We start from the raw sequence: 144,179 nt of genomic DNA, 5'->3' as shown, positions 1-144,179 counted from the left end.
TTCACATCACATGTCTACGTACACGCCCTGTGCACGCCTTCTTTTCACGCCCATGTCTTCTTATCTTACGTTTGTCATAAGTTACGCCTACTGTATGTAATGTAATAGAATGTCTTACTATATATATGTTGAATTGTGATGAAACGGGTGCAGCTGCCTTCCTTCCTATTTTATTTCAGGCTGTCCCGTTCCAGTCCCTTCCCCTTTGCCTGAATAAAGCCTGTTCAACTCGGATACATCGGATCCTGCCTCTTATTTATTGAGCTATCTGTTATTGTTAATATATTCAAAAATAGTACCGGTAATTAATTATTTATTTACCACATAAATGGCGCCCGAACAGGAACGTGCCCCTTCCTCACGCGCTGGCGATGTACGCAGGTCCCCTGACCCTCTGCAGCCGTGATGGAACTCTACTGCGCACCGGCAGATATTTCTGCTTCAAGTCTCCCTCAGGCCCACAGAGGAGACGGAGACTGCGGTCCGGCATCCAGACGAAGCGGTGTGGAATGCGGTTCGTCCCGACCAGAGCCCAAGCCGAGAGTCAAGGTCCGAAGTATCCGGAGGCCCACCTGTTTCTGAAGTCCGAAGTTCGTAGTCCGACGTCGTAGCAGTCCAGTCCAGTCCGAGGCCTTCCAGTTTCTGCTTCCCGGTGAGTACCGTCGCGGGGGAAGTATCTAGACAGGATCATTAGTTTGTTCCTGGTCCGTTGGGTTTGGGTACACAGATCCAGTCCGAAGTATTCACCTAGGTGGGTATGGTATGACGTGTCTCTTTATGGGACCGGTATGTTCTGTACTGTTTTAGCAGTGCATCCAGTAATTCTAGTAAGTTTCGTTCTCGAGAAATTCATGTGTTCTGTTTTCAGTGTACCAGGTAGTATTTCTGTTCGAACTGTTATTAATGTATTTCTATGTCGTGGTATGAGTGATTTGTTTGCCATATTATTACTGTGATTATTGTGTATTGTGTTCCAAGTGTATTACCGAAATGCCTCTGTTCTCGAAATTACGTCAGTTAAAGACCAGAAAAGGGTTACTCGAAGAAGCAGTTCCTGTCCCTCCTAGGGACAGTCCAGGACATTTTATGTATCACAAGCATGGCTTAGATGCCATAATATATCTAGACTTATGGGCGGACTATACCAAGGAACTAGAAGAGAAATATAGATGGCCCGTATCAGGTACATGGGATGCCGAGTGCATCATGAGAGTAGAAGAAGCATTATGGAAAAAGAAAGCCAGACAGTCCCAGAAAGATGCCATCGAGTTATGGCGCAAAGAATCTCATAAAAGAACCGAAAAAGAATTCAGAAAAACAGAATTAAGTAGGGAATCCTCAGAAAGAGCCCAAGAAAGGGAATTAATAGAAGAAGGTGAACGAGTTAGAGCAGAACAGTCAGACAGACAGAGAAATGCCCTTATTAAAGGTATGTATCCTCTTCTTGCCGAGGGCTTGCCGAAGGCAACCCCGGAAGCACCCTGTAATTTACCGCCACCATTGGTCCCGATTAAGCTACGTCATAAACCGACCGCAGCTGACATATTTCTTTCGTCCTATTTGGATGACACCGTCCCAGCCTATGCAAATCCTGTTCCGCCTGCTCCCGTTAATAATGTAATTCCTGTCCCGCCAACTACTGTTCCCGGGGGTCAAGTTCATATTCCAGCACCCCCGGACCAGCCCACAGTAAATGTACCCGTTTTACCAGTCACTCTGCCAGCCCGTACAGTATTAACTGACGATTCCAGCTCAGGAGGGGCTGAAGGAGGTGCTCCTATCACCCCGCCTCAAGTTAGACGACTGACGCTGCATGACGTAGCGTTACAGCGTACGCCAAAAGTGGCGACATACACAGATCTCAAGCGACTTCTTACTGACTGTATATATGATCCAGTTCCAGGCGAAGATCACATGATCTTATATCCAGTACGTTTAAGACGGGTGGCCAGCTTTTTGATCACCCTGCCTGATATGAAGGAACATCTAAACAGAATATATCGTTTTATCCGTACAGGAGAGAATCCAGGAAGTATTCACGAAGCTATGTCACAAAGGAAAGCCGAGGTTCAACTTATGATTTTAAAGTTCTTGATTAACTGTTTAATAAGAGAACAAGATTATCCAGATAAAGACCAAGACAAGATGAAAGTCCTGACCAGGTGGAGTGACAATATAGCCGATGGAAAACACAAGACACAAGGTAGTGTAGAGAGTATGTACAAGAAAATTCGTAAGGAAATAATACGTATACACCAGAAAGAGGAAGCAAAACGAGCAACCGAGAAAGAGAATGACTCTTCCAGTGAAGAGGTAGACAGCGAGAATCCCTCCAGAATAGCGTATGTAGGTAGAACTAGACTTTCCGACCGACATTCACGCCTAGATTACAAGAAAGCTTTTCCTCCTCCAGTACCAGAACAGTGTTCTCTTGAGCAAGTATTCCAGGCCACCGATCACATTCTGAAATTACGAATAGGGTATAGCGAGCTTAGTACAATGCATGAACAAGAACTAGCCCGATCAGCAGTCCGATGGACTAGTGATTCTACCACATTTCCAGATGAAATAGTGGCCCAAATGTTTCTGAAACTGCCCCCAGCCGAGCAACGTCTGGTGGGCACATATATGATTCAACACCTCATTACACTGTATGAGGAACAGCATTCTGATCCAGGTCCTCTACATGATATATTGAACGAGTTACTCCAAAACAAATGGAAAGGTCTAGGTACCGATTTAATTAGTGTCATACTAGAACAGCGCCACAAGTACCGAACGTTTCTGAATCCACATTTTGTTCATGTCTCACCCCCAGAAAATAAATCATTCTACATAGACAGACAGAATCCGTTACGAGAAGTACATCCAGTCAAGAAAGAGGGGGGTGGTCTAGAACGAGTATTTGTTTACACCCCTATCACGAAAATAGAACTCTTGGAAATGAAAAAGTTAATTCCCTGTCACGATAAAGATCCAGCAGGGTTTCACCGTGAATTAAAGGACATGCTCCGTATGGGAGAATACACGTATCCTGATATCATTAAAATGTTAAAGGTCCTGTTGCCTGCGGGCATATATGAAAAGCTCAAAGAAAAAGAATGGGAGGTGGGAGAGAAAAAGATAGATTGGACAGCATTAGAAACTGAAGATAATACACGAGTACCAGGTACCGGTCTTGGGGATAAAGCTAAAGCTTTGCCCGAATTGTTAATACAAGTCTTGCCAAGATTACTAGCCACGAAAAAGGAAGATTGGGATGCCATCTCAGCCTGTAAACAGAAACAAGATGAAGATACTAGTGATTTTTATTCTAGATTTGAGAAATGTTTCATTATTAATAGTGGTCTGAAAACAAGTAGTGAGTCGTATCCCCATCTTTTTGTTACCAAACTAGTCGAAAATTCAAGTCCACAAGTTAAAAATAGAGTATTGAAAGTCGAAAGTACCTGGCAAGCTAATACTCCGTCACAAATGCTCCAGATGCTCCAGTATCACCAGAACAGAATCAGGGAAGAGCAGGAACACGAAAAGAGACGTATGAAAGACACGAAAATGAAAGTATTAGTTGCACAATCTGTTCCGCAAGACAGTCAGAAGAGGGGTCCGAATCAAGCCAGTCATCCGACAGCTCCCGTTAAAGGGACATGCAATTACTGTAAACAGCCAGGTCATTATATAAACGAATGTGCAGTTCTGAAACACAACATAGCTACTGGTAAGACAAAAGAGAGACCACGTCCGCATAGACAAGAACAAGTTTCACAGACTTCCCAGCCACCGCAGAATGCACAACAGACAGCTACAGTACCGCAGCCTATCGCTGCAACACAACACGTTACACAGCAGATGTACCAGTATGCACAGTCAGAGTATCCAGATTATCAGCCGTATTCATGAAACAGCCTAGAGAGGGAGGTAGGCTTGCCTCTCATCGAGATTCCTGTAGATCAAGAGGGTCCCTATGTACACAGTCAAGTATTAGGGAAAGACAGAAAGTTTCTGATTGATACAGGGGCAAGTAGGACTACCATCAGTCATGACGAGGTTCCAGGGGCTCCGCTCTCAGGCTCTAGAAATGTTTCCCTTGGATTTTCAGGAAAGCCTATTGTTAATGAAATATCGAAACCAGTTACTCTAGAAGTCGGTCCATTGTCCCGAACTACAGACTTGTTACTCACGAAATCATGTCCAGAAAATTTATTAGGCATTAGGACCCTGAAAGAATTAGGAGCAGTAATATGCTGCTCCCCAGAAGGGGTGCGATTGTTCCTGAGAGATTTTAAAGGTCATTATGTATTACGTGATTTTGATCCAAGATTATTGAATGTACCGCAGCATTTATGGGCGCAAGGTCCAACTGATGTAGGTTGTATGCATATCACACCCTATCGTGTTACCCTGAAGCCAGGTGTTGTATTACCACGAATTCGACAGTACAAATTGCCACCTGAGGCTGTAGCAGCCTTATCTAAAATTATTGACGAGCTTATTGTTCAAGGAGTGGTTGTAGAGACTGACTCCAATATATGTAATTCTCCTATCATTCCGATTCTGAAACGTACTGATCCCAATGCACCTCCAGTTTATCGATTAGTGATTGACCTTCGAGAACTTAATAAATGTATCATACCCCAGTACCCAGTGGTTCCAGATATTTCTTCCCTATTGACAGCAATTGATTCTGAAGCTACGTTCTTTACAGTTATCGATCTCAAGAACGCATTCTTTAGTGTCCCCATTCATCCAGACAGCCAGTTCCTTTTCGGATTCTGTTTAAATGGAAAAAGCTATAAATTTACACGAGCTCCTCAAGGTTTCACAGAAAGTCCTAGTATTTATAGTCAAGCACTTAAAAGACAACTAGACAATATTCACATGCCAACTGACACTGCCCTGCTCCAGTATGTCGATGATCTACTGATCACAGCCCGTTCTGAACGTGACTGCGAACGTGCGTCACTTACAGTCTTGTATTTCTTGGCCGAGATGGGGCACAAGGTGTCCCCTTCCAAATTGCAATTCTGTGTCCAGCAAGTGGTCTACTTAGGACACTTACTGTCCAAGAGGGGTAGGCAGTTGACACCTGACCGTATCCAGTTAATAGCACGTCTTCCACAGCCCAAGACACAGAAGGAGGTACGAGCTTTTATCGGCCTCACTTCTTACTGCAGACAATGGATTCCTCAGTATGCATTTCTAGCCAAGCCACTGATACAGTTAACGACACAGGAGGCAGCCGTATCGACTGTCCTCCCTTGGACCCAGGAACATACACTTGTTTTCAATGAGTTAAAGAAAGCTTTATGTAATGCACCTGTTCTAGCAACACCGAACTACAGTAAGCCTTTTACACTTTTTGTTACTGAACGTGATGGTACTGCATTATCTGTTCTCACACAAGATCAAGCAGGACAATACAAGCCCTGTGCTTATTTTTCTAGCACATTAGACCCAGTAGCCCAGGCTCTGCCTGCGTGCCTCAAGTCAGTTGCAGCCACAGCACTAGCTATCAGACAAAGTGATTCCATAGTGTTAGGACATTCCCTGACAGTACAAGTTCCACACTCCGTGGAAGTTCTTTTAAACCGAACACAGACCCAGCACTTGACAATTGCACGTTTAACAGGTTATGAACTGACACTGTTTCAGCCACACATAGAAATCAGACGCTGCAACATTTTAAATCCAGCTACATTGTTACCGTCAGTTACTTCAAATCCTGCCACACATGACTGTGTGGAAGTTGTTAACACTACGACAAAGCCAAGACAAGACTTGACAGACATTGCATTACCTAATCCCGACCTGACACTTTATGTGGATGGTTCATGTATGAGAACAAGTACAGGAGAACTAGTAGCCGCGTATGCAGTGACTACTGAAACTGAAGTTATAGAAACACATCGTATTGATACCCTGTCTGCTCAAGCAGCAGAGCTTGTCGCTCTGACCCAAGCCTGCATACGTGCCAAGAACCTGAAAGTTAATATATATACAGATTCACGTTATGCATTCGGAGTCGTACACGACTTTGGAGTGCTCTGGCAAGAAAGAGGTTTTATGACTTCTCATGGAACCAAGATTCAGCATGGCCCCCTCATTCAAGCTCTGTTAGATGCAATACATTTACCGACAGCTATCGCCATCATGAAGTGCAAGGCACATACGAAAGTCACTGACATCATTTCCCAGGGTAACGATCTAGCAGATCGAACAGCCAAGCTTACAGCCCAGACTCCAGACATTCCAGTTAACACGACACCGACACACATTCCAGATCAGACTACTTGTATGACCGTTAAGGACCCAACACAAGATGTGATAGATATACAGTTACATGCCACTCCAGAAGAAATCAAGAATTGGTCTGAACAAGGAGGGGTCCAGACAGATCAAGGATGGTTGACGAAGGGAAAAGCCACATGGTTTCTCCCCGACTCTATGGTTCAAGTCATTATTAACACCGCACATAGTCCAGCACACTTAGGAGAAAAAGCCATGTTAGACAGTATCCAGAACCTCTGGTTCAACAAGCATTTACGAGCAGCAGCCAAACAGAAAGTGCGTACCTGCATGATCTGTTGTCAGTTCAATCCAGGTAAAGGTGTCCCGGTGGAACAAGGTGGATTCCATCCTCCTGACCACCCTTTTGAAGTCCTCCAGATGGATTATATTCAGATGGAGCGATGTCGAGGTTTCAAGTATGTTCTCGTAGTTGTATGCGCTTTGTCCAGGTGGACAGAAGCATATCCAGTTCCAGATTACACAGCCGCGACCACTGCCAGGCAGTTGGTTCGTGAGTATTTCCCCCGCTATGGATTACCTAGGGTCGTGTATTCAGATAACGGCCAGCCATTCTCATCCGAGCTCATGAAACAAGTTTCCCTTCTGTTAGGGTACCAGTGGAAGTTCCATTGTGTACGCCATCCTGAAGCAGCCGGTCTCGTAGAGAGACATAACCAGACTCTGAAAACCCGAATCGCCAAAGTATGCGCAGAGAAAGGTGTAGATTGGATGGTAGTACTGCCAGTCGCCCTTTTTTATATGAGAATGGTCGCTCATTCCCGTTCAGGTCTATCTCCATATGAGATAGTGTTTGGTCGACCCCCAAATATGTGGGGTACACCTAGACCACGTACAATTACCGATGTTGATTGTCGTTCACAGGTCGCCGCTGCATTTCCAGACAACACCGAAGTGAAACCGCACGAGGTCGTTCCAGGTGACTTCGTCCTTGTGAGAAATTTTGATCGTTCAAGTCCGCTGGAGCCCCGTTGGAAGGAGCCCCGCCTTGTTCTTCTCACCACCCGGACAGCAGTGAAGGTCGAGAACCGAAAAGGGTGGCTACACGTGAGCCACGTCAAGAAATTCCATGGACTTAAAGCAAAAACTTTTCTCAAAGACTGCCCCGTTCTCAAGGACTGCCCAGACACTGAATCTAAACTTCCCCTGTTAGAGAAAACTCCGCAGCAGGAGTATAAAACAAAGTTGAGGTCTAGTAAGTCAGCCAGTTTAATTGTCTAAGTCCCTCTCGGGTGAAACGGTTAGACAGGTTCCTGACATGTATGAGATAGACCCACACAGTGAGAGAGTTAGTCAAAACTCTAAGAGATGTATCATTACTCTGTTTTTTTTATTTATTCTGAGTCTTATGGTTACTTGCATAAGTTATGCTTTACATTTATGTTTTCCTATTTCACATGTACATATGTTTTCTAATGTTACAGTAGAGCACACATTTAGTGACCTGCCTCCTCACGAGTTATCATATCGTCTTGCTATGCGTAATAATACTTTTATCCGAATGCTGCACTATTCACACCAGACCAGCAATGCCACTAATTGTTGGGTGTGTGGTCGACTCCCCCCTTTCCAGACATCGAAGGGAGTTCTGCCACTCTTTCCCTATCCATTTTCACACAATGGTTCGTGTGGAGCATGGTCCACGTTAACGTCATCCTCAAATGATATGTCCCTTCTGAATAGAACATGTTTCCCAGACAAGCAAAGTCTTTCCCATAGAACAGGGTTAGATCTAGAAAATGAAGTATATGATTTAGGTAATTATTCCTCGAATTTCATGGTTCTGAATGTTCAGTCCGAGACTACTCCAGATTTGTCTGCTATTTCAGTTCTACCAGTTAAAGGCGAATTATGTGTCAGAAAGAATGGTTCTACACATGTAGGACATAGTGATTGTACTACTATGGTCGAGTATAGTGACAGTGGGAAATCTATTTTCAAAGCCTCACGTCATTCTTATTTTGTGTGTGGTCAGACCGCATATGTACGTCTGCCCCTAGATTGGGATGGAACATGTTATATTGCCTTCCTACTGCCACCAGTTTTCCTAGCCCCATCCGATTATCACAGAAACACACATCTAGTACACGTTAGACATAGAAGGGAGATCGAGTCCCCAATTGTCGATCAAACTCAAACTGCCTTAGAACAATATCAAGACTTCAATAAAGGTTTCTTTTTCTTCATAGGTCCTGTCCAGAATAGTAAGTTAATACGTAGGCTAACCAGAACCCTTGAAGCAGTAGTGAATGAGACTACTTCCGCTCTAGGTAACTTAACTGAAGAGCAATCTGCTATTAGATTTGTCGTGCTCCAAAATCGTCTCGTCCTTGACGTCATACTGGCCGATAGGGGAGGAGCTTGTAGAGTCATCGGATCTAGTTGCTGCATTTTCATTCCTAATAACGCGCCGTCTGTTTATTCAGCTATAACCAGACTTCATAAAATTGACCATCAGTTACACCAGAATCCAGGCACCTGGACATGGTCCGGTTGGCTCTGGAGTATAATATCTGCCTGGGGATGGAAAGTATTGTCATTCCTGGGTATAGCAGTAATGATCATATTCAGTTGCTGCCTCTGTTTACAATGTGGCCCTGCGATTTGCGGCTTGTGTGCTACCTCTTGTATTCCTAGTCCTAAGTCCCGTTCCAAGATAATTCGAGACGAGCAAATGATGCTATATGAACAGATAGATGGAATCATGAATATTGATGTTTCCTGATGGAAACGTAGGGCACAAGGAGGGAATGAGGAAAATTGAATTTTGCCTTGTTATATGTGCCTACGTGTTCCCCATCCTATGTTATATGTGCATGATCGATATGCATATATCCCCCTATGATCGATTTAAGACGCAATTATAGTTGTGTCCAACTCTAGTATGCCAGTATCCAGTTCTCGTGAAAGCAACGAGTACTAGGCCTATGTTGCCACGTTTTACATTATGCACGTTAATTCACCGCATTGTCCCCGTTTCTAGGCCTCAAAAGGGCCCGGACACCAGATTCAAGCTCCAGTCTCCTGAACCCACTCCGAGGAGCGATGCAGCCCCCACCTGCATCCCTGACCCTTCACTTACTTCCTGCCGCGCAGCGCGGTGCCCGGCCTGGCTCTGCCTGCCTGTCTGCCAAGAATATGTTATGCCTCCAGTTATCAGTTCAGCTCTCCGTCTTCACATTCCTAAGCTAACGAACCGCATAAACAGCTTCAGCTATAGTCTAGTCTTTCTGTCTCCATGCAAGAGAATTACTGTATTAATATTCATAGAAGATTCATAGCACACGCAATACACGAAGAATATATGCATGCACCAGCCTTTGTGTCCAGTAGCCTTTGCCCTGATAACTTTTAGATTCTATCAACATGTACTCCAAACACCAGATACCAGATATGTTATAGGCACATGTCGTCCTGACACCGCAGACTTTAGTCTCCTCTTCTAGTGCAGAAGTCATAGCCCCCAGTTCTCCCCGGTAACACGTCATTGCCCGTTTGCGCGCACCACTAGGTTAAAGGTCCCAGCTACTCAGGTAGCCCCCTCCATGTTTCCGCCCACTTTATGACACTTCTGTGACGTTCACATCACATGTCTACGTACACGCCCTGTGCACGCCTTCTTTTCACGCCCATGTCTTCTTATCTTACGTTTGTCATAAGTTACGCCTACTGTATGTAATGTAATAGAAATGTCTTACTATATATATGTTGAATTGTGATGAAACGGGTGCAGCTGCCTTCCTTCCTATTTTATTTCAGGCTGTCCCGTTCCAGTCCCTTCCCCTTTGCCTGAATAAAGCCTGTTCAACTCGGATACATCGGATCCTGCCTCTTATTTATTGAGCTATCTGTTATTGTTAATATATTCAAAAATAGTACCGGTAATTAATTATTTATTTACCACATCTCTTGCCTTGATGACTCTTGGTTGTGGGTTCTATGAGGCTTTGGGACTCGTATACTTCTGACACCAGGAAACTGAAAAAGCAGCAAAGCTGATGTTTTCTTGCTATGACGGAGGAATAATAATTATAAAGTGAGAACTTCTAGGGTTATTTTCAGGTGTGATAATAATGGAGAACTGGACTGTAGGGTGAAGTATGTGAAGCATTTATGAAAAAGGCTTTGTCTGGTGGTTGATGCTATCACCAGTGGGTTCATTTGGACTTGCTTTGGTGGACCAGGTAAAAGCTGCTGGATCTAAGATGACATGAACAGATGGAACAGGAAGTAGATTGGACCTCTTAACTGGTGATCTTTGAAGATGAGAAACCAGATCTTGCATTTTCATTTTCTGATCCGCCAGCTGATTTACTGTGGTTCTTTTTTTCTTTTAATCAAAAGTCTGGCTTTTTGCTTTTGAATCCTGTTTATTTGTAGTTATTTTAATTTTTTAGAGCTCTTACAAACATACAACTGATGTAGTCTAGACTGAATATCAGGAGGTTCCTGGTCATTTACCCCCAAAGATTAGACCATACAAATGGTAGTATCACCTGAGAATGGCTAATTAGAATTTAGAGTTCTTGTGCACTGTGTTGATCTGTGGAGTAAACACAACAGAGCCAAAGAAAGGAGGTTGAAGCTATAATTCAATAAAGAGACTAATTGAAAACTGTTTGGTATGGACTGGCTGGTTCTACGAATTACTCCAGTATTGGAACTTTTATAGATTCCCATGCTTGTATCATTCCCCATCGTCAGAATGGCAGTCCCCGGTATACATAAAAAAGCAATAGAAACCATCACTAAAAACAGAACCCAGGCCTAGGCCCATTCCTGTTTTGCAACCTATCTACCTCTTTTTGTAAAAGAGACCAAATAAAATGAACAACTAATCAGATTGGACTCACCCCTTACAACCCTCCTGAGAGAAGCTCAGAACCTCAGATATTTCTACTGCACCTTGTGCTAGGGAGTCTCCACTGAGCTCTGCACAGTTTTGTTCCTAGAACTTAGTTCTAAAGCTTTTTCTACAGTTTTTGCTTCAATTTCTTCAGGATGTCAGATAAAGAGAAGAAGGCCCTCTTTAAAGCTTGTGCTACCTGTTCTAAAAAGAGGTTGTATATTGATGATAAGCATAAGGACTGCATTTACTGTCTGTACCCAGACCACAAGGCTGCAGACTGTGAGATTTGCCACACTTTTTCAAACAAGACTTTACGGGATCGTGAAGGGCGTCTTTTGACCTGGATCCAGAAGCTCTAATCAAGGAAGGAGACAGTGTCTAGTGACAGTGAGGACTCATCTTCTGCGACCTCTTCCAGAAGGTCTGTGAAAAGGGGAAGGACTTCTCCTTCTGAAAATCACCCTTGTAAGGCCCTGAAAAAGACCTCTGATAGATTCAAAGGCTAAGTCCTGTTGAATCTCCTCACCAAGGTGTAAAGGAGAGGGAAGGACTACCAAAAGAAAAGAGTCTCCAGAAGAAATTCAGTGCTGTTCCTGGAAATCACCTCCTGCATCTACAGAAACCTTCAGAAAGCCATCATCGTTGACTTCTGAGGTAAAGTCATCAAAGAAGACTCTCTCGTCGACGACACCATCTACGGTTCCGTCAACGAAAACTCCAAAGGTAAAGTCTTCATCTTCATTTCTCACCCCGTCGATGGGCTCGTCGACGGGGGTTTCCTCGTCGCCGGTTCTGGGCTCTCTGTCGACAATGTCAATGCCGGTGGGAGATGTATCGTCGACGATGGTGTCGACGATGATGACGACGACGATGTCGACGACGAGTGCAGCGACACCAACAACGTCAACGACGAGGACGGCATCAACGACGACTACGGTGACGACAGTTGCATCGACGATGGTGATTTCTTCTTCAACGATTCTTTCGACGTCGACTGTCCCGTCGACGACATCGTCGACGGTGGAAAAAATTTCAATTCTGCTTAAAAAACAGCAGATTACGCCAGAGATTATCTCACCAAGAAGGGTGACTCCGTTACCACCTGTACTTCTTCTGGAGGAAGAGGAATCGGAAGAAGAAGGACCTTTTGGCTACACTGATAGCCCTTCTCAACTTAACATTAAATGCCAGGACATGGATTCCGATAGAGAGTATGAGGATTATGAGCAATATGGTTCTCCCTCAATATCAGCCAGAAGATCATCAAGAGATGGTTCAAATGCCCTCTTCCTTACTATCGGATTTACAAGCCATGTAAGTGGATTACAGGAGGAGATTTGTGACACAGCCTCCTGTAGCAGTAGGAGCACTGAGTAATGTTATTCCTCAGGTTCGTCCTGTGACCACTCAAGTACCACAACCTCAACCAATGGGGGAGGCGCAGGATGTTCCACCTGTTGCGCCTGCCGTCCAAGATGACACTTCTGATGAGGACCAAGGAAAAGTCACAATATCAGTTGCAGAGTGGGATGACTATGTGATTCCAGATCCAGCTTCCCCTGCTCCGGCACCTATTGATTCCCCCCGGTAGTTATAGGGGGTTTCCATAATTTAATGGAAAGGGCCCCCAAACAGTTTGCACTGCCCATGATTAAGGTGGAATTGGAGTGCTTCCTTTATGACTTTAAAGAGCCTTATAAGAAGTCGGTCAAGCCAATTCTGATTGTGGACCATGGTTAGGACGAAGGCTTAAAGGTTATGCAGAATCCAGCCACGGTTATTCCAGTTCTGCCTCGTCTGAAGAAAAAAATATAAGGCTCCAGAGGGAAGCCCGGCCTGTTTGACCAGCGAACCTAAGCCGGACTCTGTAATCTCGCATGCCGCACAAAGAAAGTCTAGGAATCCTTCAGCTCCTCTTACCTCTCCTCCAGATAAGGAGGGTAGGCGTCTGGACAAAGTAAGTAAAAGATTTTCATCCATGTCCAGTCTGCTAGTCAGACCCGCTAATTCTTTGGCTATTCTTGGACGGTATGATCGCCAGATGTGGTGCGACCATTCCCCCTATCTAGATCAGCTGCCAGAGGAAGGGAAGAAAGAGGCCAAAAGGATTCTTCAGGAAGGAAAGATTACATCAGCGGAAATCATAGATTGTGCAATGGATATTGCAACAACGGCTTTTCAATCCTTTGCTGGAGCAGCAGTTCTGCGGCGACAGGGCTGGTTACGGGCCACGGGGTTCTGCCCAGAAGTCCAAAACAAGATCTTGGATATGGCTTTTGATGGGGAAGCGCTATTTGGAAAACATATTGACGATGCGCTTCAAGATATCAAAAAGGATCTGGAAACAGCAAAATCCTTAGGGACTCTGCAATACCGCAAGTTCCCATTCCGAGGAGCAAGATGAAAAGGTAACTCGACATATAGAGGAAGTTATCAACAACAACATTACTCCTCATATGGTTCCCAATCGCAATCATACACGCCTAACTACAGTCAACGGCAAAACTAATCTTCGTCGTCTTTCTCTCGGTTGAACAACAGAGGAAGACAAGGTCGCCAGGGCAGAGATAACACTAAGCGCCAATAGTGGCTTGCTGGCTCTGACTACTGCCCCCTCTCCTCCTGTGTCATCAGTGGGAGGCAGAGTTTCTAATTTCCTCCAGAACTGGCAACAAATAACATCGGATCAGTGGGTATTGAACATCATTCTTTATGGCCATACCCTGGAGTTTGTACAACCACCACCATCCAAGCCCACTCCGCCACGGTATCGAAACATCTCAGTCTGCTACGATTAGAAGTGCATAATATGCTCGTCAAGGGAGATATAGAAGGGGAAAGGGATTTTGCTCCTGGTTCTTCCTAATCCAGAAGAAGTTAGAAAAGTGGCGCCTATACTAGATCTGAGGGAGCTCAACACCTATCTCATCAAACAATCTTTTCGGATGGTTTCTCTACAAGACATCCTTCGTCTTCTCAACTCAGGGGATTTCATGGCCATTTAGAGGACGCTTATTTTCACGTACCCATCCGTCCAGCTCCCAGGAGGTATCTTCGCTTTACAGTAGCCTCCTTACGCCGCTTGGACAGGTGCACATTTAGGGCTACATGTTTTTATTGTGTGTTTCAATTTATTAATAGTTTTTGTTCTTGTGTTACCTGCACTTTTTAACTGCTTCAAAACGCGCTGGTCCACCGCAGCCTCTCAGGCTGATTGTTGTGGAGGGCATCTTGAACTCGACTGGTGGAAACTCTCACTTCCGGTTTCCCCTGCTAGACACCATCTTGGTTGGCAGTCTAGTTGCTAACTACTCTTATATTTAGAGAACTATGGAGCAGGAGCGCAGCGGACGCGCGCAGCGGACACGCGCAGCGGGCGAGCCAAAGGCAAGCCCGTCTGCGCCCGTCCGCGCCTGTACGTCGCCTCTCGCCAGGACCCCTGGCTGGAAGCAGCGCGGATTGTACCTATATGGCAGGGAAGAACTTTTGGCTATTAACTCAGGGACTATCATGTGTAAGGCAGCTCCACCTAATTTGGGGGTAAAATCTATAGACTGCCTGGCCTGTAGCTATGTTATACCCGCCCCTCCACCCCTACCACGCGTATCGGGTGGTCAGCACCAGGCTTGGCTGAAAATATTGCAGCTTAACGTGAGGTCGCTGGCTAAACACCATTTGGAAATTTACGAACTTGTTACCGAGGAAGTTGCAGATCTGTTTTTTCTGTGTGAGACGTGGTTAAGTGAGGACATGGTAGCGGAGCCTAATCTAGCACTTCCCTCTGGATATTCCATATGTAAGATCAACAGGGAGTCCAGAGGGGTAGGTATTGCAGTTATCTTCAAATCTTGCTATTCATGTCTGTTTACTAAGGAACTTATTGAAGGCTGCGAATGTGCCCCTTTTAGAATCTCCGTGAGTCCTCACCTTACACTTTCAGGACTCTTGGTATATTGGCCTCCGGGGGCCGGCTGCCAAGTTTAAAAATGCCCTCTTGGAAGCAGTCAGCTCGCTCACCGTGGGCACGGCCAATTTTAGTATTTTGGGGGATTTTAATCTGCCTTTTGATTTAACCCATGACAGTGAAATCTGCAGTCTTCTTGCAGATTTGGCTGCTTTTCAGTTGGACCAATTAGTGTCTGGTTCTACACATATAGCTGGGCACTTATTAGACCCTATATTCTCTATTATTCAACTTTCAAAGGTGAAGACGCCGAAACCTATGGGTTGGACTGACCATGCTTTGGTATTAATGTCTGTTCCGCTCACTGGGCCTCGTAACTCAGACATCTTAAAGCCGGTCTTTAAACGCCCTTGGCGTAAGTTGAAGCTAGAGGAGTTTCATGACTTCCTCGCTGTCAACCCTTTGGGACCGCTACTTGACTCCGAGTCCGACTATGGCTCGTTTTGTGACTGGATAAAACATGTTCCTGACTCCTTAATCCCTGCTAAATGGTTTAAGGGACGAACTTCCATTACTAGCCCATGGTACAATGATTCTTTGACTGTGTTAAGGAAAGCATGCAAAATAGCAGAACGGGAGTGGAGAAGGGATTAAGATTCCAAGAAAAAGTTATGCTATCTCGCTAAAATTAAGCAGTACCATAGAGCCATCTGTAAAGTTCTAGCTGCATACTACGCTAGCGAAATCAAGTTGAGTCCTAACCCAGCAAAATGTATTTTTAAGATTCTTAAAGATCTTCGGTCTAGAAAAGCTACGGTGTCTGCTATATCGAGCAGTGTGATGATTTAGCCACCTTCTTTGTGGAAAAGGTCAGTGCGCTCTATCAATCTTTTCCTTCAGTCTCCACTCATTCCATCTCTTCGCCTCTGGGCACTGGGTCTCGGCTGACCTTGGCAGCCATCCCTTGTATGTCTCAGGAGGAGTTCACCCGGCTGAGTGGTAAAATTAAAACTGGCTCACCTGCCGACCCTCTGAAGCCAACGTAGTTCAGGGAGTCACTCTCTATTTTTAGGGCCCCTCTCTGTCAAATAGTTAATTCCTCCTATTCGAATGGAACTGTTCCGGTACTATGGAAACAAGCATGGATATCACCCATTCTTAAAAAGCCTATGTTGGATTCATCCAAACCTGACAACTTTAGACCCATTTCTCTCCTCCCTTGGGTGGCTAAGGTTGCAGAGGCCCATGTCAACAACGTGCTTACTCGTGCACTTATCTTGGCTGCATCTCAGAATGGGTTTCGATCGGGCCACAGTACGGAGACTGCTCTCCTGGCCACTACTGAGCATCTGCGGTCCATTCTTGATGCTGGTCAAAGTGCGGCACTGATCCTGTTAGATCTCAGTGCCGCCTTTGACACTGTCTCGCATGGTATCCTGCTACAGCGGCTAGAGAAAGCGGGGGTGATCGGGTCGGCTCTGCAATGGTTCAGATCCTTTCTGACCGAAAGATCGTTCCGAGTGTCCGCTCCCCCATTTCTCTCTCAGGTCCATTCCATTGACCAGGGGGTACCCCAGGGCTCGGCATTGAGCCCTTTGTTGTTTAATCTTTACGTCCAGCCTTTGGCTGCTGTCGCCAGGCAATGGGACCTTGTTATGGTCTCATATGCCGACGATACGCAGCTGGTTGTTACCTTGGCTGAAGGGTCTACCCCGAATGCCTCTAGCTTTAGAGCTGGAATGGCGGCTGTAGCTGAATAGATGGCTACTAACTGTATTGCAACTAAATGCCAAAAAAACTGAGGTTTTGTTGGTCGGGAAGAACACAAGCCTGTGGTGGGAGCATTGGTGGCCAACTGTTCTTGGTGATACCCCCACGCCATAGTCTGTGGTCAAAAATCTTGCGGTGTGGATGGACTCATCCCTCAGCTTTCAGGATCATACCAGGAAAGTGGCTAGCACATGCGTTGGCCTTCTACGGGGTCTCAAGCCTCTTCTGAAGTTTTTTGATCCTGCTACACGTCAGCTGGTTGTACAGGCGAGATGGATTATGCCAGTTCCCTTTTACTTGGAGCAAATAAGTCTGAAATACTTTGGATGCAACATGTCCAAAATGCTGCAGCTAGAATCTTGGTAGTTCTCCCGCGATTCTGTTCTGCTGCTGGCATTATCCGGAGGCTGCATCGGCTTCCTATGGAGAAGCGTATTCAATTCAAGGCACTGTGCCTATCTTTTAAGATAGTGAAACTTGCTAGCCCTAACTTGTTGAGTAACCTGCTTGCTCCATATGTCCCCTCCCACAGGCTGCGTTCGGCGGGGCAGCAGCTGGTTGTTGTCCCGCGGGTTTAGCGCAGCCGTGCGGGGGGACGGTCCTTTCGTTACCTTGCAGCTAGGTTGTGGAACTCTTTGCCTGAACGGATTTGTGGCACAGACTGTCCACTTGTCTTTAGGAAAGCTGTTAAAACCTTTCTTTTTCCTTTTGTTTTGTCTATGATGTTATGGCAGCTGAAATGGTTTCAGGTTGATGCGTGTGTTATACTTCGTAGCTGGAAGTGCCGGGACGCCCCTTTGCTGTGGCAGATGCGCGCTATACAAGACGCAATAACATAACATAACATAACAGTAGCCAAGAGCCATTTTCAATTCAAGGCTCTTCCTTTTGGTCTGCGTTCAGCTCCACGGATCTTCACGAAGGTGTTAGCTCCGGAAGTAATCTTTCTACGAAGACAGAAACTCCCGGTGTTCCCTTACCAGGACAACTGGTTGATAAAAGCTCCTACCAAGCAGGCAGCAAAAGAATCAGTCATAAGGTGTACACGACTGTTTTCCAGTCTCGGCCTGATGCTCAACGAACAGAAGTCTTCTCGTCTTCCGTCAAGGATAGCCAGGTTCCTAGGGGCCATTCTGGACACTTTGATAAACAAGGCTTCCCGTCCTTAGAGAGACAAGAGCAACTAATGTCAATGGCTTCCCTATTGTTAAAAAGAAAGTCACTTTCAGTTCACCTCTACAAGTCCCTGCTGGGTTCCATCTCCTCATGCATACCCCTGATTCCGCATTTCAGGCAAAGAATGCGTCCACTTCAGGAGGAGTTGGATTTGCAGTGGCGCCAAGTTGACGGATCCTTCGACGACAAGATCTCAGTGACCGAGACCATGAGAGACGCCGCATCTTGGTGGATGACCAAGGAAAACATTTCACAAGGGCTGTCTTTCAGACTATCCCTGGCTCCTCACATTATAACTACAGACGCCTCTCTTGAAGGCTGGGGAGCGGTGTTACAGGACCTTCACGTAAGCGGCCGATGGACGCCTCAGCATCAGCTATTGCATATCAATCTGCTAGAACTCAGGGCGATTCGCCTAGCGTTACAAGCCTTTCTCCCAAGAATACAACAGTCTTCAGTCCTTATACGTACGGACAACACGACAGCCATGCATTATATAAACAAGGAAAGAGGCACAAGATCTCCTCTGTTGTCGCAAGAAGCCCAAACAATCTGGGAATGGGCAATTCAGCAAGAGGTTTAACTCCGAGCGGAATATCTTCCAGGTGTCCTCAACAAAGTAGCGGACAAGCTCAGAAGACTGAAGTCAGTCAGCCACGAGTGGGAACTGGACAATTTTACTCTACAGGAAGTGTTTCACAGGTGGGGCACGCCTACAATAGATCTCTTTGCCACTCGACAGAACAAGAAATGCCGGTTCTATACAAGCAGGGTTCACATCCGGGATCGTTGGGGAATGCGCTTTCGATGGCCTGGTCAGGCACATTTGTTTACGCTTTTCCCCCCATTCCTCTGATCCTCAGGATTTTCAGAAAGCTCAAAGCAGAACCGTGCAGGGTGATTCTGATAGCTCCAGTGTGGCCCAGACAGTTTTGGTTCACAGAACTTCACCTTCTCTCCCTGGACCTTCCTCCTCATTTCCAGCCGATTCCTTCGCTGCTGACAATGTCCTAGGGCCAAGTCTTACATCTGGATCCTCACTCTCTTCAGCTCTCAGCATGGCTCCTGAGCAGCGAGAATTTTGTGGGCTGAATCTCTCAGCGGAATGTAGGGAAGTTCTCTCTCAAGCAAGAGCCTCAAGTACAAACAAGACTTACAAATTAAAATGGGAGCGTTTCTGCATTTGGTGGCAGCGCAATTAACTCCATCTTTTTGATTCGGAGCCACATGAAGTTCTTCCGTACATTCTGTTATTAGCAAAGGCGGGTTTGGCTCACTCTTCTATCAAGGTTCACCTGGCGGCGATTTCTCGTGTCAGAGGCACGTCTTCAGGCTGCTCACTCTGGTCAGCAAGAATTGTTAAACAGTTTCTCAATGGACTTTTCAGAGTCTTCCCTCCGGTCAAGCCTCCTCCTCCCCTGTGGCATCTAAACTTGGTTCTGGCCCAGCTTATGAAGCCTCCTTATTCACAGGGCAGAGCTGAAATGTCTCTCCTGGAAGGTAGGGCTTCTTTTGGCTTTGACTTCTGCGAGACGTGTGGGTGAATTGCGGGCTCTCACCATTCAAGAACATTTTCTCCAGTTCAAGAAAGGAACAGTGATTTTAAGGAATAACCCAAGATTCATACCTAAGGTTCCTTCAGACTTTCATTTGAATGAACCGGTAATTCTCAAGACTTTTTCCCCTCAGCCGGCAACTCCTGCGGAGAAAGCACTTCACTCTCTGGATGTTCAGAGGTGCTTAAAATTCTATCTCCAGAGGACTAAAGACTTCAGAAAGTCTTCTCAGATATTTGTGTCTTTCAGTAACCCTCGTAAGGGTTTTCCCTTACCTAAGCAGGGGGCTGCACGTTGGATTACTAATGCTATCCAATATTGTCACAAGGCAGCGGGCAAACCCCTGGAGGGTCGAGTCCCTGCTTATTCCACGAGGGCAATATCCTCCTCTACAGCCCTCTTTGCGGGTGTTCCTCTCCAAGAGATCTGCCGGGTAGCGACCTGGAGCAGTACAGACATGTTTACAAGACATTACTGCCTGGAGGCGGCGACGCAGAGTGTCTCAGCGGTCGGCCAAGCAGTCCTGAGAAATATTTTTCAGTAATGGTGAGCTATCCCTTTCATCCCTCCTTCCATCTTGCTGTGTTATTAGCTCTTGCACATTTTTGAACCTCATGTGTTATGTATTCTTAAGTGTCTGAGTATATTATTGACTATTGCAAATGTCTTTATGGTGCATATGTTATTGATCTATACTTGGTTTTATAATGGTCAAGGTTCCAAAAAATGTGCTGGTAACCTCTAGCTACTCTGATACAAGCATGGGAATCTATGAAAGTTCCAATACTGGAGTAAGAAAACAGGTTACTTACCTGTAACTTTGGTTCTCCAGTCTTGGAAACGTTCATAGATTCCCATGCGACCCACCCACCTCCCCAGGGAAAGCTCAGCCTCTTCCATATTCAGTGGTTTGGTTACACAACGGCTAGGAAAAATATGAGGTTCTGAGCTTCTCGCAGGAGGGTTCTAAGGGGTGAGTCCAATCTGATTGGTTGTTAATTTTTTTGGTCTCTTACAAAAAGAGGTAGATAGGTTGCAAATCAGGAATGGGCCTAGGCCTGGGTTCTGTTTTTAGTAATGGTTTCTATTGCTTTTGTATGTATACCGGGTACTCCCATTCCGACGACGGGGAGTGATACAAGCATGGGAATCTATGAAAGTTTCCAATACTGGAGAACCAAAGTTATAGGTAAGTAACTTGTTTTCTTTCCACCCTAGACACATTAAGTCTTTTATTATTTTGTACAGGCTCTGCAAGTAACGTTTTTCAAATTCACAGCTAAACTAATAGAACCAAGGCAGCTGTGCCTTTAGTCTCATATACTTTGAGTTGTCTTTTAAGTGTAAATGGGGATACATTTTAGTAATATTGAACTGAGCTGTTAAGATGTTGATCTGTATATTCCAAGAAGTCCATTGTTAGGGCATGTTGTTGGTGCTGCATAAAAATATATCCTTTGCCATTTACTTAAGGGAGGGAAATTGAACATGGTGCCGTATACCCTATGTTAGACCCGGCTTCCTGGGCACCAGGGCACTCAGGGGTAACTGCGCTCCAATCGCATCAACTGGAGTGTTCCCTCACTGGTGTCCTGGGGCCTCAGTACTAAGGGACCCAAAACTGGATAACCAAGTACTCCTCTCCAGCACTTGACTCTCTCAGGGTTGCGAGACAGAGCAGTCCAAGGCTTACTCAAGGAGGTGAGGTGGGGTTAGACATTCAGAATACAGTGTAAACCGTACCACCAGCTGATAAACTCAATGTCCAGTCAGTGCTTTACTTTTTATAAAAGAAAAGTACTTTAATACACATAAGATAATTATTCTACACATAAAACTAGGATAAACAGTGAAAACCAGAAGTCTCTACAACCCTCTGGGGCAGAGTTCTGACCCCAAACAGTATTATAGCGCCTAGACGCCAAGCACTATAAAAACACAGTTAACATGAAAACACACAGTAAGCATTGCATATTACAGATCATGTTACACAGGGCTGTTCTCATTCACTAGAGCCTTGATACCAAACTTTGTATTGAAAGGATATAGTTTCAGCATATGATGTGAAGTCAAATGTTCGTGATCAGCCCCATAACCCCCCACCCACAGCAACAGAAGTGCCCTCCCATTGTGAGTGAGGACACCGCTCTAGTGGTGTCAGGGATCTGATCAGAGGTGCCGGATGTCTTGGCACAGTTTACTGGAGTCCCACTAGTCCAGTAGCCACTGGCTAGCTGAAGGAGGGTAGTGGCTGGACAGAGTGCCAGTTCACCCTGATACCCTCAGATTTCACAAAAAGAAAGGTGGGGTCTGCTTCACTGGCCTCTCTTCCCAGTTACTGCTTGTACAGGCTCCCACAGCGCAAGGGAGGAGCCTAGAGGGGATTTGATCTCACCTTCAAAGACTAGAATCAAGCATCCTCCTCTCTCTCTGGCTCTCGTCCTGTGCTGCAAGCTTCTTTCCACCAGCCTCTGTGATGTGCTGTAAGCTTCCTTCCCACACCTTTGGTGATGTGCCGCAAGCTTCCTTCCCACACTGGGCAGCTGTCTGTAATTTCCTTGGTCCAAAGCGAACGCTCCTCCAAGCCTTACAACAGCTGGTCCTTGATGACCGCAGTGAACAGAGTCTTATCTTCTGCCTTCACACCCGCGGGGTCCGTGCCTGGCTATCTTCTCTGTCCTAGCCCAGTCTTTGAACAACAGCTGACCACTCAGGCCAGACTTTTATCACCTCTGATTGATAGGCTCATCCAATCAGAGGGTCTGCTACTTTTTACACCTCCAATCACAGACCATTCACCGCGTGTTCAATGCATGGGTAAAGCATGTAGCAGGTCGTGTTCTGGTATCAGGCTGCGCCACCCTATAGAGAGGAATTTTAATTAACTCCAGCCCAGGAGGCCCTGACAAGTGAGGGAGGGTCCTATCCACACAGTTAGTGCAGCTAAACCCAGATAAGAGCTGAGGGTCTCCCCCAGCCCACCAGGCCTTTCCAAGGAAATAGGGAGGGGGACGGGGGAGCTGGGATGTCCAGCAGGACAGCTCGCATTCCTCACACTGGCTCAAATCACCATTCTTCCCCTGTACACCCACGGGCTCTCAAACACACATCAGCCAGACAACGGCAACAGGCCCACAGGCATGGCAAACTGCACAGACTTGGTCAGGAGGGTGCCTAGGGACTCACCCCTCCTGACTATAGATTTATTGCTGCCACCACTGTCAGTCTACCACAGCCTTAATAGAGAGGGCAGTAGCCACTCTCTGAAAAAAAGGGGTGCACTAGGCATGCCCCCTCGACCTCAGAGCCAAGCTCTAGGGTCTCAATCCAGGTAAACAGGGAGACCCTCAGTGGACATGTATGATTGTCATGCTCACTGAGGTAGGGATCTAGAAACTATACAGTAGCTTTTGAGTGACTTGCCTGGAGATTAGCATAAGGCAGGGGAAGCACTCTCTCCAGAGACATGCAGGAGACTTCCCGTCCCAACACCCTATTATTAGCAGATTCTAGATTCCTGTTTTCTGGATTCTGGAGGGGTTTTGAATTTTGGATGGGTTTCTTTATTCCAGATGCTTTTTGGATTATGGGTGGGTCCAGAGTGGATGTAAATTCCTTTAACGCCAGAAAGAATCACATTTTATTACAATGCTCTAAATAGTATCACCAACTAAGGGGACCATTTTTTAATTAACCTATTCATTTTTTATTGATAAAGTGTTTGTTTACCCCAGGAAACCATTGGCTAAAACAGAAACCAAGAACTCAATCCATTGGGTGGAATCTAATATCAGTCTCAAGAAACCCTCTAAGACAGGAACACAAGATGGTTGGTCAGCATGTGAGGACAGAGGGAGAGGAAGTGCCAGAGGTTAATTAGCTAAACTCCATATTTACTCCCATTAATCCACACTTATGTAGAAAGCAAGTGTTTAAAAAATGTTGGCCTTAGGAGCAAGACAGTAGAATTGAAACCTGGAGGTCAAAAAGTTGGGCCCTAGGCCTTTGTATGCCTTGTGCACTAACAGAGTGCCTTAATTTAACATGCTGTTTTACTGGCAGCCAATGAAGATGAACGAGCCCTGGAGACCTCTAACCATGGCAATTGCTTTTTATGATTAGGATAGCTGCTGCCTTCTGAAGGAGTTGGAGATAGTGCAGCAAGGATTTAAGAATTTCAATGTACATACCACAACAGTAGTCCAGCCTGGAGAGGATTAGGAACCATGCTATAGGGGAGTGGTTTTTAGTCTGGCAGAAAATGTAGAATCCAATAGAACATGTTTAATTGGAAGGGCAGTGAAGAGGACAATTATTTGTCTGGTGAGACAGCAAGAGTACAAACTACTAGTGCAGTTTTAGTCTGATTGCCCCGTAAACCTGGCCAGAAATGTTGAATCCCATGATACTTTCCCTCATCCAAGATGGGCACCCAGGTCAGTAGCAAAATTGGTACTTCTGTCCTGCTCAAGGTGACCAGGTGTCCTGGATTTGCTGGGGGCAGTCCAGGTTTTTCTCTATTTTCACAGGCACAGGTTAGTAATGTTATCTCGTCCTGGTTTTCAGAGATGGTCGACAGAACACATAGGCAAACAAATGTTCATGTGTTTCATTGTGAGGTTAGATAGCAGACCTTATCAGAAACCCACTTAATTAACACAGATAATACTGTGTGTAAAAGTTACATTTAATTATCCTTATTGTCTCATCGTCTATATTATTTGTGTTTGTGAGCCCTATCAAACCAATCATTATATGCCCTCAGCTGATGCAAAATTGTAGTCCTACTTCTGTGTTTGTGGAATGTCCAGGTTTTGTTTTGGTTCTCAACATCTAGTTACGCTAATCAAGCTACTCTAGCTCAGGAAAGTTCGAGATAGACAGATGTGAAATGACAAAGTCGGTCACAACAGTATCAGGTGCATGGACTAATGAGCAAAGTCATTGCTGACAAGCACACAAAATACACAGGAGCAGTTCGGGAGTGGTGTGGGAATGTTGGGATTGTGAGAAAATTGAATCAATAAGGCATATGCACCATGGGCATGTTAACAATGATTACCTCGAACTATTAAAACAACAGGGCTGGAAACTCCACCCAACGAAAATGACCACTAAATCTGTGAGCAAAATTGCCAAGTATAGTCACTTGGCTGTCCGAACTCAAGGAGTGGATGGGTGGATTTCTTGTGAGCTCCCAAGTTTAGATGACTGTGATGAGACACATGTTAAGCTTAATAAAGGTGATTTTGGCAAGGTAAATGTTTAGTTGGACATACCTAGACCTTAATTTAGGGCTTTGTGTGCTGACTACAAAGCGTCAGAGTGCCGAAAGCACTGCTGTTTCTGCCCATCTGCCATTTTTAAGCTTCATTGTTGTTTGGTCAGTGGGGGGTTTCTTCAAATGTGCTTCCACCAACACGACAGGAGCATTTTCAACAAAATATAAAAATGCTCGCGCCTGCTCTCAGTGCCATAGAAATAATTTCAAAAAGGGGGTGGTGATGGACAGAGTATCTGAGTTAATCAGAACACTCCTACCCAGTCAACAGATCAGGGCTTGATCCATCACCGTTTTTTAGCTCACTTCACCATCCCAGTTCAGAACCTGGCTATATGCAAATTAGTCTGTCCCTGGCCCAGTGCATCATGGGAACAGGGCAGACCAAACTGCCAAGCCAATTCTTCACTGGAAAGGAAACAAGCTTCCGGGGACCGGTTTCTGGCATTACAGCCGTCTTCGGCCCGGCTTGCTTGAATCCTGATGGTGCAGTGAGCAAGGGACTCATGTCTGAGCATACCCTTCCACACTCATGGTGGCCAAAATAATTTCAAAAAGGGGGTGGTGATGGACAGAGTATCTGAGTTAATCAGAACACTCCTACCCAGTCAACAGATCAGGGCTTGATCCATCACCGTTTTTTAGCTCACTGCACCATCCCAGTTCAGAACCTGGCTATATGCAAATTAGTCTGTCCCTGGCCCAGTGCATCATGGGAACAGGGCAGACCAAACTACCAAGCCAATTCTTCACTGGAAAGGAAACAAGCTTCCGGGGACCGGTTTCTGGCATTACAGCCGTCTTCGGCCCGGCTTGCTTGAATCCTGATGGTGCAGTGAGCAAGGGACTCATGTCTGAGCATACCCTTCCACACTCATGGTGGCCAAAATAATTACAAAAAGGGGGTGGTTATGGACAGAGTATCTGAGTTAATCAGAACACTCCTACCCAGTCAACAGCTCAGGGCTTGATCCATCACCGTTTTTTAGCTCACTGCACCATCCCAGTTCAGAACCTGGCTATATGCAAATTAGTCTGTCCCTGGCCCAGTGCATCATGGGAACAGGGCAGACCAAACTACCAAGTCAATTCTTCACTGGAAAGGAAACAAGCTTCCGGGGACCAGTTTCTGGCATTACAGCCGTCTTCGGCCCGGCTTGCTTGAATCCTGATGGTGCAGTGAGCAAGGGACTCATGTCTGAGCATACCCTTCCACACTCATGGTGGCCAAAATAATTTCAAAAAGCGTGGAAGGGTATACTCAGATGTGAGTCCCTTGCTCATTGCACCATCAGGATTCAAGCAAGCCGGGCCGAAGACGGCTGAAATGCCAGAAACCGGTCCCCGGAAGCTTGTTTCCTTCCCAGTGTAAGAATTGGCTTTTGTAGTCTGGTCTGCCCTGTTCCCATGATGCAATGGGCCAGGGACAGACTAATTTGCATACAGCCAGGTTCTGAAACTGGGATGGTGCAATGAGCTAAAAAACGGTGTTGGATCTAGCCCTGATCTCTTGACTGGGTGAGAGTACTCTGCTTAATTCAGAGACTCTGTCCATCACCACCCGTTGTTGTAAATATTTTTGTCCACCATAAGCGTGGAAGGGTATACTCAGATGTGAGTCCCTTGCTCATTGCACCATCAGGATTCAAGCAAGCCGGGCCGAAGACGGCTGAAATGCCAGAAACCGGTCCCCGGAAGCTTGTTTCCTTCCCAGTGTAAGAATTGGCTTTTGTAGTCTGGTCTGCCCTGTTCCCATGATGCACTGGGCCAGGGACAGACTAATTTGCATACAGCCAGGTTCTGAAACTGGGATGGTGCAATGAGCTAAAAAACGGTGTTGGATCTAGCCCTGATCTCTTGACTGGGTGAGAGTATTCTGCTTAATTCTGAGACTCTGTCCATCACCACCCGTTGTTGTAAATACTCAGTGCCATAGAGGCATGACCCCGTGGCTGACATTTCTTTATGTTTCAGAGACAAACTCCAAAAGATGGAGTTTGTTTTTGAAAAAATGGAAAAGTGATACATGTGCTGCTAGGGGTCCCTGTGTATGGGGGGCTTGTAGTACATTGCAGCCTGGGCAGCGAAACACATGGCGGTTATGAAGGGGAAAACCCCACCCTAAATAGGGCAGATCTATTGAGACACCATGTTGGTTGCCAAGTGCTGTCAGTAGAGTAGCCTTGAAGGCATGTCCAACAGCAGACATATCGAGGTCTCCACAATCACAAACACATCTATTTTACCTACATCTAAATGAGGTAGAAGAAGCATTAGTTTGGCAGACGGAACACCTCATGATTTTTGACGAATGTCTCTTTACTATCCAACTCAGAATATTGCCCCATAACTGTTATCCACTAAATGCGCAATCGGCAGAACTTGTGTCCCAAGTATTTATTCTTTTATAAGGTTTCTTGGTCGATTTAAAGTCAAAACTTACAGTCAAAAAGTGTATTAACACAGGAAAGATCTCCGATGTTTCTTTTGAAACAGTAGCTAAAGTCCGTGAGGAATTGAAACGTTCTCTTGACTGAAGCGGCATTCACACACTATAGAAGCACATAAGTGTGACGGTGAAATTCCCATGAATCTGTTTAGTTGTAAACTCTGTGATTTTCTTATAGAAAATTAGTGTTCATTTGCCATTAATGACGAAAGGGGATCTTTCTTGAGTAGGGCAATGGGTCTTCAATATGTCAGTATGTAATGTCGGTGGGTACAGTGCAGTCTTCGATTTTCTGTATTGTATACATGGTGATGAATTCGAAACATTTATAAGGAGGGACAACATGGAATCTTGTTATGGCTCCAGGGTTAGGTAGATTGTTCAATGATGCTGAAGGCAATGCAGGAAGCCATTGTTTGATGCCACTTGTGCTAGATCGGAAAAGTTTTGACTGCAAAGATAATTTATATGTAGAGAATATCTAGATTGTATACCTAACTACAAAGCAAAAGAGCATTGTATAAAAAGAGGGAGGGAGTGCAAAATAGGGACAGGTTTTATAGAGAAAGAGGATGAGTGAAGCATGATGATCTGTTTGGCGGTGAGCATGTGACGAGATGTCTAAAGAGAAGAATCTTCATCTACTTGCTGAAGTGGAAGAGAGTTAGCACCTGTTGGATCTGTACTGAGAATCTTTGTTCGTAGCAGGAGAAGACTTGCAGTCTTTTTACCTATTTTTTTAACTTCTTGGGCTCAAGCCTGGCGATGTTACTTCTAATGGAGTTTTGAGTACGACCGGAGACCTTGACCTCAGCAGTCAGGTATAGTGGTATCTTGGTGTGGTTTGCCTTGTATTTGATGCAGCAGGGGAGTCGACAGTTGGACCTACTGGAGTTTGCTGATAGTTGGTGTGATATTGTCAAAGTTCATCAGCTCATTTATTAAGCAGGCTGCAACACAGAGTTCAGTGGGGCTAAGTAGGATTCCGGAAAGCCGGAGAGCAGGGAATTACCTCTGTCAAACAGGGGCAGAACCAGAGCTAACTAGGTCGGTGGGCTGCTATCTCCCACTACTGCCTGGTTCTTGTTTCATTCTCTCTGTAGTAATGGCTACCATCTGGTAGATATTATTGTACACATGAAAGACTTGGGAGGTAAAGGAAGGATGGTTCAAGTTATTTAGGCTATCTTCAAAAGTAATTGTTATGGAAGCACTTTCGATGAAAAGTCTCCATTGACCAAGTAATGAATCTCAAATGGTTGTTTGACACAACCACGTGTGACTAAACCATGTGTTCCCTAACAATGCGGTTGGAACAATGAATGCCTCTTAACTACACTTTCATTTACTACGCAAGTCTTTACAACAACTTGCCTTAGGGAAAGCTCTGGACTTTGGAACAGTATAATTTACTATTCCAACTCCATTTCGCGCTAACAGTAGGGAAAGCGTTGGACTTTAAAGTCCAATGCCGCTTTACCTAAGGTAAGTCATTGTAATGACATATGTGGTAAAGGAATGCATGATAAAGGCACATTCGTTGTTCCAAACACTTTGCAAAGGAACAAGTGTTTTGGGAGTCTTCGTATTTGCTGTTACCCATTTTAAATGTAGCAGATGGGCTGGGGTGGTGGTGGCAGTTCCTGCGACAGTCTACTGCCTTCCAGTCAGTACACATGCCATAAACTAGGTTCTAAGTCTTTTTCAACAAAACAACACTTACATTCTCATCTTTTGGTGCTAACCAAGACTGGGTGTATGCTTGTGGAGAAGGAATTAAGTATATGATCTGTCCAATTCTGAGACAGCAAAGAGGAGGCTCGTAAGTCTGTGTAGAAAGAGAATTAGACCTAACGTGCACCAGGGCAATTGGATGAGATCAGTAATGGGGCAGTTAAGATGTTGCATGTGCAAGTGACGCAATACATTTTTTAGCAGGAGTTAAGGTAGCATAGGCAGCTTGACATGGCATTTTAGTGTGAGATTTTAACGTTTCCAATTTGTAATAATGTATTTTTGGCACAAGATATACATCTTCATATTGAGATCGCTATTGTGTGCTTAGAGTGCAGCAGAATACTATGAAAAACATTTTGTGATTTTCGGTCATTTCTCTTGTTTTGCGACTTTATATTGTAATAATGCAAAACATGTATTTCCAGAGGTGGCTGCTTCCAACAGAAAGTGGTGTGGCAGCAGGGTGGAGGAGGGGATTAATATATTTTTTTTAAAGGACCTACCTGACTTGGCTGCTGCTGGGGTCCAGCTTCTTCCACGAGTGCAGTCCAGCTCCCAGACTCCCCACCGAATTCGGACGCTGCTCCCATGCTACTACCCAGCATGAGAGAAGCACCGGGATTGGTCTGACTGGGCTGGTCTCATACTCACTCAGGCACAGGGAGCCTGGGCCTCTTCTCCACCCAGCTGTGCAACACAGCTGGGTTGGAGAAATGTAAGTGAGCATGTCAGTTTCGCCATCCTATGACGGCCGGCGAAAACGACATGCACACTTACAGTGCCAGGACCACTCTTCCTCCTTGCTGCTGTCCCTAGCATATGGCCACGCCCGCCCTAGATTCGGGTCACTTGGAATACTTGGCTTAGCCAGGGAAAAATAAAATGACAATTAATTGGTTTTTTAAATCATTTTATTTTTCATCTGCAGGGTTTTAGCAGTGGGGCAATGCTCCTCCACCAACACAGAGGATCTGTGTATTTCTTTGTGATATATGTTAGAGTCCACCCTATCAGCACATAAATTGTTGTCCGTTTATTCGCAGTGCTTCCAAAAGTTGGGCTGAGGAAATGGCATCCTGGATAAGACATCACAGTCTGTCTGTTTCATACAGGACCTATATATCATATAGAGGCACCTATAAAAAAAGATGTGCTGAGAATTAGAAACTTTTTCAAATTGTTCTTAGGTTTTCAGTAGGCACTGAGAAAAGTTCTTATCAAATTGTGGCTGTATTTTTACAGAAAGTTATTTTCCTTACATGACAGTGGTCTAGTGTACATAATCAGAGATCATTTTTGGAGCCACTAGTACATATTCTAAGGTAAACTAGAGCGGGAACAAGAAAGAGAGGGTCAGGTTTGACATTGCAATTGAAGCAGGTACAAGTCAGGTACCGGGTCTGATGGCGTATTGATTTAATGTTTCCACTGTAGGAGCCTGTGTTCGACCTCATGGTCACAGGATCAAATCCCGCTGGTCCACTCAATGCTTCATCCTTCTGAGGTTGATAAAATGAGTACCATTGAGTTGGGTAACAATAAACATCTGTTATTCAGTGCCAAGATACCTGTTGTGGCGAATGTGTGCATTACAAATGCGCATGTTATGTCAGGTCCTGGAACAGATGCCTGGAGAGTGGCCGCACGTGCCACCACTAATGAGGTAGTCATTTATGTCGCATATAATTGACCCACTGGATTGAAGTAGCAGCTGAAGTGAATATCCTCTTGGGTGCCAGATTAGTGGGGAACCACAAATCTGCTAGAAATGGACAAATGGTCTCAGGGTCTTTGAAATTACCCTTGGGCCTGTACTGCTCGTCACACTGTCAGGTATGTGTCCTTTTAAGACATGGTGACTGGGTTCAGGGTGAGCTGCCTTTTAGAAGACATCGTGCCCGGAGCAAGATGAAGGAAATACAGCAAAATGGAAGAAGGCATGTGTGTGAGTCATTAGTCATTGAATGCTGGAACAGACGATGGTTTACGGTAAAAGGCAAGATGTTGAGAAATGCGCCAGAGGTGGCAGTTTTTTTTTAAACTTTCGTAATGCGAGCAGAGATTCCCCATAGAATATTTCCCATCCTTGGTATTTCTGACCCTGCCCGTGGTCTGTCTGGTGTCACCTGGATTAATAACTTGGCCAGTCAGTATGCTTCTTACGTGTTTCAAGTCTGCACGCATACAAAATAAGTTCCAGGTAGAACAATTAGTGTTGAAAAGAAATACCAGTTGTTGTGGGTTGCATCAGCAAGGCGAAGAACTGACTGTTTCAGGTTCAAACTGAGCAGGACTGTTTTGAGCCGTCCAATTGCTGATGTTTCTGAGAATGGAATTTACAGTCACTAAAAATCCGCAGTGTAATCAGCCCGAAAGCTATCAGCACGCAAGATTACAAAACGGACACAATCTGTTTCTATATTTGAAGAAAACCAGCCTTTTTCTGATCCCTCATCACTACTAGGCGTCTAGTTTCGCTTTCTGTTATTAGAATAGGCTTGTACCAATGATATTGTAATAACGTGTGTACTTTTACATGCAGTGCTCAGTCCAACATAGCAGATCAAATCTTTATAATAAGACAATAATGCAGAAAATAAACAAAGTTTAATATGACATAGCTCAACTCAAGTTTAATATGACAAGCATACCTCAACTGCCGCCTTCACTTTCACCAACCCACCAGACTCCTGCGCTCAGCCTCACTCTTCCTCGCACCCCCAGGTCCACAAAAGCAGAACCGGCGGCCTAGCCTTCTTCTACATCGCACCAAAAACATGGCCGACCTACCTCAACTCATCTTGGCCTCCTTGCACATCTTGAATTCCGCAAGAGACTGAAGGCCTGGCTCTTCAACTAACTCCTAGCAGATGACCTACACACCTGTTCCTGTGCCTTGATACCCTTCAGGTGATAAGTCGAGCTTTACAAATCCATATGACATAACATAACATATGTCCAATTGACTCGATATTCACATTGAGTTACAATTACAGCCAAAGATATTCACACTGGTTGCGACTCCTAACCTTCAGGGTCATTTTTTTCAAATGATTTTTCATGCCCATTCTTTACAAAGACCAATATAGTCATACGCAGTGAATTCCGCTTGTATGCACATTTCTTTATTCAGGCAAAGAAAAAAAAAGCAAATTTATAAAAGCATTTGCTGAAAATTCCACTATTATAACCACAAGCAGAGTATTTTTTCAGAGTGAAATCTTTACTAGGATTATTCATATGGACAAGTTTAAATATTACATAATTAGTTCAGCAAATCCAATACGTCATAAAAGTGGTCAGGTGAATTCACCATAAGATAATGGAAGCTGCACATTAGAGAAAAAAACGTGTGCACTTATGACTTCTCACCCAGCAGCGTTCTATAATTTACAAATAAAGAGATATACATTTAGTCTATACAATCGTCAAATTTGCCCACAGTTAGCTATTGCCATATAATGTTCAAACAGAATACGCGACTTTTGGCCTTATTTAGTATTTGGCAGTAAAGTTAGGATTTTGTTTCAGTTAAACTTAAGTTTGTCTCAAGTTCAACTTAAGACCAACATTTAACATTAACTGACACAAAATCCTAACTTTAGTACTCCTAAATGCCTTCTGTGAATACCGAAAGTCGTAAAGTTAGGATTTTGTCTCAGATTACTTTTGTGAATCGAGCCCACTGAACACAGTACAGTATTTGAGGTGGGAAACGGCACATAACGGGGACAGCAAAAAAACACATGCAATTCTATGGACTGCTGAAAGGAATAGAATAAAGTAGCACCCTGAGTACAAACTGTGGAAGGACGCAAGTTATCCAATCAGAAAAAAGTAAAGAAGAAATGCTCCAGAGGAGAGACAATCAAGAATAGTGAGGAAAACCATTGAATGAAATGCATCTAACGAAGTGTAAGAGGGTAACACAACCCCCTTTATGTATATATTGTAATACATTGGTGAAAATAGTTTTTGACAGCTACAGCTGTATGTAGGCAAGACCTAAAACAAGCATTTGCAATACAATAGGTCTCGCATTAGGAAAGATTGAGCTATTGGTATTGTAAATGACACATTCTTTATTTATGTTTTGGTTTTGATAACAGCAAAATTAATAGCTTTGTCATTTACAATGCCAATAGTTTTAACTTTCGCAAATATGACACCTATAGCATTTGTAATGCAATATGTGTTGTATTTACGTGACTTAGATGTATTAATATTACAAATAACAATGGCTTTTAATTTTTTTAAATAATTAATACTTAAATAAAAGGTTTGTAATTTAAAATGGCAATAGCTTAAACTTTTGTAAATAACTTTTGTGAAGATTATGCTCAGTGTATTTTATTGTGACAACATCCAAGAACAGAAGTGAAATATCATCATCTTTTTGTGACATTTGTAATTAAGCTTGAAACATTGAGAGAACATATTTGAACCAGTTGTTGTTGAATGGTTGCACAGATTGATGCTGTGGTGGCTCTGAGTGATGTTGTGGTGGCGACGAAGTGATGCTGTGGCGTTCAGTGATGCTGTGGTAGCGCATAGTGATGTGGGCGATAGAGCGTGGGGGATAGATAGATAGATAGATAGATAGATAGATAGATAGAGTGAGGGCGATAGATAGATAGATAGATAGATAGATAGATAGATAGATAGATAGTTAGAGTGAGGGCGATAGATAGATAGATAGAGTGAGGAGATAGATAGATAGATAGATAGATAGATAGATAGATAGATAGATAGATAGATAGATAGATAGATAGAGTGAGGGCGATAGATAGAGTGAGGGCGATAGATAGATAGAGTGAAGGCAATAGATGGAGCGAGTGAGGGCGCTAGATAGAGCGAGGGCGCTAGATAGAGTGAGGGCGATAGATAGATAGATAGATATGTGGAAAAAGGGTCAGGCAGATCAGGTCGATTACCCCTTTTCAAGGTTTGCCCGGCGCTAGCCGCCTCTCGCCCAACTCACGGTTACCAAATAAAGAGGCAGGCGCTGGAGACTGGAAGGCAGGAAACAGGAGTTTATTCCGACGGAGCAGAACACGTCAAATCAGACAACAGGGTATCTTCTCGAGGTGCTCTAAACGCATCCTTGAGGCCTGGCCTCTTATACACAGGTTTATTGCTTTATTACATGAAACACATTCTTGTCAATACTTTGATGTACGGAAAGACATCCTCGGAATCCTCACTTTGGGCCTGTTCCCACACACATTTACAGTAGAAGTCCCCACCCCGGCCACAGTAGGTGATGACTATCGCACACCAGGACATTCCGTCGATTCCCGAAATGTGTGTCTGATCGGATCTCATGGGGTGGGGGGGGTTTTGATCGGTCAGAGTTCCTTTGAATCGGGGCAGCTGCTTACTGTAAGGGGGCCAATAAATGGTGTCCGCAGGGCCAGGTGGCGCCCTGGGAACGGGCAGGACGATTGGGCACAGAGGAAAGGGGGTTCATCAAAGGATGGGGAGGTGTTGGCCGGGAGCGGAATGCATTTCCGAGGCAGAGTCGCGCTGGAGGGGAGTTTTATGGTTCAGGTATGAGAGAGCGGGGGCTATCAGCGCGCGGGGGATGCTTGCGAGGTCAGAGGGAGAGACGCGCTGGCTAGCGGCGCTGGGCAGGGAGACCATGGTTTTCAAATATGGCTGCCACTTACGCGCACGAAGGGGCCTAAAAAGGGACAAGATGGTGTGGCCAATGTTTCATGATTTTCACTTTACGCTCAACAGTGGCTATGGGGAACATAAATGAACGCCGCTTATGTATACCGATTTTAGTCATTTTCCACAGTCCCCAGTTTTTATCATAAGTTAGTTCATTTCTGTTAATGTCTGAGGTAAGGACGTACAAGCTGACATTTAGTTATACTAATAAGGGAAGTATGTGGCTGGGCTGTCTATTGAGGTCTTTGGTAGCCCATATGCATTACGGGCAGATGGAAATAATCCTGCTATCAATGCTGACAGAATCGTACATAACCACATGTAGTCAATGCGATAGGCGAGGAAGCAGTGCATACAGAATTACATTAGCTGTGTCATACGTTAGACCTTGGAGACGGGGACATTATTTAGACGATGTAGGAAATTCGTTCGAATACAAACATGATGTCATACAAAAATGTTCTGGCAGAATAAGGGCTATTATCACTTGAGGTCTGGACTCCATGGGGATCGAAACTAGACAGTATGCTCATGTGCATAACTGGTGTTCTACAATCATCATGATACAGGGTTAACGCTTTCTTAGTTATCCATGTGCAGTTGAAAGTGACCGATGTAAGGTTTCGAAAGCTCAATTGGGTGATAATCAATACAAGTGGTTGGGAGAGGAATTCAAATTAATACAAGTGTCAGTCAAGGGGTGGCAATGTTCAAAAAAAGGGTTCGTCTTTCCAGTGTCTTATTACAGCGAGCCATCCCTGGTAGGCTCTCATTGTTCTTCTTCTTTCGTTGGCACTGTTGAGCACCGGCGATGGAGCTATGCGTCTAGCTCTAATTCAGATTTCGCGTCGCAGGGTGTGGCCACTCTTTGCTCTCGGACCACAGTCCTGGTTGTCCTGTTCCCTAACTAATCTATCATAGGTACCTTAGGCGGGGTACCCGCATTCCGTTCTTCTTTCGTGACAAACCCTACTCTATCTTTGTGCTGTGCTTCTTCTTCAAGTCAAGTTCAAAGAAAAACTCTGTATGGAAAAAAGGGGCGATGGGGGCGTGCTTTGGGAGGCCGAGGGAAGAGAGGGTGGAGTGGGATCAGATCTGAAACGGACCAAGGAGGGCAGAAATTTCAAGCAAGTGGGCCCATCAATCGGGCACAATGGGCTGGGACTTTCGGCACGGGCTCATCAACATGCAGGGGCTTCTGGACAGCCCTTCTTTCCTTCACTTTCCACGTTGATAATGGTGCCTCGTCCCGCAACTCTTTGCTCTGTGGCTCCACCTTGGTCGAGGTCATAGATATTCCCCGATCTGCAGCCAGGCTGTGCGTCACGTCCGGCCCCTCTCCTCCTCCGACTGCACGTTATCTTTAAATGAGTAAAAAAAAAAAAAGTCTTAGAGAACTGACAGGGGAAGACGTTTACACACTTTAATTTCTCTCCCAACCCCAAGTAGTTGGGGAAACGTTTATCGGTCATGATAGGGTGGAGGCTTATTTATCCTTACGACGGGGTATGCTGTTAATTCATAAATCATTGTTGTGGTGTAGGTTTGCGAGCAATTCTACGAATTTCCATAATCATGTCTGTTAGGTGTTGATTCCTGTTACATTCGTAAACGTGGCAAGGAGTCTGGTGTCTATCAATTACATGGTGTATTAAATTCAAACCGGCTCCTCCGGTAGAGACTCGTCTTTCTAAAACAAATCCTGTTGAGCTATATTTTTCTTCAGGGTCTGCTAATTTTATGAGAAAGTGTGAGGGGCTACTATCATGGGCTTATAGGTACCTTTTTCCAGGGAAGGACATACGTTAAGCATTTTTTTTTTCTGAAAGCAACGGCTAACTTTGATCAGTTTTAGACGATTTGTTTTTTAAAAACAAGGTCATCAGCTACAGTCTTTAAGATTTTCTGGGACGGCTGGTACAGAACTGGGACCATTCTGGGAAAAACGGGGACGTTTCGGACATTCTACTTTTGTGCAATGGGCGGTGGTAATCTGAATGAGGAAGGTGGTGTTACTAAAGCACTAAAACAAAAAGCCACTGACATATAGTTCCCTTTTAAGGGTCAGATTAGGGGACATCAGTCGTCTTACCTGTCCTTTCTTTCTCAGCCAATTAAGTTTCATCATTTTACAGAAAGAAGAGGCAGTAATATGGCAAAATACGATCGTTTTGTTTCTGTCAATTTGTTCAAACACTGTCGTGTCTAAAGCCAATTATACCTGTACTGGCGAGGTACAGCGTCGCCATTTATTCAAAAGGGAGCAAGGAAGCCCTCAGAGGGAGAGAGCGTCGTGCGCACCACATAGGCCATTAGTACACGTACAACATAGAGAGAGAGAGAAAAACGTGTATGATAATAGGTTATTCAGTGCACACATATATAGAACAATACGGGTTGGTTTCACGTATAAAACACAAGCTGAGAGAAAACATAAATTCACAGATTACGTACACACAAATACCGGATAGGGTGCGACAGTACATACATCAAGAGCGAAAACCTAAGACAAAACACAGAGCTATTTTGGGCAAAAGGACTTTTTCATGCGTGTTGCGCATTCTCAGTATTCCATTTAATTCATTTGGGGGTCGAGCTCTTTATTCTCCTTCCTTCCTAATAGTGGACAATTTTTGTTGGTAACCTCGTTTTTGAAAATACTTACTCCCTCTTAGTTGGTCGGACACTAGTCCAGTCGTGCTTATACTCACGGTGGGGCCTTCCAACATCTAGCAAATGATGATCCAAGCTGAGGTAAAGGAGGGGTGTCAGTCGGACGTGTAATGGTACAATTCTGATTTTCCTACGAGGATGGAAGAAGAAGGGGTAAATCTAAAACATAACAATATCCCTAATTTCTGGGCTGAGGGGGATTTGGGAAGAACCCCAACCCGGGGTACTCTTGACTTTTCTTAGTTAGTCAGCACGTAAATTGACTCACCGGTGCGCATTATTTTGGGTGTACATTTGGGATATCGGTTCGGGTCCGAGGTACTACAATAACCCTTCAAGTTTCTGGTGTAGGCCACTCTCCCATTCACTAGCTCCAGAGAGGGAGAGAGTTGTTCCTAGGTAAGGTAAGTGCTATATTCCTTTTCGCCCTTCATATGCAGGTGCCATGTTCGGGCTTATTTTTCTTATTCCATTAACCGCTCGATTAACACCTCCGTTATACAAAAAGCATTCTTTTATCGACCCAGACGTACACCACACATACGCATTCATACCGTACAAATCAGGGCCCATGCGCACATTCATACCATACAATTTTCATGCTCTCAGAGATAGCTCCTGCGTATAATGTACCATCTCACAGAGCTGGCCTATTTTCCTCGCGTGGAGCATGGTGCGTTTTAGGTCCTCTCCATACTTCAGCTGAATTTCCGATGTAACCTGCAGAAAAAAAAAAGAGGGGGAGGGGGCAGTGTTCAAAGCACATCAGCGCGCATAAACATAAAAAATGTTTTTACCTACCACGTACCTGACTTATCTCTGTGGGATGCAGTCCCTTTTATCTCGGCATTGAAGCCCAAAGGAACCGGTAGTGCGGAAAAGATAACCAATGACAGGCTGTTCATTACATAGGTCGCCCGAGGGCGGTAGTACAGACCGCGTGTAGGGAGGGGTCAAAAGCCAGGGGCATTCGGTATAAGGTGGGGGGGGGTGACGGATTCACGCTTTCATTTGAGGAAAAGAAAGGGCCTACGGTGGTATAGGGTCGTTCTTATTCGCAGAGCGTGGTATTTAAAAAAACCTTACCAATCAAAGTGACTGTTATGATGCTAGTTTCATATATTTTAAAAACCTTTATTGTGGAAATGTCAGCATTCAAATAAGGGCCTCCAACCATATAGGTCGGTTACGGAACAGACGGGAAACGCATGAGGTAAGGAGAGATTACACTGTAGTATAGAAGCAAGTGAGTCATTTAATTGAAAAAAACCAAACATGACAAACGGTTGCAGGATCAGTGAAGGTAGATTTTATAATTGAAAGTATAACAGGATCAGTTACAATAAAATCGTTCATACGCACACCATGGGCGAGTATCATGAGTAACATTACTTCGAAGCTATAATAATACAATAATCAATAGTGAATAAAAACCAATATCAGTAGGGTTGTCCGCATGCCCAGTCAGCACCCTTCCCCGCCCGCCACGTGCTCAAGGACCGCATACATATCCCATAACATCAAGGCTACGTAACTAAAACGTCATAAGGAGTTGCAAGTCCCGCCTATACTGGCGCCATTTTGGGGCGAGGCCAGGTGGGTCCAGAGTATAGTCCAAATACCTCCAACAACTAGCGGCCGGACCAGAATCCCTTTCGGCAGTTCAAAAAAAGTTCGTTAGCGCCAACAGAAAGAACAGGCTGCATGAACCGTGACTCAAAGGGGGGGGAGGCAAAAATCTTCCCTACCGGGTCACGCTGAGGTCCCACCGGAGCTGATCGAGTGTCTCTTGGTAATTCAGACAAAAGCTGGCGTCATCATGAGAGCACCATCCTCTCGCAGCAACGTCGCAGCCACTCCGGGGAGCGGGACAGCAGGCGTATCCCTCCACCGATGTGCTGAATCAGCCTCTCTCACGGCACCAGATGGGGATAAGGCGGTGGTCACCCGGGGCAGTGGCATATCCATGGGGGATAGTCGAGCAACAGTGGCGGTTGCCCCCACCGGAAGCCCGCGGGAGTCGAGGGCCAACGACTCTCGTAGAATCTTTAAAGCTTGGACAATGTCTTCAAGAGTGTGGCTCATGCCCGAGCAGGCAAGCATTCGAGTTCCAGAGTAGTCCAGAGCCGTTCTAGTGGACCAGGCCCAAATCCAGGGAGCCGGCCGCCATTTTGAGCGTTCCGCAGCAGCAGCCGCTCTTCACCCCGGCCACCGGAGCGGGTCCCCCGGCCATCCAACCGAGTGGAACGCCAATGGCAGTCCTGGTGCAGCCGTCCGGCAGGTGAAACGCTAAGGGTCGCCCTGCTGCAGCTGACCGGCGAGTGAAACGCTAAGGGTCACCCTGCTGCAGCTGACCGGCGAGTGAAACGCTGTGGGTCGCCCTGCTGCAGCTGACCGGCGAGTGAAACGCTAAGGGTCGCCCTGCTGCAGCTGAGGAACCTCCCCCTGGGGAGGTGGGGGAGGCCCGTTCGCGTCGCCTCCCCCCAGGGCACCCCACTCCATCTCTTGGCGCAGCATTATAGGATGGCTGGACCAGGCAACAAAAAAAGGGGGGGGCCATCAGCAAGGCATCCCCCGCACACAACTTGCTGGACATCACCTCTGGATGGTCCGGGGACAGGTCTTGGCGCGTTGGGTAGCCTCCGGCCTATTCGCACAACGGGCCGCCACCGACGCTACCACGCCGGTTGACGGCTTTTGTAGACTTTTTATAGCCCAAAGCCTACTAAAAAGTAGCTCAAAGTAGCCCAACAGGAACAGCGTCAAGCAGACGGCAAATGCATTTGGGTTTGTTGTTGCAGCCGGCTGCCATTTAAATAGTTGTTTAATAAAAAGTTTTAAATGGTTGTTTAATAAAAAGTTTTAAATGGTTGTTTAATAAAAAGTTTTAACATGTTACTTTGCTGGAGTGTTGTATATATTTATAATATTTGCATAGGGTTTGTCGTTATTTGGGTGGGGCGGGCGATGGATCCGAGCTGTCTTGCAGCCATCATGGCGTCGAGCTCGGTTCTTCTCACTAGTTTCATATTTCTCATGAGGGGTTGTTCCTAATGTTTCTATTTTAGCGGGGTCAAAAAGATCCCATCAGTGGCCTACTGATTTTGCTCGATTCCTTTTGTTTTCCCTAACGATTTTTATGTTATAGTTTGCTAGCATGATACAACGGCTAATCCGTATTTTTATATATATGTCCTTTTTATTAGGGGTGTCCTCCGGTGGAGCCGGATGATCTACCTCTAATAAACGGTCCGGGCTGAACCAACTACTGAACAATTGGGAGAAGATAGGCATGACGGTTACAATGGGGACAAAAGTCTGCACTACCTATCCTTCACTGCTTTGCGAAGACTAGACAGAATATTTCTATTCTACAGTATTCGCAAATAGGGAATACCCAAAGAGAGAACCAATTCCAAACAGTCAATGTTCGGACAAACAATCAATCAATCCAATGAGGAATAAAATAGGCGCGACGGGTTACAACGGGGGCAAAAGCCTGCGCTACCTATCTTTTCACTGCTTACAAAGACTAGACAGAATATCTCTATTCCACATTATTTGTAAGCAGAGAATACCTCCAAAGAACCAATATCGAACAATCAATGTCCGTTCAATCAAACAATCAGTGGCGAGAAAGAAATAGGCACGACGGGTTACAACGGGGGCAAAGGCCTGCGTTACCTATTCTTCACTATCTGCAAAGGAGGACAGAATACTTTTATCCTTCCCCGTTTGTAGACAGAGAATTCTCGAGAGAACAATCCTCGAACAAACAATGTTCGGGCAAACAATCAATCAGTGGGGGAAAAAGATCGGCACGACGGATTACAACGGGGGCAAAGGCCTGCGTTACCTACCCTTCACTACCTGCAAAGGAAGAGAGAATACTTTCTATTCCTCTCCGTTTGCAGACAGAGAATCTCCAAGAGAACCAACAATTCGGAGAGTAATACTAGTATTTTCCAATCAATCAATCAAATATTTCACAGTTTGTCGTGTTACACGACCTTACCCAGACTGCATGGACAGTTTCTCGTCTTCCGCTTCCAGCGCCTGATCGTCCTCTATTCTCTGTAATTGCTGTGGCACTCCTGATGGTTCCCAGTCAGGACCGTAGATCACTCGAGAGAGGTCTGCTCAGAACCAGTGAAGTTCGGATGATCGGCTGCCAGACGAGGGTCTATCGGGCAGGTGCACTTCCCGATCGTTGCAGTCGTTCACTCTGTCGTTGGGACCTCTGCAACTGGATCCACGTGTCGCTGATGGGCCCCACGTTTGGGACGCCAATTGTGGAAAAAGGGTCAGGCAGATCAGGTCGATTACCCCTTTTACAAGGTTTGCCCGGCGCTAGCCGCCTCTCGCCCAACTCACGGTTACCAAATAAAGAGGCAGACGCTGGAGACTGGAAGGCAGGAAACAGGAGTTTATTCCGACGGAGCAGAACACGTCAAATCAGACAACAGGGTATCTTCTCGAGGTGCTCTAAACGCATCCTTGAGGCCTGGCCTCTTATACACAGGTTTATTGCTGTATTACATGAAACACATTCTTGTCAATACTTTGATGTACGGAAAGACATCCTCGGAATCCTCACTTTGGGCCTGTTCCCACACACATTTACAGTAGAAGTCCCCACCCCGGCCACAGTAGGTGATGACTATCGCACACCAGGACATTCCGTCGATTCCCGGAATGTGTGTCTGATCGGATCTCATGGGGTGGGGGGGGGGGCTTTGATCGGTCAGAGATCCTTTGAATCGGGGCAGCTGCTTACTGTAAGGGGGCCAATAAATGGTGTCCGCAGGGCCAGGTGGCGCCCTGGGAACGGGCAGGACGATTGGGCACAGAGGAAAGGGGGTTCATCAAAGGATGGGGAGGTGTTGGCCAGGAGCGGAATGCATTTCCGAGGCAGAGTCGCGCTGGAGGGGAGTTTTATGGTTCAGGTATGAGAGAGTGGGGGCTATCAGCGCGCGGGGGATGCTTGCGAGGTCAGAGGGAGAGACGCGCTGGCTAGCGGCGCTTGGCAGGGAGACCATGGTTTTCAAAAATGGCTGCCACTTACGCGCACGAAGGGGCCTAAAAAGGGACAAGATGGTGTGGCCAATGTTTCATGATTTTCACTTTACGCTCAACAGTGGCTATGGTGAACATAAATGAACGCCGCTTATGTATACCGATTTTAGTCATTTTCCACAGATAGAGTGAGGGCGATAGATAGAGTGAGGACGATAGATAGATAGATAGAGTGAGGGCGATAGATAGATAGATAGATAGATAGATAGATAGAGTGAGGGCGATAGATAGAGTGAGGGCGATAGATAGATAGAGTGAGGGCGATAGCTAGATAGAGTGAGGGCGATAGCTAGAGTGAGGGCGATAGATAGATAGATAGAGTGAGGGCAATAGATAGAAAAAGATAGAGTGAGGGCGACAGATAGATAGATAGAGTGAGGGCGATAGATAGATAGAGTGAGGGCGATAGATAGATAGAGTGAGTGCGATAGATAGATAGACAGATAGAGGGAGGGCGATAGATAGATAGAGTGAGGGCGATAGAGTGAGGGCGATAGATAGATAGAGTGAGGGCGATAGATAGATAGAGTGAAGGCGATAGATAGAAAGAGGTAGGGCGAAAGATAGATAGAGGGAGGGCGATAGATAGATAGAGTGTGGGTGATAGATAGAGTGAGGGAGATAGATAGATAGAGTGAGGGCGATAAATAGAGTGAGGGCGATAGATAGAGTTGAGGGTGATAGATAGATAGATAGATAGATAGATAGATAGAGTGAGGGCAATAGATAGAGAAAGATAGAGTGAGGGCGACAGATAGATAGATAGAGTGAGGGTGATAGATAGAGTGAGGGCGATAGATAGATAGATAGATAGATAGATAGATAGATAGATAGATAGATAGATAGATAGATAGATAGATAGATAGATAGATAGATAGATAGATAGATAGATGGATGGCGATAGATAGATGATAGAGTGAGGGCGATAGATAGAGTGAGGGCGATAGATAGATAGATAGATAGATAGATAGATAGATAGATAGATAGATAGATAGATAGATAGATAGATAGATAGATAGATAGATAGATAGATAGATAGAGTGAGGGCGATAGATAGATAGAGTGAGGGCGATAGATAGATAGAGTGAGGGCGATAGATAGATAGATAGAGTGAGGGCGATAATTAGATAGATAGAGTGAGGGCGATAGATAGATAGAGTGAGGGCGATAGATCGAGTGAGGGCGATAGATAGATAGATAGATAGAGTGAGGGCGATAGATAGAGTGAGGGTGATAAATAGATAGAAACACTACAGAAAACATGAGCTCTTGTGAATTAGAAGGCCAAGATTACTATGGTCAGTCAGAGATGCAGGGTGAGGCAGAGCTTTAAGTGGGAATAAAAAAACCTTTTGGGGGGGGGGGGCTTTTAAATGGGTGTGGCCCATGTAACTAATTGCATTTATATAGTGGTTACTACCCTTGATGAGGCGTCAAAGGGCTTTTTCGGCGAGTAGTTCACCATGCTGCAGGGTTTCTTTGTCATATCATAGAATTTTTACCAAAACATGTAGGCACGCATTAGGAGCAGAGAACCATTACACACAGATTTTTTAGAGGCTGGACTGAAATAAGCTAGATGCAGTGACCTCCAATAGCGAGCTGCAGTCTTGGGGGCTGTTTCCTCACAGTCGCTGGAAGAGGAGCATCCAGTTAGCCAGTACCAGGCTTTTAATGATCGCAGACAATCGTGGTGCATATGTGAAGCATGAGATCTTCACAGCCCTGTTGTAACTTATCCAGATGCTCCTGACGAACCAGAACAAAACAAAGAACAGTGGTGACCGTCTTGGAACGGGACTATCTTTTAGAAATAAGGTGCCCACTTAAATGGTGAAATACAAAAATTGCTGGGCCACACATTTAATGTGTGCACATACAAATATAGCGATGCTGTCCGGGCCTTTCTGCCTCAATATTCTGGAATTTAACTGTAGCATCAAAGAATGAGGGGGTTTAAGTTAATAATGAGAGGGGTAATGCAGACACGTACCCGACCGGGACCAGTTAATGTAACCCTTGTTGCCTGTTGGCGCAAAGCTTATTTTTCTTAGGTAATGCAGACATGCACCCAGCCAGGACCTGTCAATTTGACCCCTGTTGCCTGTTGGCGCGAAGCATATTTTTTTCTATTTATACTCTTTCTAGAATGGTTGAAAGTGAGTGCTGAGAACTGCCATGACGGAAATGTTGATGGGGTGCTTGCCACAGAATGCTTTTGAAACACCGCCAATACGAGAACACCGTGGCCCACTCACCAACATTCAGTGCCCAAAATGTTTCAAAAGCTTTGATAGCTGCGGCCACCAGTTACAGTACTGACAGAGTCAGGGAGGCCACAGCCAGGAGATTGGAGGCCTACATTTTAACACCATGATCTGTGAACATAAGTTTGTGAACAGTGTGCCACTAATTACATTGAGGCGCAGCCGCACATGTAAGCAAATATAATTAACAAGCCTTGGAAGAAGATCTGAGACTTCCGCCCGCCCGACCTCAAGGGGTGATAAGAAAGGGCTGTGTACAGGGCTCGCCAGCCCTGGAAGAAAAATTCACATCTTAAAGAACAGTCAAGAAGAGCAGGAGAAGGAAGCCTTTCATGACGACAAGAGAGCAAGAATTCATGAAGCCAAGGTGGCGGGAGAGGGGAGGTGGGGGATGGGAACAGGAGGCGTGGGGGGGGGGCTGCTGAGGAGGCCTCAGTGGAGATGGCGTTAACTGCTCAAAGGGCCAGCTCAGAGAGTGAGAGGGGGTGGGGAGGGCGATAGACCGCGTACTGGAGAGGGACGTGTGCTCAAAGGGGCAGATTACAATAGGTGCCCCCCCCTTATACACACACACATGCACACACACACACACACACAGGCCTCGCTTGTGTTTTTTATTAGTGCTGGCCCTTAACCGCCGAGTAGTGAAACCCAGACGGTTTTTCAAAGTGAGCGAAACTAGGACGAATTCTCTAGTTGAACTTCACCATATAGTTACTTTTTTCCTCCAAGCATACTCATTTCAGATAGTCCGAAAACCTGCAGAATATGACTTTTTTTGGTTTGTTGAGCCCATTCATGGGTGTTTATTTAGTAAGTACTTCGGTTACACTCTATGGCCAGGCAAAAAAAAGTAATTAGAAATGAACATATTGCATTGCCGCTCTGTGCACATTTCGGTGCAAAACAAATCTGTTCAAAGGCAAATGCCCTGTTACTGGGGCAACCTTTATAATTTACCTATAACTCCTCCCGGGTCACTCATTGTAATAAAAACAGCCAGATGCTCACAAGCTTGCAACAGGTCAAAGATAAGCTGTGTCCTGGCGACAGAAGCAAAATAGAACCTGCATCCCGCAGAGTCCTGCTTGCTATTAAATATTGCGGTCACAGATTTACAAATTGTAATGCCATTTGTGATATATATCCTATTTTGGACAGAACAATATAAAATGGAAGACATTAAGACCAGTAATAAAAAGTGAGACACCTCTGGTCCCCGGTTTCACCTACTTTAATGTAAAGAACAATTGATATTTCATCTTGGAAATTAGTCGTAATGTCTGCGTGTGGTTACCGCTGGGTCGTGAACTCTGGCGGCATTGTTTACGAAATGCAGATTAACGCTGCTTTTCTGGGTGTTTTTTCGAGGGGGTGGGGTGCCTGTGAGACAAGTTCTCGCTACTTTCAAAACGCTACCCTTGCCTTAAAGTGCTGGGAAGCCCATGTGCTCTGCTGGGAGGCACTTTCGGATTATGTTGAGAGAAGAGGGACGGTAAAGGAAAGGGGGCAGAGAAAGAAGTGGGAGTGGGTGAGAGAGTGAGACACAGGCATGCTGTGTAAGAGAGGGCGAGGGAGGGGAGAGGATGACGGAGAGAAGAGAACGGTGTGGGGTGGAGAGACAGAAAGAGGGTGGTTGGAAGATGTAGGGACGAGGAGGATGCAGGGGAAAGACAGCGAGAGGTAACGGTGAGGTGGGTGCCGATGTTTACAAAGAGAGAAGCTGAGGAAATAGTGAAAGACAGAAGGGGCAGTTCGGGAGAGGGGGAAAAAGGGGTGGGGGACTGGGTGATAAACACGGAGATGGATGAAAGAGACAGAGTGAAAGGTGGCGCGTCAGTGGAGAGAGAGAGAGAACAAGGATTAAAGCATAACAAGTAGTGTATTCGGTAGAAACTTGAATCACTGATTTGAAGCGCCTGAGCTCATGGTAACACTGTAATTTTGGTGACGGACTGTGGCGTGGTGGAGAAGCAAGACAGAGACGGCATTGCGTGGTGGGGGAGCGGCTTCCTTTGAAGTCTGAAGCCGAGGCTCACAGGCTGCCAAATGGTGTGAAGCATCAGACCAGTACAAGCTCTCGGCATTGCGTGGTGGGGGCGGGAGAGCGGCATTGGGTGGCGGGGGCGGGGGAGCGGCTTCCTTTGAAGTCTGATGCCGGCGATGTGCACGCGCCTGGCTCACATGAACTGTACCGGATCCGCAGTTTGGGTACACTTTTTAAAAGCCTTACTATAATCTTGCCAAGCATGCCTACTGGATGACTTAGGCGAGCCCTAGAAAGAGTAAGGTAATGTATGCCTACATCCCCTCTTGGAACAGCCTTCCAAGAAAAATGTTAGAGACCCTTACCTATTTTTTTTGTTTTCACAAATCAAGCACTCTCTGACACATACTGGAGAAAGAGAAGTTAATGTGATGACCCCAGTTGACAGATGGAGACACATGATGAGTGATGCACCAAGCATGAGAGGAAAACGCTTGCCATTCGGAGCATAGATTACAGAGTCCCTGCAGTGATGGGCTGGTTTAGTGGCTGTCCAAGGGTTGTGAGCAAGAAGACAAGAGAAATGGGTGAGAGTAGGAAGTAATGGAAACAACATTTTACATGTCAGAAAAATGACCCGATGAACTCTGACATCCTTTCTCCCAGAAATAATTGCTCTTAGAGGAGCATATTCCCCAAAACCGATATTAAGGAGGTGTATTGTGAAAAAACAGACCAATGTCTGAGGGGAGAGGGGTTGGCCTAACGGCTAAGGCGCTCGACCTCGGACATGGGGATCTGGGTTCGAGTCTCAGTAACGACGCCAAAAACCTCCTGTGATTCTGGGCAAATCACTTAATCTCCCCGTGCCTAAAAATGAAAGTGTGTCCTCATGTAACGTAACTGGTGCTATGTAAAGCGCTCTGATACCTGATTCGGTTTGGGTCTAGTTCGCGCTATATAAAACTCTGCAAAAAAAAAAAAAAGTGCTCCCAGTAAATGGAGGTGGTTGGTCCAACAAGGTAACTACAGGGAGAGCCGAGTCAAGGGTCTGGCTTGGCTCTAACAGCTCTTACACGCAGCCTAGCCTTGAAAATGTTTAGCAAATAAATCATACAACAAACATCATGTAAACATACAACATCTCTTTGAAATTCTTAAAAACATATTTATTTACTACACCAAATTATATCCCTACATTGAGGCAGATTTTTTTAAATTGTGATTTTTAAACATGAACTTGGAATTATTTCTGCCCACCACTTTCCAGCCCTGGCTACAATCAATCAATCAATGGGTCTTGTAAAGCGCGGTTTGTCACCCGGGGGGATCTCCAGGCGCTGGTCGGTTAAGCGAGCCTTAGCTACAATGTTGTTAATAAATGAAGTGTCGCGTCACTTGTTATGTATACCCTAAAAAGGCCAAGATTCTTATTATAAATATTAATATCTTATTATAAATGGAGCAACATTGTAGACTGTTGAATCAAACACAAGGGCTTTTTCAACTGCGCAAATCCTGAACACCTGTAGCTGAAGGTGCTGTGTCATATGTGGTGATAAATATTTGCTTAGGGTCACACAATTTGCGAACATGGTAGCTGAGATCATTGTTTTCGTGTTGCACATGGTACAGTTTAGCCCTTAGATGGGTATCTTTTTCTGTCTACCGCTTTTCATCAACATTTAATGCTTGGTCTTCAAATCTCGGTGGCAGGCATGAAAGATTGGCTCGTGTTGGGCTCGTTGGCCCAAGAAGACCCTCACTCAAGCCTGTCTTGAGCTTTCAGTGACTGGCCCACCTCTACTACTAAAGGTACAGAAGAAGGGGCAAATAAGAAAGAGAGTGCAAAGAATATGGGTCTAAAGAAGACCAATTAGACAAGGGTTTTTTGTCTTTCTGCAGGAAGATCTTCAGACTCCTAATGTGGCCCTTTGAACTACCTCTACCCCCGTCTATTGGGAGGATTCTAAAAAAGGAAACAAGGAAAAATCAGTGTTACATCCAACTCAAGAAATATCCTTTTGGGAGTGTCCATAGACACCATCCAATGCAAAGCGTTCCTATCTCAAGAAAGACAGATACGTCTGCAAATGTTTGTAAAGACCATATCAAGAAAAGGGTCAGTTTCTGTGCGAATATATAAGTCGCTCCTGGGGATATATTCTTCAGCAATAAATCTGGTGCCACTAGCCAGACTGAAGATGAGGCCTCTTCAAGAAGAACTCCAAAAATAGTGGCAATAGGCTTCAGGATCCTTTGAAGATGTAATTCAAATCACAGCATGGATGGTAATAGCACTACAGTGGTTGCTTCAGACAACAAATCTTGTACAGGGCCTGAATTTTCTACAGATCACCCCAGATTTCATTCTAACAACTGACACCTCCATAGAGGGCTGGGGAGGTTACCTGCAGGACTTGCAAATTCAGGGCAAATGGTCTTCGGCGCAGAGAAATCAGCACATCAACAGCTTAGAACTCAAAGCCATATTCCTTTCTCTTCAGCTTTCCTGCCTAGAGTAGCAGGCTCCTCTATGCTGGTTCGTACGGACAATACGACCAGCATGTACTATGTCAACAAACAAGGGGGAACAAGATCCATTGCGCAGGAATTATGGGAATGGACGACTCAGCATGGGATCTCTTTAAAGGCTGAGCATGTCAGAGGTCTGCACAATACTCTGGCAGATACGTTATTCAGGTCTCAGACCAGTTGTCACGAGTGGGAGCTCGAACAAGCCCAGCCAGACAAGGTATTTCGAAAGTGGGGAAAACAAGCATTGGACCTCTTCACAACGGAGCGCGCCAAATGCCAGTATTATGCCAGCAGATTTTCTCTACAGGGTCATGGGGGAATACCCTTTTAATGCGATGGTCAGGGATATATGCTTACACTTTTCCCCCATCCCATTAATTCCCAGGGTATTAACCAAGATGAAATCGGAAGGCTGTCGTCTGATCCTGATAGCGCCAAGATGGCCCAGGAACTACTTCAACTGTCGGAGTCGAAGCCCATTTGCCTGCAGCCATCTCCAACGATGTTATCATGGGACAAAGGAATCATTCATACCCACATTCTCTTCATTTGTACGCATAGCTCCTGAATTCTTAGAACTCAGGGATCTGAATATTCCACAGGAGTGCAGGGACATTATTGCCAGATCCCGAGCAGACAGCACTATCAAGACACATTTTTTTAAATGGAGGCGATTCTGTTTCTGGTGCGAACAAAATAACCTTCACGTACTCCAAGTGCCTGCTGAGCAGATTGTGCCTTATCTCCTCTCTCTGGCTAAATCAGGTCTCACTTTCTCTTCAGTGACGGTTCAACTGGCTGCAATTTCCCGTTATAGGGTGTCCCCTCAAGCTCCTTCTCTCTGTGTATCTAGTCTATAAAGCAGTTAATGAGATGTCTCTTTCGTGCCTTTCCCCTGGTGCATGCGCCTCTTCCTGAATGGAAGCTTAATTTTGTCCTGTCGCAGTTGATGATACAACCGTTTGAACCATTTCACAAAGCAAAGTTAAAGTTTCTCACTTGGAAGGTAACCCTCCTATTGGCACTTACATCTGCAAGGAGAGTGTGCGAAATACAAGCTTTTACAATCAAGGAACATTTTCTACATTTCACTGAGAACCATGTAGCTCTACGAACGAACCCAACTTATATTCCAAAGGTGCCGACACAGTTTCACCTTAACAAACTGGTGATATTACAATCTTTCTTTCCGAACCCGTCTAGTCCAGCAGATCGGGCTTTGCATTCGTTGCATATTAAGAGATGTTTAAAGTTCTACCTACACAAAACAAAGGAGATAAGGAAAACAGATCAGCTACTGGTCACTTACGGACAAGGAAAACAAGGAACGGCAGTGACTAAGGCCACGGTCGCCAGGTGGGTCTCTTCTGCGATCCAGTTCTGTCACGAAAAGGCTAACAAGCCTCTGATACCAAGGACTAAAGTACATTCCACCAGAACAGTTTCTACATCAGCAGCTTTGTTTGCTTGAGTGACATTGGACAAGGTATGCCTTGTCCAGTGTGGAGAAGCGTGGCTCAGTGGTTAGAGGCGGCAGACCCGGAAGCAGACATCGACTGTGGACCAGGGTTCGATTCCCCGCCTCGGCGGGTCTCGGGCTCAAAAATTCCACGGACTCGACAATTCTCACTCTGGTGCCTACCCAACTCACGGGGTCACACTCTGCGACTCTGGGCAATAGCTTGCTTAATCTCCACTACGGCCCCTCGTGGCGGGATGCCTGGCTTTCACCTTGTGGACACCCTGCCGGGGTTTCTCACAGGGGAATACCAGGACGGGTTCCCTAAGCAAGCACCGGGACGCTCACGGGCAGCTGTGCACTTTACAAGTCCAGCACATTTTTTTTACATGCCATGCTGCGACATGGAGGAATGTCCACACGTTTACGAAACATTACTGTCTACAATCTACACAGCGTGAGGATGCAGCTGTTGGCCAAGCGGTACTGCATCATCTCTTCAATTAAAGTCAGCCTCTTTGTTTGAGATAAGATTATTATTTTAATGTAAATGGTTGTATAACTTTGAAGGTTTGGTACAGCCTTAGTTGTTTTAATATTTTATTCTGCTAGAACATTTCAGTAGATACTTATGGAAAATTTTACTGGTATAAGTCTATACCGTTGGGAGTTTAAAGTTACATGTCTCCCACCTTCCTCTAATGACAGTGCAGTTTAGGGTACTGCTTGCTATTCTGATTCAGGCATGTGAATCTATGAAAGATACCCCAATACTGAATGAGAAAATAAGTTACTTACCTGTAACTACGGTTATCAAGTATTGGTATCGAGGGGCATGGCTTGGAGGCCGATGGGAATGGCTGCGTGAGCTCTGAGCTCCGCGCGAATCCCCGAATGTATCCTGTCCTAACCCGATATCTGAACCCACCTGTCGGCACCGAGTGTGCTAGGAGCGGTGCGGACCAAATCTAGCGTGATTCTGGAGCTTTTCATAGAGCCAGTTGGGAGCTTTGGGCGATTGACTGCTCCGGGACTGCTGTGAGCGAGGGCTCCAAAATGGCAGCTGCACCGCGGCTCTAAATCCTGAGCCCGGGTGTAAAAGAAGATCGGAGCAGTGGACCGTAGAACATATGTGCTGGCGACACAGCGGATCCAGCACAGCGGAGGTCTCCTCGCAGCCCAGGTCGGGGCTGTGCGCGAGTGAGTCTCGGGATCGCCTGAGTGCTCACCGGTGGAGGCCTGACCTGAGGGCCGCCGGCAGTGGGAGCGGCGTGAAGACGGGACGCGCTGACCCAGAGACTCTACCTTCCCTGAGGTGGCGCTGAGGGACCAGAACACAGCGGGACGCCGTGTGTCTGCCTGGAAGGGTGTGGAAGGACGGGGGCGCCTGCTCCAGCACCGGTGTGTGGGGCACGGCGACCCTGGGCCCCGAGCTGCGGAGGCGGGGCGGGGCGCAGGAGCTGGGGCGAGACTGAGGTGGCACACAGGGGGACAGCGAAGACAGCGAACGCGGCGATTACTGTGGCATTACTAAGGGCCCTTAAGCAGCACGAGCTTGATAACGTTGGGGGTATGGACCTGGAACCCTTGAGACTGAAGGTCAGCGAGTGAAGGAGCACGACAGGGCACAGAGGACGACGGTAAGGGAGAGAGCTGACCCCAGAATAAAGCAACTTGGTGTGGCCCTGGAGGCTGACTGTCTTGGGAGCGGCTAAGAAGGAGGGGAGGCACGAGAGCGGCCTGGGCCCAGAGTGATACCTGGAGTCCTGTGACCTTAGCACCGGGGCTAGCACGGACAGGAAAGCACGCCTTGAGTGGAACTACAGGCAGAGTGGACTGAGAATTTGGGGCCCCTTGGAGTTTATGGCCTTGGTTGTTGCAGCTGGCAGCAGGCATGTGCGCAGGCAAGCAGCAGTAGATCCGGCGGTGAGTGACGAAGCTGGGACCTCGGTTTCAGACTTTGGGAACTGGCATTACTGGAGAGTGAAGGTGCGCTACGGACCAGGTTGCACGAACTGCTGAGCAGGGGTATACCTGGTGAGGGGGCCCACTGATCTTGCTGGACCACACTTGGGCACTGGGGTTCTCTACCGGCGATAGGGATGCGGGGGAGCCATTATCACTGGCGGACCGCGGGCTGAGCGACCTGACCATGGGGAAGCCAAAAGGGAAGAAAGGTGGGGCACACCAGCTGTCGGACTCTGAAGCCCCAGCCCAGAACGAATCGGGTGGCACGGAAGTACCCCAGGACCCTGGAATGCAGCAACAGTTTGATCGAATACTGGCGGCCATCGCGGATTCTCGCACCGCTCTGCAGCAGGATGTTGCGCAGGTGGCGACAGGCCTTGTCCTCCTAAGAGCGCATCACTCTAAGCTCCCAGACAGAGTAAAACAAGCAGAGGGCATTCGTCAGGACGTAGCACCAGCTCAAACTGCTTTGGCAAGCAAAGTGGCAGATGCCCTGGATCGTATCCTGGCACTGGAGAGGCGGGCAGAGGACGCTGAAAGTAGAAATCGACGGAATAACATCCGGGTAGTAGGTCTGCCAGAAAAAGAAGAGGGGTCGGACATGCTGCAGTACCTAGAAAATTGGCTAAAGACAGTGGTGGCTCCCGAGGGACTGTCCTCCTTTTATACATTAGAACGTGCACACAGGGTGCCTGCGAGGCCGCCGTAGCCGGGGCGTCCACCCCGCCCAGTAGTGGCTCGACTGTTATATTACAAGGATAGGGACTTCTTACTCCAGAAGGCGCGCACAGAAGGCCCATATCAAGTTGGAAACGGCAGGGTAACTCTATTCCCTGATTATACTCTGGATGTACAGCACCGTTGATCGTCGTTCCTGTCGGTCAAGAATGAGCTCAGATCGGAGGGACTCCAGTACTCCCTGTTGTTCCCTGCCAAATTGAGAATAATATTGGATGGTAAAACTCAGTCTTCGACACCCCGGATGAGGCGTGGACATGGTTGGAATCCTATAGGGCTGGAACGGATCGAATGGAACTCGGGGCTCAAGACTCGCTGGGGGATCGTCAGCTTCGCAAATCACTGCGGCTTCGGCACAGAAGGAGGGGCCTGCGAAAATCATTGACGTCACAAAACGAGATAGAGCGGCGAGAGGCGCTGGAAGCGGTGAATGAAATGAAATGAAATGAAAATGTGTTTTATAGAGCGCAAATAGCTGCCCAGAGGCGTCCAAGCGCTAAAGCTAACAGTGTATAGACAGCTGAGCTAGTGAACCGAAACAAAAACAAAACTATTTATTAAACAGAAAAGTTTTCAAGTGCTTCCTAAAAGAAGTAAGATCTGAGTTGGACCTTAGATACAGGGGTAGACTGTTCCAAAGCCTGGCCGCGTTCAAGGAAAAGGAACGACCTCCTGATCTAGATCGTTTGACCTTGGGCAGAACAGCACGTAAAGCGTTGGTGGACCGTAGCTGTCTGCTAGGGAGGTAAGGAGTGATTAAGGGACGGCTAATCGCTGGGCCCATTTCCCAGAATGACTGATGAGCAATACAGAGGGATTTGAAACTAATCCTATCCTTTACAGGGAGCCAGTGCAGTTTTGTCAATCCAGGTTTAACAGAGGTCCTGCGGGGGATTTGAAGCAGGGTCCGGGCCGCACAATTTTGGATCACCTGTAGCTTCCTTAGTGTGAAGTCTGGGGCACCAAGATAGAGTGCATTTCCAAAGTCCAACCTGGAGAGAATCAGTCCCTGGACAACCATTTGTTTGGCCTCAAATGGTAGCAAGGGAAGAATCTTCCTCAACATTCTAATGAGGCCAAAACAGGTGGCAGATAGCACGACTGCTTGATGGTCAAATGTCAAGGACTTGTCCAACCAGACACCCAAGCTCTTAATAACATCCTTAGGGACTGGAGGAGGACCCAGGCACCCTGGCCAGATCTGGTCGACCGCAGATGGAGCTGAGTGACCCAACAGCATGACCTCTGTCTTGTCCCCATTAAGTTTGAGACAAGACAGGGTCATCCAGCTGCTGACCTCACTCAGGCAGCCCACCAGATCCACCGTGCCCGCAGGGTCTTTAGCCCGCGTCAAAGAGACCACCAGCTGGGTATCGTCCGCATAGGTCACGATCTTAATACCATATGGGCGGACGATCCCAGCCAGCGCCCTCATATATACGTTAAACAACGTCAGGCTAAGTGAAGAACCCTGCGGAACTCCACAGTCCAAGGGCCTGCTGGTCGAGATGGTGGTTCCCTCAAAGACCTGAAAATTTCTGTCGGTTAAGAATGAGCGGATCCACTCCAACGCTCCTCCTTGAATCCCGATGTCCTGGAGACGCTGCAGTAAGATTTTATGGTTTACAGTGTCAAAAGCGGCACTTAGATCGAGGAGGATGACTGCCACCGATCCTCCCCGATCCAAGATGCCTCTTGTTTCCTCCAGGACCGCCAATAAGGCGGATTCCGTCCCATGCTTGGGGCGGAAGCCGGTTTGCGAGGGATCAAGCAAACTGTTCTTCTCTAGAAAGTTGGTCAAGAGACTGTTAATATATTTTTCCAGTAACTTACTGGCCCAAGGAAGCAGGGAAATTGGGCGATAGTTACTGAAGTTGTTGATGTTCATATTGGGCTTCTTAACGAGTGCTCTTACCCTAGCCTCTTTCCACGCAGATGGAACTGTATTGGTGGAGATTGAGGCATTAAGTACCTTCAGTATGACCGGAAGGATGATGTGACTAACAGTCTTTAAGAAGCTCGGAGGGGCGGGATCGCTGGGAGAGCCCGATTTAACCTGGGCCATTAAGGTGGCTAATAAGTCCAAGTGCAACAAAGGAAAGTTCTCCAGCACTGGTGACACATTATCTGTCGTATCGTGTTTGGAGTACCCAGGGGTGGCTACTGGGGTATCTGAGTGAGCGGTTGGAAAAGAAGAGTAAATAAGATCTACTTTGTTATAAAAAAAATCTGCCATCTCATTACAACGGACTAGTAAATTATCACTATTTATAAGGGGCTGGGGAAGGACAGTAAGACTTTTTACAATCCGGTACATTTCCTTGGAGTTAGATCTGGCTTCAGTGATCTTTTGCGTGTAATACCGAGATTGAACTTCCTTAATCTCCAGCTTATAGTTCCTAATGGAGTTCCTATATAGAGCTTTGTCTAGATCTGTATAGCCCAGACGCCATTTCCTCTCCAACCTTTTGCACTTACGTTTAGTCTCCCTAAGCTCTTCAGTGTACCAAGGGGCCGAGATCCTAGATCTTTTTGCCCGAGTTGTCTTCACTGGGAGAATAGTGTCCAACGATCGAATTATCCAATTGTTAAAAGTGTCATTGGCTACCGTGGGATCTGTAATAATGGGAGGTATTGTCGCTTGTAGTTCATCAGCCCTCTTATCTATTGACAGCTTAGACCAATTTTGTGCGTCCCGTGATCCTGTCATAAGGGCAGGAGGTTTGTGGATGTGCCAGGTTAACGGGACTAGTCGATGGTCAGTCCATGGAAGCACAATAGGGGGCTCTATCACCAGATCCGGGCAGTTGCTAAACACAAGGTCCAGCAAATGTCCTTTCACATGTGTAGGTGAGGGGACAAGTTGGGTTAGCTGTAATGCGGACAAGCCAGCAATTAGTTCTTGGGGAGCGTGGTCACCAGTATCCTCAAAGTGCATATTTAAATCGCCCAGCAGCGTAAAATTAGCAGAAGTAGCAGCAAGATCTACAACTGCTGAGGGCACGGAGTCAATAAATTGTCTAACCGAACCAGGAGGGCGGTAGACCAATACTCCGGAGAAATGTATATTAGGTGACAGTTCCAGACTAAACGACATGCTTTCACAGTCCAGAACAGAGGTGGGAGCACATCGGCAGGTGTAGCTATCTTTACACACTATTGCTAAACCTCCGCCTTTCCCAGATGTACGGTCTGTTCTAACTATTTGGTAACCCTGTGGCAATGCTTGAATGAGATCGGGCTCAGAAGACGGGGCTAGCCATGTCTCAGTAAAAAAAATTGCGTCCGGATTATGCTCATCAAACAATAGAGATACTTCTGTTTGGTACTTGGGCAAAGACCTACAATTTACAAGGAGCATCCTAAAAGAGTGCCGGGGTTCAATAGTCATAGCGCCTTTAAGATACAAATGGCAGTGTTGACAGTAAGAGGGCAGATTCAATGGGCAATACAAATGGTCACATTTATCTTTTACCGGAGGTCTCAAGCTAAGCAGCTCCCTGAAGTTATATCTTCTATAAGGGCCGTGGAAATGGCAGGGGTCGTGGCCCCTAGCCCCGTCCGGTCGCGGACGGGCGCAGGTGGGCTTGCCTTTGGCGCGCCCGCTGCGCTCGCCCGCTGCGCGGACGGGATGACAGCATCCCTTTATACGGGTTGGAGGCGGGTGGGAGGCGTCCAACAACTCGAGTGCCAACCCTGATTCCCCCCAATATGGCCTCCTAGAGCCCTGCCTCGCACAGCGTCAGCGCTGACTCTGCTGCGCTGGGGGCGGGATCAAGTGCAGGAGAAGTCCCCGGTCTGGTAAGATTAAAACGTTAATAAGTGTAACGAAGGTTAAAGCAATATTCAAATGCACACAATCTAAAAATGACAGCCCCCGGCTCACGCCTCAGGGGTCTAGTACACGCTAGCAATCAGCGCGCTCGCGCATTTGAACCGATTTTATACCTGGGCGGGCGGGAGGCGTCCAACAACTCGAGCGCCAACCCTGATTCCCCCCAATATGGCCTCCTAGAGCCCTGCCTCGCACAGCGTCAGCGCTGACTCTGCTGCGCTGGGGACGGGATCAAGTGCAGGAGAAGTCCCCGGTCTGGTAAGATTAAAACGTTAATAAGTGTAACGAAGGTTAAAGCAATATTCAAATGCACACAATTTAAAAATGACAGCCCCCGGCTCACGCCTCAGGGGTCTAGTACACGCTAGTGTCGGCGCTATCGGGAAATCTGCTGACCCAAACACCGGAGGGTACGGACTCAGAAAGGGACAGGGCGCACTCGGACGCTGAGACGTCGGAGGTGGACAGTCTACGCATACCGCAGGACACCCCGGCCACAGCTGATGGACTGCTAGATGAGTAATGGCTGGGACTTTGGGACATTGCTGTTGAACTGGTGGGAGGCAATGGGGAGCTGGTGGTCGCTATTGTGGCAGCGGGGCGCTGGAGTTTGATATCTCATGGAGGGGGAGCTTCCAGAGGTCGCCCTGAGACGCAGGAATGGCACAATTAGTAGGGGCTCAACTGATCCTGAAGTGGTGCGCAGGGGGAGAAAGGATTCGGTGTTTCACGGGGGGATCTATGCGGGTTTAATCTTGGAGTTTACGTGGTCGCCTGTTGGCACTAAGTACCCCCCCAACTGCCCATAAGGCATACCCACAGTGACTACTGGTGGGCTTGGCTGTGTGTTGATTGTTGGTATGATTTGGATGGGGACTGGCAGTTTTGTTCTAGGACCTGTTCTTGGGGGGGTGGTGAGGCAGGGGTGTTGGGGGTATGGTTGGGAGGTAGGGGCCACTGGTGTGTATATGCTTATGCAGGGCGAATTGTGGGAATTGATCTGCTGCGATGGGGGCGTCACCTGATTTGCGGTGTATCACTTGGAATGTGAGGGGACGGCACACTATGACAAGACGCCATAAAGTCCATGCGTATTTAGTTAGAAGAGGAGTACATATAGCATTGCTACAGGAAACCCACCTTACAAAAGCAGAAGGCCAGGCGTTACAGCGCAGATGGAGAGGCCAGGTTTTTAGCACGTCGTACTCAGCATTTGCACGGGGCATTGGTTTGGGTGAGAGCAGGGGTCCCTTTTCAGGCCACGAAACAGACAATAGATCCTGAATGTTGATTCGTAGCGGTGGAGGGGCGACTGCATGGTAGAGATATAGCGCTGTGTAGTGTATATGCACCAAACATGGGCCAAGCACGCTTCCTAGACCGCATGTCAGGCACTTTAACACATTACTTTGCAGATCCATTGGTTTTGGGAGGGGATTTTAATTCCACAGTTGATATATCACTGGACAGATTGCATCCCCCCTTGGCAGAATACCCTGTTCGTAGGCTGGCCAAATATAGACTGGATTGCAAAACAGATGGAACCTTGTAGATGTATGGCACAACCACCACCCACGAGACCGGGAGTACTCCTCTTTCTCAGCGATGCACGAACTACATGTCAGGTTAGATGCAGTTTTATGCTCCACATCAATAGTTCCCACCATAACACACTCTGAATATTTAACTAGGACACTATCTGACCACAATCCGTTGCTGATTAGCATGCACTGGATGGCGATGAAATCTGACATTCCCACTTGGAGATTGAGACCCGAGACACTAGATGACCCAGTTTTCCAAAGGGCGGTTGAGGAAGGGATAATGCACTACTTTGCTGAGAATGAAGGAACTGCCACAACTAAGGCAGTGGAGTGGGACGCCTTTAAAGTGATGATAAGGGGGCTCTGATTTGGCAAGCATGTAGGAGTGCGGAAAGTACTACGACAGGATGTGGACAAAGCGGGAATCAGGCTAAAAGCATCCGAACAAGCTAGACCAGAGCACCCGGTAGTACAAGCTGAGGTGGTGGCGGCGAAGGCAGCAGTCGCCGGGGAGATAGAAAGGTTACGAAGCTTTGACTATAAAACCTATGTTGCGAAGGCTCATGCTGAGGGGGACAAGGCGGGCACCTTGTTAGCATGGTTGGCCAATCCTAACTCAAGAGGCTCTCCAATAATGCGTTGAAAGCACAAGATGGTAGCGGCATATATACTCAGCGTGAGATTATGGCTCGGTTCCTGGAATATTATGAGGCGTTATATGAAAGCTCTCTGGTAGCGGGGGAGTCCGACATTGAAGCCTTCTTGGGGAGCGTGCCCCTTCCGCAACTAGAGGAGGAACAAGTGGATTATTTGCGTCGGGATGTTACGCTTGAGGAAATCAGGAGCGCGATTAAGCATATGGCTCATAATAAAACTCCAGGTGTGGACGGCCTACCCGTAGAGTTCTACTCGCGATACGTGGACATACTGGCCCCACGGTTGCTGGAGGTTTATGAAGAGGCACGGGACCTGGGCCACCTCCCGATGACGATGAGGGAGTCACTCATTATCCCTTTATTAAAACCTGGGAGAGAAGGTACGGACAGGGCTGCTTATAGGCCACAATCGATGATATCCACGGATTATAAAATCCTGAGTCGAATATTGGCGTCCCGCCTCTTGCAGCATATGACTGGATTAATACAAGCGGACCAGGCTGGGTTTATCCCAACTAGGAACACAGCTACAAGCGTGCGGAGGTTGCTGAGGATTCTGAGGGAAGATCATCAGGGCTCATCAATGCCCACGATACTGTCAGTGGACATAGAGAACGCCTTTGATAGTTTGGAATGGCCGTATTTATACAAGACGCTGGGCCGTTTTGGACTAGGTGATGCGTTTGTAGGCTGGCCTAGGGTACTATATACCTCCGCAGTGGCCAGGGTGCGAATGAGAGCGTTGGTGTCACCCCAATACAGAGTGTCTCGTGGGACAAGACAGGGCTGCCCACTGTCTCCGCTATTGTTTGCACTGTCGATAGAACCTTTGGCGGCAAAAGCTAGAATGGAGCGGAGCTATGAGGGTCTGTGGTTTAGAGGAGATCAGCAGTACATTTTGCTCTATGGGGATGACTTCTTGATGTTTCTGGCAGATACGGGGTTGCTTTAGAGGGAGCTGCAGACTTGTTATCGGATTTTGGTGACATCTCAGGGCTGCGGGTGAATTGGAGCAGACGTGCCTGTTCCCGGTGAAACCTGACAGAGGAGCCGACATGCTTGACATACCTAGGGGTCCGTATTTACCATGAGGTTGGCGGTATGCTGGAGGGGAACATAGGGAGATGTGTGAGAGCTCTGAAGAGCAGCATGGTATTCTGGTCGACGCTTCCACTATCTATGATGGGACGGATAGCTTTGTTAAAAATGGTGGCGCTACCTAGGCTGCTGTACTTCTTTCGAACATTACCCATTTGGATCCCGGGCTCGGTGTTCAAATTATTGAAATCTATGATTGTGGGGTTTCTCTGGGGATCTGAAGGCGGAGGGTGGCCCAAGCCACACTAGTGAGACCAAAGGCTGAAGGTGGCCTAGCGGTTCCTGATTTCGAGCTTTATTATCTAGCAGCTCAACTTCAGGTCCTGACACAAGCAATTGTGGTGGAATTTAGAGGACCTGATCACCTGAGAGGTAAAGGGATCCCAGGACACATACTGGCATTTATAGTCCTGCAACAAAAGCTTAACCTTAGAGATCCACTCGCTCGAAGAAAAAACGTTGAGACTATGTTGGAATCGTAGCCAGCGTAGAGCCGGTGTATTACATCCCTATGCACCCAAAATCCCATTGGGGATGGTAACGGCGCTGCCTCATGGTGGAGACTGGACATATTTGATGGAGTGGGAACAAGCAGGGATTCAGGTACTGGGAGACTTATACGAGGAAGGTGAGTTGCTGTCCAGCAGGTGCTGCAAGAGAGATATGATCTCCCTGGGGGAGGATTTTTGATACATGCTGCTCTGACATCTGCAATTCGTAAACATTGGAGGGAAGGACCAGTGGAACCCAAGGTGACGATGGCATGTCAGTATGTAGTGATGGCGGCAGGGACCTTCAAAGCAGTTACAAGCCTTTATTCAAGGATGCTACAGGATGGGCTAGCACCACTGGATAACCTACGACAAAAATGGGAGGCAGGTATTGGGAAGCCCATGCGGGAGACCGCATGGGGACATATAATGCGCAGGTCTTGGAAAAGTACTAGGAACGCACAATTCCAGCTGATGCACTTCTTTATACTGCACAGGGCATACCTAACACCAGGTAGGATCAGGAAATACTTCCAGGCTGAAGACGCGGCATGCCCTCGCTGCGCAAGGGAAGGGGTAGAGTTGGAACACATGCCCAGGGAATTTCCAAAGATAGGGGATTATTGGGACGAAGTGGGAAACCTATTGAATGCAATCACCAAGCGACACTTGGAGTTTGACATGGCTACATGCATACTACACTGTTCCCCCCACACTTCTAATACAAAGGTGACAAGTAAATTTGTGGATATGGGATTATTATTAGCGAAAAGGGAAATCATGATGCACTGGAAGTCAAAGGAAGGTCCCAATAGTAAGAGATGGAGAGCTGAGTTGAGTAAATGGGCTAGTAGCGAGAGTACTATCAGATTCCAGCAGGCGTGACGATCAAATAATGAGAAAGCATTGGAATCAGCAGCAGCATGGGAAACGATGGTGCAGTCTTTGTCTGATCAGCAAGCGGAGGAGGGATAATTGAAGAGTGATATTACAAACAGAGACCCCTTACTTGGCCATCACGGGTACACTTGGAAAGCAGCTAGATCACAAAATGTGTGTTATATTTGTTGTGCTTAATGTGATACACACCAGTGGAGAGGGAGGGGGGTGGGTTTTCGGTTGGGATTAGAAATAGTTTAATAAGTAGGTTGAGGTACAGGCTGAAGAATGTATTTGGAGTTTGGGCAGATCATTATGCCGCAATTGTAATAAGGAACTGCTACAATAATTGATTAATCTTATGCAGATATAACGGAAAGTTCTGGAATACGACTTGAAATATTATGGCTGTGACCTGTATTGTATTTTGCACTTCGTCATCATGCAACTAATAAAATATGTTGCTTTTTTTTTTTTATCAAGTATTGGTATCTTTCATAGATTCACATGCAACCCACCCTCCTCCCGATGGAGGCAGTTCTTGTTAATCTTTGGGATCCTTACTTCCCACTCATGCTTAGAAATCTGAGGAGAACTTGCCTCTGCTGGGAGTGTTCTAGAGGGTGCTAACAGCTGATTGGCTGGATGCCAACATTTGGTCCTTTTTTAAAAAGGACATAGATAGGCTACTGTTTAGATGGCCTTGGGCCATTATAGCCTATGAAGTATTTTAAGCACTGCCTGAATATTTTACCGTGGAAATCCCATCTCGTCGACGGGGAATGATTCAGACATGTGAGTCTATGAAAGATACCAATGCTGGATAACCATAATTACAGGTATGTAACTTGTTTTCTTACTTCCTATGCACCACCGAGTGCCTCAGAGATGAGTGTACTCTGTCTGTAGCAATATTAAAACTGATAATTCTAGCATAGGGATGTCCCACCACTTCACCACCCTAACTACAATGGCATTAGTAAATCCAAGCAAGACTTAGCTGCCCAGAGAATGTCCCAGATAAAGTGTCAAAAGCTTTTGCCATATCTATGATAACCATCGGCTCCCTTGTTACTGACCTTGACCTCTGTACGTAATTGTAATAGCCCTAATAACACTTGATTAGGTGTCCTGGGATAAAACAAATGTATTATGAATGTTTTAATATGCTCATTTCTTTAACTTAACTCTGTTTTGCACCTTTAGCAAATATTCGACATCTCCAGATTATGCAAAGCGATTGCGAGTTTAAAAGAATTGAAGAGATTACCGATATTGGCCGGACACTCCATTCAGAATTCCTTCAGTTGTGAGTTAGAGCCCTCAGAATGTGGAATCATTGTATTTCCCTGTAATTGGTAGACAGGATTCTGCATGGTTTTCTTAGCTTCTCAGCTTCGATGTAACCCATCGACACAGTCATTTTCCACCTGCCCCAAGCAGGCAATAAATAGCTGCTGGATCTGTGTGCCCGGGGTGGTGGGACTAGTAGGGCTGGCAAAGTTGGGGAGGGCTGGGGAGAGTGTATCCTGGCACGGCTGAGCATTACATGCTCCCCCAATGCCTTGGCAGAGGATCGGAGCTGTGAAACAGGCCCAGCTGGCAATGCAGCCTTTTCCCTAAGCAATTTTCCAAACAGTAAAATCAGCGGCTGGTGGATCACTGGTCCTCTTATAATCGAGCGTCACTCCACACAGGAATTTCGCTACACACAGGTCAAATTTGAGGCCTTAAGGTCAATTAAGAAGTTTTTTTATTTTTTTTATTTTTCAGAAATGATTTTGTTCAACCCTCCCTCTCAACAGTTCTGTAGTAACGTAGCTACTTACTTCACGGTTAGGATTTCAAAAGTAGGAAATCCATTCAGACCAGTCTTGATACACCTAATCAGGTGAAATTCAAACTGCTGTGTTTGGCAAAAATGGGCTATTTTCCTCTGCCACCTTTCGCAAGGCAAGAAGCATTTTGCTTGGTATTCCCTGCAGTATTTCTTAGGAAGCTTGAGTGGATGCTCCAACCACTGCTGGCACCGGCCCCTGCCCAGGCTACCCCTTCTCAATTACAGTGGCCGGACTGCCCACTAACCATCATACATATTTTTAAAACAATTCAGAACATTTAGAATTTTTAGTTTAACCTAAATTTACGCACAATGCACAGCACCTAGTGGAGGCATACACACAAACATATGTGCAGACGGTCATTATCCCACCGTGCTAGCGTCCCAGCATTGGCATCCATACCACAGTTTTATTCTCAGTGGAGGTAAGACTGCTCCCTAAAAATGGGTTGTTTGTGTACATGAATAGCTGCAACTTCAAGCCCTAGCTGGCTTGGATTTTTCTAAACCACCCCTGAAAACGCACTTATGTCTGGATTGAGAAAGCTGGTCAGTTTGTTTTTAACATGCAGAGATAAGGGGGATAAACCTCTGCAGATTTCTTCTGAGTGCAGCAGATCTTAGTGTTCTGATAAGTTGAAGATAACACTCACCGGAGAAGAGAGTGGGTTTAAGCCATTGCACCCCATTGAACTTCGATTCTGGCCTATCAGGTACAGTAGCTCTTTAGGGACTGTGGCAGCACATACAACCTCTTTGTCAGTCTGTACTACCTTTGCAGGAAGGAAGCCAACAGCGTCAGATAAGGGAGGCCCCTTAACTAAACCACAGATGTATCAGGAAATCCTTGCGGTGAGAGCAGACTATGCAAGGGACACCTTCAAAACGGCCAAGAGTCAGACGTGAAGCGGCTGAGATGCACATTTTGCCTCTCTGTATCTACACATGCCTAGGGTTTAGAGTTTGTAGCTTACCGTTCTTCACAGCACGTACACGTCAAGGAAAGACTACCCAATAAATTGTGAGTAGTACATTGCTACTGCATTATGTGCAACGTAGACCATAAAGTAGACAACTGCCCACAGCACTGTGTTTATCGTTCCACGGTCGCTTTGCAAGCAGCCCTGTTGGGCTTTCACCCCAGCTTTGGTCACACTTGCTGTGAACAACACCGCGTTCATTGTCAAACCACGAATGGTTGAGAAAGCAAATAGTTCGTCCACATCACTTTCATACCACCCTAAAAATATGCTTTATTCAATGCTACACTTTGTCATTTAAAAAGAATCACTTGAGAGGGAAGTTTAGATCCGCAGTTCAGGCCACCTTGCTGTGCGATTCCGTTTCATCCGCCTTCACAGTCGAACCAACAAATTGGATATACACAAATAAATAGATCTATCTTTCTCAAACAATTATTTTCTTTCTCCGTTTCCTAGCAGCCTAGCATCAAATAGAATAAAAACCTTAGCTCTCAAGTCTTCATGCTTAACCACCCTAGAAAAACTTGAGCAAACAGTGTCCCAGATGCTGTCACCTCCAACAGTCATCTTTTAGCTTCCTCCATCTTGGAAAGGCGCTTAATTTACTTCCTTTTCTCCTAGATGTTTATTTGTGAAATATGGTGTAAATTAGGACACAGAATTAGAAGGCTGTCTTTCTCTATTTCATAGAAGGCACATTCCTGGCACGAACAAATGTATCTTGTCACAAGACTGAAAGTAGCCTCGCCAGTCTTATATGCCCTTCTTAATCTCTTATTTGCACTACAGGATAGGGCTGAGTTGATTTAGCCATCTTTAAATTAATGTTTTCTGCTTGTCTTTAATCCCCGTCGAAAAAAATAACTCTGCTGATCAAATCTTGTGATAATTCGAAGGGAAAAGTGTTATCCCCTTCCTCATCACCCTGTCGCTGATCTTGGGATAAATTAAGAACGTGGCCTCTGGAATTACTTTTCGTCCCGAGGAATTTAATCAGGAAAGGCCTTGGTGGCTATAAATTTGTGGCAGCCACCCCTAATTCATCTTCTAATTCTGTGACAGGCCCCGAATTGCCTGTATTTGGCCAGGAATCACCTCGGCGGACAGTTAATGAAAGAGCGGGGGAGTCCGAAGGTCAGCCACTTTGAAGCGTGCTCCCTGTTTCACATTATAGCAGAGCGAGGGGGATTTGTAATTGTCAGTAATTTAAACGGGGCTTTTTTGCTTTCCACAAATGTGGCAAGGTAGGCAGCTCTCTATTTTGCATCTTTAAAGGCTGCAAAGCTTCAACTGAATTTTTAAATTAAAAATAAAACTAGAGGCCCAAATCACAATTTATTCGGAAGCAGTCGTTTTGCAACTTGTAATTACTGATGCTGTGGGTATTGGCAATTCTGAGATGTATCCATGTAGCCATGGAAATGGAATGGGGAATAACATGTAGAATCTGGTGCTACTTGAAGTGATTTCTGCGTGTGGCCCACAAATTCCAGAGATTTGTCCAGGGACACATTCCTCCTGGTTTTGATGGCTGTGCCCTTCGATTTCCTGCAATAATATTGCATGCAACATTACTGCGTGGCTTATAATCTGAATCAGTTTAAAAGCCCACGTGTAATGTGGGCCTAAGAGTTCACTGTGCTTGCCTTATGTTTTTATAAAATGTTTTCTTCCTTCACCCTCATTATCAGTAGGCCGGGAATAATGCTCGAAATACTTCCACCAAAAAATGTCATTCTTTAGCTATCCGTTTTAAGTGCAGCCAGGACTTAATTAAAGCAAGGTAGAGACCGAGCGCAACTAGCGACCGAGTTGCAGATGTAGATTTCATTCCTTAATTCAAAAGCCTGTTACCCAAAATATGTGACAACATCTAATTTCTCCTTAAAATACATTCTTCATCTGTGGATTTCAGCGTACAAGCTGAGGTGAAAGAGTTCTCATGTAGAACTACAGACAATTTCTATATAAAGTGGGAATTTATAAAGTGCAAATGTAAGCGTCCCAATACCAACATTCCTGGAGCTAAGAAAGTAAGTGCTGTAACAGCCGGGAACATCAATACTGATCCCAGTGAGAGGGGAAGCACAGAAGAGTTGAGGGAACCTGTTGGGCGGAAAACTGGGGCGGAAGTAGCTCAATCAGAGACCGCAAGATTACCCTTGAATATCCTTGACGATACCATGTTGGATAACCCCCTTGCAGATATCCTTGAGGACAGCTCCATAGTCGACAGGTCGGGAGTCGACAGACTAGGAGCCACTGATAGGGAGGACGAGCCCATAGGCTGCACTATAACAAAAATTATTAAAACACTACTCGCTCCCTTAGAAGCTAGGCTTCATGGTATTGAAAAATTGCTTCATGATATACACAAGGAGATACGGTTTCAGGATGGCTCTCAGGCCAATAGGGCAACTCATGTAACTGCTCTAGCTAGCAAACCCCAGCCAGTGAGTAAACGCTCAATAGTGGTTAAAAATAAGACACCTAAGATTCCGCTGCCGAATCTCCCTAACCCTGTTAGTAATAAAGCGAGTACCCAAACCCCCGCATTATATAAGCCCACCAACCAAGGTCATCTAAAAGGACCTGTTACCTTTACTCCAAAGCCCGACTCAGCCCCCCCTGAAAAAATCATGACACGGCGAAACATTCATCTACCGCTGGATGCCTGTCTCCATGTGATCATTTTGACAGGGGTTACGGAATTAGCCCCTTCAAACTTAGAAACTTTCCAGGCGCTTAAAAATAAGGTATGCCACTGGCTAGCTACTAACTATCCTCTACCCTCAAATATTTGTGGCAATATCCTAATGGTTGAGAGAACGCCTTGGGTGGGAGATAATAGGAAAAGAATGCAGGGGGACTGCATAGCAGTGACTTTTGAAGATCCTCGAATTGTGGAGCATATTTGCCAGGGGAAACCTCGAAATAATGGTACCTTAGTCACGGCCAGGCCTTTGTCCTATTTTTATACGCCCATGGAGCAACTGGACAATAGATGGAGTTGGCTAAAGGACCCCAATTTTCACAGGGGAGGGAGGAGGCATGAGGTGCCTAGGGACACGAATTCCTATAGTTGGGGTGGGGGCGGGGAGGAGGGGTGGAACCTAGTTCAGAGAAGAGGAGGAAGGCATAACCATGGTAATGGATACCGTGCAGATAGTTTTAGGGGTAGCGGTATGATCACTGGTCACTCGAGTAACTACACCCAAGCTCCCCATGTATTAGATAACCTCTTCAATATTCCATTGGCAAACCAGTATGATTGTCTGTCCGCCTTAGTTTGGGTGGATTGACAATTGGAGAGCATAGCGTCAGGAAATGCTAAAGGAAACAGGATCATACCTGTTTCACCTGCAAAAGCGGCCCCGGATATTAGGGTCCCTATTGTGGATATTAGGTTATCCGCTCCAGCTGCTCAGGAGCCTGGTGAGGGCAGGGATCTAGTAACTAGTATTAATAGTCAACTGGCCGGCAGTGATACCACCAGAGGCAATAGAGACATAAAGGTGGTAACTTGGAACATTGCTGGGCTAAGGAACAAAGTTGATGACCCTATCTGGAGGGAATTTATAGGTACTGCAGACATTATTGGCCTACAGGAGACTTGGGACACAAAGAATATACTCACTTTGGATGGCTATATCACCTACTCTCTCCCAGCAGTCACTACTACCAGAGGAAGAGCAAGGGGGGGTTGGCTACCCTGGTGGCAGCTAACATCCTTGGAATACATACGGTGATTGCCACAGGTTCTCCTTACTATTTGGGAGTCCAAATTGCCTGCAAAGGGGCACATAATGTTTTAATTGTAAACTTTTATAACTCTTTTGATAGAGCCACTTCAACTAGCAACCTGACAGGGCTAAATTCCTTTTTTGCAGAATATAGGGAGATGATTGAGTGTCATTGCTTTATAATAAAATACTACTGGGGGACTTTAATATTCATGGTTGCCCAGATAAATGTTTGTCTACTGATCTGTTTGCCCCTATTGAACAAGATGATACCCATTTTGAGCACATGGAACAGGGGATTTTATTAGAAAACATTTTGGCTGAAAATGGTTTAATGTTGCCTTCGGGGGATGAGGAGGATATACCCACCTTTAAGGGAAATGGCAGTGGGGCAACTATAGACTTTATTTTCATAAGCTTAACTGTGGGGAGTAACATAGTAGGCTATTCTCCTGTTTGGTCTCATTTTAGCGATCATAACCCTGTCTTTCTACATGTCAGAGGTGTCCTTAGCATGTCTGAGAGCTCATTGAACAGGGCTGACAAACAAGATATTCGGGCAACAGACCAGGCACGTAGGATCAAATGGTGTAAAATTGTTCCTGAAGACTTCCTAAGTAACCTTTCTAACATTAGAGGGGAGGAGTTGCGTATATGCATGGATGAGGAAGCTGGGGACAAAGAGGTAGTTGAGGCATATCAAAAAGTCTGTCACCAGGTTATGTCTGATTTGATGCGTTCTGGTAAAGCTAAAGATCCGGGGACAGTCGGCTGGTTTGACCATAACTGTTCAGTGGCCAATCGTAAATTGAAGGAGGCCCTGAAATGTAAGCCAGTCGACAGACAACGTGTGGCCCTCTTAAGGAAAGCATATAAAGCAGCAGTACAACAGAGGAGAAGGGAGATCAGGGAAGATGCCTGGGAGGAACTGACCTCTATAGACGTGATTAAAAATAGTGCTATATTCTGGGCTGTGGTCAATCAACCGTACTTTGTTGACTCTAGCAACAATGTCCTAGATTGTGGCATTCAGGAAGACAAGTGGCTCACCCATTTTAAGTCAGTTTATGAACAGGAGACTACAGGGGTTGATGTTTCAACCCCGTTGAATAGTCATCCATATACTTTAGTGGTGAATGAGGCTGAGGTGGCTGAAGCCATCAGTAAAATGACAAGTAATAAGGCCCCTGGCCCCGATGGCGTACCAGCCGATCTTTTTAAGTCCAACATAGTAATATGGTCTAAAGTTTTATCTAATGTATTTAATAGAATTTGCAAATCCGGTATCCCTACGACCTGGTCGCAATCGGTCATTGTACCTATTTTTAAAAAAGGTAACAGAGGTGACCCGGGTAATTACCGCCCAATTTCCCTTATAGATTCTGCAGTGAAGGTCCTAGGCAGAGTGGTTCTGTGTAAAATAACTAATTGGCTTGAGGAAACAAACTCTCTATCTGCATTACAGTATGGGTTCAGAAAGGGGCGCAGTACGATAGATCAAAGCCTCAACCTCCAATTGCTGATTGGGAAGTATACCATAGCGAAGCAAGGCTGCTTGTATATAGCATTTATGGACCTGTCCTCGGCCTTTGACCGAGTGAACAGGTCCAAGCTATGGAGTTTGCTCCTAAAGATGGGTATCGATGAAAATATAGTATATTTTTTAGCCGATCTCCATAGGGACCTCACAGCCATAGTGAGATACGATCGTAAGGGGAATTGTACGGGCAAGATAGGTATAACCAACAGGGTCAGGCAAGGATGTATTTTAGCTCCCCTATTATTTACCCTATATATCAACGAGCTGGCCAGTGTGTTAGGAGTAGCTTGCAAGGATATCCCGAGGGCAGGCAAGTTCCCCATTCCCGCATTATTATATGCGGATGATGCCGCTCTTTTAGCGCGCACGTCAGTATGGCTACAAAGTCTTTTAAATTCATTTTATGAGTTTATGTCCTCCCTGGATCTTAGCGTCAATTATACCAAATCTCATGTCATGGCCTTGGGTACTAAGGGCAGGCATAGGAAGCTGATGACACTCCACTGTAATGGAAATAAGGTATCGAGGGTAACTAGATTCCCATATCTGGGGGTGGTTTTTGATGAAAGTTCCACCTGGCTTCCCCAATTGTCTGAGAAAAGAAATGCTTTTGTCCGGTCTATTTTTGCAGTTTTGGGTTTTTCCCGCAAATTGGGGGTAAAACCATTGCAGGCAGTGTTAAAGGTTTATGCCGCCAAATGTGTTTCCATAGCCATGTATGGCGCAGATCTATGGGGTTTTAAGAACGCCAAGTTGTTACAGGTGGCAGAGGACACGTTTTTGAAATCCATTTTATCAGTACCACAATCGATCTCAGGTTTCATAGTGCACCAAGAATGTGGGGTGGAATATCTAGAAGACCGGATTGCTATCGCACCCCTATTAAAGTGGATTGCGGTTTGGATGAACCCAGAATTGGAGGTGAACCATGAGATCCTGAGGGACTGTCTTACATTGGGGCTCCATTCCATGGCTAAAATATGTTAAAAAACTTGCAGCCTCCCTAGGTCGCCCAGAACTATTTAATGAGCCGTCCAAATTGGTAAAGGGAGACATGAAATGGGTTAAGACCGCATTCAGGCTGCACAAAGGGATGGATAGAGAAGGTCACGAGTTGACTAAGTCAACCGTGAGAGCCCATCAGTTAGTAGTAACAACAGATCATGACCTAGAACCGTATCTGAAGGTTGTTAACAATGCTAACCACAGATATTTACTAACCAAGTTTAGGCTGAACAAACTTCATCTCCTTCTCTCTGGACGCCCATGCTGGACCAAGGCATCAGAATTAGAATTGTGTACTTGTGATGGATTTTCGATAATGGACACTGCTCACTTCATGTTTTTTTGTGGTTATTTTACGGACATTCGGAAAAAATTTATTGTACCCCTACTAAAAGATAAAGGGTTTAGACAAGTGAAACTGGCCTTAATGCATCTTCAGTTACTGTCCAATATGCGGGAAATCATTAATGTTGCTACATTTTTAACTATAGCTATGAGACTAAGGAAAAAACTATTCAGTTCTAGATAAAAGTCTTGCATGGTCTATTTTTAGAGTTTGTAAATAATGACTTTTAAGTAAATTGGAGGATCTGTGTATGCTTTTTAAATCTGCATAGGAATTCTGTATATATTTTGTACAGTTTTTATCTTTTTTATATTTTCTTGCTGTCTGTTGACCATATTGTAATTTGATACCTCGGCCCTTCGTTTTTTGGATTTTGTATACTTTTGTGGTTTTTGTAATGAACCGAATAAAGTATTTCTGACTGACTGACACTGCAGAAATAAGTGTAGGATAGTTTTACATACTACGGCGGGTTGGCCTTTTATAATTTGCTAATGCAAAGAAGAGAAGCTGTTCTCTTAAAGTTCTGTGTCAGATAAGATATTTTACTGGCACATCTCATTAAAGTAAATACTAAACAAACACTGTTTATGTTAGTGTTCATGGTATAGGAAGTTGCTGATCTTGTTAACGTACACCGAGCAATTATGTTTCTTACACACCTCAATACCAGTTAAAAAAAGAGCATAATATCTACTTAATGGTTGTGATTTCCCAGATATGTTCATATTTTGCTTGCTGCAAAATGATATGCTCATTGGTACTACAGATATTATAGAAAATTGGGTCAATGTGTACCTTGCTGAATACGTTCCAGTATGAAAAACTTATAGCGAAAGGTCATATCCGTTGGATGATGTCATCAGTTATGTGATCAGGGTTGTCATCAATTATGTCATTTAAGATGTCATCAATGATGTCACCAAAGTTGTAATTTCATATTTCTTGAGTGGTAATATGTGAGGTCAGAAGCAGTGCTTGGCAGGGGCACAAGTTATAGTTAACACAGCAAACTGCAACTGATGAATTTCAGTATATTTTTTATTTTTAAAACGTTTTTTATATTATTACAACAGCTAACTATAATGTCACTTTAACTTCTGTTTTATTCAGTGAATTTCTAGTTTTTTTAAACAATCTAAAATCTTGTTACCTAACCTCCCTATAAAGGCCCTTTAACCTTTATTTTTTCAGTGACTTTCTGAGGTGCTTTTCAACCTAAAGTAAGAACATATTACCATATTGAGCTATAACTACACTTTAACCTTAGTTTTTTCAGTGCCTTTCTAGAGGTTTTTAAAAAAATAAAATAAGATCATATTACCATACCTAACTTTAAGATCACTTTAACCTTTTGTTTATTCACAAAATTCCTGGAGGGTTTGGGTCATATTCACCCAACTTGTTCACTGAGCATAGCTTTAAGCTATGTATATCGTGTGGTTGGCCGCAGGGCCTGTGACCAGGCCCAGCACCCAACTCCCTGCAGGCAGCCAACACCCCACAACATACTGCATTCGGCCATGTGTGGCCATGGACCACCACCCCAATTTGTTTTGCAGTACTGCAAGACTTCCAAAACTTTACTTATAGAAACTATTGTGGTCTTGTAGTACCACAACTCCTTCAGGAGCTCTACTGGACCCATGTCATTAAAACATTTTTTTTCTACATTTTGGCCCCGGAGGACTCTGAGATACCCCCCCTTACCTACCACAAGAAGTGCCAATTGGTCAGTGTACCCCAACGCTGCCGCCTTATATGTGGTGTTAATTTCAATATTAGGACTTGCAACCAAGCGCCGGAGTCCGGTAATGGTGGCCTCAGCATGTTTCTTCATGTTGTGGCCAGCCAATCAAATTGCTTGGTCATTCCGGACTTGGACCAAAATGACCAATAAGAAAAATATTATCACTCAACCAATCAGACTGCACCACTTCTTTTAATTTGCAGTATAGCGTAAATACTCTGGGACCGGTCAAAAATCACTATCATTTAAACACAATTTTTTGAAAACAGCTGACCTAATTTACACAAAATAATAAAAATCACACTTTCTGAGCAATTCTGTTCAGCCATTAGTTTTGTATCGCTTCCAACAATTTGTTATGGGAAACACGTAGGAAAATTTCGTTTTGGGACCTCTCCCCTTTTTCTCCGCTCCCCACTTAAACCCCAAAACGTTCCAGTAAGGAGTTAAGGCGGATTTTTTTTTTTTTTAAGTCATGTGTAGATTTGTCGAATGGCGCCAAAGTTATTAGCAAAACAAAAAATGCTCTTCCTCTGGAAATTCAGATCTAATTATAACTAACAGTGATGGCCGCCACTGCGTTATATACATCTATGTATAAATGCACTGCACCCATTCTTTATTAAATACTGTGCATTTGATGACTTGGAGTGCTGCCTTTTTTTTTGTTTGTTTTTGGATATTTACCAGGAGTAGTTCCCCTTAGAGAAAGGCACCACGTAGTAGGCTGTGTGCTGCCTGCTTTTCCAACCTTTTCAATATATATAAATATATATATCCAACACTTTGTCGGCGCGAAGCATCAGTGGCCGCTTGCAGCGGCGGGCCAGGACGGGAGCGCCACTCCCAACGAATTCCACCACATTCGTTCCCTATTCTTAAAGAACGACGTCCAGGCCAGCAAATAAGTTCAAAACTGGTGTTTTATTTCACAGCCCACTCAACGCGTTTCGGGAACCACTTCCCTTGCTCACGAGTAATTGTGTCTGTTTACAATCCAGTATTTAAAGGTGTGTCATGTGATCTTAGTACACAATAAACATAATGAACAGACTACCATTCCATCTCTCATCTGGAGCTGTGAAGACAGATTCAAAAGTGCTTGTCAGCAGTACGTGGCAATATACTTAGCGTATTTCATTCCTTTCGCAATAAATATTGGTAATCACATTTAATGCCTTTACAAATTATTGACATCTGAGTAGAGCAACAAAATTAATTATTAAGGCAGTACAAACACGAGCGCTTAATTAGAGTCCAAAATTATCGCTGTTGCACCAGGGTCTCTGTGCTTACAGCATATTTGTCGCTATTAAGTCATATAACGATAAATCAACATACTCATGTGCTTGCGTGTAGTTGTGCCCAAGTGGGCTAAAACGTTCGGATGCATCCCTTGTGGTTTGCGTGTATCGTTCCATTCTACACAATTTGCTCTTGCCAATCACTAAATAAAGCAAAATCATACGTTGGTTCTTGGAGTAGTGTGGCTCACTGGTTAGAGGCGGCAGGCCTGAGAGCAGAAGTCAGCCCGGGACCAGGGTTCAATTCCCGACGCGGCAGGGTCGTGGACCTTGGTAAGCGGACTCGATAATTCTCGCTTCGGTGCTTACTCTAATCAGGGGTTACACTCGGCAACTCTGGGCATTAGCTTGCCTAATCTCCACAACGGCCCCACCAATTCCGGGGATGCCTGGCTCCACCTTGGGGACTCCCAGCAAGGGACCATCCCACAGGGAAAGCCAGGACGGGTTCCCCAGAGTTATACAGCGCCGGGACGCCCCGTTGCTGGGGCAGCTGTGCGCTTTACAAGTATACTACATTTACATTTACATTTACATCATTGCTCCTTTCACAGACTGCCACTTGATACATCGCGCCACACACTTCCTGTCTTGACTGAGCTGTCTCACATTCTCCCAAAATTAATGATATCGGTACCTGTAAAAATAATAAATAAATACAGTGATTATCAGTCATACTAATGTGTTTTTTTATACATTCATACCATTAAAAACAATGATTCTTTGAAGCAGCAGCTCTGGCTGAATAGGTTTAAATTCCACATTCATTATTTATCCAAGATGTACCCCTAATGCCTCATCGCAGTTATGTCCTTGGGGTTGCATGGTATGATATTTGATTATGAACCTAGACTCCAACCGTCTAAGTTCTTGCATTCTGTTGCCACCTCTCTCTCTCATGGGTACTTGGTCTAGTACCACAAATGAGAGAAGGTTGCTGTTACTCTGGTGGTGAGTGGCAAAGTGCCTTGCCACTGGGTATTGTTTATCATGATTCTTTATGGCCCTTAGGTGTTGTAAAACCCTATCTTTGACTGGTTTAATAGTGCTTCCCACATAAAACTTATTGCAGGGACATTTCAGTGCATAAACCACATATTCCGTCTGACAAGAAACATGCTTCATGATTTTGTAGGGTTCACACATTACAGACAGCTTGATCTCTTTAGTGCGGTGACTGCATTTACATGCTTTGCAGCGGCCACAGACAAAGAATCCCTGGACCGGGTTGTCTTTTCTTTTTTTGTTTGCTACCAGTGTTTGGCAAACTTTGTCTTTTAGAGACATTGGTCTTCTATAAGTTATTTGTGCAAACTCTTGAATACCTAGTTTGATATCCTTGTCTGTTCTGAGGGCACTCCAGTATTTATTTTTAGCTCCTCTGACCTCTCTAGCTTGGGAGTTATAATCTGTTATAAACCTGACACCCTCGCAGTCAAGATCACATGACACACCTTTAACTACTGGATTGTAAACAGACACAATTACTCGTGAGCAAGGGAAGCGGTTCCCGAAACGCGTTGAGTGGGCTGTGAAATAAAACACCAGTTTTTAACTTATTTGCTGGCCTGGACGTCGTTCTTTAAGAATAGGGAACGAGTGTGGTTGAATATATATCATGACTAAGGTGCGCTAGCACTGAAACGCGTCGAGTTGTTTTGCCTGTAAGACCATCGATGAATTAAACCTCCGATTGCTGCACAGACTTCTGGTGTGTCCTTTGCCTTCGTGTTTTAGTTGAAGTAACACGATTCTTCTGAAGATATATATATATATATATATATATATATATATATATATATATATATATATATATTTTTCCATGCAAGTTAAGTTGCTCAATGCGCTCTCAGGCAGTAAGGACAAAGACCCAAATTGAGGATTGCAGGTTTAATCACACAACGCGTATCAGCTAAACAGCCTTGTTCACATGTAAAAGTGCACCACAAAAGCCAGCACTGATAAAGTTTTCGATCTACACACAATTCACAGGCAACGAAAGAGGACTAGTGCGACTGAAATTCGTCGGCCATCTTAGAGTGGTGAAATATAACCAAACATACAAAACACTGCCTGGACCTACTTAATAGCTAATACAATTATGATCCAATATTGTCATGGCAAGTCATTATGTCCACTGCCGAGTGCAGGGTCTATGGTCATGTGGCGCACGAGTCATTCAATTGCCATAATATGATGAGACAATAAGACCTGCTTTCCGATACAACAATAATGATAACAGAATCGAACAAATGTATATATACAGCCGGACACTGTATGTGGAATCTATGCATTAATACATTGCAGTAAAAAGGCAAACAAATACCTATATGCTGTGTAAATTATTCCACGGATGTGAGCATTTCCAAGGATCATATGGCAGATTCAATCATTTGCAAGTGCACTACTGTAAACATCAATCAGGTTGAGATGTTCATATGATCTACATCAGTTCATAATAGTGTCCAATAAAGGAATGGGTGATCCCATGCACAGTTTGATACAATTAATGACACAGTGTCCAGCATGTATTGGTGTAGTGAGAAAGGTCCAAAGCAGATAGAAAACCTACCGGTGAAAGCCAACCCATAATGTGACATAAGTGATATAAACTTCGGAGTGCAAAGGTTAGGAAAGCCCATGAAGGTGAATTCAAGTGATGGGGCCCCTTCCTTTTCTCCTATAAGACAAAGAAAAAACATACAGGATTAAAATCATAAAATTGCAAAATCGCAAAGTTCATTCTGGACATGCTAAGTCCTCTCTAGACGTGGGTGTGGAACTGAGATTCCTTCTCCTTGGCCTCCAAGGATGAAGTAGGATCCTCTGGATATTGTTCCCCCATGGAGTCTGCTGGCCTCCACGCCTACGGGACCTGGTCTCTGGCGTTTCAGACTCTTACTGCCACCTTTACACTTTGAAAGGTGCCAGTCCATCGACGGGCTCGTCGACACGCCCGTCGACGATGAAAGACTCTGTTGTTGTTGTCACTTTGACGACTTTGAGTGTGTCGACGAGTCTAAAGGCCATCTTCAACTTTTTAGTTGTCGTAGACGGCCTTGTCGACTTGGCCTCGTCGACGGTGGCCTCGTAGACGGCCTCGTAGACTGCCTCCTCGACGGTGGCCTCGTAGACGGTGGTCTCGTAGACGGTGGCCTCGTGGACGGCCTCGTCGACGGTGGCCTCGTAGACGGCATCGTAGACGACCTCGTAGACGGCCTCGTCGACATTGGCCTCGTAGACTGCCTCGTAGACGGCCTCGTCGACGGTGGCCTCGTAGACGGCCTCGTCAACAGTGGCCTCGTAGATGGCCTCGTCGACGGTGGCCTCTTAGACGGCCTCGTCGACGGTGGCTCTGTCGACGACAGTGAGCAGGACAGTATAAGCCTAGTCGACGGCCTCGTTGACGGCGGTGGCCTCGTCGTAGACGGTGGCTCCGTCGACGACCGGGAAATAAGCCTCGTCGATGGTAGGCCTCGTCGACGGTAGGCCTCGTCGACTGATGGCCCGTCGACGGATGGCCCGTTGACGGATGGCCCGTTGACGGATGGCCCTTCGCCGGATGGCCCGCCGACGGATGGCTCGTCGACAGTGGGCTCGCCGACAGTGGGCTCGCCGACAGTGGGCTCGTCGACAGTGGGCTCGTCAACGGTAACTTTCGCCGATCATTGGCCTCGTCAACGATTAGCTTCATTGACGACAGAGCTGCGTCAATGGTGGGCTCGTCGACGGTACCCTCGTCGACGGTCAGCTCCTTAGACGTTAAACTTCAGCAATTACTTGGACTAACAACTTTATCCAACAATGGACTTTGTCGACGACGGAAAGCTTTGTCGACAGTTGGCTTCGTCGAGGGTTGGCGTTGTCGACAGTTAGCTATGTTGATACAGATGGCCTCATTTACGGGTGGCCTCATCGACGGTTGACCCTGTCAACGGTTGGATTCGTCGACAGTTAACCCAGTTGACAGTTGGCTATATGCAGTGCTTTTGTAGCCTATTTATTAGTCGTAAACTGCTTTTCCGCTACATCCATGTGATGGCGTGATGGCTCCTTACTCAACGCCATAATTTCTTGGACTAGCTAAAACTTAGCCAGACTCTCAGCCTCGGGTTCCTCAAGACCAGAATTATGTTTTTCTGACGACGAGGCTGCCATGTCCTGTTCCATGGTGAAATTATACCCTCTCTTACACCTAAATCTCCATTACATTACCCTCCGGTGGATATTGGAGGATCAAACCTCCTCATGGAGAGAACGGCGACTCGCTTTCATCTTCCCCTCGTCACGAGGAAAGAAGCAGACCGTTTTTTCTCTCTGATTTTACAATTAACTACGGACACAAGTTCGTTCATTTCCTGATACCTTTTATTTGACAAGAGGTCTTTGACTCTCCCTGAGCCCAAGATCTGCGCTGGTGGTTCTTTCACGCCTCAAACACAAATTTAAAACGCCAGACAATCCTCCTGCTTGTCTTGTCTCTCTTTTGACGTTTTTGTCCCGACCGGGAAGGTCGAATCCTCGTATTATTGGGGGAAAAAGTTCTCCACAATGGCTGCAACCACAGTTTCAGCAGGCAACTCTTTAGCCATTTTGGGCACGTACCACTGCCAGAGGTAGTCTGGCATGTTGGCGTAGGTAGCCCTTATTCCAGAATCCTCCTCGGCTGACGCTTCAAGGATTCTGCAGAAGAATGAATTAAGTGCATCAGAAACAATAGACCGTGCAGTGCACATTGCGTCTCCAAGTTTTTAGACAGATCGCAGCAGCGGCAGTATTGCAAAGACAAGGTTGGCCGGACGCTCGGTTTTTCACTCAGAGGTTCAGACTGAAATAATGGATATACCATTTATGGGTAATCCCTCTTGGCCAACATGTTGAGCAGACACTGCAGACACTGCCCGCGCTTTCGGTTCGGTCCAGTACAGGAAGCAGCCCTTTCGTGGTGCCCGAGGTTGCAGCTCCACATCCTCTTTTCCAAGGAGTTCCACCCAGTATCACACCTACAATCAGAACCAACTGCATTATTCGACTCTAAATCGTATACAGGAGGTAATTCTTCCAGGAAACAACGACTTGCCTTAGAACCCACCCGTATCCGTCCCAAAAAGGGCTGACGGTGGAATTCCTATCTTTTATTCCTCTTGGTCAACGATGCCATTTGTCTGTTGAGGGTTCTACTAGTTGTGTCGAAAGGGCACGCGCTAGAATTTGGCAAATTCCCTCTTGCTACACCTTCAAAGGGGACCTCTACCTCCTCATCCACACGAGTCGTTTGCACAAATGTCTATATTGATACACACAGGGACCGTCGGAGTGGTTCCGAATCTCCAACAACAGAGTTAGGGTTTACTCTCCGTTCCTCATCAACAAGCAGGTCAGGAAAGTAGCACCTGATTTTAGTTCTTCTGCAAACTTTTCAAATGTTGTACCTCAAGAAGGTCCTAAAGTTCTACTGGCAGAACAACTTTATAATTACACTCGACCTCCAGGATATCTTTTTTCATGTGCCAATCCTTCCAAAGCACAGGAAGTGGCTACACTTTACAATAGGTACAAAACTTTTTCAATTCAAGGTCCGACCTTTTCGACTTCAGTCCGCTCCATGTGTTTTATGTGAATCCTGGCATCAGTGGCAGCCTGTCTACGTCTGCAAGGCCTTCAAATGTATCATTACTTAGACAACTGTATAATAAGGGATCGCTCTTATCAACAAGCCATCCAGCACACCCGTACTTGTCAGTCACTGTTTCAAAACTTAGTTGTCAATAAATCATGACAAGTCCCAACTAGTCCTAGCTCCGATATGAACATTTCTTAGGAGAATCAATCAATACAAACCTAGTAAAGGTGTTTGTCTCACACGAACGACAGGCCTGCATCTCCCACTTGGTGGTTCTTCTACGTATTTCCGTTTCAGGAGATCCTCAAAGTCATTCCTGGCCACGGCCTCCATCTGCATCCAGTTGGTTCCCAACTGCAGATTACTCATGAGAAAAATGATAGAGGAGCTAGCCAAGCAGTGGCGACAGCTATCTGGCTCATTCAACGACGACATATTATTTGCCTTTCGAATGAAGACACCGCTGGGCTGGTTGGCCCACGTTCCCAGTGTAGCAGCCGGCCTCTCCCTCCTCGGACGCTCCACCGCTCACCCTTACCAACGATGCCTCTCTGGAAGGTTAGGGAGCGCACCTTCAAAGTCGCCTCCAACGCACGTCACACACTAACCACTTGGAGCTGTTATCCAGTTTTCCTGGCTCTGAAAGCCTTCCGCTTCCTAGTGCGAGAGGAATCCGTGTTAGCGTGTACAGACAATACTATCACTATACACTATCTCAACAAGCAAGGAGGTACGCGATCACGGTCGCCCAAACAAGCACAACACATTTGCGAATAAGCCATTCACCATCGCGTTGATATTTCCGAATACATGTTCCAAGGGTCTCGAACATCATGATGGACTCCCTCAGCGGATCCGCCTAGGACAACCACGGCTGGGATCTCCACTAACAGACCCTGGACCACATCTTATGCCTGGAGGAGCCAACCAGGCCTGGATCTGTTTGCAACGCCTATCAACCGCAAATGCCTATACTATTCAATCTGCCTTCCCCACAAAAGATCGTGCGGAACTGCATTCGAAGAACTCGTTAACAGTATTTGCATTCTTTTTTCCGCCGATTCTGTTTGTGCCTCGTCTCCAGCGTACAATGAGGTGCTTACCATGTCACATCCCACTCATTGTGCTCAGACGGCCTCGCCGACCGTGGTGCACGGGTCTCCTCCTACTACCTTGCTGCGAACCTATCATGCTTCGCCCTCTGCTGCACCTTCAGACAGTGCAGTACGGACGGACTCCCAATCCGCATTCCTCAGGCCTCAAGCTTACGGCTTCAACCTGAGCACTCTGAATTTGCTCACTTGTGCATTGCCTCAGACTGAAGGGAGGTTTCTCTCGAACGCAAGAGCCCCTCCACTATTTTGACATATAAACTAAATGTAAACGCTTTGGTATCTGGTGCGACTCTGTCTGCATGAATTCCGTGCACGCTACACCAGAACAAATCCTACCTGTTTTTTTTCTCCTTTCTCAATTCTTTAGGGCCTCTACAGGATGTGCCCGCCCATCGGGCGTTCCCCGCCAACTTGGCTCCTCAACGTCGTATTGGCCCAGCTTCTCAAAGCTTCTTTGAACCAATCCATTTCACGGATTCGACGGTTCGAACATAGAAAGTTTCCTTCCTACTCGCTCTCACGTCTTTTCGACGTGTGAGTCCTATTCAAGCTTTTACCATCAAACATATTTACCTTCAACTTCCATATGACTCTCTGGTGCTATGCACCAATCCACTATTTATGCCACAGGTTCTATCTGACTTTCACCTTTATGAACCAGTCATCCTATGAAACTTTATTTCCAATCCTCAGTCTTCAGCTGAGCGCACTCTGCATTCTTTAGATTCTAACGCTGTATTAAATTATACACACAACGGACAGCTGCCTTCGCAAGCCAGACCACCGTTCTTGTGTATGAGTGGATACGTTTAGTGCATTCAGTGGCCATACAAACCTTGGCCCATGGTTGGACATCAGCTATCTTTTTGTCATACAAAGATTGGCAAGCCCTTACCTACTCCGGTGAGGGCACTTTCGACAGGGGCAGTTTCATACTCCACTGCCCTATTCGCTGGAGTGCCTCTCTATCAGATTTGCAGAGTGGCGAGGTAGCCTAGCAGACGTATGTTTCACGAGGCACTACTGTCTGGGGGTAATTGACAGCGCAGACACTGCTGTGGGTCAAGCGGTGCTTCGGAATGTTTTTCAAGTAAGGTGAGCCTCTGTTGCTTCCCTCCTCCTGCCATAAAAGGTTTTCCTTTTTTCACATCAGGGTACCATTAATAGTGTTTGTTTAAATATGCGATATGTTCATGCATTACAGTTGTGGCCTTTTATGGATATATTGGCTACTGCTTGCTATTCTATTCAAGCATGTGAATCTATGAAAGACACCCCAATACTGGAGAAGAACAAAAGTTACTTACCTGTAAACTGTGGTTCTCTAGTATTGGTGTCTTTCATAGATTCACATGCGACCCACCCTTCCTCCCCTCAGAGGCTCTCTTCTCCTCATGCACTCTTGGTTACTTTGGTGCTACGAAAATCTGAGGGCTGGAGCTTCTGAGGAGAAGGTTCTAGAGGGTGCTGCAGCCTGATTGGCTGGAATTTGGACTATCATAACGACATGGATATGCCAGTAAAGTGATTCTCCCTCAATGCTTCCTTATGTGTTAATAATGTTCTATGGTACTTTCAAGCATTCTGTTTTATTATTATTATTATTATTATTACTATGATATATATTTTTATATATGTGATTTCTTACTACTATTTTATGTACCGTGGGACTCCCACTCCGACGACGGGGAATATTCATGCATGTGAATCTATGAAAGTCACCAATACTGGAGAACCACCGTTTACAGGTAAGTAACTTTTGTTCTTATTGTAGTCCACTTTGAATTAAAACCTTTTTGAGCAAAAGTGCAATTTGTGCTTATGTGCAAATCACATATTTATAAAGTGCCAATTGTTGTGAATTTGTGCTAAAACCACTTATAATTTAAAATAAAAGTGCAAAATTCGTTAAAAATTGGAGGAATAAATATCATTGGATTTCAATAAAAAAATGTGATCAATGTTATTTGTATTTTAAATCAGAGTATATTCATTCATGCCCTCCAGGGGGCAAATTTCATCAGTTCAGGCTCGTCATCTGTTAGCAAAAGCTGTCCAGTTTTTTTATTATCCTTTCAATGTATATATCCAGCCCACAGTTGTCACCAATTTTCAAGCGTATCAAATTTGTTGTTGCATTTCCAAATGCTTTTCCTTTTCCTTTGTAACTGCTTGTCTACATGATTCCCTCCAGTGGATTTGCCTTCATGAGTTTGTTATGCTTCTGAATGTTTTTATCTTATACACTCTAAATCATTGATCATTGCCATCCAATTGTTACATCTGTTCCAATTATCATTTTCCGATTAGTTATTATTTGCAGATTATTTGATCTTCTGACTTTTCTTTATGATAGGTGTCTGACATTTGAGGTGCACATAAAGCTGTTCATTTTGATTCAGACACCTGGGATTTAGAGTTCTTAATGATAAAATATGGTTTGATTCTTTTTGTCTTAGCAATTTCTCTCTATCACCCCCTCTCTCCAGCGTAGAGATTTGTTCAATTGCATAATATTTCAGCTCTTCCCAATTGCTTTCGCGTTATTCCTCCATGTGTTTAGCCACTGCCTTGCTCCGATCTTTATTGCAAGTTGCCCTGATGTGTTCAAGAATTCGTTTTTTAAATTCACATGTGGTCCCCACGGGCATTCAATCCCATAAATGACAAATTTGCTCTTACAGTTTGTGTTTGAATTTCCAAATGGAGCCATTGCCCATCTTTACTTGTTTCATTTTCATAGCTAGACCCCCCAGGATATAGCGGCATGGATTAGCAATTTTAGCGGCACGAAAATGGAAATTTAGCGGCACAAATATGGAAATTTAGCGGCAATTTTGCAGCATATTATTTGGCCATTTTTCCTACAACAAACACAGATATCTTCGTTTTTTTTGTTATTTAACAACATGAAGCTATGTATATTTGGTTTATTTACAATGTAGACACTTTGTTTGGCTTCTAGGCTACATATAGGACATAAACACGTTAATGAATAAATGCCCCAAAAGCAATGCTCCCCAGGGACCGCCACACACTCGAAAAGCAAAAGACTGCCTGTCAGCAGCCCAAGGCAGCAAAACAGCGTTACAGGCGTATTTATTATGCCATTGTAAATCTACGCATCTACACATATTTAATTACCTTGTCAATATAGTGATAGTATTCTTTAGTCAATATTGATGCAGCTCGATTGTAAAAAAACAAACTATACTGAGGTACCACACTTAGGGGCCGATTCCGATTCGGGAAAAAACGATCCGAATAGCCGTTCGGAGCGTTTTTCCCGTACGAATCGTACCCTGCAACGTCCCCCGTACGTACGACGAAGTACGATTCATACCAGGAGCCGTACTCCGTACGAGTCGTACAGAGACCGTACAAATCAAATCCCCGTCCGAATCTCCCTCGGAACCCGCTGTACGCGACATCTGTACGGTTCGCGGCTGGTTTTTACGACCCAGCAAGTACGATACGTGTCGGGTATGCACCGTACTACCCTTTTTCTACGGGAGCTGAAAACAGCCGTAAAAGCAGAGTTTGCGCCGAAACAGGTACGGAACGGCCCCCCCGGGTACGGTGCGTACCCCCCATGATCGCAGGGGTATGCACCGTACCCCATGATCGCAGGGGTACGCACCGTACCCCATGATTGCAGGGGTACGCACCGTACCCCATGTACGCTGGGTGTACGCACCGTACCCCATGTACGCTGGGTGTACGCACCGTACACCAAGCGTACATGGGGTACTGTGCGTACACCCAGCGTACATGGGGTACGGTGCGTACACCCAGCATACATGGGGTATGGTGCGTACACCCCATGATCGCAGGGGAACGCACCGTACCCCTGCGATCATGGGGTGTACGGACCGCACGGTGTGTATGTGTTTGTGTGCTTTTCTGTACGACTCGCCCTTACCTGACGTGGACCGTACGAATCGCGTCCTCCTACCCCTGTCCAGATCATACTCGTCGGGTCGTATGGCATGTGTACGAGTCGTACGGCATGTGTACGAGTCGTGCGGTTCACGGTTTCAGCCTTGCAATAAGTACGGATCGCGACGGTTCGGACGGATTCACGGAATGCGGATCGTACTTCGTGACTCGGACGGACGGGTACGATTCGTACGGAGAGGGCTCCGGATACAAATCGGACGGACGGTTTTTTTCCCGAATTGGAATCGACCCCCTAGTCATATATACTCACCTTGATATAGTGGTAGTAGATATTTTTCAGTCAATACTGCTGCAGTTCGATACTAAGAAAGCCAACATTGTTCTACAACACCAAGACAGACATGCACTCTGACTAGGCTAGTCAATGAGTACATGTCTGTCTTGGTGCTAGTCTAGGGTACGTCACTGAGAAGACTCCAATGTTCGGCCCCAACCCCCACCTCACACATATCATACATTTTGTTTAGGCAGTTTCAGTCCTGAAACCAGTGAACGTTTTCATAAAATAGTCTCCTAGTAAAGGTTACTCACTCACAACCTGGAGCAACTGTTGCATAACACCACCTAATTACTCTGCCTCCTCCAAAAAACATTGTAATTGAGCATTAGTTGGATACAGTGAAGTATAGATTTTATAATGAGAGCTCAACCAGCTCAATTTGTACAAAACCAATCTGACCTCCCCAGAATGAACCAGAAAGGACAGGAAGTCTTGTTCACTGGATTACTATCATAGGGAGCCGAATGACTGCCATTTATCACATTCAAAAGCTCTGCTTTGCTCAGAGGAAAATAAATCAGCCCCAAAGGCAGTATCCCTTACACTGAACCAGATGAGCTGTCAAAAACACAGAAGTAATAGCAATGTCGTCCCTCTAGGTTTTAGGTCTAGAATTAATCAACATTGATCAAAAAAACTTTAATATATTTCTCAAAACAGAATCTGCAATTTTTCCTCCAGATGAGATACTTCCATTTCTTTTTTTATCCATAAAGTTTCAGGCTAATAAAATGTGCTTTGTACTTAAATAATCAGACCCCCAAGATATAGCTGCATGGATTAGCTTTTGTAAAAATGCCGCGATTTCTACAAAAGTGCCGATTTTGCGGGCACTTTTGTAAAAATTGCTGCATTTTTACAAAAGTACTGATTTCGCGGCAAATCGCGAAATCCTGGAGGGTCTGGCTATTTAGCAAGCTTTGCAATTGTTACAGCTCCAAAACTCCTCTGTATGTGACCATGTTTTCTAATTCATTCTGAAATGACTGTGTGTCAATTTGTCCCTCAGATTTGGCGCTCTTCTATATGTGTTTTGGGGGGTGCACAGTCAAAATATCGATTCCTAATTATCGAATTACATTAATATCGAGTTTAAAATATCGAAGGTGAAGACTATCGAGGTCAAGAATATCGTTGGACAGAATATCGACCCTAAGGTAAGTAATATCGATTTTTTTTTATATCGATGTAAGTAATATCGAAGTTAGTAATATCGATATTAATTATATCGATGTTACTAATTTCGATGTTACTAATATCGATATTTGTTTGTTGTTATGTATTTTATTATGTATTTTATATGTATGTGTTTTATGTTTTTTAAGTATTTTATTTGTTTTAAATTATATGTGTACTATTTTTTATATATTAAAAATGTTATTTTTAATTTAATTTTATGTTTTAGTACTGGAGCGGGTTGTGGGTTTATATGGGAATAGGGTGGGAAGTAATTTAATTGTAATTAAGTAATTATTTATTTTTTATTGCTATTGATATTTTTTATTTCTAATTAATTATTAATTGCTAAATAATTATTTTAATTGCTAATTCATTTTTTTATTGGTAATTAAGGTTTGTAATTGGTAATTACATTTTGTAATTGGCAATTAATTTTTTTAATTGGTAATTAAGGTTTTTCATTGGAAATTAAATTTTTTAATTGGCAAATAATTTTTTTAATTGGTAATTAAGTTTTTTACAATTGGTAATTGATATTTTTAATTGTTAATTACATTTTATTAATTGGAAATTTATTTTATTAATTGGTAATTCATTTTTTATAAAACATATTTTTATTTAAAAATAAATTTATTGTTTACCATTTTTTTATTGTTAATCAATTTTTAATTATTAATATGTTTTTTGTTTTGATAAATATTTTAGTGTTCAGTATTTATTATTTGGTAATTTATATTAATTAATTAATATTTATTGGTATTTATTGTTAATTTAGTGTTAATTAATTATTCAATTTTAAATATGTTTTTAGTATTTATTAATGGGTATTTGCAAATGATGTAGAGTTATTTAAAAATTCAATGTTTAAATATTTTATTTACAACAATTATTTATAAGTATGTTATATTTAACTTCTACGCTATCCAATGCTTTCCCTACTGTTGCACTCTGGAGTGGGAATAGTAATTTTTACCCCTACGCTATCCAACGCTTTCCCTACTGTTGCCCTCTCTGGAGTTGGAATAGTAAATTTTACCCCTACGCTATCCAACGCTTTCCCTACTGTTGCACTCTCTGGAGTTGGAATTGTAATTTTACCCTTACGCTATCCAATGTTTTCCCTACTGTTGCATTCTCTAGAGTGGGAATAGTAATTTTTACCCCTACGCTATCCAACGCTTTCCCTACTGTTATGGTGCGTGAAGACTCCTGTAAAGCTCACAAGTTTGTTGCTACGGAAATGGGGAAGGAGAACATAGCCTCCCCCTTTCCTGTATGAGAATGCCAAAGCTGTTTTGAGCACTGTAAAATAATGGATGACAGAGCTGATAGTGGAGGCAGAGGAAGCTGGTTTGAGTGTAAAACGGTTGCATTTCCTCAGACCAGACGGGTAGAGGTCATACCCAGCCCTACTGAGGTCGGGAGTGTGCCCAGAAACCTTTCTACTATCAGTTCCTGGGTTCCAAACTGCTGTCACCCAGCCTCCTTTCAATCTCCAAAGCATGAATATATTGGAGTTTGAATAAAGTTTTTCCAACAAGTTTGGAAAGAATCAGTATCATATATATAAAACCCAATGGCGGTCGCCATTGGGTTATTATATTTAGTTCTCATCCAGGGGATACTCATCAATAGTCATAATCTATGAATAATCCCCGCCCATGTGCGGGATCCCGGAGCATATAGAAAATACATATATATACCTATATATACATATGTGAAAACATATATCTATGCAGCCTAAGATATTTCCACAATGGCGAAAATGCTAAAATTACATAGGTTTGTATAGTTGCTGACTAGGCTAGTCAATGAGTACATGTCTGTCTTGGTGCTAGTCTAGGGTACGTCACTGAGAAGACTCCAATGTTCGGCCCCAACCCCCACTTCACACATATCATACATTTTGTTTAGGCAGTTTCAGTCCTGAAACCAGTGAACGTTTTCATAAAATAGTCTCCTAGTAAAGGTTACTCACTCACAACCTGGAGCAACTGTTGCATAACACCACCTAATTACTCTGCCTCCTCCAAAAAACATTGTAATTGAGCATTAGTTGGATACAGTGAAGTATAGATTTTATAATGAGAGCTCAACCAGCTCAATTTGTACAAAACCAATCTGACCTCCCCAGAATGAACCAGAAAGGACAGGAAATCTTGTTCACTGGATTACTATCATAGGGAGCCGAATGACTGCCATTTATCACATTCAAAAGCTCTGCTTTGCTCAGAGGAAAATAAATCAGCCCCAAAGGCAGTATCCCTTACACTGAACCAGATGAGCTGTCAAAAACACAGAAGTAATAGCAATGTCGCCCCTCTAGGTTTTAGGTCTAGAATTAATCAACATTGATCAAAAAAACTTTAATATATTTCTCAAAACAGAATCTGCAATTTTTCCTCCAGATGAGATACTTCCATTTCTTTTTTTATCCATAAAGTTTCAGGCTAATAAAATGTGCTTTGTACTTAAATAATCAGATCCCCAAGATATAGCTGCATGGATTAGCTTTTGTAAAAATGCCGCGATTTCTACAAAAGTGCCGATTTTGCGGGCACTTTTGTAAAAATTGCTGCATTTTTACAAAAGTACTGATTTCGCGGCAAATCGCGAAATCCTGGAGGGTCTGGCTATTTAGCAAGCTTTGCAATTGTTACAGCTCCAAAACTCCTCTGTATGTGACCATGTTTTCTAAATATTAATTAATATTTATTGGTATTTATTGTTAATTTAGTGTTAATTAATTATTCAATTTTAAATATGTTTTTAGTATTTATTAATGGGTATTTGCAAATGATATAGAGTTATTTAAAAATTCAATGTTTAAATATTTTATTTACAACAATTATTTATAAGTATGTTATATTTAACTTCTACGCTATCCAATGCTTTCCCTACTGTTGCACTCTGGAGTGGGAATAGTAATTTTTACCCCTACGCTATCCAACGCTTTCCCTACTGTTGCCCTCTCTGGAGTTGGAATAGTAAATTTTACCCCTACGCTATCCAACGCTTTCCCTACTGTTGCACTCTCTGGAGTTGGAATTGTAATTTTACCCTTACGCTATCCAATGTTTTCCCTACTGTTGCATTCTCTAGAGTGGGAATAGTAATTTTTACCCCTACGCTATCCAACGCTTTCCCTACTGTTATGGTGCGTGAAGACTCCTGTAAAGCTCACAAGTTTGTTGCTACGGAAATGGAGAAGGAGAACATAGCCTCCCCTTTTCCTGTATGAGAATGCCAAAGCTGTTTTGAGCACTGTAAAATAATGGATGACAGAGCTGATAGTGGAGGCAGAGGAAGCTGGTTTGAGTGTAAAACGGTTGCATTTCCTCAGACCAGACGGGTAGAGGTCATACCCAGCCCTACTGAGGTCGGGAGTGTGCCCAGAAACCTTTCTACTATCAGTTCCTGGGTTCCAAACTGCTGTCACCCAGCCTCCTTTCAATCTCCAAAGCATGAATATATTGGAGTTTGAATAAAGTTTTTCCAACAAGTTTGGAAAGAATCAGTATCATATATATAAAACCCAATGGCGGTCGCCATTGGGTTATTATATTTAGTTCTCATCCAGGGGATACTCATCAATAGTCATAATCTATGAATAATCCCCGCCCATGTGCGGGATCCCGGAGCATATAGAAAATACATATATATACCTATATATACATATGTGAAAACATATATCTATGCAGCCTAAGATATTTCCACAATGGCGAAAATGCTAAAATTACATAGGTTTGTATAGTTGCTGACTAGGCTAGTCAATGAGTACATGTCTGTCTTGGTGCTAGTCTAGGGTACGTCACTGAGAAGACTCCAATGTTCGGCCCCAACCCCCACCTCACACATATCATACATTTTGTTTAGGCAGTTTCAGTCCTGAAACCAGTGAACGTTTTCATAAAATAGTCTCCTAGTAAAGGTTACTCACTCACAACCTGGAGCAACTGTTGCATAACACCACCTAATTACTCTGCCTCCTCCAAAAAACATTGTAATTGAGCATTAGTTGGATACAGTGAAGTATAGATTTTATAATGAGAGCTCAACCAGCTCAATTTGTACAAAACCAATCTGACCTCCCCAGAATGAACCAGAAAGGACAGGAAGTCTTGTTCACTGGATTACTATCATAGGGAGCCGAATGACTGCCATTTATCACATTCAAAAGCTCTGCTTTGCTCAGAGGAAAATAAATCAGCCGCAAAGGCAGTATCCCTTACACTGAACCAGATGAGCTGTCAAAAACACAGAAGTAATAGCAATGTCGCCCCTCTAGGTTTTAGGTCTAGAATTAATCAACATTGATCAAAAAAACTTTAATATATTTCTCAAAACAGAATCTGCAATTTTTCCTCCAGATGAGATACTTCCATTTCTTTTTTATCCATAAAGTTTCAGGCTAATAAAATGTGCTTTGTACTTAAATAATCAGACCCCCAAGATATAGCTGCATGGATTAGCTTTTGTAAAAATGCCGCGATTTCTACAAAAGTGCCGATTTTGCGGGCACTTTTGTAAAAATTGCTGCATTTTTACAAAAGTACTGATTTCGCGGCAAATCGCGAAATCCTGGAGGGTCTGGCTATTTAGCAAGCTTTGCAATTGTTACAGCTCCAAAACTCCTCTGTATGTGACCATGTTTTCTAATTCATTCTGAAATGACTGTGTGTCAATTTGTCCCTCAGATTTGGCGCTCTTCTATATGTGTTTTGGGGGGTGCACAGTCAAAATATCGATTCCTAATTATCGAATTACATTAATATCGAGTTTAAAATATCGAAGGTGAAGACTATCGAGGTCAAGAATATCGTTGGACAGAATATCGACCCTAAGGTAAGTAATATCGATTTTTTTTATATCGATGTAAGTAATATCGAAGTTAGTAATATCGATATCAATTATATCGATGTTACTAATTTCGATGTTACTAATATCGATATTTGTTTGTTGTTATGTATTTTATTATGTATTTTATATGTATGTGTTTTATGTTTTTTAAGTATTTTATTTGTTTTAAATTATATGTGTACTATTTTTTATATATTAAAAATGTTATTTTTAATTTAATTTTATGTTTTAGTACTGGAGCGGGTTGTGGGTTTATAGGGGAATAGGGTGGGAAGTAATTTAATTGTAATTAAGTAATTATTTATTTTTTATTGCTATTGATATTTTTTTATTTCTAATTAATTATTAATTGCTAAATAATTATTTTAATTGCTAATTCATTTTTTTTATTGGTAATTAAGGTTTGTAATTGGTAATTACATTTTGTAATTGGCAATACATTTTTTTAATTGGTAATTAAGGTTTTTCATTGGAAATTAAATTTTTTAATTGCCAAATAATTTTTTTAATTGGTAATTAAGTTTTTTACAATTGGTAATTGATATTTTTAATTGTTAATTACATTTTATTAATTGGAAATTTATTGTATTAATTGGTAATTCATTATTTATAAAAAATATTTTTATTTAAAAATAAATTTATTGTTTACCTTTTTTTATTGTTAATCAATTTTTAATTATTAATATGTTTTTTGTTTTGATAAATATTTTAGTGTTCAGTATTTATTATTTGGTAATTTATATTAATTAATTAATATTTATTGGTATTTATTGTTAATTTAGTGTTAATTAATTATTCAATTTTAAATATGTTTTTAGTATTTATTAATGGGTATTTGCAAATGATGTAGAGTTATTTAAAAATTCAATGTTTAAATATTTTATTTACAACAATTATTTATAAGTATGTTATATTTAACTTCTACGCTATCCAATGCTTTCCCTACTGTTGCACTCTGGAGTGGGAATAGTAATTTTTACCCCTACGCTATCCAACGCTTTCCCTACTGTTGCCCTCTCTGGAGTTGGAATAGTAAATTTTACCCCTACGCTATCCAACGCTTTCCCTACTGTTGCACTCTCTGGAGTTGGAATTGTAATTTTACCCTTACGCTATCCAATGTTTTCCCTACTGTTGCATTCTCTAGAGTGGGAATAGTAATTTTTACCCCTACGCTATCCAACGCTTTCCCTACTGTTATGGTGCGTGAAGACTCCTGTAAAGCTCACAAGTTTGTTGCTACGGAAATGGGGAAGGAGAACATAGCCTCCCCTTTTCCTGTATGAGAATGCCAAAGCTGTTTTGAGCACTGTAAAATAATGGATGACAGAGCTGATAGTGGAGGCAGAGGAAGCTGGTTTGAGTGTAAAACGGTTGCATTTCCTCAGACCAGACGGGTAGAGGTCATACCCAGCCCTACTGAGGTCGGGAGTGTGCCCAGAAACCTTTCTACTATCAGTTCCTGGGTTCCAAACTGCTGTCACCCAGCCTCCTTTCAATCTCCAAAGCATGAATATATTGGAGTTTGAATAAAGTTTTTCCAACAAGTTTGGAAAGAATCAGTATCATATATATAAAACCCAATGGCGGTCGCCATTGGGTTATTATATTTAGTTCTCATCCAGGGGATACTCATCAATAGTCATAATCTATGAATAATCCCCGCCCATGTGCGGGATCCCGGAGCATATAGAAAATACATATATATACCTATATATACATATGTGAAAACATATATCTATGCAGCCTAAGATATTTCCACAATGGCGAAAATGCTAAAATTACATAGGTTTGTATAGTTGCTGACTAGGCTAGTCAATGAGTACATGTCTGTCTTGGTGCTAGTCTAGGGTACGTCACTGAGAAGACTCCAATGTTCGGCCCCAACCCCCACCTCACACATATCATGCATTTTGTTTAGGCAGTTTCAGTCCTGAAACCAGTGAACGTTTTCATAAAATAGTCTCCTAGTAAAGGTTACTCACTCACAACCTGGAGCAACTGTTGCATAACACCACCTAATTACTCTGCCTCCTCCAAAAAACATTGTAATTGAGCATTAGTTGGATACAGTGAAGTATAGATTTTATAATGAGAGCTCAACCAGCTCAATTTGTACAAAACCAATCTGACCTCCCCAGAATGAACCAGAAAGGACAGGAAGTCTTGTTCACTGGATTACTATCATAGGGAGCCGAATGACTGCCATTTATCACATTCAAAAGCTCTGCTTTGCTCAGAGGAAAATAAATCAGCCCCAAAGGCAGTATCCCTTACACTGAACCAGATGAGCTGTCAAAAACACAGAAGTAATAGCAATGTCGCCCCTCTAGGTTTTAGGTCTAGAATTAATCAACATTGATCAAAAAAACTTTAATATATTTCTCAAAACAGAATCTGCAATTTTTCCTCCAGATGAGATAGTTCCATTTCTTTTTTTATCCATAAAGTTTCAGGCTAATAAAATGTGCTTTGTACTTAAATAATCAGACCCCCAAGATATAGCTGCATGGATTAGCTTTTGTAAAAATGCCGCGATTTCTACAAAAGTGCCGATTTTGCGGGCACTTTTGTAAAAATTGCTGCATTTTTACAAAAGTACTGATTTCGCGGCAAATCGCGAAATCCTGGAGGGTCTGGCTATTTAGCAAGCTTTGCAATTGTTACAGCTCCAAAACTCCTCTGTATGTGACCATGTTTTCTAATTCATTCTGAAATGACTGTGTGTCAATTTGTCCCTCAGATTTGGCGCTCTTCTATATGTGTTTTGGGGGGTGCACAGTCAAAATATCGATTCCTAATTATCGAATTACATTAATATCGAGTTTAAAATATCGAAGGTGAAGACTATCGAGGTCAAGAATATCGTTGGACAGAATATCGACCCTAAGGTAAGTAATATCGATTTTTTTTTATATCGATGTAAGTAATATCGAAGTTAGTAATATCGATATCAATTATATCGATGTTACTAATTTCGATGTTACTAATATCGATATTTGTTTGTTGTTATGTATTTTATTATGTATTTTATATGTATGTGTTTTATGTTTTTTAAGTATTTTATTTGTTTTAAATTATATGTGTACTATTTTTTATATATTAAAAATGTTATTTTTAATTTAATTTTATGTTTTAGTACTGGAGCGGGTTGTGGGTTTATAGGGGAATAGGGTGGGAAGTAATTTAATTGTAATTAAGTAATTATTTATTTTTTATTGCTATTGATATTTTTTTATTTCTAATTAATTATTAATTGCTAAATAATTATTTTAATTGCTAATTCATTTTTTTATTGGTAATTAAGGTTTGTAATTGGTAATTACATTTTGTAATTGGCAATAAATTTTTTTAATTGGTAATTAAGGTTTTTCATTGGAAATTAAATTTTTTAATTGGCAAATAATTTTTTTAATTGGTAATTAAGTTTTTTACAATTGGTAATTGATATTTTTAATTGTTAATTACATTTTATTAATTGGAAATTTATTTTATTAATTGGTAATTCATTTTTTATAAAAAAATATTTGTATTTAAAAATAAATTTATTGTTTACCATTTTTTTATTGTTAATCAATTTTTAATTATTAATATGTTTTTTGTTTTGATAAATATTTTAGTGTTCAGTATTTATTATTTGGTAATTTATATTAATTAATTAATATTTATTGGTATTTATTGTTAATTTAGTGTTAATTAATTATTCAATTTTAAATATGTTTTTAGTATTTATTAATGGGTATTTGCAAATGATGTAGAGTTATTTAAAAATTCAATGTTTAAATATTTTATTTACAACAATTATTTATAAGTATGTTATATTTAACTTCTACGCTATCCAATGCTTTCCCTACTGTTGCACTCTGGAGTGGGAATAGTAATTTTTACCCCTACGCTATCCAACGCTTTCCCTACTGTTGCCCTCTCTGGAGTTGGAATAGTAAATTTTACCCCTACGCTATCCAACGCTTTCCCTACTGTTGCACTCTCTGGAGTTGGAATTGTAATTTTACCCTTACGCTATCCAATGTTTTCCCTACTGTTGCATTCTCTAGAGTGGGAATAGTAATTTTTACCCCTACGCTATCCAACGCTTTCCCTACTGTTATGGTGCGTGAAGACTCCTGTAAAGCTCACAAGTTTGTTGCTACGGAAATGGGGAAGGAGAACATAGCCTCCCCTTTTCCTGTATGAGAATGCCAAAGCTGTTTTGAGCACTGTAAAATAATGGATGACAGAGCTGATAGTGGAGGCAGAGGAAGCTGGTTTGAGTGTAAAACGGTTGCATTTCCTCAGACCAGACGGGTAGAGGTCATACCCAGCCCTACTGAGGTCGGGAGTGTGCCCAGAAACCTTTCTACTATCAGTTCCTGGGTTCCAAACTGCTGTCACCCAGCCTCCTTTCAATCTCCAAAGCATGAATATATTGGAGTTTGAATAAAGTTTTTCCAACAAGTTTGGAAAGAATCAGTATCATATATATAAAACCCAATGGCGGTCGCCATTGGGTTATTATATTTAGTTCTCATCCAGGGGATACTCATCAATAGTCATAATCTATGAATAATCCCCGCCCATGTGCGGGATCCCGGAGCATATAGAAAATACATATATATACCTATATATACATATGTGAAAACATATATCTATGCAGCCTAAGATATTTCCACAATGGCGAAAATGCTAAAATTACATAGGTTTGTATAGTTGCACCTATACTCTCCCAACCCCTAAGGAAGAAAAAGAGCAGCAAACATTTGTCATACAACAATGCTTTATTGCCATAGAGAAACCTGTAATTGCAGGCATTTGCCAGTAGGCTGCAGTAGAGTATCCAGAAAACAAAGAAAACTGACACCATGCCTTTAAGGCATTAGAGTAGGGGTACCGTGCCTTTAAGACCTGTAGGCGACCCCCTGCTCCCATGATGCACCACAGGTGGCAGTTAGGTTAGTTCTTTTTTCCGGCTCCTTCTGAGAGGATCCTGGAGCTTGAGCTCTTCAGTTTTTTTACTAAAACTGATTTTGTAGAGACTTTTTTTAAAAAGTTGACGTTTTCTGGTTTCTTAAGGCTTCTGCTGCTGGTTTTGCAGACTTCCATCAATTTTTTCCAGTCAGAATGCCAGCTTATTTCAGGAAATGTCCTTCCTATGACAAGAAAATGGCACTGGCAGTTTCACACTCGGTGTGTATTGTGTGTCTTCCATCCTCACACAATCCTGACCAGTGCCACCATTGTCAGAGGTTCTCTAGGCGTACCCTGCGTGACAGGGAATGCATAAAACTCCATGCTCTGCTGGAAAAGGACAAGAGTCATCAGGTGGGTGGCCATGGAGGCCCCAGGACATCATCTTCCAGCAAGCAACGTCAAAAGCGGCGATGTTCCACCTCTCCTGACCCTAGGAAGAGAAAGGGGACGAGGGAATCACCATCGACGTCGAAGTCGCCGTCGAAGAGGCCCAGGCACTCTTCAGGAACACCATCTCGACGTCGAGAGTCTCCGCCGCATGCAAGTAAGTTGGCGTCGAGGCACCACACTTCGGGCTCGAAGGCTGTGGATGCTGAGAGACCTAAGTCTCCGTCGACGTCGAGGCTTCCATCGACGTCGAGACATTCTCCGCCACCCTCGAGGGGGTCAGCGTCGAGAGTAACGACGGCTAACATCTCACCACCGATGGGCGTGCCGCCGTCGAGAGGATCGTCGAGGTCCCACCACTCGACGTCAAGAAGATCGAAGTCGACACGACGGCATGGAGGTTCGCCGTCGACATGACGTCGTGAAAGATTGCCGTCGACTCGATGTCATGGCAGATTGCCGTCGACTCGACTCGACGCCATGGCAGATCGACGTCGAGGTCTCCAAGTCGACAGCGAGGGTTGACGTCGAGGTCACCTCATCGCCGTAGGCGATCGACGTCAAGACCATCGAGACCTCATTCAACGCTGATGGTCATTCAGACCTCATCGCCGTCAAAGCACTCGACCTCGAGAGAAGAGGTCACAGGAATTGCGGAGTCCCCGCGGCAGTCAGATCCCGGGTCCAGATCATCATCAGGAGACCGGTCATTGTCTCCAGGACTGCACATTGTGGAGATCTCACCAGAAGCATCCCCCAAACCGGCGGAGGGGAGGGCCCGCAGTCTGTCGCCTAGCCGTCCGCAAGGTGCTGTGTCAGGTGGCTGCAGTAGTCCGGACTCGGATTACTCCCGCACGTATTTGCCATCCGGGCCCACTCCTCGGACAAGCACTCCAGCTGGACCCTGGAAGTCTCCCCCTAGGAGACCAAGATCGCCTCCAAGGTCAAGATCACCTCCTAGACCAAGATCGCCTTCCAGAACAAGATCGCCTTCTACACGATGGTCTAGGTCCAGGGGTCATCACAGCTGTCATCACGGCAGGCCCCATAAGAGGAGGCACACAAGATCGCCTACATGGTCTTCCTCTACAAGATCTACGGTCCGGAACTACTCTCCGACCTTCTTCTCAACGCCTCCATCATGGGTGTCGCCCATAGATGACATCTCGACCTTCACAGATGTTCTGGGTAGGGGTGGAAAGAAACTCAACATCACTTTGCATACCCCGGTGGTTCCCACGTCTGTCATCTTTGACACCCTGCGTCACCGGACAGCTCCTAGACCGCTGCTACCACTGGTGCCTGGATTCTTGGAACCGGCGATGGCCACCTTCCTCACCCCTGCGACGGTGGGTTCCGTGGCATCCAGAATCGCCAAAAAATATAAGGCTCCAGCTGAGGACCCCTTGTTTCTCAGGGCTGATCCACTAGCAGACTTGGTCATTTTGGCTGCAGCCATGAAGTCCCACTCCGCTTCTACATCATCTTCTGTGCCTCCTGAGAAGGATAGCAAACAGATGGACTCATATGGAAGGAAGATGTGCAACACTTCAGCATCATCAATGAAGGCTGCGAGTGCCTCTGCCCTTCTCGGGAGATACAACAGATCTCTTTGGGACTCCCTCACACGTTTCACTGAGAAGCTCCCCAAAGAAGACCGACAGGATTTCACTGAAATTCTACAGGAAGGAGGGCTAGTAGCCAATCAGGTAATAAGTGCTGCAGCGGACGCTTCAGATCTCGCCGCTCATGGCTACTCCCATGGAGCCTGTTCACGACGCTCGACCTGGCTGCGCCTCACAGGCCTCAAGCCAGATGCCCAGAAGAAAATCCTGAGCCTCCCATTTAATGGCTCATCTCTGTTTGGGGCTCACGCTGATGACGAGATGAACAAAATGAAGGCTGAGATGGACATTATCAAGGCTGTTAGTCTGGAGAAGCGCAAGGAGTTTAAGAAACGTTTCCGTCAGAGCGACAAGCGTTCGTTTCAACCGAGGGTTCAAACCCCTCAATGGTCCTCCCAGAATCAACAAAGATCCCAGTTCCAACAAAGGCGTCCTGGGAGAGAAAGAGGCAACAACAAGCAACAGTCAACCTCTAAGCAGCCTCCCAAGCCTTGAGTCGTTGCTGCCTCCGCAACCGTTCGCCACTCCGGTGGGAGGGAGTGTAGCTTGTCACCTGGAAGAGTGGAAAGCCACAACAAGAGACAAGTGGGTGTTGAATATTGTGCAGCATGGTTACTTGCTAAGGTTCAAGTCTCCTCCTCCGCAAGTGCCCCCGCAATTCAAGCACCTTCCTCAAATCCAAAGTCAGCTTTTGAAAGACGAAGTATCTACCCTTCTCGCAAAGAAGGCCATAGAGGAGGTCCCTCCCATACAAAGAAATCAGGGGAGTATACTCCAGCTACTTTTTAGTCCAAAAGCGGGGAGTAACCAAAGAGTACAGACCTATCCTCGACCTGCGCCTGCTGTACAGGTTTATCAGAAAGGAGAAATTTCGTATGCGAGCCCTGCATCATATATTTCCGCACCTTCACCAGGGAGACTGGATGCGTGCCATCGACCTGCAGGACGTTTACTTTCATATACCTGTCTCAGTAAAGCATCGCAAATTTCTCAGGTTTCAGATAACCCGTCACCACTATCAGTATCAGGTGCTTCCGCTATGCCTCAAATCCGCCCCACGGACATTCTCCAAGTGCATGGTGGTGGTGGCTGCCTTCCTCCGCAGGTGAAAGATCTTCGTCTATCCCTACCTAGACGACTGGCTCCTGAAAAGCGCCACATCTGTTCTGCTTCAGAGCCATCTCTCTTACTGGTTCAACCTGATGCATTCTTTGGGGTTGCAAGTCAACTACAAGAAGTCAGTCCTCAACCCCACCCAATGGATACACTATCTGGGCCCCTCCTTGGACTCCGCAGAGGCAAGCGTGTGTCCTTCTGAGGAGAGGTTGTCATCAATGCTTCTGAAGTGCCGCACCCTGCTCGACACCCAAAGTCCTACAGCCAGAAAGTGTCGTCACTACTGGGATCAATGGCCTCGTGCATCTACATTATGCCCAATGCACATCTTCACTTGCGGCCTCTTCAGCAGGTACTCGAGGACCAATGGTCTCAGAGGCCAGGTCACTGGGAAGACCGTGTCTCTCTCCATCAAGTTGCCAGAGAATTCATCAGGTGGTGGATGAAACGTTCTCACCTGCTGCAAGGAGTTCGTTTCATCAGTCGCCTCCAACGCAGACAGTGGTCACGGATGCCTCAATGCACGGCTAGGGTGCTCATGTGGACCAGCTTCAGTACAAGGTGTCTGGTCCGAGACAGAAAGAAGCTATCATATCAACTTCTAGGAGCTACGGGCTGTCCATCTGGCATTCAAGTCCCTGTATTCATCTCTGCACTCCAGCCACATTCAACACAACAACGATGTTCTATCTGAACAAAGAAGGAGGCACCAGGTCACGAGTTCTGTCTCTGGAAGCTCAATCCATTTGGCGGTGGCTTCTGGCGAAAGGTTTCTCCATCGTTGCAGTTCACCTTCCAGGAATCCTGAATGTTCAGGCGGACGGCCGAAGCAGAGACTTCATAGAAGCGCACGACTGGGTGCTCAACGAAGACGTCGCTCAGGAGGTGTTTCAGCAATGGGGAGTGCCAGACATAGATCTGTTCGCAGACGCGGCAAACGCGAAATGCCCCGTCTTCGCGTCCAGATTCCCCCAACAAGGATCACAGGGGAATGCACTTTTGATCAGCTGGTCTCAGACATTGCTGTACACTTCTCCTCCACTGCCTCTGATCCCGGTGGTGATACAGAAATTCTACAGGACCAACACCAGGATGACCCTGATAGCACCGGAGTGGCCACACCAGTGGTGGTACTCGGATCTCCTCCAGCTGTCACAGGTTCCTCACCGGAGGTTGCCCTGCCGCCCAGACTTGCTGACCAAGGACGAGGGGAGGATGTTTCACCCCAATCTCCCTTCCCTACGATTGACGGCATGGCTACTGAGGTCATCCAGTATGGCCACCTAGACCTCTCGGCTGGCTGTATGGACATCCTGAGGGAAGCGAAGAAGCCCTCCACCAGAAAGTTTTATGCTTTCAAGTGGAAGAGATTTTACATTTGGTGTATGGACAATGCTCTTGGTCCGATTCAAGGTCAGGAGCAGGTGATTCTCGCATACTTATTGCACTTGGCAAGGTCAGGCCTGAAGTACCCCTCCATCAGGGTTCACTTAGCGGCAATCACAGCCTATAGGAAGTCTCCTTCCCAGACCTCATTCTTCCTCATGCCTGTGGTTAAAGATTTCTTAGAGGGGCTTAAGAAAGTGTTTCCACCACTGAGGTCCCCCTCTCCTCTCTGGGAGCTTAACATCGTACTTACCAAGTTGATGGGTGCTCCGTTCGAGCCTATTCATAAGGAATCTTTGCAACACTTGACCTGGAAAGCTGCTTTTCTGGTAGCCATCACCTCAGCCCGCAGGGTGAGTGAGATCCAGGCCCTGTGTTGCAAGGAACCTTACACAGTTTTTCATGACAATAGAGTGGTGCTGAGAACACATGCAGGCTTCCTGCCCAAGGTGGTCTCGGATTTCCATATCAATCAGACCATCACTCTGCCTACTTTCTTCCCTCAACCAACCACTCCCCTGGAGAGGTCTTTACACTCCCTAGATCTTTGGGGGGTTTTGAAATTTTTCCTAGCTAGAACTCTTCCACTTAGGAAGTCTGACCGGCTCTTTGTTAATTATGGTACAACTAATAACGGTCTGTCACCTTCAAAAAGGTCTATCTCGAGATGAATCGTCTCCTGTATAGCTCTGTCTTACTAAGTAGCTAACAAGGCTTTACAGGACAAACCACGTGCACATTCCACTAAAGGGAAAGCTTCTACAACAGCTCTCTTTTGCAACATTCCGATATCTGAGATTTGTAAAGCGGCTACATGGCGTTCAGTACATACCTTTACCCGCCATTACTGCCTAGATTCAGATGCACAGGCCGATGCCCAGGTGGGGCAGGCCTCTTTGAGGAATTTGTTTGCATAACTACATTATAAATGTGATATTGATTCATATTTTTGCTGTGTACTTTATTGCTCGTCCGCGAGACTTAGGGTATGGGCTTGCTAATCTATTAATAGATTATGACTATTGATGAGTATCCCCTGGATGAGAAGGATTAGTTACTTACCTGTAATCCTAGTTCTCATCCAGGGGTATATTCATCAAAGTCATAAGCGACCCACCCACCTCCTCGGACGAGCATTACTGCAAAGTTATTGTATGTTAATTGCGGATTTACTCAGGTGTTTATGCACCTCCAAAAAGAACTGACCTAACTGCCACCTGTGGTGCATCATGGGAGCAGGGGGTCGCCTACAGGTCTTAAAGGCACGGTACCCCTACTCTAATGTCTTAAAGGCATGGTGTCAGTTTTCTTTGTTTTCCTGATACTCTACTGCAGCCTATTGACAAATGCCTGCAATTACAGGTTTCTCTATGGCAATAAAGCATTGTTGTATGACTAATGTTTGCTGCTCTTTTTCTTCCTTAGGGGTTGGGAGAGTATAGGTGCAACTATACAAACCTATGTAATTTCAGCATTTTCGCCATTGTGGAAATATTTTAGGCTGCATAGATATATGTTTTCACATATGCATATATAGGTATATATATGTTTTTTCTATATGCTCCGGGATCCCGCACATGGGCGGGGATTATTCATAGATTATGACTTTGATGAGTATACCCCTGGATGAGAACTAGGAATACAGGTAAGTAACTAATCCGTCTGCATTTCTTTTGGTTTGCTTATAACTTTGGCGCCATTTGACGAATCTTCACAAAACATCCCAAAAAAAAGTCTCATCCAGGTTAGCTCTTTCCTGGAAAGTTTCAGGTTATCCATAATTTTCCTATTGGAAATTGAACACTGATACTACAAAAACTACTGAACAGACTTACTCCAAATTTGGCAGAAAGCAAGATCTTGGTCCAGAAAGTGTACTTTCTATGATTTGGTTTAATCTGTTCAGTGCTTTTTTGGGTATTAAGGGTTAAAAACTTTGTATACTTCAACCTGTGGAGGATCTTCGGAGCCAACAGATCTTCAGATAAGTGGTAGTAGCCACCATAGGATTCAGGACTCAGTCCCTTGTGCTGTAAAAGTATGGTAAAAAAAGATACAAGGGGCACGGTAAGAATACCCTTCACCCCTGTGTCTGGGGCCAAAAATGTACATTTTAAAAAACGTTTACCTCCAATTGGATGTGATTTTTGAATTTGCGGTAAAACTTTAAAAATAAAAAAGGTGTGGGCTCACACGCTTAAAAAAAAAAGACTCCCCGGGGTGTCCAGGGGGCGAGGCATTTGTTTATTTTGGAGCTGGGTTGCATGGCCCCTTCCTCGAGCCTCTACGGGTTGGCTGCCTTGTGCCCTCGCCATGCACTGCACATAACCTCACTTATTACATCACTCATGATATGTTCTACGACATTGTTGATAAAAACACTGCAACATCTGAAATGACATTGATGACAACATTGTGCATGGCGGGCCGCACGTTATAGTTACTTTAGAGCATCAGTTATAGTCACTGGAGATAACTGCAACTGGTGAATTTCAGTGCTTTTGCTTGTTTAAAATTGATTTTTTTAACTGACATTTTCACCTAACTATAACATCCCTTTAACCTTTGGGGTGTGTATGAGGGGAGGGGGGGGAGGGTGTGTGTGTGTGTGTGTTTAATTTTAAGGTTATTACATGAAGTCATGTGATATTCCCCCACATGCATCAAGCATTTTTGTAGTCGCAAACGGTGCGATTCCTTAAAATCGGCCGTTTGCGAATGCAAAAGTGCTTTTTGGGATGCATGAAGTAATTTTAGAATTCGTAACATGTTTGCGAGTTCTAAAATTGCGGGTGCTTTTAAGAAGTCGCAGATGTGCGATTTCTTAAAAGCAATGCATCATTAAATTTAAAACTGTAAATTCGCAATTAGGGTGCCAAATTTACCGAGTGGTTGAACCACTCGGTAAATTTGGAAAAAGTGTTTAAAAAGCAGAAAATGTTTTTTTTTCAACATTCATGTTTCACACACACATGTCCTTAGGACATGTGTGTGTGAAACATGATGCGAAAAATACATTTCAGGGGTGCATGGGGGGGTCCTTTGGACCCCCCCCTGCACCCATGAAATTTTCTAAGTGCCACTCGCAATTTGCATTGATTCCTATGGGCCTTTTGGCCCATAGGAATCAATGGGAATTGCGAAAATTAACTTAAGAATTCGGTATTTATTTGGGATTCGGTAAAAATTGCGATTTTTACCGAATCACAAATGAATACCGAAAATAATGATGCATAGCATTTTGCACTTCTTAATTTGCGATTCCTTATTTTTCGCAAATTAAGAAGTGCAAAATGTCACAATGATGCATGTGGGGGATTGATCCTTGCTGGAAGACAGGAGTCGCCTTAGCTATCTTCAGTAAATTACGTTTTAATGTATTATTAGGGAGAGTGAACAATGTATATGCGACAAAGCAAAGCCTCTAACCTTCACTATTAATGACTGTGACAAGCAACACTGTGACTCGGGATAATGCTCTATTTAACTTTTACCATCCTGCATGAGACTTGTCTCTTGTTCACTACACGGTTTCTATTTGAGGAGCAGTAGCTAGGATTATTGTGTTATCAGGGGTGTAGTGACAACTGGTTCTGCTTGTGCAGTGACAACAGAGCGCAGTGAAGGTCCAACTGAACCCGCAATTATGGCAGTTTTTTACTACCAAGCTGTAATTAAGGGGGGGGCATGGACTTTGTTTGCACTGGAGTCCATGGCAGCATTACTACATCACTGTTAATTCTGTCTACTTGTAATGTAGGCCTTAGTCTCCTGTTAGCATCAACTACATCAGGAAACACACTCTGGACACATATCCCAGAGAGTGATGGCCACAAAGGCTAAGCTGGGCCGGTGCTCAGTTTGAGCACTCTACTACAGCCTCACGTCAGCACTTGGTGGGTGCAGGTCTAATCCTTGTACGTCAGTCATCAGAGTTGCCCTCTTCTGTGGAAGAGCTCTTCTTTCACACCGACCCGGAAGTGGAAGCCCAAAGGGCTACGAAATATGTGCGCAGTACCCGAACCCAGAGGATTACGGTCGTTTGTGTTTTCTAGCGCTCAAAATAGTGGCAGTTTACTTGTTCCTAAGTACTCCGAGTTTGTGCAGATAATAGAAGTGAGTCTTCACTCCAAGAACCGACCCCTACTGAGCTCTCTGACACCGCCACCCCTCAGCTGAGAGTCTAGGTCCCTCCAGGCGGAGAACACTCTGCTTCCCACCTGCCTGTTAACATTACCACCTGTTTCAATGAATGTATTGAGCAATTAACGGAAGAGTAAGTGAACTAGTGAATGACAAGACCGCAGCTGACACATTACAAAATCTGAGAACAGATTTCGTAAGTTCACTTTTTATTCTCCCTGGGAGCAAAGCAGCCTATACAGTCATCATTAGCTTGACATTAGATAAAGTGACCCATACAGGTAATTTTCCCACTTGTTTTGTATTACGGTAAGAATTGTGGTCTGTTCCTTCACAGGGCAAACTAGCTAATGTCATTTATTATGCTTATTTATCGTTTCCTGGCAGCTATCTCAGTATACACAACCAGACCTCGCACATTCCCAGGACCATACGCGAGTAGTTCATTCAGAGCACGTTTTTTCCTTTGCATTCTGGGACTTGTAGTTTGTTTTTTATAATGTGATTAACAGGAGTTCAAGACCCAGAACGCACAGAACAAACTTGTACCCAATTAACCGCTGGAGAGCTCTGACCTTGCTTTGCCATATTATTATTTTTATAATGATATATTATGAGGGTGTTTTATAGGATGGAATTTCCTGAACACGACTTGTGTTTTTACAGAGTGCTACAAGGCAGCAACACAGCGGCATGTGATGCTACATAAACCCCCCTGATCAATTAAAAGGTATAAATAAATAAATGCTTGAACTTCTGCTCTGCAAAACGAAGAGGACTGGATCATCAAATTTTGGACTGTGAATCAAGTATCATGTAGTTTCGCTCACATAGTGAATACTTTTCACCAAGGATCCATGTGTTCCTTCTACATTTGTTAGACAACAACATTTTGTGACACCAGTTGTGTTTCACAAGTTCGTGAAATGTATTGTGGGTCTATAATGCCATAGAAAGATTCTGGTGACATGATGATAAAACCCAAGAATTAAGTTTAAGCGGTCTGTAGAAGTTACCTAAACTCCAAGATTCTTTAATATCACCATACAAAGTATACAACTATATATACTAAATACAATTTGGAAAAATGGAATCTCTGGCAACTCTTTGGTAAAAAAAATTGTACTTCACAGGAATGAAATCGAACACTTTAACTAATTACCATAATTTTCAGGTCAGACATTATTTCTTAGAATTACTGTGTTCCTCAAATCTCTAAAGAATGATAAACCCTGGGACCTCGCTGTGATTCGAATTCTTCTCAGATTACAGTCCAACTTCAAGAGCGTATACAGGTTATCACCTCTGTCCCTGATTGCAGGGCCGGTCGCTCCACACACCGCGCGGCTCCCACCCCCTGAGTGCCAGGACCCCTGACCCCTCCGCTGCTGCCTCGCTACAGCCGTGTGCCTGGAGTGCTGTTGCCAGTTTCTTTAGCCTGCGCCTTAGCCTGTGCCCCGGTATTTTCTATTTTGTATCTTGTTGTGCCTTAGTCTGTGCCCCTGTACTTTGCCAGTCTGCTGTTCATTGTCCTTGCTGTGCCCCTGTATTTTCGCCGTCCCCGTGTACCTTTCCCGCCGCTTCTCTCCCTCCCCGCTCCCCGCCGCTGCTCCCCTGCGGCCCTGCCCACTTTTCTCTTTTGTATCCCGCCCATTGGACACCCCGCTCCCGCCTCCCAGCTGCTCCTCCCTCACACTTGGCCATTTATGGAGGTCGCCGCACGGTGGTGAGCTGTGACCTCTGTCCCTGATTGCAGGGCTGGTAGCTCCACACACCGCACGGCTCCCCCCGTGAGTGCCAGGACCTCTGACCCCTCCGCTGCTACCTCGCTACAGCCGTGTGCCTGGAGTGCTGTTGCCAGTTTCTTTAGCCTGCGCCTTAGCCTGTGCCCCTGTATTTTTTATTTTGTATCTTGTTGTGCCTTAGTCTGTGTCCCTGTACTTTGCCAGTCTGCTGTTCATTGTCCTTGCTGTACCCCTGTATTTTCGCCGTCCCCGTGTACCTTTCCCGCCGCTTCTCCCCTTCCCGCTCCCCGCCGCTGCTCCCCTGCGGCCCGCCCACTTTTCTCTTTTGTATCCCGCCCATTGGACATCCCGCTCCCGCCTCCCAGCTGCTCCTCCCTCCCACTTCACCATTTATGGAGGTCACCGCACGAGAGCGCAGCGGACGTGCGCAGCGGGTGCGACGATTGTACGCCGAAGGCGTGCCAAAGGCAAGCCCGTCTACGTCTGGACCGCGCCCAGCGCCAGGACGATGCCAGCCCACACGACGGACCTACGACGCCGCCACCCTCAGCGCACTCAAACCCGACCGAACTCCTGCCTGCTACATAGCCACACCGAAACGCACCCACGGACCCTTCAGCTGCCAAGCCTGCAAGTTCACCTGTCTCCGGACCTGCACCGCAGCCAAAAGGACAGCCACAAGCAACAACCACCTCAAGTGCATCCTACTCAACACCCGCTCCGTCCACAGACACGCCGTCGAACTCTGGAACCTGCTCAACACAACATCACCAGACGTAGCCTTCCTAACGGAAACCTGGATGAACGCATCCTCAGCACCCGACATCGCCATAGCCATCCCGGACGGATACAAGATCACCCGGAGGGATCGCGCCAACCAGACCGGAGGAGGCATCGCCATAGTCCACAGGAACACCATCCGCATCACGAGCAACTCCAACGACACCCTCACCGCCGCCGAGCACCTTCACTTCCAGATACACACCGACCCCAAGACCACCCTCAGAGGCACTCTCATCTACAGACCCCCGGGACCACGCACACAATTCAGCGAAGACATCGCAGACTTCATCAGCCCGCATGCCCTCTCCTCCTTGGACTACATCCTCCTAGGAGACCTCAACTTCCACCTGGAGAACAACAACGATAGCAACACCACCACCCTGCTGGACAACCTCGCCAACCTCGGACTCAAGCAACTGGTGAACACCCCCACCCACTACGCCGGCCACACGCTTGACCCCGTCTTCTCCTCCAGCAAGCACATCTCCTTCAGCTACTCCACCGGACTTCACTGGACGGATCACAGCTGCGTCCACTTCAGCTTCAGGAGAACCACGACCCACCACCACCCGCAACAGGTTCCACGCAGGAGCTGGAGCAAGATCACCGCCGACCAGCTCACCACCTCCCTCAGCCAGAACCCCCCCGCCAGCACAACAGACCCCAACGAAGCTGCCCACAACTTCACACAGTGGCTCACCAACTGCGCCGACGACCTTGGACCACTGAAGATCCCTCCCACCAGACCCGGCAGCAAGAAAGCCACGTGGTTCACCAACGAACTCAAAACATCCAAGAAACACTGCTGCACCCTCGAAAAAGCCTGGCGACACGACCAGACTACAGAAAACATGACTGCCCTCAAGATCGCCACCCGCACACACCACCAGCTGATCTGCACCACCAAAAGGACAACATTCAAAGAACGACTGGACAACAACACCCACAACAGCAAGGAACTCTTCAGCATCATCAAAGAGCTCTCCAACCCCAGCGCCGGAAACAACGACATCACACCCTCGCAAGGCCTCTGCGACTCACTCGCCTCCTTCTTCCACCGCAAGATCGCCGACATACACCACAGCTTCGGCGCACCGACCACGCACCCAACCACCGAACCAACGCCCCCCACCACCACCCTACGCAACTGGACCCCGGTCAGCACCAAAGACACCACCCGCACGATGAACACCATCCACTCCGGATCCCAACCGACCCCTGCCCCCACCACATCTTCAACAAGGCAGACTCCATCATCGCACCCCAACTCCGTGACATTATCAACATCTCCTTCAACACCGCCACCTTCCCGGAGAGTTGGAAGCATGCCGAGCTCAGCGCCCTCCTGAAGAAACCAACAGCGGACCCCACCGACCTCAAGAACTCCCGCCCCATCTCACTCCTCCCTTTTCCTGCCAAAGTCATCGAGAAGACCGTCAACAAACAGCTTGCCGCCTTCCTCGAGACGAACGGATCCCTCGACCCCTCACAGTCCGGTTTCCGAGCCAACCACAGCACCAAGATCGCCCTCATCGCAGCCACCAACGACATCAGATCCCTGCTTGACAACGGGGAAACAGCTGCCCTCATCCTCCTGGACCTCTCGGCAGCGTTCGACACAGTCTGCCACCGCACTCTAATACAGCGCCTCAACAACATCGGAATCCAAGAGAAGGCACTGGAATGGATCATCTTGTTCCTCGCTGGAAGAACCCAGAGAGTCCGCCTCCCCCCGTTCAGATCCGCGGCCACCGAAGTCATCTGCGGCGTACCACAAGGATCCTCGCTCAGCCCCACCCTCTTCAACGTCTACATGAGCCCCCTCGCAGCCATCGCACGCCAACACAACCTTAACATCATCTCCTACGCCGACGACACCCAGCTGATCCTCTCCCTCACCAACGACCCTACCACCGCCAGAGCCAGCCTACACGAGGGAATGAGGGACGTCGCCGAATGGATGAAGAACAGCCGCCTGAAGCTGAACTCAGACAAGACGGAAGTCCTCATTCTGGGATCATCCCCCTCCGCCTGGGACGACTCCAGGTGGCTCCCTGCATTGGGCACCACCCCTAAACCAACGTACCACGCACGAAACCTGGGCTTCATCCTGGACTCCTCCCTCTCGATGGCCAGACAAGTCAACGCCGTCTCATCATCCTGTTTCAACACCCTGCGCATGCTCCGAAAGATCTTCCGATGGATCCCCACCGAAACCAGGAAGACGGTCACCCAGGCACTCGTCACCAGCCGATTGGACTACAGGAACACCCTCTACGCGGGAACCACTGCCAAACTACAGAAAAGACTCCAGCGCATACAGAACGCCTCCGCACGACTCGTCCTGAACATCCCCCGCCACAACCACATCTCCGCCCACCTGAGAGACCTGCACTGGCTCCCCGTCAGCAAAAGGATCACGTTCAGACTCCTCACCCACGCACACAAGGCTCTCCACGACCTGGGCCCCAAGAACCTCAACAACCGCCTCACCTTCTACACGCCCACCCGCCAGCTACGATCGACCAGCCTCGCCCTTGCCACCATACCACGCATTCCCAGAACCACCGCCGGAGGAAGATCTTTCTCCTTCCTAGCGGCCAAGACATGAAACTCCATCCCCATCCACCTACGGCTGACCCAGGACCATCTCTCCTTCAGGAAGCAACTCAAGACCTGGCTCTTCGAGCAGTAGCGGACCCCTCCCCCCCAGTGCCTTGAGACCCCACCGGGTGAGTAGCGCTCTATAGAAATTGTTTGATTGATTGATTGATCACAGAGCTACATTAGAAGCTGTGCATCAAAAACTAAAAAGGGTGCTGGGCTCCCCCACTGTGCTTATTTTTGGACCTTCTTTGTCCATCTAGATGAAAACAGTATTTATTCTGACCCACGTGGGGTTATATACTTGTTTGATGAAGCTTAATTAAACATCTTTTGGTACATTTGCATCTTAACCAATAATTCAACAGCACTACTTCTAATGCATTTTTAGAAATGCCGTTATCTCTACAGTGGCGGCTGGCTTATAAGGAGGGTAGTGGGGGGGAGGGAAAATATAAAAGGTATAAATATATTAAAAAAATAATTACACTTAACCTTCAATCATGGCAAGACATCCTCCTTGCTCGGGTCTTCTCCAGGCAGGCAGGCAATGCCGGACCAGGAAACTGCAGTAACCAATTCTGACGCTTCTTTCATGCAGCATGAAAGAAGGGCCCGGATTGGAGGGAGTGGTATCCTTTAGCTCTCCACTGGACACCGGAGCCCTATGCTGTCTCTAACCCAGCTGTCTTAGACAGCTGCATTAGAGAGGTTTAAACTGTGCATGTCAGGCTGGCCGTCACAAGACGATCGGCCAAAAAGACATGCACCTTTAAACCTAAAGTGCCCTGCCTATCACTGCTTTCTGCTGCTGGAACCCAGAAAGCCACCCCCACCCTTATGCAAAAAAATAGAATGGTATTAGATGAACTTTATTATCATTTTATTTTCCATATCTGGGTGCCATTTGGTTAGTGGGGGTGACGCTCCTCCGCTTTAACGGGGGTGCCGCCCCTGTATCTCTGTATTCACTTTGTAGTGGTATATTTGTCTATTGTTTGCTATTGTATGCCTTAGGAATTAAGGATGCCTCCTTTTATTCAAACTTGAAATCTTCACATGTTGGATGAAGCATTGATTACTTACCTGTAATCAGATATTAGCTGTTATTTGCCTAAGACCATGTCCCTCGTCCCAGTTCATATGTCAGTGAGATGTCCCGTCTAGCAAAATAGGTGCCTCTGTTGTCTACTATCCAGGCTTTCCCCAGCAGACAACTGATCCAGATTTAACTCGACCTTGTTTTATAAAGTGCAGTTGGCCCTTCTCCATCTTCTCTGTCAACAATCAAAGCTTCCTCAAGATGAAGCCATAAATGTACAGAAATAAGAGGCAATATATTGTTAGTCTTGGGACAAAGAAGATGAGGTTGGATTAAAATGATCACAGGTAAATCTTTCTCTCCATCCTGTCCGTAATTATGTCAACCATGCTAAAAGTTGATAACAATCAAGCACTGCCTACCGCATCTCAAACTCTACCCCAGTTTCTCTGAATGCTGGAACAGGAATGCTCCATACAGTAGGTGGTGGAGGTGGAGGTTAGAGTCCACCATCAGGCAGACAGAAAGATGGCTCACTTATCAAAACCAATCTAATGAGAAGTGCAAGACAGAGGAGGTTAGAAGTAAAGAAAAATGAGCAGTAGGACAAAACCTCAGGGAGAGGCATGGTATTCCATCTCATTTCAGCATGTCAAGATTGAAGGGAGTGACCCTATTAGAGACACCTGGGTCACTCACAATCAACTCTCAGCCTTCCATACAAATGAAGAGTCGATCAGACAGTAGAGATTACAAACCAAGTATATATTTATTTAGATATACTCGAGTGGAGCCCCGTCTACCCAGTCACATAGGGGTGCTGCAGAGAGGACTGACATCAGCAAACATAGCGATACATTATGTACAATCAGCACCAGGAAAGACCTGCCCCTAATGGAACTTTCCGAGCAGGTGCGGCTAACACAAAGAAGTATAGTAGGATGAGTTTCAATTCTGAGGCCAGGCACATGACATCTCTCAGCCAAGGTCATCCTGGCTACGCCTGCCGCTAAACTAGTAGGAGAAAACCTCGATCTAGTGGGAAAGGTATGCACTAATAAGACAGTGCATTCATTAATAGAGTAAGGCCTAACCTTGGAGAAATGAAACTTTCCACCACTTGCTTACCAGGAGACAATAAGCAGTTAGTGGCATGATTCAAAAAGGCGGCTGAGCATAAAATGGTGCAGCGAATGCTAACTTTACATGAAACAGTACACAGGCAGAATAGCGAAAAAAATTCATTTAATCAAGATAAAGGCACCCTTTGAGAAGTTACAGAAAATAAATGGTTAAATATGAGCTCTCGCCCCCTACAATATAACAACTTAGAGAAGTGGGTACCTCACACGGCCCCAGAATGGAGATCTGAGACTTGTTCAAGACATCCAACCCCATAGCACCTCCTCAAATAGAGTTTTTTGTCTGGTGCTCCATCATATAAGAATCTAGCAGTAAGGGTAAAAACCCAGGAGAAAGATTATCAGATTACAAAAACAGCTACAAGGGACAAAGAAGCTGAAAGAGGCTAATTCCTACTCCAAATCAGGGGACAAGAACAAGAACGAGCTGCTGCCTTAGACAATCCTCACCCACTTCCTATCGCAGAAAAAACAAAATCTTTCTGAAGCCGCCAAAGACTGTGCGCCCTCTCAATTCATGCCCAATAAGATAACTCTCCAAACACTGACCAAAGCTGCTTGTACAAAAGCTTATGTTGATTAGTCAAAAGAAACCTTCAACCAGAATTGTGTGTCCAGTGGAGTGCTCGTCAAACTATATCTATGAATGTGATGGCCCTAGCTAGAATTACCCCTAGCGATGATCTGAAGAACAAAGTTATAGTATGGTTGCATACTAAGGTCGGCCAAGATATAATCAGGCCAAAAGATTGTAAATAAATAGAGGACCAAGGCAAATGGTTGGTGCTCTAGTCGCTCTTTAGACTGCACTATCAGAAGTTGCAGGGACATTCATCTTTTCCGGTACCTGGCCCAGGGGCAGTTCCTGTATAAGGGCGTTGGGGCGGAGCTCCGCTAGTCCTGGAGGAAGGAGGAGAGTGGATGACGGTCTGAGGCACGCATACTTCCCAGCCTGTAAATAGCACTGCACCACAGCCAGCAGCATCAACTTCAATATCGCCCAACTCCCACAAGCGCAATGTGTGTTTGTGAGGCACAGGTGAGGGCAGTCAGGCACTGCCTAAAGCAGCAGTATTTTCAGAGCTTCAGTCGATAATTCAGCTCGCCCGGCCGGATCTGCTACGTAGTTACTGTCCTTCCAGGATCCCGCCTCCTCTTCTGACTGGCTGACCATTGATACTGTCAGCCCATGAGAATAGGAGGCGGGATTACGGTGGGGCAAAGTATTTCACGTTTGCCTAAATTCTTAACCGTTGCTGAAGCCTTTTCCCGCCTGGTCACCCTTCAGCTGCTGCAACCCCCTGTCTTCTCACTCCGGCCGGCCATCAACTTATAACTCACCTGCATCGAAGCTGGCACTGCGAGCATTCGGGACGTATTTTCCTTCTTCCTTCACCGCAGCTGAGAGACAAATCTCGGAGCAACGCCATTGTACCTGTTAGCCGAAAGCGTGAGCACAATTATTCTTTTGCCTCCTCTGTCAAGCTGCTTAAGAGGCCGGAGTCTCTGCCCGATGTCATCTGATTTTGCTCCTAATTCCCCCTTCCGGCCTCTTACACCTCTCTTTGGAACCCTTATCTGCTCTTATTTCCAGTACAACTCTCCACAGACACTATGGGCCTCATTAGGATGGCGGGCGGACTTTGCCCGCCCGCCATCCTCGTGGTAAATGGGACCGCCCGCCATAAGGGCGGGGGTCCTGTGGGGGGTATTAGGATGTGCCCGCCACAGTGGCGGGCACATCCTATATTTTTAGTAAAGAGCACCGCCCGCCACAATACTAAAAATGCTTTGCAGCATTTACATAAACAAAGCGCCAGGCACTGCGCTGTGCCTGCCGCTTTGTTTATGTAAATGTGGGGGGGGTACCACAAGTACCCCCCGTGTGCATGTCCCCACTCTGCTTCACTCTGGGGGCCCGCAGGGGGCCCCCAGAGTGAACACCGCCTGCCTTTCCGTGGCGGCATTGCCTGGTATTTACCTCCCCCCCCTCGTCACCTGTAATCACCAGGCTGCACACCTCCTCCCTGGAGCCCACAGGCGCTGCTTGACCTCTGCTCCTTGCCGCGATGGACAGCGGGTGTGGCCCCCCCACGGAGACTTCTCCTGCGGACAGAGCTGCTGAGAGACTGTGGCAGTAGGAGGGACACTGTAAGACGCCGGGACTGGCGCTGCACACGCACCGGTGAGTGTTTGAGTAAGGGGGGGCTGCAAGAAAGACACCCTGCCAGCGAGGGCCGAGGCGGCCTTCACCAACATGCTATACACTACCTGTCTGAGCCTCATTGCGCCATCGGCGCCACACGTGGGCGCGGGCCCCGGACCGCACTTCCTCCTTGACTGGGAGACTGGCGCCACTTATCACACATCTGAGCAGCGTGCTGCCCTGGACCTGTGAGACCTACTGGCTGCTATATAAGAGGACACACCTGCAAAGCCTGAATTGGGGATAGTAGTTTGGGGGCCCCACCAGTCACATATAACATCGAGAGCTTACGCACTTTCAAGGAGCATTATTGAGTACGGTGCGCAACGCAACAGGACAGAACTGCGCCAAACAACCAGAGCCATGGGGAAGCCTGACAGAAATCAGCCCCGACTGACATTTGAATTGCGCAAGGGGAACAAACCGGGGCAAACTGCGGCCTCGGACTCATGAGATAGATGCGCCGACATCACCCCCACGGCTGTAGAGAAATCACTGGCGGCTATACAAGCAAGTCTTCAAGCCATCGACGGGAAGAATGAGGCGTTATATGGCAGGATGGATCAATTCTTGACAAAATTGGACAAACACGCGGTACGCATAGGAGAAGCGGAACAACGCATCACTGACACAGAAGACGGACTCATCACTAAACTGCTAGAAGTCATCCAAGCCAAAAACGAGGACATCGAAGCGCAATCGCGCCGCAACAATATCCACGTTTTAGGGCTGCCAGAGTCCAAAAATTTGGGGTGGCTAGAGGATTACGTCGAGGCGATGCTGCAGGAAATCTGCGGCAAAGATGAACTCTCTCCTCTCTTCGCAATCGAGCGCGCACATAGATCTCTGGCAGCGCGGCCTCCTCCGGGGGCTCCTCCGAGGCCCATCATAGCCCGTCTGCTCAACTTCAGAGATCGCGACACTGTTCTACGGATAACAAGATTGAAGGGCTCGATTACATACCAAGGAAACGCACTATCCTTTTACCCGGATTTCACTGCGAATGTACAAGCGGCATGCAAGGAATTTCAAAACATCAAAAAACTGTTGCAAAAAGAGCAGATTCCATATGCAATGCTGTACCCTGCATGCCTGAGGGTAGGCAAAATGGAGGATGGAATGATTTTCACGAAGCCCAAGCATGCTATGAAGTACACGCGTACTCTGAGATGCCAGAGACAAGCGGCGTCGGCATCCCCCACGTCAAACATCGATGAATGAACAGTAAGGGGGTACATGCAGGGTTTCAATTGGGATGGACTTTGTAGACTTCTGGGGGGCAAGAAGGGGCGGCTATGCTTTGAGGGCGGCTCACCTAGGGAGACAGAAAATGCTTGTTCAGCGGTTATATATGTTGCTGCAGGGTCCCATGATTCAACGTGTTGGTGGAGATGATAATTATTGATGGCTCATCTCCCGCTATCACCTGGGAGCGGTTGCAGCCGCCACGACCCCCGATGGGTGATCCCCGATGGGAATTGTACTTGTTTAATTTGGGGTTACTTAGGGAGTTGTGTGAGGGTCATGTCTTTAGCAGGTTAGGGATGCTGAAGTGGGAGGTGGGAGGGGGGATTCTTCTCTTTGTTATGTGCCAAAGGTTTACAACGTCAAAGATATTGCACTAAACTGTCAAGTACGTGAGAAGCACGTGAATGACTATTTGGTTCATAGAGGTTGCATTGTACTCACACACTGCAAATGACAGGGGATACATATAATTGCATCACATGGCATGACCGAGGACTCAACACCCCACAGAAAATCAGGCAGGTGCTAGCACAATTAGACAGGCACAATGTAAAAATTGCGATACTACAGGAAACCCACCTGACGAAAACAACGGAGGATAGAGTGGCCAAAAGATGGGCGTCCTATAGATTAGCATTCTTCTATTCCACATACGCGAGGGGGGTCCTTATTCTAGTCAAGAAAGGGGTACCATTTACGACTATCCGAGCTAGCACAGATCAGGAAGGTCGCTGGGCAATGGCACTAGGGAAATTGGGCAATGTTTTGGTGACCATCATCAGCCTTTATGGGCCAGTAGTGGACGATACTACCGCATATCTGAATATGTTTAGGGAATTGCGGACATGACCTGAGACGGACATAATATGGGGAGGTGACCTCAACACACATCTGAATCCCACAGTAGACAAGTATAACCCACAGGGTGCAAGGATGGTCAAAGTCGCTAACTGTATCAAAGACGGCATGTTAGAGTTTGGGATGGTGGATACTTGGCGACAAAGGCATACAGATGTTTTAGCAGGCACCCACATCACACCTGCGACAAATAGTTGGTCCAGATTGGACTACTGGTTACTGAGCGAAGGGGCGAATAACTGGGTCACTGAGGTTCGCACCCTCCCAAGAACACTATCAGACCATAACCCAGTATTCCTCACATTACAAATCCCCATAAACCATTCACATGGCGATTTTGTGCAGAGTCATCACTTGACCCGATATATGCTGACACCATCAAAGTTGCCATTACACAATATTTTGAGACGAATATTGGGTCAGTAGAGAGTCAAGAGACACTGTGGGAGGCCTGCAAGGTCACAATTAGGGGCACATGTATTAGCACACCAGTGGGGATACTAAAGGACATATGGGGCATACTGGGCAGATTGGCTACATTAGAGAGGCAATTAAGCGAGTTGGAAGTTCAATATGATCGTACACCCTCGACAGCCACACTCACTAGTATACACGAACATATTGTTGAATACAACACCCTTGCAGGTACAGAGATCAAGTATCTATCAAAACGACACATCGCCAGGCGCAACGGCGAGGGGGGACGTCCTAGCAGATCGCTAGCTGGTAGATTACAAAGTAGATCATGCCATCTCCCGGTTGAGAGAATTGTGGACGAAGACGGGCAGGCCCATTTTTCTTCAGTCGCCATAGTAGAGCAATTTCGGCAATTTTATGCCACGCTATACTTCTCGAAGGGCGGAGTGGATGAACAAGCTATGAATGACTATCTAGATGACATTGCTTGTGCATGGTTGTCAGACGTTCATCGGAAATACCTTGGCCTTCCTCCAACAGAAGAGGATGTGACTGAGGCCATAAGCTCGCTCCTGAACAGTAAAGCTCCCGGGCCTGACGGGCTTACCCCAGAATTCTATAAAGCACACGCTGACATATTAGTGCCTCACCTGTTACGAATGTACGTGTAAGCGTACGAGTCGGGCCGCCTCCCTCCCTCTTTGCGCCAAGCAATGATTATCACCCTTCTGAAAGAGGACAAACCCCCCGAATTTTGCTAATCATACCGTCCATTATCTCTTATAAACCTGGACGCCAAGATTCTGGCCAAAATTCTCACTACAAAACTACAACCACTCATGCCATTGCTGGTACTGTGGTATATAAATAAATAATACCGGATCTATTTTTGACTGGATATAGTAATAACAGATAGCTCAATAAATAAGAGTCAAGATTCGAGGTAGTAGGAGTTTGCAGGTTTTAATACAGCATAAAGGACAGGAACAGGACAACCTGCAAGACCTGGGATGGCAGCGCTGCCGGGGGCATAATCGGCGTCGGCGTAACATTTAATAACAGTGCATAAGTATATATACTAAAACAATTGCATTACAATACATACGATAGGCGGAGCAGTGGGTGGGGTGCATAGCAGTCGCGAAAGATAAGGGTGAAAGTAGGTGTAACAGGAGGTGTGGACATAGACATGTGATGTAAACGTAACAGAATATGTCATAAATGGGGCGGAAACATGGAGGGGGCTACCTGAGGAGCCGGGACCTCTAACCTAATGGTGCGCGCAAACTAACAATGACGTGTTACTAGGAGAAACTGGGGGCTATGACTTCTGTGCTAGGAGCAGAGACTGAAGTCTGGAGAGTCAGGGCGACATGTACCTAAACACTATCTAGTATCTGATGTTTAGAGAACATGTTGATAGAATCCGAAAGTTATCGGGGTAAAGGCTAACAGATTCTAAGACAGGTGCATGCATTATTCTACATGTAGTGCGTGTTGAGGAATATTAAATGACCATTAATACAGTATTTCTCTTACATGGAGACGTAAAGGCTAGACGATGACTGAAACTATTGATGCGATTCAGTAGCTTAGGAATGCAGAGAAGGAGGGCTGGACTGATAACTAGAATCATAACATACTTTTGGCAGACTGGCAGGCAGAGCCAGGCCGAGCCGGGCACTGTGAGGCAGGAAGTAAGTGAAGGGTCAGGAACACAGGTGGGGGCTGTATCGCTCCTCAGCGAGGGCTCAGGAGACAGGAGCTGAATCTGGTGTCCGGGCCCTTTTGAGGCCTAGAAACGGGGACTTTTCAATGAAATAACGTGCACACTGAGAAACGTGGCAACGTAACTTTTACATAGGCCTAATACTCGTAGCTTTCACGAGAACTGGAAACTGGCATACTAGAGATGGACACAACTGTAAGTGCGTCTTTAATCAAACATGGGGAATACATATGCATATTAATCATGCACACATAACATAGGATGGGGAACACGTAGGGACACAGAACATGGCAAAATTTACTTTTCCACATTCCCTCCTTGTCACTGCGTTTCCATCAGGAAACATCAATATTCATGATACCATCTATCATTTCATATAGTATCATTTGCTCGTCTCGAATTTTCTTGGAACTGGATTTAGAACGGGACTTGGGACTAGGAATACAAGAGGTAGCACAAATGCCGCAAATCGCAGGGCCACATTGTATACAGAGGCAGCAACTGAATATGATCGCTACTGCAATACCTAGAAAGGACAACACTTTCCATCCCCAGTCGGAAATTATATTCCAGAACCAACCGGACCATGTCCAGGTGCCTGGATTTTGGTGTAACAGATGGGCAATTTTATGGAGTCTGGTTATAGCTGAATAAACAGACGGCGCGTTATTAGGAATGAAAATGCAGCAACTAGATCCAATGACTCTACATGCCCCGCCCCTATCGGCCAGTATGACGTCAAGGACGAGACGATTCTGGAGCACGACAATTCTCATAAAAGATTGCTCTTCGGTTAAGTTACCTAGAGCAGAGGTAGTCTCAATCACTACTGCTTCAAGGGTTCTGGTTAATCTACGTATCAGTTTACTATTCACGACAGTACCTAAGTAGGGAAAGACACCTTTATTGATATCTATGTATTGTTCTAGAGCAGTTTCAGTATAATCGACAATCGGGAGGTCTCTCTTGTGTCTAGTATGTACTAGGTGGGAATTCCTATGATAGTCAGGTGGGGCTAGAAAAACTGGTGGCAGTAGGAAGGCAATGTAACAGGTTCCCTCCCAATCGAGGGGCAGACGAACATATGCGGTCTGACCACAAACAAAATAAGAATGACGTGAAGCTTTGAAAATAGATTTCCCACTGTCACTATACTTGACAATAGTAGTACAATCACTATGTCCTACATGTACGGAACCATTATTTCTGACACATAATTCGCCTTTGACTGGTAATACTGACATAGCAGGTAAGACTGGAGTAGTATCAGACTGAACATTCAGGACCATAAAATTCGAAGAATAATTACCCAAATTATAAATTTCATTTTCTAGATCTAACCCTGTTCTGTGGGGAAGACCTTGCTTGCCTGGAAAACATGTACTGTTAGAAAGGACATATCATTTGAGGATAATGTTAACGTGGACCATGCTCCACACGAACCAGTATGTGAAAATGGATAAGGAAAGAGTGGCAGAACTCCCTTCGGTGTCTGGAAAGGGGGGAGTCGACCACACACCCAACAATTAGTGGCATTGCTGGTCTGGTGTGAATAATGTAACATGCGGATAAAGGAATTATTTCGCATAGCAAGACGATAAGATAGTTCATGAGGAGGCAGATCACTAAACGTATGCTCTACTGTAGCATTAGAAGACTTATTTACATGAGAAACTGGAAAATATAAATACAATGCATAACTCGTGCAGGTAATCATAAGGCTGAGATATAGCAGAAAACATAAAATAATAATGCAACTTTTAGAGTTCTCACTAACTCTCTCTCTATGGGGGTCCATTTTATACATGTCAGAAACCGGTCTAACCGTTTCACCTAGGGGAGGACTTAGACAATCAAACTGGCTGACTTATTTTACTAGACCTTAATTTTAACTTATACTCCTGCTGCGGAGTTTTCTCTAACAGGGAGGGTTTCGTATCAATGTCATTTGCGGGACAGTCCTTGAGAATAGTACTTTGGCAGTCTTTAAAATCCTCGGAAATGTTCTTGGAAACAGTCTTTAGTCCATAAAATTTCTTTACGTGAGACAGATGGACCCACCCCTTCCTGCCTTCCAGCTTGACGGCAGTACGGGTGGCCAGGAGGACCTGCTTTGGCTCCTTCCAGCGAGGCTCCAGCGGATTTGAACGATCAAAGTTCCTTACAAGAACCAGATTTCCGGGAACGATTTCATGCGGTGCCACCTCGGTATTGTCTGGAAATGCGGCGGCAACCTGTGAACGACAAGAGTGTAGGGCAGACATCAAGGAAGCTAGGTAATCTGTCAGCATATTACTTGAAACATCTGTAATACTTCGGGGTCTAGGTGTACCCCACATATTAGGGGGGCGGCCAAATACGACCTCATAGGGGGACAGACCTGATCTGGAATGTGCGACCATGCGCATATAAAACAGAGCGACTGGCAGAGCTACCAGCTAGTCTACACCTTTTTCTTGACAGACTTTGGCAATGCGGATTTTCAGGGTCTGGTTATGTCTCTCTACTAGACCGGCTGCTTCAGGATGGCGTACACAATGGAACTTCCACTGGTATCCTAACAACAGGGAAACGTGTTTCATCAGCTCAGATGAGAATGGCTGGCCGTTATCAGAATATACGACCCTAGGGAGTCCATAACGGGGGAAGAATTCACGAACCAACTGCTTAGCAGTGGTCGCGGCTGTGTAATCTGGAACTGGATATGCCTCTGTCCACCTGGACAAAGCGTATACAACTACAAGGACATACTTGAAACCTCGACATCGCTCCATCTGAATATAATCCATCTGGAGGACTTCAAAAGGGTGGTCAGGGGGCTGGAATCCACCTTGTTCCACCGGGACACTTTTACCTGGATTAAACTGGCAACATATCATACAGGTACGGACTTTCTGCTTGGCTGCAGCTCGTAAATGCTTGTTAAACCAAATGTTCTGGATACTGTCTAACATGGCTTTTTCTCCTAAATGTGCTGGACTATGTGCGGTATTGATAATGACTTGAACCATAGAGTCGGGGAGAAACCATGTGGCTTTTCCCTTCGTTACCCATCCCTGATCTGTCTGGACCCCTCCTTGTTCGGACCATTTCTTGATTTCATCGGGAGTAGCATGTAACTGGATATCTATGACATCTTGAGTAGGGTCCTTAACTGTCATACAGGTAGTCGGATCTGGAGTATGTGTCTGTGTCGGATTAACTGACATGTCTGGAGTCTGTGCTGTAAGCTTGGCTGTGCGATCTGCTAGATCATTACCTTGAGAAATAATGTCAGTAACTTTCGTATGTGCTTTGCATTTCATGATAGCAATAGATGTCGGTAAATGTATGGCATCTAACAGAGCTTGAATAAGGAGACCATGCTGAATCTTGGTTCCATGAGAAGTCATGAAACCTCTCTCCTGCCAGAGCACTCCAAAGTCGTGTACGACTCCAAATGCGTAGCGTGAATCTGTATATATGTTAACTTTCAGGTTCTTGGCGTGTATGCAGGCTTGGGTCAGAGCAACTAGCTCTGCTGCTTGAGCAGACAGGGTGTCAATACGGTGTGTTTCTATAACTTCAGTGTCAGTAGTCACTGCATACGCGGCTACTAGTTCTCCTGTACTTGTTCTCATACATGAACCATCCACATAAAGTGTCAGGTCAGGATCTGGTAATGGAATGTCTGTCAGATCTTGTCTTGGCTTAGTCATAGTATTAACTACTTCCACACAGTCGTGTGTGGCAGGATTTGAATTAACTGACGGTAACAGTGTAGCGGGATTTAGAACGTTGCAGCGTCTGATTTCTATGTGTGGCTGGAACAGTGTCAGTTCATAACCTGTTAAACGTGCAATTGTCAAGTGCTGAGTCTGTGTTCGGTTTAAAAGAACTTCCACGGAGTGTGGAACTTGTACTGTCAAGGAATGTCCTAATACTATGGAATCACTTTGTCTGATAGCTAGTGCTGTGGCTGCAACTGACTTGAGGCACGCAGGCAGAGCCTGGGCTACAGGATCTAATGTGCTTGAAAAATAAGCACAGGGCTTGTATTGTCCTGCTTGATCTTGTGTGAGAACAGATAATGCTGTACCATCACGTTCTGTAACAAAAAGTGTAAAAGGCTTACTGTAGTTCGGTGTAGCTAGAACAGGAGCTTGGCATAAAGCTTTCTTTAGCTCATTGAAACTAAGAGTATGTTCAGATGTCCAAGGGAGGACAGTCGATACGGCTGCCTCCTGTGTCGTTAACTGTATCAGTGGCTTAGCTAGAAATGCATACTGAGGAATCCATTGTCTGCAATAAGAAGTAAGGCCGATAAAAGCACGTACCTCCTGTGTCTTGGGCTGAGGAAGACTCGCTATTAACTGGATACGGTCTGGTGTCAACTGCCTACCCCACTTGGACAGTAAGTGGCCTAAGTAGATCACTTGCTGGACACAGAATTGAAGCTTTGAAGGGGACACCTTGTGCCCCATCTCGGCTAGGAAATACAAGACTGTAAGTGATGCTCGCTCGCAAGCACGTTCAGAACGGGCTGTAATCAGTAGATCATCGACATACTGGAGCAGGGCAGTGTCTGTTGGCATGTGAATGTTGTCTAGTTGTCTCTTAAGTGCTTGACTGTAAATACTAGGGCTTTCTGTGAAACCTTGAGGAGCTCGTGTGAATTTATAGCTCCTTCCATTTAAACAAAACCCGAAAAGAAACTGGCTGTCTGGATGAATGGGGACACTGAAAAACGCGTTCTTGAGGTCTATGACTGTGAAAAATGTGGCTTCGGAATCAATGGCTGTCAATAGGGAAGAAATATCTGGGACAACTGGGTACTGGGGAATAATACATTTATTGAGTTCTCGAAGGTCAATCACTAATCGATATACTGGAGGTGCATTTGGATCAGTACGTTTCATGACTGGAATGATCGGAGAATTACATACATTGGAGTCAGTTTCTACAACTACTCCTTGAGCAATGAGCTCGTCAATAATTTTGGATAAGGCTGCTACAGCCTCAGGTGGCAATCTGTACTGTCTGATTCGTGGTAACACTACACCTGGTTTGAGAGTCACAGGATGGGGTGTGATTTGCATGAAACCAACATCAGTTGGACCTTGCGCCCACAGATGCTGCGGAACATTTGACAATCTTGGATCAAAATCTCGTAATACATAGTGACCCTTGAAGTCACGTAAAAACAACCGTATTCCCTCTGGGGAGCAGCAAATAACTGCACCTAATTCTTTCAGTGTCTTAATGCCTAACAGATTTTCTGGACATGACTTCGTAAGTAATAGATCAGTAGTACGGGACAATGGACCTACGTCTAGAGTAACTGGCTTTGAAATCTCGTTTACAATAGGCTTTCCTGAAAATCCAAGGGAAACATTTCTAGAGCCTGAGAGCGGAGCCCCTGGAACTTCGGCGTGACTTATGGTAGTCCTACTTGCCCCTGTATCAATCAGAAACTTTCTGTCTTTCCCTAATACTTGACTGTGAATATAGGGACCTTCTTGATCTACAGGAATCTCGATGAGAGGCAAGCCTACCTCCCTCTCTAGGCTGTTTCATGAATACTGTTGGTACTCTGGATACTCTGCCTGAGCATACTGGTACATCTGCTGTGTAACATGCTGTGTTGCAGCAATAGGCTGCGGTGCTGGAACTGTCTGTTGTGCATTCTGTGGCTGAGAAGTCTGTGAAACTTGTTCTTGTCTAGGCGGACGTGGTCTTTCTTTAGTTTTACCAGTAGCTATATTATGTTTCAGAACTGCACACTCGTTTATGAAATGACCTGGCTGTTTACAATAATTGCATGTCCCTTTAACGGGAGCTGCAGGATGACTGGCTTGATTCGGACCCCTCTTCTGACTGTCTTGTGGAACAGATTGTGCAACTAGTACTTTCATTTTCGTGTCTTTCATACGTTTTCTCTCGTGATCTTGCTCTTCTCTGATTCTATTCTGGTGGTACTGGAGCATCTGTAACATCTGGGACGGGGTACTAGCTTGCCATGTACTTTCGACTTTTAAAACTCGATTCTTAACTTGTGGACTTGAATTCTCGACTAATTTAGTAACAAAAAGATGAGGGTATGACTCGCTACTCGTCTTCAAGCCACTGTTTATAATGAAACATTTCTCAAACCTAGAATAAAAATCACTAGTGTCTTCGTCTTGTTTCTGTTTACAGGCTGAGATTGCATCCCAGTCTTCCTTTTTAGTGGCTAACAATCTGGGCAAAACTTGTATTAACAGTTCTGGTAATTCTTTACATTTGTCTCCAAGACCGGTACCTGGTACTCGTATCTTATCTTCAGCTTCTAGAACTGCCCAATCGATCTTTTTCTCTCCCACCTCCCATTCTTTTTCCTTGAGTTTTTCGTATATGCCCGCAGGCAACAGGACCTTTAACATTTTAATAATATCTGGATACGTATATTCTCCCATACGGAGCATGTCCTTTAACTCTCGGTGGAACCCTGCTGGATCTTTGTCGTGACAGGGAATTAATTTCTTCATCTCTAAGAGTTCCATCTTTGTAATCGGGGTGTAAACAAATACTCGTTGCATTTCACCATCTGCTGTCCTGACTGGGTGTACTTCTCGTAACGGATTCTGTCTATCTATGTAAAACGGTTTACTTTCTGGAGGTGAGACATGAACAAAATGCGGGTTCAAAAACATACTATATTTATGACGCTGTTCTAGAATGACACTAATTAAATCGGTACCTAAACCTTTCCATCTATACTGGAGTAACTCGTTCAGGACATCATGTAACGGACCTGGATCAGAATGTTGACCCTCATACAATGTGATGAGGTGCTGAATCATATACATACCCACCAGTCGCTGTTCGGCTGGGGGCAGTTTCAGAAACATTTGTGCCACTATTTCGTCTGGAAAAGTGGTAGAATCAGTAGTCCATCGGACTGCTGATCGGGCTAGTTCTTGTTCATGCATAGTACTTAACTCACTATAACCAATTCGTGATTTCAAAATGTGATCGGTAGCTTGAAATACTTGTTCTAGAGAACCTTGTTCTGGTGCTGGATGATGAAAGATTTTCTTGTGTTCTAGGCGTAAATGGCGGTCTGGAAATCTAGATTTTCCTACATACGCTATTCTGGCGGTATTCTCGTCCTCTACCTCTTCTGTAGGAGAGTCATTCTCTTTCTCGCTTACTTGTGCTGTTTTACGTTGCTCGTGTAACCTTATTATTTCCTTACGAATTTTCTTGTACATACTCTCTATACTACTGATGGTTCTGTGCTTACCCTCGGCTATATTATCACTCCACCTTGTCAGGGTTCTCATTTCTGTCGGATCTTTGGACGGGTAATCTTGTTCCCTTATTAAACAATTAATCAGAAACTTTAATATCATGAGCTGGATCTCAGCTTTCCTTTGGGACATGGTTTCGCCAATACTTTCTGGATCATCCCCTGTACGGATGAAACGATATATTCTGTCTAGATCCTCTTTCATATCCGGTAGGGTGTCCAAATACCCGGTCACCCGTCTTACACGTATGGAATATATAACCGTACTATCATCGCCTGTGACTGGATCATAGCGGCATTCAGTAAGAGCTCGTCGGATGTCTGCAACGGACTTATATTTGGGCGTACGCTGTAACGCACGTTCATGTAACTCGACTAACGTTACACGTTGGTGTGGTGGCGGGGTACCAGGAGGACCTACTCCTGCGGCCCCTAAACTGGAATCGTCGACTGATACTCTTCGTGCTGGCGCGGCGGGAAATTGTAATGTGGGCTGGACCGGGGGTACCGTATCAGGTACCCCGGTGTCTGGAGGAGGATTTACAGGAGCTGGTGGAACTGGTGGAACAGGATTTGCGTATTCTGGGACTGTGTCGTCCAAATAGGACGAGAGAAAGATATCAGCTGCGGTCGGTTTGTGACGTAGCTTGGTCGGAACTAATGGTGGCGGAAAATTACTGGATGCCTCCGGGGTCGCTTTTGGCAGGCCCTCGGCAAGAAGAGGATACATACCCTTAATAAGGGCATTCCTCTGTCTGTCTGACTGTTCGGTTTTAACTCGTTCACCTATCTCGATTAATTCCCTTTCTTGGGCTCTTTCTGAGGATTCTCTACTTAATTCTGACTTTCTGATTTCTTTTTCGGTTCTTTTATGAGATTCTTTGCGCCATAACTCGATGGCATCTTTCTGTGACTGTCTGGCTTTCTTTTTCCATAATACCTCTTCTACTCGCATGATGCACTCGGCATCCCATGTGCCTGATACAGGCCATCTATACTTTTCTTCTAATTCCTTGGTGTACTCGACCCATAAATCTAGATACAATATGGCACTTATGCCATGCTTTTGATACATAAAGTGACCTGGACTGTCCCTAGGCGGGACAGGAACTGCTTCTTCTAACAGACCTTTTCTAGTTTTTAACTGACGTAGTTTAGAAAACAAAGGCATGACTGGACTGTAATCTAGACACAATACAATACACAATGAACACGATAATTACACCACTTTCATTCCACGACATTAAAATACATGAATGACATTTTAAAATAACAGTTCGAACAGAATACTACCTGGAATACTGAAAACAGAATACATGAATTTTCTCGAGAACAGAACTGACTAGAACAGAGACTAGATGCACTGCTAAAACAGTACGAAACTTACCGGTCTCATAAAGAGACACGTCAGGACCCGCATCCACCGGAGTGGACACTTCGTGTTGGGTCTGTGTACCACCAAACCCACGGACCAGAGTCAATTTAGATTGACCCTGTCTAGATACTACCCCAGCAACGGTACTCACCGGGCAGCAAGAACGGAAGGCCTCGGACTGGACTGGACTGCTTCGACGCCGGACGGACGAACTTCGGACTTCAGTTACGGGTGGGCCTCCGGATACCTCGGACCTTGGACTCTCGGCTTGGGCTCTGGTCGGGACTCGCCGCGTTCCTCCACCGCCTCGTCTGGATGCTGGACCGCAACCTCCGTCTCCTCCGTGGGCCTGAGGGATACTTGAAGCAGAAATATCTGCACGTGCACGGTACGGTTCCGTCACGGCTGCAGAGGATCAGGGGGCATACGTGGCTTCACCGGCGCGTGGGGAAAGGGCAAGTCCCTATTCGGGCGCCATTATGTGGTATATAAATAAATAATACCGGATCTATTTTTGACTGGATATAGTAATAACAGATAGCTCAATAAATAAGAGTCAAGATTCGAGGTAGTAGGAGTTTGCAGGTTTTAATACAGCATAAAGGACAGGAACAGGACAACCTGCAAGACCTGGGATGGCAGCGCTGCCGGGGGCATAATCGGCGTCGGCGTAACATTTAATAACAGTGCATAAGTATATATACTAAAACAATTGCATTACAATACATACGATAGGCGGAGCAGTGGGTGGGGTGCATAGCAGTCGCGAAAGATAAGGGTGAAAGTAGGTGTAACAGGAGGTGTGGACATAGACATGTGATGTAAACGTAACAGAATATGTCATAAATGGGGCGGAAACATGGAGGGGGCTACCTGAGGAGCCGGGACCTCTAACCTAATGGTGCGCGCAAACTAACAATGACGTGTTACTAGGAGAAACTGGGGGCTATGACTTCTGTGCTAGGAGCAGAGACTGAAGTCTGGAGAGTCAGGGCGACATGTACCTAAACACTATCTAGTATCTGATGTTTAGAGAACATGTTGATAGAATCCAAAAGTTATCGGGGTAAAAGCTAACAGATTCTAAGACTGGTGCATGCATTATTCTACATGTAGTGCGTGTTGAGGAATATTAAATGACCATTAATACAGTATTTCTCTTACATGGAGACGTAAAGGCTAGACGATGACTGAAACTATTGATGCGATTCAGTAGCTTAGGAATGCAGAGAAGGAGGGCTGGACTGATAACTAGAATCATAACATACTTTTGGCAGACTGGCAGGCAGAGCCAGGCCGAGCCGGGCACTGTGAGGCAGGAAGTAAGTGAAGGGTCAGGAACACAGGTGGGGGCTGTATCGCTCCTCAGCGAGGGCTCAGGAGACAGGAGCTGAATCTGGTGTCCGGGCCCTTTTGAGGCCTAGAAACGGGGACTTTTCAATGAAATAACGTGCACACTGAGAAACGTGGCAACGTAACTTTTACATAGGCCTAATACTCGTAGCTTTCACGAGAACTGGAAACTGGCATACTAGAGATGGACACAACTGTAAGTGCGTCTTTAATCAAACATGGGGAATACATATGCATATTAATCATGCACACATAACATAGGATGGGGAACACGTAGGGACACAGAACATGGCAAAATTTACTTTTCCACATTACTCCCAGATCAGGCTGGGTTCATTCCAGATCGTTCCTCATCCCTTAATCTGCGCACCATCTTCGCCATGCAACACGTACTGAAGCCAGACCTCCCAGCCGTAGCGGTACTGTTAGATGCCGCTAAGGCATTTGACTCCATAGAGCGGGGATATATGATGCACATATTGCGAAGAATGGGATTCCCCCCAATTATTATACGCTGGATCCAGATACTGTATACCGAACCATCCGCGAGGGTGAGATTAGGTGGAGACACGTCCGAACCATTTGATATTGGACGAGGCATGCGCCAGGGGTGCCCACTGTCCCCACTTATGTTAGCTATTGTGCTGGAACCACTGGCATGCATAATTCGGCAGGCCCACAGAGCGGCGGCTCTCAACTTCAACAACAGGCCGGTAGGGATCTCAATGTATGCGGACGATGTGGTCCTCTACGTTCGTGAACCGCAACAATACCTGTCACCTGTCCTCCGCGAATATGTAAAGTTTAACTTATTCTCTGGTCTCAGTATAAACTGGAATAAATCCGTCATCATTCCTCTGACTGCAGCAACCGCCCCTCCTACGGTTGAATACCGCTTGGTCTGGTCTGCAGACCCTGTCAAATATCTGGGAATATGGATTCATAGGGACCCCGAGACAGTTATCACAGCAAATTATGGTGCGGCATATACGGCACTGGTCACACAGGTCGACAGATGGCTGTGTCTCCCACTATCACTAGCGGACAGGATTTCAGTCATAAAGATGGTGATACTCCCCAAATTCTTATACTTGTTCTGTAATATACCGGTTCCGTTGACTAAACACTTTTTCCAGACTATTCAAAGACAGGTATTGCGACTCGTCTGGGGCACCAAACAACCGAGAATAAGTTGGCATACACTATCACTGGCATACGAGAGGGGTGGATTTAATGCGCCAGATTTTTACATATACTATTTGTGTTGTCAGGCTCAATACGCTTACTATTGGTACCGACCACATGATTTCATCCCACACGTCGCAGTGGAAGAGGGTGATGCACATCCTATACCACTGAGGGGCATCATAACACATACTCAAAGGCACATTCCCAGGGCAGAAATTAACACTTTAGATGTCACAGTAGCAGTTTGGCAAGCGATTGGACGTTGAACGCAGAAGCTCCCTTTGTATGCCCCTGCAATGCCCATAGAGGGACACGCAGCACTGTCAGTGGCCCAAGATAGGGGGTCTACACAAGCACTTCGTGAGGCAGGCATAACACGCATGAGTGATCTATTCCCAGAGGGTACGTACCTCACAGGGGACGATCTATCTTATATAAAAAATCCTACACTCCTATTCCAGTTCACTTGTTATCGCTTGCGACGAGCGATTAAAGATCACTACACTTGTTTCCCGGATGAACCGGAGACACTGTCGGCCTTACAGATACTGCTCAGACCCCATCGAGAAAGAAACTGATCACCAAGCTATACAGGGCAATACAAAAGGATACACCACACAACTCTGGAGACAGCCTCATTCGCTGGAATACTGAAATAGATCCCCCATCACAGAGGAGGAATGGATGAAGATATGCTCAATTACGGGGCGATTGACATCAAACAGTAACCTCCGTATCATTCACCTTAAATTTATCCATCAAACATACTACATTCCTCACAAACTATGGAGGATCGGCCTCAGGGCATCTGACGAATGTAAACGATGTGGGCTCGGGGGGGGGCTAGTTTTATACACTTAGCGTGGCAGTGTAGACCAGTTTTTCTTTACTGGGAAAAGGTTCTAGCACTTATCACTGAAATGACAGGACTAACCCTACAGAATACTCCATCGCTGTGTTTATTAGGTCACGATACCCAGCTACGGGGTATGATGGGAAAATTCGTACAACTGGCCTTACTATTGGCAAAAAGACGCACTCTGTTTACATGGGACAGTAGAATGCACCCTAAAGCGGACAGCTGGTTAAAAAATATGGTGTACTGCAGAGACCAGTTGGAGACATATGCAGAAGAACTCCCACTCTCCTCACGGCCCAGAGATGTATGGGCCCCTCTGCGGGAGTATTTATTGACCTGTGCTGATCTGAACTTTGGCTGAGCACGACAACTGTGGACTTTGAGTCTAACACTTCCTACGATGCCCAGATAGTAAAGTCTTAATGCGGGGTGTTAGACGTGGGGAGAGCTTTTATACTTTGCAACTGACAATTTAACTCAGCTTGATGTACAGTGCCCGTTGTTATATGCCAACTAATGTAACCTTTGGCTTTGTTACGTTGAAGTTCAATGAGTGTTACATGCTGATGTTCTTTGACTGGACAGGAATATGTTGTACGAATATTGTATGCTCAATAAAAAAATAAAATATATATATATATATATATATATATATATATATATACTCTAACATTTTCATGCAGAGGTCATGTATTGGCTAAATGCTGATAAACTCTTGAGATCACTGGTAACTGATAGATGTAGTATTTATTTCTTATCTCAGTCTTTGCACAATTGAGGATCTACCCAACTAGAATTATTATGATTCACAAAATGAGGAGCATAAATACTTGGATATAAGATACAGAAACCCTTCTTTAACTCGACTCATTCCATAGATTATGTCAGCTTCACTTTAGAAAGCATCCTGGCTTCAACTCCCCTGTAGCTACCTTGCCCATCTTCAATCTGTTTTAAGCTTTAAATGTGGAAGGAATGGATGCTCTGATAGAGAAACCCTCTAACCTTGTTTCCAAGAAGCATCTGTGCCTCTAGTACAGCCGCCCTAGATCACTAAAGGAAAATCCCTATCTGCTGTGTCAAACACCATTGAGATAGCCATTGACCGGCCTCAAGCATCTGCCCAAAGTTCATTTCAGATCCGTTCTGGCTGGTTCACATTTAATGGCATGTAGTTTGATTGCACGCTGGACAGTCCAAATAATTTGGATGAATGATGTACAATCCAAATAAGTCTAAATTGTGAATATTAATATCCTCGAAATAGGATGTTGCAGGAGAAAACTTGAGATGCACAATTCCCTGTGTCCTTTGGAGAGAAAAAAGAGGTTGCCTTTGGATCAAGATTCAGGCTATGTTTCATGACCAAACAATCTGGAAAAATCCTGAGGTAATGAACCCTGGCAACTATGGACCACAACAACTCCATTGACATGTCCGCTGTAATAGCCACGAGGAAGAACGCTTTCACCTACAAAGGAATTTCCTCAAGCGATTCAAAAGAGGGTGCAATAAGGGCCAAAGAAACCCAGGATAGATATCAGGTTGGAGCATTAGAGCATCTCACTGGACAGGAAAAACTCTGAAGGAGGCAGGGATCAAAGGAGCATATACCCTCCAGCCTCGTCTCCCAGTCTCCAGGGCTTCTGCTGTTGGATTCTCCGAGCTATCTTATGGATAGACTCCAGAGAATCCAGTCTGCGGCGGCCAAACTAGCTCTGGGGTGGCCAACGAGAGCTTCTTCGTCCAAGGCCTTGGCCCAGCTACACTGGCTCCCGGTGAGACAAAGGCTACAATTTAAGTCTCTCTGTCTGGCCTTTAAGGACCTGCATGATTTGGGTCCAGTTGGCCTACAAAGGAAATTCAGGTGGCATGCTCCAGCCCGCAGCCTACGATCCTCTTCTGCTAGGTTGGTGACAATACCTAGGTTTAAGAAAACCAAAGCAGGAGGAAGATCGTTTGGCGTCGCCGCAGCGAAATTGTGGAATGCTCTCCCGGCTGAACTAAGACATATTTCAGATCTCCTCCTGTTTAGGAGGAGACTGAAAACACTGCTCTTCCCGAAACCCTAGCTCGCCATCGGCTGCCTCCGTCGTTTGAGTCTGTCAGCGCCAGGATGCCTTCTTTAGGTGACAGTTGCGCTTTATAAATGAAATAAATAAATAAATAAATAAATTCTGGGATGCTTTAACCACTGCCCACTCTACTCTTTGAGTGTGCTGTACTCTCCCTTCTTGGAGAATTGGAGCTTCTGCTGTAGCTCATAGTTCCATGGTAGCACTGTTTGCATCTCACACTAAGCCTGGAAGCACATACAGTTCCAAGCATCGGTTCTGAGGGTGTAGGTTCATCGAGAGGCCTGAACCACAAGGCTGCATTCTTAAGCAGTCGTTGTCACTGAAGCACCAACTTCCCAACTTCCAATGACAGTTATAACTATCCTCAAACCAGGTGCTTGGGAAATTGTTAACACCCACTTTAGCTCCACTCACAGGTGTCACAAGAGATAAGGCCAACCCCATCCACTTCCAGAATGAGACAAACTGAATAGCCCGGGACTTCTCCCTCCTGAACCATGTGAGGTAGGGGCCAAAAGGAAGTGCATCTATTGGGTCAGTCGCTTTGATAATAGCAGATGCAAAAAGAACAATTGATGGACGGAATGCTGAACAATGTCAAACATCCACCCCCAGTATAGAGATCTGGACCTAAATCCATAGTTTTTTGCTTGCCATTCCAGTTTGGACGAAGCCATATGCAAATCACTCTTGACCCTGCTCCCCATGGGAACACTCCAGCCCGAACTGCCAGGCCAGGTCCTCCCTGAACCAGAAACAAGCTAGCTTGGAACAGTTTTGGAGTATCATCCCTTATCAGCCAGGCTACCTTAACTCCAGTAGCATCCAGTGCACGGGACCCACATCTGGGCATTCCCATCCCACTCTTGGTGACAAATGTAAAAAGAACAATTAATGGACGGAATGCTGAACAATGTAAAACATTCACCCCCAGTATAGAGATCTTGGCCTAAATCCATTGTTTTTTGTTCACTGTGCCATTTCCGTTTGAACCCAGCCATATGCAAATCAGTCTTGACCTGGCTTTTGGGGCTGGACTGTTCCCATTAGGAGCAGGATCAAGACTGATTTGCAAATGGCTGGGTCCAAACTGGGGTGGCATGGTGAGCAAAAGAAGGATGGATTCAATCCAGATCTCTTGACCGGGAGTGAGTGGTTGAAAGGTTTCAGCACTCCTCCCATCATTTTGGTCTGTTTGCTGTGATAATAGTAGAGCATCACCTCAGCTTTCCCTTTCCTTAAAAGCCTGCATAGAACCCTGGAGCAAGATGACACTTGTTATGCTGCAAATATGGGGTACCTGTCTTGTGAGGCATTATATGCATGCTAACATTGTGGCACGGCTGACACCCTGGATACCTTCGCATGACTTTTTTAGGTCTCTGACTTGCGTTGCACTGCTCAGCAGTGCTCGCGCAGACGAGAATTAATGTCTCTTAGTAGGGGGCTTGAACCCGCCCCTCTTCTCCATTGGCTGGCTTCCTAAACGGAGGCCAGCCATTGGAGGAGAGGGGCGTCACTCGGTTCAAGCCCCATCTTTTCCAGATTCGGGGGCGTGTTTTTTCTCTTCTTTCAGCCAATGGGAAGAGGAGAGAAAGAAAACCACGCCCCCAAATCAGAAAATGACCGTGCTTTCTCCGAGGTATTCGTGCTAATGCCTCGGAGAAAGATGGTGGTGTTTCCGGACCCTAATGCTGGCGCTGTTGCCCTGCCTGCTGGTGCAGCTCAGTCTGGTCTTCATCCACCGGGACCTCAGCCGCGACCGGCCGCTGGTGCTGCTGCTGCACATGCTCCAGCTCGGACCCCTCATCAGGTAGGACCTCAGAATGGGGGGGGGAGAGGTGATGGATGAGGGGCTGAGAGGGGACCACCCTTAGCTCCCTGTGCGCTCTATACCTCAGGAGGGAGGAGGGGGCTTACATGTACTCCTTTCGAAACACCCCTGCACAAATGCATCTTGTGTGTTTGTTGCTTGGGAAAACATGCTCGGTGTACCTGCCACACACAGTGCCGCGTCACACCAGGACGTGCAAAGCAGCAGCCTCCACACCATTGGCTACATGGGGACACAGATGTGATATAATAGTACAATGTGGGTGCAATTAACCGTTTCCGATCCACATGCACTATTTCATTTGGAAATGCACGCTCACTGAGCGATAAAATGGCGGATCACCCGCAGTCGCTCTCACATGATTCGAAAACACCGACCAAACACATGCGAAAAAAAAAAAAAACACGGTAGGAAACAAAATTACATGGCTCAAGGTTTCTAGATAACGTCACCAGCACGGAGAAAAGAGAAACCCGATTGGAAGCATGACACAAAACCATGTATAATTGACGTGAACATCTAGCCAATAGGCGTTAAAGATGAGTAGATTTAACCAACTATCTTTCCATAAAATTCGGACAGGGAAATCTAAAGATGACGAATCAGGCTACGATGGGTGTATTTCACCGCTCTGTTTCAAGTTTGGCTGCAGAGTAAAACCTCAATCCCCGCCTCAATTCTGTCCCGCGCTAAATTCTCTGTGCTAATTAGTCCTGTAATTAGAGTGACTTGAGATCGTACCAATAGCATGACAGATCGTCATCAAAGCTTTCAGTTTGCAGTTCCGGGTTTCCTTGTACCGACTAGCGCATTTTTGGTATGATGGCCTCGCACTGGTCTAAATAACATTTCTGAACGGTAGATGGTTTGCTGACTGTCATTGACAACCCCCCTCACCTTCAACACCAACGCTTGTTTGATGTTTGTAACTAAATGCCAAAGGCGATCCAAGTTTAAATTACTAGCGCTCTTGATTTTTATTTTGTTTCTGAGTGAGTACCTCATCCAGCCCAGTTTTTTTTAGGCTTCTGGAGCATGTAATTCTGATTTGGATAGGATTCACAGGACTACAACTTTCAGAATGCGAAGCTAGAATCTGGACGCGTCAAGCTTTGTGATTTATTTTTAAGACCAGGTCTCTTTCTGCTCTCCGGTCGATGTCACACTGCAAATAAGTACACGCAGGGAAACGCTGTGCAGCACGTCTTTCTGCCCCCGGTTGTCCGTATCCTCGCCTCATAACATCCTTTACCTTCTTGTTTAATCTCCATCAGACTACTGTGACACCGGCTGTGCGGTTGCCAGCACTCCATCCCACATCTCTGCCCTATGCTGGAGAGCATGCTATTCTCTGGTGACTTCTCGATGTTTGCCCTTTTAAATGGGACGAGTTGATATTTGGACCAGTGTGTGCTTCCGGGTGCACGGAGTACGACCCCCCAAACGCTTCTTAGGAGTCAAGTGTTGAAAGTATGTTTTTTTTGTTTTATCCCTTTTCTTTTAGGTTGCGTATAGGTAACTCAGTTTAGCTTCGTGTATGCAAAAGGAACAACGCCAAGGTTTTAAGTGGGGCGAAGGAAACCCTACATATGCTCTGGTCGAGGAGGGTGCTAAGATCCTCTACACTCTTGGGCCACAATGCAACTGCGGCAGCTGCATTAATGATAGCAGTGGCCCTGCATGGGGACCATCTCCTCTTCTGTGGGGTTTTTCCCCCTTCCACGTAATGCCAGGCCATCACTTCAATCATGAAACATGTACCTTTCTGAGTGTGTGTGTGTGTGTGTGGCACTCTGTGTGTGTGTGGCCCTCTGTGTGTGTGTGTGTGGTGCTCTGTGTGTGTGTGTGTGTGTGGTGCTCTGTGTGTGTGTGTGTGTGTGTGGCGCTCTGTGTGTGTGTGGTGCTCTGTGTGTGTGTGTGTGTGTGGTGCTCTGTGTGGCTCTGTGTGTGTGTGTGTGGCGCTCTGTGTGTGTGTGTGTGTGGCACTCTGTGTGTGTTTGGCGCTCTGTGGGTGTGTGGCACTCTGTGTGTGTGTGGCGCTCTGAGTGTGTGTGTGGCGCTCTGAGTGTGTGTGTGGCGCTCTGTGTGTGTGTGGTGCTCTGTGTGTTGGGCTCTGTGTGTCTTTGTGTGTTGGGCTCTGTGTGTCTTTGTGTGTTGGGCTCTGTGTGTGTGTGTGTGTGTTGGGCTCTGTGTGTGTTGGGCTCTGTGTGAGTTGGGCTCTGTGTGTGTTGGGCTCTGTGTGAGTTGGGCTCTGTGTGTGTTGGGCTCTGTGTGTGTTGGGCTCTGTGTATGTGGGGCTCTGTGTGTGTTGGGCTCTCTGTGTGTGTTGGGCTCTGTGTGTGTTGGGCTCTGTGTGTATGTGTGTGTTGGGCTCTGTGTGTGTGTGTTGGGCTCTGTGTGTCTGTGTGTTGGGCTGTGTGTTGGGCTCTGTGTGTGTGTGTTGGGCTCTGTGTGTGTGTGTGTGTGTGTTGGGCTCTGTGTGTGTGTGTGTTGGGCTCTGTGTGTGTGTGTTGGGCTCTGTGTGTGTGTTGGGCTCTGTGTGTGTGTGTTGGGCTCTGTGTGTGTGGGTTGGGCTCTGTGTGTGTGTTTGGCTCTGTGTGTGTGTTGGGCTCTGTGTGTGTGTGTTTGGCTCTATGTGTGTGTGGGGCTCTGTGTGTGTGTGTTGGGCTGTGTGTGTGTGTGTGGAGCTCTGTGTGTGTGTGTGTGGGGCTCGCTGTGTGTGTGTGTGGCTCTCTGTGTGTGTGGCACTCTGTGTGTGTGTGTGTGGCGCTCTGTGTATGTGTGGCGCTCTGTCTGTGTGTGGCGCTCTGTGTGTGTGTGTCGCGCTCTGTGTGTATGTGTGTGGTGCTCTGTGTGTGTGTGTGTGGGGCACTCTGAGTGTCTGTGTGTTGGGCTCTGTGTGTCTGTGTGTTGTGCTCTGTGTGTCTTTGTGTGTTGGGCTCTGTGTGTCTTTGTGTGTTGGGCTCTGTGTGTGTGTGTGTGTTGGGCTCTGTGTGTGTGTGTGTGTGTGTGTTGGGCTCTGTGTGTGTTGGGCTCTGAGTGTGTGTGGCGCTCTGTGTGTGTGTTCGGCACTGTGTGTGTGGTGGGCTCTGTGTGTCTGTGTGTGTTGGGCTCTGTGTGTCTGTGTGTGTTGGGCTCTGTGTGTGTGTGTTGGGCTCTGTGTGTGTATGTTGGGCTATGTGTGTGTGTGTGTTGGGCTGTGTGTGTGTGTGTGTTGGGCTCTGTGTGTGTGTGTTGGGCTCTGTGTGTGTGTGTGTTGGGCTCTGTGTATGTGTGTTGGGCTCTGTGTGTGTGTGTGTGGCGCTCTGTGTGGCACTCTGTGTGTGATGTGTGTGTGTGTGGCGCTCTGTGTGTGTGTGTGGCACTCTGTGTGTGTGTGTGGCTCTGTGTGTGTGTGTGTGGCGCTCTGTGTGTGTGTGTGGCACTCTGTGTGTTTGGTGCTCTGTGTGTGTGTGTGGCGCTCTGTGTGTGTGTGGCGCTCTGTGTGTGTGTGGCGCTCTGTGTGTGTGTGTGGTGCTCTGTGTGTGTGTGTGGCACTCTGTGTGTGTGTGTGGTGCTCTGTGTTTTGGGCTCTGTGTGTCTTTGTGTGTTGGGCTCTGTGTGTCTTTGTGTGTTGGGCTCTGTGTGTGTGTGTGTGTGTGTTGGGCTCTGTGTGTGTGGGGCTCTGTGTGTGTGTTGGGCTCTGTGTGTGTGGCGGGCTCTGTGTGTCTGTGTGTGTTGGGCTCTGTGTGTCTGTGTGTGTTGGGCTCTGTGTGTGTATGTTGGGCTATGTGTGTGTGTGTGTTGGACTCTGTGTGTGTGTGTGTTGGGCTCTGTGTGTGTGTGTTGGGCTGTGTGTGTGTGTGTTGGGCTCTGTGTGTGTGTGTTGGGCTCTGTGTGTGTGTTGGGCTCTGTGTGTGTGTGTTGGGCTCTGTGTGTGTGTGTTGGGCTCTGTGTGTGTGTGTTGGGCTCTGTGTGTGTGTGGGGATCTGTGTGTGTGTGTGTCGGGCTCTGTGTGTGGGGGGGGCTCGCTGTGTGTGTGTGGGGGGCTCGCTGTGTGTGTGGCTCGCTGTGTGTGTGGCTCTCTATGTGTTTGGCTCTCTGTGTGTGGCTCTGTGTGTGTGTGTGGCTCTCTGTGTGTGTGTGTCTCTGTGTGTGTGTGTGGCTCTGTGTGTGTGTGTGTGTGTGTGGCTCTGTGTGTGTGTCTGTGTGGCTCTGTGTGTGTGTGTGTGGCTCTGTGTGTGGCTTTCTGTGTGTGTGGCTCTGTGTCCGCTAATACTCTCTACTACTCTCTAATGCTCACCTATTGCCATTACTCACTGTACTACTAAATATCAACTACTCGCTACTACTCACTCTACTACTAAAATACTTACTCTACAACTCTCTAATACTCCCTACTAACTTTAGTACACAAAAAATACTCTACAGTACTCACTATAACACTCTATAACACACTCTACTATAACACCCTTTACTGCACTCTCTACAACTCACAATATTCACTCAAATACTCACTCTATACTACTCACCTTCAAATATTATCACTACTAATACGAATACTTACTATACAACTCCATAAAACTCTCTACTCACTGTAATACTCAATATCAACTACTCGCTACTACTCACTACTAAATAGCATCTAATGTATAGTACTTACTGTAATACTGTACTACACACTTTGCTACACTCTCTACTACTCAACATTACTCACTCATAATTAGTCACTATACTACTCACTCTTTACTACTAAAAATAAAAATACACTTTGTATATGTAAAGGTGTGGCTGTGCATGTAAATGTGTGTGGATCTAGGACTCTTTACTACTCACTCTCTCACTATATAATACTCACTCTTTCACTTTTTACTACTTGCTCTCTAATACTCTCTTTACTAATAACTCTATCCTACTCACTATCAACTACTCACTCTACTACTCTACTACTTACTCTGTGTGTGGGTGCTAATGCAATAGGTCTCGCATATGCCAGCGATACAGCTATTGGCAATGTAAATGACAATGCTATTTATTTATGATTTAAAAAAAAATAATAATCATGAGCAATGCCAATAGCTCTACCTTTAATAATACAGAGACCATTGCATTGTAAATGCTTGTTTAGCTACTGCTGTTCCTTGTGACAGAAAACAGCGACTGGACAGCGAAGCATTACGACTGATCTTGTGCGGATTTATTTTCCCAAGTAAACCCTCCTGGGATGCTAATCAGGCCCGTTAAGAGAAGGCTTAATTAATTTAATTAAAATCTGTCAGATCAAACTGATTAGCCTCCTGCCCACGCCTGCGATGAGCGAGCCCTTCTTCTGCTGCGTCCTCCGTCGAGATGGGCCTGCCCTTCAGCCAAGACGGATGGTGATAAAAGCGCCCTGCCTTTCATTACTGGTGGGATACAGGCTGTGGCTGCCCAAGTCGCGCACTCAGCTGCTGTTATTGGCTGGGGAGAAAGTATTGCCTGATTACACAGTGTCCAGTGGCTCAGGTGAGGACAGGTATTGGGCTCTTGATTACGATGGGAGGAACTTGTGGGATGATTTCCCGTCACCTCTGTGACAGATGAGCCATTTGTCACCTCTTTGCCTTTCTCGGCCCTAATCACCCCTGTCCCTGATCACTATTGCCACACTGACAGCAAGGACTCAGAAGGCTACGTTAGGTGACGCTCCTGATCAGAGTGCTGACAGGGAAGGTTGCGCGTGCCGTGCAGGCTAGAGTGATGGCCAGAGAGCTGTCAAAGCAGGTTTCTCTGTTTGAGGAGGGAAAGCAGCCATAAGTCGTGATTGCATCGCTCCGTAAACTGACCACTTAGAAGAGGCTTGGGAAACATAAGTATGCAGTTGCCAACTGGGTACTAAAGCATTTTCCATGAGTAGTTGTGTCTTACTCCTGGCTTATGTGTGAAATCCAGGAAAGTGGAACCAGTGGAAACCCTTGCTTGTAAATATGTAGTGATGGCAGCGGGCACAGTTAAGGCGGTGACCTGCCTCCAATCCCGGTTGCTCCGGGAAGGCCTGCGTCCTTTGGATGCCCTTAAAACGAAATGGGAAACAAATGTGGGTCGACAGAGACCGGATACCGCCTGGGCCCAAATCCTTCAACGGGCTTGGAAATGTAAGAGAAACGCGCGTTTCCAATTCATCCAGTACTGTGTATTGCATAGGGCCTATCTAACGCCGGGGAAGATCCGGAAATATTTTCAGGTCCAAGATGCAGCGTGCCCGCGATGTCAAGAAGAGGGTGCTGAGCTAGACCATATGCTATGGCTTTGCCCCCACATGGACAGCTACTGGGAGGAAGTAGGTGAACTTCTGAACATGATCACAGACAGACACATAGAGTATGAAATGGCCACCTGCTTGTTGCACTGGTTCCCACATACGGCCAAGACCAAGGTAACCAGCGAATTTATTGACTTAGGGCTTTTGCTGGCGAAACGTGAAATTACCTGGCATTGGAAAGCGAAGGAGGGCCCGTCATTTGAGAGATGGAGAAGGGAGTTCTGCAAGTGGGCTAGTTGCGAGAGTGTGGTGCGGCTCCGACAGGCTACCCGCTCAGGTCAAGAGAAATGAATGGGAAATTATTCCTTAATTGCGATTCAAGGGTGCAGGGGTGTCCAAAGGACACCCTGTTGCACCTCTGAAATATGCTAATCGCAATTAAGGCATTTTAAGAAACCGCTAAAAAATAGCAAATTTCTACATACATCCCAATTTGCAATTCCCAAATAGCGATTCCTAAAAAAATCGCTATTTGAGAATCGCAAATGATGGTGATGATACATCTGCCCCTCTATTTCTTGTTTTAGAATATTCCTGGTTTCATCAGTCGCACGGTTTCAGAGTAAAGCATTAATGGTCCCATATCTGCATGCAATAAATTTAGAAAATGGTTCATTAATCCACACGACTCCTAAATATTATAGCATTTGTCTCAAAATAAACAAATGAACCAAGTAATCCGATTAATGAGCTGCTGTTCTGATATTACTTTCTGTTACAGAATTCAATCATAAAGGCCAAGCAAATTTGTATATATATAGTTTTTTTAAAGGGGAGAAATTCCGCAAAAAATATGCAGTAGTTTAGAATCACTTTCTTCTTGAACCTTCAGAGAAAAGATCGAAATTTTCGGACATCTAAAGTCTATGAAATTGAATTGATGGGAGTAAGCATTGCTGCACTAAACCTAATTCACAAAATATATTTTTTCCAAAACACTTCTGTTGTGCTTTTAAATTGAAAACAGGCGAAATCTGTTCGGTCATTTCAACTTTTACATTATTTCCAAGGGAAATCGAGCCAAAGTCATGAAATGTAGATAGATTTTCTGTACTTGTTATCCGTTTCCTGGATTGTCTTAACAATAACTGTTCTATTAGGCTATTGGGATTTGTATGTTACTAGCCTATCACTAGTGTGGTATTGTCGGAATATGCGTTTACACATGACTGTTGGCTGCGTAGTATGTGCCCTACTGCTCACCTGTGCAGTATCTGGAATTTTCATGTCACAGTGCTTTTGATTTTTGGAAGGGTGAATTGGCGGATGAATGTAAGGTTGCTTTACCGCACTTGCCGTTCTCCTGCTGCCCTGCAGTTCCCTGGGGGCAGCACCAGGACTACATCCTCCAACGTCCAGTGTGTGCTTCTCAGTGTGCCGGGCTCCCGAGAGTGCGGGTTGCTTTGCCGCTCTTGTTGTTCTCCTGTTGCACCGGCATTCCCTGGAGGCAGCAACAGGACCACATCCTTCAAAAGTCTGTAATGGCTTGTCCCAAGCGTAGAGGTGACATAGTAGACGCAGCCAGGAAATGTCTTTAAAGATTATTTATTAAGTCCATAAGATGTATGGTAACAGCCTCACCAGGAGCAGCCTGCTAGCTGTTCAGCCCATATTCTAACTGACAACACTTACACCAGACACCCAAGCATTCCACTCAGTGGAGAAGTGTGGCTCACCACCCCCTTTTGTACCGCTTTGGCCGCCATAAGTGTGGCAGGGTATGCTCAGACGTGAGTCCCTTGCTCACTTTGCCACTGGATTCAAGCAAGCCGGGCTGAAGACGGCTGTAATGCCAGAAACCGGTCCTCGGAAGCTTGTTTCCGGTCCAGGGAAGGCATGGCTTGGCAGTTCGGGCTGGACTGTTCCCATGAGGCACAGGGTCAGACTGATTTGCATATAGCCATGTCTGAACTGGGGTGGCAGAGTGGGCTAAAGAACGGTGATGGATCAAACCCAGATCTTTTGACTGGGTGTGAGTGTTTGATTGGTTCAGATGCTCCGTCCATCACCACCCCCTTTTGTACAGCTTTGGCCGCCATAAGTGTGGAAGGGTATGCTCAGACGTGAGTCCCTTGCTCACTTTGCCACTGGATTCAAGCAAGCCGGGCTGAAGACGGCTGTAATGCCAGAAACCGGTCCTCGGAAGCTTGTTTCCGGTCCAGGGAAGGCATGGCTTGGCAGTTCGGGCTAGACTGTTCCCATGAGGCACAGGGTCAGACTGATTTGCATATAGCCATGTCTGAACTGGGGTGGCAGAGTGGGCTAAAGAACGGTGATGGATCAAACCCAGATCTTTTGACTGGGTGTGAGTGTTTGATTGGTTCAGATGCTCCGTCCATCACCACCCCCTTTTGTACCTCAATGGTTAGAGCGGCAGACCCTGATGCAGAGCTCTAGCCCGGGACCAGGGTTCAATTCCCCGCCTCGGCGGGTCTTGGGCTCAAAAATTCCACGGACCTGATAATTCTCGCCTCGGTGCCTATTTCAATCATGGAGTCCCACTCTGCAACTCTGGGAAATAGCTTGCTTAATCTCCACAACGGCCCCCACAACGCTAAGGATGCCTGGCCTCCACCTTGGGGGTGCCCAGGAGTGGACACCTCACAGGGAAAGCCAGGATGGGTTCCACAGCGGTATTCGTACGAGCGCCTTGAGACCCTTGCGGGTGAGTAGTGCGCTATACAAGTATCAATTTACATTTTTTTACATTTACACTCATGTCAATCACACCAACATTCCACACAGAACACTCACACTGGCTGAGCAGCTAGGAACAAGGTGAAAGGGAACATTATAACTTAACATGAGGATACTACATTATCTTCTCCCTTTTATATTGAAAAACTAAAAAAACATATTAAAATGCAAACAACTATACACAGCAATGTACAAAAGAACATAAAACAGTCCATAAACCCTGTGATGAATGGAAAAACCACATCACGAGAGGGAACACAGACAAACAAAGGAGGAAGGAAGAATGAAAAGTTAGAAATGCACTATCACCATCCTCCTCCTTTAATATTAAACAACAAGTAAGTAGAGAATGTACAGCTCTCAGACCAAAAGTGAGCAAACACCACATGAAAAGACATGTGAAAA

Source organism: Lissotriton helveticus, chromosome 6 (genome assembly GCF_964261635.1).
Source record: "Lissotriton helveticus chromosome 6, aLisHel1.1, whole genome shotgun sequence".
NCBI classification, from domain to species: Eukaryota; Metazoa; Chordata; class Amphibia; order Caudata; family Salamandridae; genus Lissotriton; species Lissotriton helveticus.
This window is presented reverse-complemented; position numbering follows the sequence as displayed.